This window comes from Sesamum indicum, linkage group LG3 (genome assembly GCF_026168435.1).
Source record: "Sesamum indicum cultivar Baizhima isolate 11 linkage group LG3, ASM2616843v1, whole genome shotgun sequence".
Lineage (NCBI taxonomy): Eukaryota > Viridiplantae > Streptophyta > Magnoliopsida > Lamiales > Pedaliaceae > Sesamum > Sesamum indicum.
Genome location: NC_142659.1, coordinates 12,627,690 through 12,771,868, shown reverse-complemented (window position 1 = coordinate 12,771,868; position 144,179 = coordinate 12,627,690).

The following is a 144,179-nucleotide window of genomic DNA, read 5'->3' as shown; positions in this document are numbered from 1 at the left end:
TAATAAATAAAAGTTAGTGTATAAGGGAAACGAACTTGTTTTACTAAAACCATGCAAAATAGCTAAATTTTGAATGTTCTAAAAATTCCACGAAACTCGAACCAAAGGTAGGCCTTGACCCATGCATTTGTGTGGTAAATTCGCTAAGCGTAATAATAACTACAAGTCAGTGTAAAAGGGAAACAAACTTCCTTTAATAAAACCGTGCAAAACAGCTAAATTTTGAACGTTCTCACAATTCGATGAAACTTGAACCAAACGTAGGTCTAGTCCCATGCATTTGTGTGGTAAATTTGATAAGCATAATAATAACTACAAGTTAGTGTAAAAGGGAAACGAACTTGCTTTAAAAAAATCGTGCAAAACAACTTAGTATCAAAGGTTCTCAGAATTCCACGAAACTTGACCCAAATGTGGTCTAGACCCATGCATTTGTGTGGTAAATTTGCTAAGCGTAATTATAATTACAAGTTAGTGTAAAAGGGAAACGAACTTGCTTTAAAAAAATCGTGCAAAACAGCTTAGTATCAAACGTTCTCAGAATTCCACGAAATTTGACCCAAATGTGGTCTAGACCCATGCATTTGTGTGGTAAATTTGCTAAGCGTAATTATAATTAAAAGTTAGTGTAAAAATAGAAACGAACTTGCTTTAATAAACCGTGCAAAACAGCTAAATATTGAACGTTCATAGAATTCCATGAAACTTGACCCAAACGCTGGTCTACAGCAATTCGTTTGTGTCATAAATTTGCAAAGCGTAATAATAAATAAAAGATAGTGTATAAGGGAAACGAACTTGTTTTACTAAAACCATGCAAAACAGCTAAATTTTGAATGTTCTAAAAATTCCACGAAACTCGAACCAAAGGTAGGCCTTGACCCATGCATTTGTGTGGTAAATTCGCTAAGCGTAATAATAACTACAAGTCAGTGTAAAAGGGAACCACACTTCCTTTAATAAAACCGTGCAAAACAGCTAAATTTTGAACGTTCTCACAATTCGATGAAACTTGAACCAAACGCAGGTCTAGTCCCATGCATTTGTGTGGTAAATTTGATAAGCATAATAATAACTACAAGTTAGTGTAAAAGGGAAACGAACTTGCTTTAAAAAAATCGTGCAAAACAGCTTAGTATCAAAGGTTCTCAGAATTCCACGAAACTTGACACAAATGTGGTCTAGACCCATGCATTTGTGTGGTAAATTTGCTAAGCGTAGTTATAATTACAACTTAGTGTAAAAATTGAAACGAACTTGCTTTAATAAGTCGTGCAAAACAGCTAAACATTGAACGTTCTCAGAATTCCACGAAACTTGACCCAAATGTGGTCCAGACCCATGCATTTGTGTGGTAAATTTGCTAAGCGTAATTATAATTAAAAGTTAGTGTAAAAATAGAAACGAACTTGCTTTAATAAACCGTGCAAAACAGCTAAATATTGAACGTTCATAGAATTCCATGAAACTTGACCCAAACGCTGGTCTACACCCATTCGTTTGTGTCATAAATTTGCAAAGCGTAATAATAAATAAAAGTTAGTGTATAAGGGAAACGAACTTGTTTTACTAAAACCATGCAAAATAGCTAAATTTTGAATGTTCTAAAAATTCCACGAAACTCGAACCAAAGGTAGGCCTTGACCCATGCATTTGTGTGGTAAATTCGCTAAGCGTAATAATAACTACAAGTCAGTGTAAAAGGGAAACAAACTTGCTGTAATAAAACCGTGCAAAACAGCTAAATTTTGAACGTTCTCACAATTCGATGAAACTTGAACCAAACGTAGGTCTAGTCCCATGCATTTGTGTGGTAAATTTGATAAGCATAATAATAACTACAAGTTAGTGTAAAAGGAAAACGAACATGCTTTAAAAAAATCGTGCAAAACAACTTAGTATCAAAGGTTCTCAGAATTCCACGAAACTTGACCCAAATGTGGTCTAGACCCATGCATTTGTGTGGTAAATTTTCTAAGCGTAATTATAATTACAAGTTAGTGTAAAAAGGAAACGAACTTGTTTTAAAAAAATCGTGCAAAACAGCTTAGTATCAAACGTTCTCAGAATTCCACGAAACTTGACCCAAATGTGGTCTAGACCCATGCATTTGTGTGGTAAATTTGCTAAGCGTAATTATAATTAAAAGTTAGTGTAAAAATAGAAACGAACTTGCTTTAATAAACCGTGCAAAACAGCTAAATATTGAACGTTCATAGAATTCCATGAAACTTGACCCAAACGCTGGTCTACACCCATTCGCTTGTGTCATAAATTTGCAAAGCGTAATAATAAATAAAAGTTAGTGTATAAGGGAAACGAACTTGTTTTACTAAAACCATGCAAAACAGCTAAATTTTGAATGTTCTAAAAATTCCACGAAACTCGAACCAAAGGTAGGCCTTGACCCATGCATTTGTGTGGTAAATTCGCTAAGCGTAATAATAACTACAAGTCAGTGTAAAAGGGAAACAAACTTCCTTTAATAAAACCGTGCAAAACAGCTAAATTTTGAACGTTCTCACAATTCGATGAAACTTGAACCAAACGTAGGTCTAGTCCCATGCATTTGTGTGGTAAATTTGATAAGCATAATAATAACTACAAGTTAGTGTAAAAGGGAAACGAACTTGCTTTAAAAAAATCGTGCAAAACAACTTAGTATCAAAGGTTCTCAGAATTCCACGAAACTTGACCCAAATGTGGTCTAGACCCATGCATTTGTGTGGTAAATTTGCTAAGCGTAATTATAATTACAAGTTAGTGTAAAAGGGAAACGAACTTGCTTTAAAAAAATCGTGCAAAACAGCTTAGTATCAAACGTTCTCAGAATTCCACGAAACTTGACCCAAATGTGGTCTAGACCCATGCATTTGTGTGGTAAATTTGCTAAGCGTAATTATAATTAAAAGTTAGTGTAAAAATAGAAACGAACTTGCTTTAATAAACCGTGCAAAACAGCTAAATATTGAACGTTCATAGAATTCCATGAAACTTGACCCAAACGCTGGTCTACACCCATTCGTTTGTGTCATAAATTTGCAAAGCGTAATAATAAATAAAAGTTTGTGTATAAGGGAAACGAACTTGTTTTACTAAAACCATGCAAAACAGCTAAATTTTGAATGTTCTAAAAATTCCACGAAACTCGAACCAAAGGTAGGCCTTGACCCATGCATTTGTGTGGTAAATTCGCTAAGCGTAATAATAACTACAAGTCAGTGTAAAAGGGAAACAAACTTGCTGTAATAAAACCGTGCAAAACAGCTAAATTTTGAACGTTCTCACAATTCGATGAAACTTGAACCAAACGTAGGTCTAGTCCCATGCATTTGTGTGGTAAATTTGATAAGCATAATAATAACTACAAGTTAGTGTAAAAGGGAAACGAACATGCTTTAAAAAAATCGTGCAAAACAACTTAGTATCAAAGGTTCTCAGAATTCCACGAAACTTGACCCAAATGTGGTCTAGACCCATGCATTTGTGTGGTAAATTTTCTAAGCGTAATTATAATTACAAGTTAGTGTAAAAAGGAAACGAACTTGTTTTAAAAAAATCGTGCAAAACAGCTTAGTATCAAACGTTCTCAGAATTCCACGAAACTTGACCCAAATGTGGTCTAGACCCATGCATTTGTGTGGTAAATTTGCTAAGCGTAATTATAATTAAAAGTTAGTGTAAAAATAGAAACGAACTTGCTTTAATAAACCGTGCAAAACAGCTAAATATTGAACGTTCATAGAATTCCATGAAACTTGACCCAAACGCTGGTCTACACCCATTCGCTTGTGTCATAAATTTGCAAAGCGTAATAATAAATAAAAGTTAGTGTATAAGGGAAACGAACTTGTTTTACTAAAACCATGCAAAACAGCTAAATTTTGAATGTTCTAAAAATTCCACGAAACTCGAACCAAAGGTAGGCCTTGACCCATGCATTTGTGTGGTAAATTCGCTAAGCGTAATAATAACTACAAGTCAGTGTAAAAGGGAAACAAACTTCCTTTAATAAAACCGTGCAAAACAGCTAAATTTTGAACGTTCTTACAATTCGATGAAACTTGAACCAAACGTAGGTCTAGTCCCATGCATTTGTGTGGTAAATTTGATAAGCATAATAATAACTACAAGTTAGTGTAAAAGGGAAACGAACTTGCTTTAAAAAAATCGTGCAAAACAACTTAGTATCAAAGGTTCTCAGAATTCCACGAAACTTGACCCAAATGTGGTCTAGACCCATGCATTTGTGTGGTAAATTTGCTAAGCGTAATTATAATTACAAGTTAGTGTAAAAGGGAAACGAACTTGCTTTAAAAAAATCGTGCAAAACAGCTTAGTATCAAACGTTCTCAGAATTCCACGAAATTTGACCCAAATGTGGTCTAGACCCATGCATTTGTGTGGTAAATTTGCTAAGCGTAATTATAATTAAAAGTTAGTGTAAAAATAGAAACGAACTTGCTTTAATAAACCGTGCAAAACAGCTAAATATTGAACGTTCATAGAATTCCATGAAACTTGACCCAAACGCTGGTCTACACCAATTCGTTTGTGTCATAAATTTGCAAAGCGTAATAATAAATAAAAGTTTGTGTATAAGGGAAACGAACTTGTTTTACTAAAACCATGCAAAACAGCTAAATTTTGAATGTTCTAAAAATTCCACGAAACTCGAACCAAAGGTAGGCCTTGACCCATGCATTTGTGTGGTAAATTCGCTAAGCGTAATAATAACTACAAGTCAGTGTAAAAGGGAAACAAACTTGCTGTAATAAAACCGTGCAAAACAGCTAAATTTTGAACGTTCTCACAATTCGATGAAACTTGAACCAAACGTAGGTCTAGTCCCATGCATTTGTGTGGTAAATTTGATAAGCATAATAATAACTACAAGTTAGTGTAAAAGGGAAACGAACATGCTTTAAAAAAATCGTGCAAAACAACTTAGTATCAAAGGTTCTCAGAATTCCACGAAACTTGACCCAAATGTGGTCTAGACCCATGCATTTGTGTGGTAAATTTTCTAAGCGTAATTATAATTACAAGTTAGTGTAAAAAGGAAACGAACTTGTTTTAAAAAAATCGTGCAAAACAGCTTAGTATCAAACGTTCTCAGAATTCCACGAAACTTGACCCAAATGTGGTCTAGACCCATGCATTTGTGTGGTAAATTTGCTAAGCGTAATTATAATTAAAAGTTAGTGTAAAAATAGAAACGAACTTGCTTTAATAAACCGTGCAAAACAGCTAAATATTGAACGTTCATAGAATTCCATGAAACTTGACCCAAACGCTGGTCTACACCCATTCGCTTGTGTCATAAATTTGCAAAGCGTAATAATAAATAAAAGTTAGTGTATAAGGGAAACGAACTTGTTTTACTAAAACCATGCAAAACAGCTAAATTTTGAATGTTCTAAAAATTCCACGAAACTCGAACCAAAGGTAGGCCTTGACCCATGCATTTGTGTGGTAAATTCGCTAAGCGTAATAATAACTACAAGTCAGTGTAAAAGGGAAACAAACTTCCTTTAATAAAACCGTGCAAAACAGCTAAATTTTGAACGTTCTTACAATTCGATGAAACTTGAACCAAACGTAGGTCTAGTCCCATGCATTTGTGTGGTAAATTTGATAAGCATAATAATAACTACAAGTTAGTGTAAAAGGGAAACGAACTTGCTTTAAAAAAATCGTGCAAAACAACTTAGTATCAAAGGTTCTCAGAATTCCACGAAACTTGACCCAAATGTGGTCTAGACCCATGCATTTGTGTGGTAAATTTGCTAAGCGTAATTATAATAACAAGTTAGTGTAAAAGGGAAACGAACTTGCTTTAAAAAAATCGTGCAAAACAGCTTAGTATCAAACGTTCTCAGAATTCCACGAAATTTGACCCAAATGTGGTCTAGACCCATGCATTTGTGTGGTAAATTTGCTAAGCGTAATTATAATTAAAAGTTAGTGTAAAAATAGAAACGAACTTGCTTTAATAAACCGTGCAAAACAGCTAAATATTGAACGTTCATAGAATTCCATGAAACTTGACCCAAACGCTGGTCTACACCAATTCGTTTGTGTCATAAATTTGCAAAGCGTAATAATAAATAAAAGTTTGTGTATAAGGGAAACGAACTTGTTTTACTAAAACCATGCAAAACAGCTAAATTTTGAATGTTCTAAAAATTCCACGAAACTCGAACCAAAGGTAGGCCTTGACCCATGCATTTGTGTGGTAAATTCGCTAAGCGTAATAATAACTACAAGTCAGTGTAAAAGGGAACCACACTTTCTTTAATAAAACCGTGCAAAACAGCTAAATTTTGAACGTTCTCACAATTCGATGAAACTTGAACCAAACGCAGGTCTAGTCCCATGCATTTGTGTGGTAAATTTGATAAGCATAATAATAACTACAAGTTAGTGTAAAAGGGAAACGAACTTGCTTTAAAAAAATCGTGCAAAACAGCTTAGTATCAAAGGTTCTCAGAATTCCACGAAACTTGACACAAATGTGGTCTAGACCCATGCATTTGTGTGGTAAATTTGCTAAGCGTAATTATAATTACAACTTAGTGTAAAAATGGAAACGAACTTGCTTTAATAAGCCGTGCAAAACAGCTAAATATTGAACGTTCTCAGAATTCCACGAAACTTGACCCAAATGTGGTCTAGACCCATGCATTTGTGTGGTAAATTTGCTAAGCGTAATTATAATTAAAAGTTAGTGTAAAAATAGAAACGAACTTGCTTTAATAAACCGTGCAAAACAGCTAAATATTGAACGTTCATAGAATTCCATGAAACTTGACCCAAACGCTGGTCTACACCCATTCGTTTGTGTCATAAATTTGCAAAGCGTAATAATAAATAAAAGTTAGTGTATAAGGGAAACGAACTTGTTTTACTAAAACCATGCAAAATAACTAAATTTTGAATGTTCTAAAAATTCCACGAAACTCGAACCAAAGATAGGCCTTGACCCATGCATTTGTGTGGTAAATTCGCTAAGCGTAATAATAACTACAAGTCAGTGTAAAAGGGAAACAAACTTCCTTTAATAAAACCGTGCAAAACAGCTAAATTTTGAACGTTCTCACAATTCGATGAAACTTGAACCAAACGTAGGTCTAGTCCCATGCATTTGTGTGGTAAATTTGATAAGCATAATAATAACTACAAGTTAGTGTAAAAGGGAAACGAACTTGCTTTAAAAAAATCGTGCAAAACAACTTAGTATCAAAGGTTCTCAGAATTCCACGAAACTTGACCCAAATGTGGTCTAGACCCATGCATTTGTGTGGTAAATTTTCTAAGCGTAATTATAATTACAAGTTAGTGTAAAAAGGAAACGAACTTGTTTTAAAAAAATCGTGCAAAACAGCTTAGTATCAAACGTTCTCAGAATTCCACGAAACTTGACCCAAATGTGGTCTAGACCCATGCATTTGTGTGGTAAATTTGCTAAGCGTAATTATAATTAAAAGTTAGTGTAAAAATAGAAACGAACTTGCTTTAATAAACCGTGAAAACAGCTAAATATTGAACGTTCATAGAATTCCATGAAACTTGACCCAAACGCTGGTCTACACCCATTCGTTTGTGTCATAAATTTGCAAAGCGTAATAATAAATAAAAGTTAGTGTATAAGGGAAACGAACTTGTTTTACTAAAACCATGCAAAACAGCTAAATTTTGAATGTTCTAAAAATTCCACGAAACTCGAACCAAAGGTAGGCCTTGACCCATGCATTTGTGTGGTAAATTCGCTAAGCGTAATAATAACTACAAGTCAGTGTAAAAGGGAAACAAACTTCCTTTAATAAAACCGTGCAAAACAGCTAAATTTTGAACGTTCTCACAATTCGATGAAACTTGAACCAAACGCAGGTCTAGTCCCATGCATTTGTGTGGTAAATTTGATAAGCATAATAATAGCTACAAGTTAGTGTAAAAGGGAAACGAACTTGTTTTAAAAAAATCGTGTAAAACAGCTTAGTATCAAACGTTCTCAGAATTCCACGAAACTTGACACAAATGTGGTCTAGACCCATGCATTTGTGTGGTAAATTTGCTAAGCGTAATTATAATTACAAGTTAGTGTAAAAGGGAAACGAACTTGCTTTAAAAAAATCCTGCAAAACAGCTTAGTATCAAACGTTCTCAGAATTCCACAAAACCTGACCCAAATGTGGTCTAGACCCATGCATTTGTGTGGTAAATTTGCTAAGCGTAATTATTATTACAAGTTAGTGTAAAAATAGAAACGAACTTGCTTTAATAAACCGTGCAAAACAGCTAAATATTGAATGTTCATAGAATTCCATGAAACTTGACCCAAACGCTGGTCTACACCCATTCGTTTGTGTCATAAATTTGCAAAGCGTAATAATAAATAAAAGTTAGTGTATAAGGGAAATGAACTTGTTTTACTAAAACCATGCAAAACAGCTAAATTTTGAATGTTCTCAAAATTCCACGAAACTCGAACCAAAGGTAGGCCTTGACCCAGGTATTTGTGTGGTAAATTCGCTAAGCGTAATAATAACTACAAGTCAGTGTAAAAGGGAAACAAACTTCCTTTAATAAAACCGTGCAAAACAGCTAAATTTTGAACGTTCTCACAATTCGATGAAACTTGAACCAAACGTGGGTCTAGTCCCATGCATTTGTGTGGTAAATTTGATAAGCATAATAATAACTACAAGTTAGTGTAAAAGGAAAACGAACTTGCTTTAAAAAAATCGTGCAAAACAACTTAGTATCAAAGGTTCTCAGAATTCCACGAAACTTGACCCAAATGTGGTCTAGACCCATGCATTTGTGTGGTAAATTTGCTAAGCGTAATTATAATTACAAGTTAGTGTAAAAAGGAAACGAACTTGTTTTAAAAAAATCGTGCAAAACAGCTTAGTATCAAACGTTCTTAGAATTCCACGAAACTTGACCCAAATGTGGTCTAGACCCATGCATTTGTGTGGTAAATTTGCTAAGCGTAATTATAATTAAAAGTTAGTGTAAAAATAGAAACGAACTTGCTTTAATAAACCGTGCAAAACAGCTAAATATTGAACGTTCATAGAATTCCATGAAACTTGACCCAAACGCTGGTCTACACCCATTCGTTTGTGTCATAAATTTGCAAAGCGTAATAATAAATAAAAGTTAGTCTATAAGGGAAACGAACTTGCTTTACTAAAACCATGCAAAACAGCTAAATTTTGAATGTTCTCAAAATTCCACGAAACTTGAACCAAACGTAGGCCTTGACCCATGCATTTGTGTGGTAAATTTGCTAATCGTAATAATAACTACAAGTCAGCGTAAAAGGGAAACGAACTTCCTTTAATAAAACCGTGCAGAACAGCTAAATTTTGAACGTTGTCACAATTCGATGAAACTTGAACCAAACGTGGCTCTAGTCCCATGCATTTGTGTGGTAAATTTGATAAGCATAATAATAACTACAAGTTAGTGTAAAAGGAAAACGAACTTGCTTTAAAAAAATCGTGCAAAACAACTTAGTATCAAAGGTTCTCAGAATTCCACGAAACTTGACCCAAATGTGGTCTAGACCCATGCATTTGTGTGGTAAATTTGCTAAGCGTAATTATAATTACAAGTTAGTGTAAAAAGGAAACGAACTTGTTTTAAAAAAATCGTGCAAAACAGCTTAGTATCAAACGTTCTTAGAATTCCACGAAACTTGACCCAAATGTGGTCTAGACCCATGCATTTGTGTGGTAAATTTGCTAAGCGTAATTATAATTAAAAGTTAGTGTAAAAATAGAAACGAACTTGCTTTAATAAACCGTGCAAAACAGCTAAATATTGAACGTTCATAGAATTCCATGAAACTTGACCCAAACGCTGGTCTACACCCATTCGTTTGTGTCATAAATTTGCAAAGCGTAATAATAAATAAAAGTTAGTGTATAAGGGAAACGAACTTGTTTTACTAAAATCATGCAAAACAGCTAAATTTTGAATGTTCTAAAAATTCCACGAAACTCGAACCAAAGGTAGGCCTTGACCCATACATTTGTGTGGTAAATTCGCTAAGCGTAATAATAACTACAAGTCAGTGTAAAAGGGAAACAAACTTGCTTTAATAAAACCGTGCAAAAGAGCTAAGTTTTGAACGTTCTCACAATTCGAAGAAACATGAACCAAACGTAGGTCTAGTCCCATGCATTTGTGTCGTAAATTTGATAAGCATAATAATAACTACAAGTAGTGTAAAAGGGAAACGAACTTGCTTTAAAAAAATCGTGCAAAACAGCTTAGTATCAAACGTTCTCAGAATTCCACGAAACTTGACCCAAATGTGGTCTAGACCCATGCATTTGTGTGGTAAATTTGCTAAGCGTAATTATAATTACAAGTTAGTGTAAAAATGGAAACGAACTTGCTTTAATAAACCGTGCAAAATAGCTAAATATTGAACGTTCATAGAATTCCATGAAACTTGACCCAAACGCTGGTCTACACCCATTCGTTTGTGTCGTAAATTTGCAAAGCGTAATAATAAATAAAAGCTAGTGTATAAGGGAAACGAACTTGTTTTACTAAAACCATGCAAAACAGCTAAATTTTGAATGTTCTCAAAATTCCACGAAACTCGAACCAAAGTTAGGCCTTGACCCATGCATTTGTCTGGTAAATTTGTTAAGCGTGATAATAACTACAAGTCAGTGTAAAAGGGAAACGAACTTCCTTTAATAAAACCGTGCAAAACAGCTAAATTTTGAACGTTCTCACAATTCGATGAAACTTGAACCAAACGTTGGTCTAGTCCCATGCATTTGTGTGGTAAATTTGATAAGCATAATAATAACTACAAGTTAGTGTAAAAGGGAAACAAACTTGCTTTAAAAAAATCGTGCAAAACAGCTTAGTATCAAACGTTCTCAGAATTCCACGAAACTTGACCCAAATGTGGTCTAGACCCATGCATTTGTGTGGTAAATTTGCTAAGCGTAATTATAATTACAAGTTAGTGTAAAAATGGAAACGAACTTGCTTTAATAAACCGTGCAAAACAGCTAATTATTGAACGTTCATAGAATTCCATGAAACATGACCCAAACATTGGTCTACACCCATGCATTTGTGTCGTAAATTTGCAAAGCGTAATAACAAATAAAAGTTAGTGTAGAAGGGAAACGAAGTTGCTTTACTAAAACCATGCAAAACAGCTAAATTTTGAATGTTCTCAGAATTCCACGAAACTCGAACCACACGTAGGTCTTGACCCATGCATTTGTGTGGTAAATTTGCTAAGCGTAATAATAACTACAAGTCAGTGTAAAAGGTAAAACGAACTTCCTTTAATAAACCGTGCAAAACAGCTAAATTTTGAACGTTCTTACAATTCGATGAAACTTGAACCAAACGTAGGTCTAGTCCCATGCATTTGTGTGGTAAATTTGATAAGCATAATAATAACTACAAGTTAGTGTAAAAGGGAAACGAACTTGCTTTAAGAAAATCGTGCAAAACAGCTTAGTATCAAAGGTTCTCAGAATTCCACGAAACTTGACACAAATGTGGTCTAGACCCATGCATTTGTGTGGTAAATTTGCTAAGCGTAGTTATAATTACAACTTAGTGTAAAAATGGAAACGAACTTGCTTTAATAAGCCGTGCAAAACAGCTAAACATTGAACGTTCTCAGAATTCCACGAAACTTGACCCAAATGTGGTCTAGACCCATGCATTTGTGTGGTAAATTTGCTAAGCGTAATTATAATTACAAGTTAGTGTAAAAATAGAAACGAACTTGCTTTAATAAACCGTGCAAAACAGCTAAATATTGAACGTTCATAGAATTCCATGAAACTTGACCCAAACACTGGTCTACACCCATTCGTTTGTGTCATAAATTTGCAAAGCGTAATAATAAATAAAAGTTAGTGTATAAGGGAAACGAACTTGTTTTACTAAAACCATGCAAAACAGCTAAATTTTGAATGTTTTCAAAATTCCACGAAACTCGAACCAAAGGTAGGCCTTGACCCATACATTTGTGTGGTAAATTCGCTAAGCGTAATAATAACTACAAGTCAGTGTAAAAGGGAAACAAACTTGCTGTAATAAAACCGTGCAAAACAGCTAAATTTTAAACGTTCTCACAATTCGATGAAACTTTAACCAAACGTAGGTCTAGTCCCATGCATTTGTGTGGTAAATTTGATAAGCATAATAATAACTACAAGTTAGTGTAAAAGGGAAACGAACATGCTTTAAAAAAATCGTGCAAAACAACTTAGTATCAAAGGTTCTCAGAATTCCACGAAACTTGACCCAAATGTGGTCTAGACCCATGCATTTGTGTGGTAAATTTTCTAAGCGTAATTATAATTACAAGTTAGTGTAAAAAGGAAACGAACTTGTTTTAAAAAAATCGTGCAAAACAGCTTAGTATCAAACGTTCTCAGAATTCCACGAAACTTGACCCAAATGTGGTCTAGACCCATGCATTTGTGTGGTAAATTTGCTAAGCGTAATTATAATTAAAAGTTAGTGTAAAAATAGAAACGAACTTGCTTTAATAAACCGTGAAAACAGCTAAATATTGAACGTTCATAGAATTCCATGAAACTTGACCCAAACGCTGGTCTACACCCATTCGTTTGTGTCATAAATTTGCAAAGCGTAATAATAAATAAAAGTTAGTGTATAAGGGAAACGAACTTGTTTTACTAAAACCATGCAAAACAGCTAAATTTTGAATGTTCTAAAAATTCCACGAAACTCGAACCAAAGGTAGGCCTTGACCCATGCATTTGTGTGGTAAATTCGCTAAGCGTAATAATAACTACAAGTCAGTGTAAAAGGGAAACAAACTTCCTTTAATAAAACCGTGCAAAACAGCTAAATTTTGAACGTTCTCACAATTCGATGAAACTTGAACCAAACGCAGGTCTAGTCCCATGCATTTGTGTGGTAAATTTGATAAGCATAATAATAGCTACAAGTTAGTGTAAAAGGGAAACGAACTTGTTTTAAAAAAATCGTGTAAAACAGCTTAGTATCAAACGTTCTCAGAATTCCACGAAACTTGACACAAATGTGGTCTAGACCCATGCATTTGTGTGGTAAATTTGCTAAGCGTAATTATAATTACAAGTTAGTGTAAAAGGGAAACGAACTTGCTTTAAAAAAATCCTGCAAAACAGCTTAGTATCAAACGTTCTCAGAATTCCACAAAACCTGACCCAAATGTGGTCTAGACCCATGCATTTGTGTGGTAAATTTGCTAAGCGTAATTATTATTACAAGTTAGTGTAAAAATAGAAACGAACTTGCTTTAATAAACCGTGCAAAACAGCTAAATATTGAATGTTCATAGAATTCCATGAAACTTGACCCAAACGCTGGTCTACACCCATTCGTTTGTGTCATAAATTTGCAAAGCGTAATAATAAATAAAAGTTAGTGTATAAGGGAAATGAACTTGTTTTACTAAAACCATGCAAAACAGCTAAATTTTGAATGTTCTCAAAATTCCACGAAACTCGAACCAAAGGTAGGCCTTGACCCAGGTATTTGTGTGGTAAATTCGCTAAGCGTAATAATAACTACAAGTCAGTGTAAAAGGGAAACAAACTTCCTTTAATAAAACCGTGCAAAACAGCTAAATTTTGAACGTTCTCACAATTCGATGAAACTTGAACCAAACGTGGGTCTAGTCCCATGCATTTGTGTGGTAAATTTGATAAGCATAATAATAACTACAAGTTAGTGTAAAAGGAAAACGAACTTGCTTTAAAAAAATCGTGCAAAACAACTTAGTATCAAAGGTTCTCAGAATTCCACGAAACTTGACCCAAATGTGGTCTAGACCCATGCATTTGTGTGGTAAATTTGCTAAGCGTAATTATAATTACAAGTTAGTGTAAAAAGGAAACGAACTTGTTTTAAAAAAATCGTGCAAAACAGCTTAGTATCAAACGTTCTTAGAATTCCACGAAACTTGACCCAAATGTGGTCTAGACCCATGCATTTGTGTGGTAAATTTGCTAAGCGTAATTATAATTAAAAGTTAGTGTAAAAATAGAAACGAACTTGCTTTAATAAACCGTGCAAAACAGCTAAATATTGAACGTTCATAGAATTCCATGAAACTTGACCCAAACGCTGGTCTACACCCATTCGTTTGTGTCATAAATTTGCAAAGCGTAATAATAAATAAAAGTTAGTCTATAAGGGAAACGAACTTGCTTTACTAAAACCATGCAAAACAGCTAAATTTTGAATGTTCTCAAAATTCCACGAAACTTGAACCAAACGTAGGCCTTGACCCATGCATTTGTGTGGTAAATTTGCTAATCGTAATAATAACTACAAGTCAGCGTAAAAGGGAAACGAACTTCCTTTAATAAAACCGTGCAGAACAGCTAAATTTTGAACGTTGTCACAATTCGATGAAACTTGAACCAAACGTGGGTCTAGTCCCATGCATTTGTGTGGTAAATTTGATAAGCATAATAATAACTACAAGTTAGTGTAAAAGGAAAACGAACTTGCTTTAAAAAAATCGTGCAAAACAACTTAGTATCAAAGGTTCTCAGAATTCCACGAAACTTGACCCAAATGTGGTCTAGACCCATGCATTTGTGTGGTAAATTTGCTAAGCGTAATTATAATTACAAGTTAGTGTAAAAAGGAAACGAACTTGTTTTAAAAAAATCGTGCAAAACAGCTTAGTATCAAACGTTCTTAGAATTCCACGAAACTTGACCCAAATGTGGTCTAGACCCATGCATTTGTGTGGTAAATTTGCTAAGCGTAATTATAATTAAAAGTTAGTGTAAAAATAGAAACGAACTTGCTTTAATAAACCGTGCAAAACAGCTAAATATTGAACGTTCATAGAATTCCATGAAACTTGACCCAAACGCTGGTCTACACCCATTCGTTTGTGTCATAAATTTGCAAAGCGTAATAATAAATAAAAGTTAGTGTATAAGGGAAACGAACTTGTTTTACTAAAATCATGCAAAACAGCTAAATTTTGAATGTTCTAAAAATTCCACGAAACTCGAACCAAAGGTAGGCCTTGACCCATACATTTGTGTGGTAAATTCGCTAAGCGTAATAATAACTACAAGTCAGTGTAAAAGGGAAACAAACTTGCTTTAATAAAACCGTGCAAAAGAGCTAAGTTTTGAACGTTCTCACAATTCGAAGAAACATGAACCAAACGTAGGTCTAGTCCCATGCATTTGTGTCGTAAATTTGATAAGCATAATAATAACTACAAGTAGTGTAAAAGGGAAACGAACTTGCTTTAAAAAAATCGTGCAAAACAGCTTAGTATCAAACGTTCTCAGAATTCCACGAAACTTGACCCAAATGTGGTCTAGACCCATGCATTTGTGTGGTAAATTTGCTAAGCGTAATTATAATTACAAGTTAGTGTAAAAATGGAAACGAACTTGCTTTAATAAACCGTGCAAAATAGCTAAATATTGAACGTTCATAGAATTCCATGAAACTTGACCCAAACGCTGGTCTACACCCATTCGTTTGTGTCGTAAATTTGCAAAGCGTAATAATAAATAAAAGCTAGTGTATAAGGGAAACGAACTTGTTTTACTAAAACCATGCAAAACAGCTAAATTTTGAATGTTCTCAAAATTCCACGAAACTCGAACCAAAGTTAGGCCTTGACCCATGCATTTGTCTGGTAAATTTGTTAAGCGTGATAATAACTACAAGTCAGTGTAAAAGGGAAACGAACTTCCTTTAATAAAACCGTGCAAAACAGCTAAATTTTGAACGTTCTCACAATTCGATGAAACTTGAACCAAACGTTGGTCTAGTCCCATGCATTTGTGTGGTAAATTTGATAAGCATAATAATAACTACAAGTTAGTGTAAAAGGGAAACGAACTTGCTTTAAAAAAATCGTGCAAAACAGCTTAGTATCAAACGTTCTCAGAATTCCACGAAACTTGACCCAAATGTGGTCTAGACCCATGCATTTGTGTGGTAAATTTGCTAAGCGTAATTATAATTAAAAGTTAGTGTAAAAATAGAAACGAACTTGCTTTAATAAACCGTGAAAACAGCTAAATATTGAACGTTCATAGAATTCCATGAAACTTGACCCAAACGCTGGTCTACACCCATTCGTTTGTGTCATAAATTTGCAAAGCGTAATAATAAATAAAAGTTAGTGTATAAGGGAAACGAACTTGTTTTACTAAAACCATGCAAAACAGCTAAATTTTGAATGTTCTAAAAATTCCACGAAACTCGAACCAAAGGTAGGCCTTGACCCATGCATTTGTGTGGTAAATTCGCTAAGCGTAATAATAACTACAAGTCAGTGTAAAAGGGAAACAAACTTCCTTTAATAAAACCGTGCAAAACAGCTAAATTTTGAACGTTCTCACAATTCGATGAAACTTGAACCAAACGCAGGTCTAGTCCCATGCATTTGTGTGGTAAATTTGATAAGCATAATAATAGCTACAAGTTAGTGTAAAAGGGAAACGAACTTGTTTTAAAAAAATCGTGTAAAACAGCTTAGTATCAAACGTTCTCAGAATTCCACGAAACTTGACACAAATGTGGTCTAGACCCATGCATTTGTGTGGTAAATTTGCTAAGCGTAATTATAATTACAAGTTAGTGTAAAAGGGAAACGAACTTGCTTTAAAAAAATCCTGCAAAACAGCTTAGTATCAAACGTTCTCAGAATTCCACAAAACCTGACCCAAATGTGGTCTAGACCCATGCATTTGTGTGGTAAATTTGCTAAGCGTAATTATTATTACAAGTTAGTGTAAAAATAGAAACGAACTTGCTTTAATAAACCGTGCAAAACAGCTAAATATTGAATGTTCATAGAATTCCATGAAACTTGACCCAAACGCTGGTCTACACCCATTCGTTTGTGTCATAAATTTGCAAAGCGTAATAATAAATAAAAGTTAGTGTATAAGGGAAATGAACTTGTTTTACTAAAACCATGCAAAACAGCTAAATTTTGAATGTTCTCAAAATTCCACGAAACTCGAACCAAAGGTAGGCCTTGACCCAGGTATTTGTGTGGTAAATTCGCTAAGCGTAATAATAACTACAAGTCAGTGTAAAAGGGAAACAAACTTCCTTTAATAAAACCGTGCAAAACAGCTAAATTTTGAACGTTCTCACAATTCGATGAAACTTGAACCAAACGTGGGTCTAGTCCCATGCATTTGTGTGGTAAATTTGATAAGCATAATAATAACTACAAGTTAGTGTAAAAGGAAAACGAACTTGCTTTAAAAAAATCGTGCAAAACAACTTAGTATCAAAGGTTCTCAGAATTCCACGAAACTTGACCCAAATGTGGTCTAGACCCATGCATTTGTGTGGTAAATTTGCTAAGCGTAATTATAATTACAAGTTAGTGTAAAAAGGAAACGAACTTGTTTTAAAAAAATCGTGCAAAACAGCTTAGTATCAAACGTTCTTAGAATTCCACGAAACTTGACCCAAATGTGGTCTAGACCCATGCATTTGTGTGGTAAATTTGCTAAGCGTAATTATAATTAAAAGTTAGTGTAAAAATAGAAACGAACTTGCTTTAATAAACCGTGCAAAACAGCTAAATATTGAACGTTCATAGAATTCCATGAAACTTGACCCAAACGCTGGTCTACACCCATTCGTTTGTGTCATAAATTTGCAAAGCGTAATAATAAATAAAAGTTAGTCTATAAGGGAAACGAACTTGCTTTACTAAAACCATGCAAAACAGCTAAATTTTGAATGTTCTCAAAATTCCACGAAACTTGAACCAAACGTAGGCCTTGACCCATGCATTTGTGTGGTAAATTTGCTAATCGTAATAATAACTACAAGTCAGCGTAAAAGGGAAACGAACTTCCTTTAATAAAACCGTGCAGAACAGCTAAATTTTGAACGTTGTCACAATTCGATGAAACTTGAACCAAACGTGGGTCTAGTCCCATGCATTTGTGTGGTAAATTTGATAAGCATAATAATAACTACAAGTTAGTGTAAAAGGAAAACGAACTTGCTTTAAAAAAATCGTGCAAAACAACTTAGTATCAAAGGTTCTCAGAATTCCACGAAACTTGACCCAAATGTGGTCTAGACCCATGCATTTGTGTGGTAAATTTGCTAAGCGTAATTATAATTACAAGTTAGTGTAAAAAGGAAACGAACTTGTTTTAAAAAAATCGTGCAAAACAGCTTAGTATCAAACGTTCTTAGAATTCCACGAAACTTGACCCAAATGTGGTCTAGACCCATGCATTTGTGTGGTAAATTTGCTAAGCGTAATTATAATTAAAAGTTAGTGTAAAAATAGAAACGAACTTGCTTTAATAAACCGTGCAAAACAGCTAAATATTGAACGTTCATAGAATTCCATGAAACTTGACCCAAACGCTGGTCTACACCCATTCGTTTGTGTCATAAATTTGCAAAGCGTAATAATAAATAAAAGTTAGTGTATAAGGGAAACGAACTTGTTTTACTAAAATCATGCAAAACAGCTAAATTTTGAATGTTCTAAAAATTCCACGAAACTCGAACCAAAGGTAGGCCTTGACCCATACATTTGTGTGGTAAATTCGCTAAGCGTAATAATAACTTCAAGTCAGTGTAAAAGGGAAACAAACTTGCTTTAATAAAACCGTGCAAAAGAGCTAAGTTTTGAACGTTCTCACAATTCGAAGAAACATGAACCAAACGTAGGTCTAGTCCCATGCATTTGTGTCGTAAATTTGATAAGCATAATAATAACTACAAGTAGTGTAAAAGGGAAACGAACTTGCTTTAAAAAAATCGTGCAAAACAGCTTAGTATCAAACGTTCTCAGAATTCCACGAAACTTGACCCAAATGTGGTCTAGACCCATGCATTTGTGTGGTAAATTTGCTAAGCGTAATTATAATTACAAGTTAGTGTAAAAATGGAAACGAACTTGCTTTAATAAACCGTGCAAAATAGCTAAATATTGAACGTTCATAGAATTCCATGAAACTTGACCCAAACGCTGGTCTACACCCATTCGTTTGTGTCGTAAATTTGCAAAGCGTAATAATAAATAAAAGCTAGTGTATAAGGCAAACGAACTTGTTTTACTAAAACCATGCAAAACAGCTAAATTTTGAATGTTCTCAAAATTCCACGAAACTCGAACCAAAGTTAGGCCTTGACCCATGCATTTGTCTGGTAAATTTGTTAAGCGTGATAATAACTACAAGTCAGTGTAAAAGGGAAACGAACTTCCTTTAATAAAACCGTGCAAAACAGCTAAATTTTGAACGTTCTCACAATTCGATGAAACTTGAACCAAACGTTGGTCTAGTCCCATGCATTTGTGTGGTAAATTTGATAAGCATAATAATAACTACAAGTTAGTGTAAAAGGGAAACGAACTTGCTTTAAAAAAATCGTGCAAAACAGCTTAGTATCAAACGTTCTCAGAATTCCACGAAACTTGACCCAAATGTGGTCTAGACCCATGCATTTGTGTGGTAAATTTGCTAAGCGTAATTATAATTACAAGTTAGTGTAAAAATGGAAACGAACTTGCTTTAATAAACCGTGCAAAACAGCTAATTATTGAACGTTCATAGAATTCCATGAAACATGACCCAAACATTGGTCTACACCCATGCATTTGTGTCGTAAATTTGCAAAGCGTAATAACAAATAAAAGTTAGTGTAGAAGGGAAACGAAGTTGCTTTACTAAAACCATGCAAAACAGCTAAATTTTGAATGTTCTCAGAATTCCACGAAACTCGAACCACACGTAGGTCTTGACCCATGCATTTGTGTGGTAAATTTGCTAAGCGTAATAATAACTACAAGTCAGTGTAAAAGGTAAAACGAACTTCCTTTAATAAACCGTGCAAAACAGCTAAATTTTGAACGTTCTTACAATTCGATGAAACTTGAACCAAACGTAGGTCTAGTCCCATGCATTTGTGTGGTAAATTTGATAAGCATAATAATAACTACAAGTTAGTGTAAAAGGGAAACGAACTTGCTTTAAAAAAATCGTGCAAAATAGCTTAGTATCAAACGTTCTCAGAATTCCACGAAACTTGACCCTAATGTGGTCTAGACCCATGCATTTGTGTGGTAAATTTGCTAAGCGTAATTATAATCACAAGTTAGTGTAAAAATAGAAACGAACTTGCTTTAATAAACCGTGCAAAACAGCTAAATATTGAACGTTCATAGAATTCCATTAAACTTGACCCAAATGCTGGTCTACACCCATTCGTTTGTACCATAAATTTGCAAAGCGTAATAATAAATAAAAGTTAGTCTATAAGGGAAACGAACTTGCTTTACTAAAACCATGCAAAACAGCTAACTTTTGAATGTTCTCAAAATTCCACGAAACTCGAACCAAACGTAGGCCTTGACCCATGCATTTGTGTGGTAAATTTGCTAAGCGTAATAATAACTACAAGTCAGTGTAAAAGGGAAACGAACTTCCTTGAATAAAACCGTGCAAAACAGCTAAATTTTGAACGTTCTTACAATTCGATGAAACTTGAACCAAACGTAGGTCTAGTCCCATGCATTTGTGTGGTAAATTTGATAAGCATAATAATAACTACAAGTAGTGTAAAAGGGAAACGAACTTGCTTTAAAAAAATCGTGCAAAACAGCTTAGTATCAAACGTTCTCAGAATTCCACGAAACTTGACCCAAATGTGGTCTAGACCCATGCATTTGTGTGGTAAATTTGCTAAGCGTAATTATAATTACAAGTTAGTGTAAAAATGGAAACGAACTTGCTTTAAAAAACCGTGCAAAACAGCTAAATATTGAACGTTCATAGAATTCCATGAAACTTGACCCAAACGCTGGTCTACACCCATTCGTTTGTGTCATAAATTTGCAAAGCGTAATAATAAATAAAAGTTAGTCTATAAGGGAAACGAACTTGCTGTACTAAAACCATGCAAAACAGCTAAATTTTGAATGTTCTAAAAATTCCACGAAACTCGAACCAAAGGTAGGCCTTGACCCATGCATTTGTGTGGTAAATTCGCTAAGCGTAATAATAACTACAAGTCAGTGTAAAAGGGAAACAAACTTCCTTTAATAAAACCGTGCAAAATAGCTAAATTTTGAACGTTCTCACAATTCGATGAAACTTGAACCAAACGCAGGTCTAGTCCCATGCATTTGTGTGGTAAATTTGATAAGCATAATAATAACTACAAGTTAGTGTAAAAGGGAAACGAACTTGCTTTAAAAAAATCGTGCAAAACAGCTTAGTATCAAAGGTTCTCAGAATTCCACGAAACTTGACACAAATGTGGTCTAGACCCATGCATTTGTGTGGTAAATTTGCTAAGCGTAATTATAATTACAAGTTAGTGTAAAAGGGAAACGAACTTGCTTTAAAAAAAATCGTGCAAAACAGCTTAGTATCAAACTTTCTCAGAATTCCACGAAACTTGACCCAAATGTGGTCTAGACCCATGCATTTGTGTGGTAAATTTGCTAAGCGTAATTATAATTACAAGTTAGTGTAAAAATGGAAAGGAACTTGCTTTAATAAACCGTGCAAAACAGCTAAATATTGAACGTTCATAGAATTCCATGAAACTTGACCCAGACGCTGGTCTACACCCATTCGTTTGTGTCATAAATTTGCAAAGCGTAATAATAAATAAAAGTTAGTCTATAAGGGAAACGAACTTGCTTTACTAAAACCATGCAAAACAGCTAAATTTTGAATGTTCTCAAAATTCCACGAAACTTGAACCAAACGTAGGCCTTGACCCATGCATTTGTGTGGTAAATTTGCGAATCGTAATAATAACTACAAGTCAGCGTAAAAGGGAAACGAACTTCCTTTAATAAAACCGTGAAAAACAGCTAAATTTTGAACGTTCTCACAATTCGATGAAACTTGAACCAAACGCAGGTCTAGTCCCATGCATTTGTGTGGTAAATTTGATAAGCATAATAATAGCTACAAGTTAGTGTAAAAGGGAAACGAACTTGTTTTAAAAAATCGTGTAAAACAGCTTAGTATCAAACGTTCTCAGAATTCCATGAAACTTGACACAAATGTGGTCTAGACCCATGCATTTGTGTGGTAAATTTGCTAAGCGTAATTATAATTACAAGTTAGTGTAAAAGGGAAACGAACTTGTTTTAAAAAAATCGTGCAAAACAGCTTAGTATCAAACGTTCTCAGAATTTCACAAAACTTGACCCAAATGTGGTCTAGACCCATGCATTTGTGTGGTAAATTTGCTAAGCGTAATTATTATTACAAGTTAGTGTAAAAATAGAAACGAACTTGCTTTAATAAACCGTGCAAAACAGCTAAATATTGAACGTTCATAGAATTCCATGAAACTTGACCCAAACGCTGGTCTACACCCATTCGTTTGTGTCATAAATTTGCAAAGCGTAATAATAAATAAAAGTTAGTGTATAAGGGAAATGAACTTGTTTTACTAAAACCATGCAAAACAGCTAAATTTTGAATGTTCTCAAAATTCCACGAAACTCGAACCAAAGGTAGGCCTTGACCCATGTATTTGTGTGGTAAATTCGCTAAGCGTAATAATAACTACAAGTCAGTGTAAAAGGGAAACAAACTTCCTTTAATAAAATCGTGCAAAACAGCTAAATTTTGAACGTTCTCACAATTCGATGAAACTTGAACCAAACGTGGGTCTAGTCCCATGCATTTGTGTGGTAAATTTGATAAGCATAATAATAACTACAAGTTAGTGTAAAAGGAAAACGAACTTGCTTTAAAAAAATCGTGCAAAACAACTTAGTATCAAATGTTCTCAGAATTCCACGAAACTTGACCCAAATGTGGTCTAGACCAATGCATTTGTGTGGTAAATTTGCTAAGCGTAATTATAATTACAAGTTAGTGTAAAAAGGAAACGAACTTGTTTTAAAAAAATCGTGCAAAACAGCTTAGTATCAAACGTTCTCAGAATTCCACGAAACTTGACCCAAATGTGGTCTAGACCCATGCATTTGTGTGGTAAATTTGCTAAGCGTAATTATAATTAAAAGTTAGTGTAAAAATAGAAACGAACTTGCTTTAATAAACCGTGCAAAACAGCTAAATATTGAACGTTCATAGAATTCCATGAAACTTGACCCAAACGCTGGTCTACACCCATTCGTTTGTGTCATAAATTTGCAAAGCGTAATAATAAATAAAAGTTAGTCTATAAGGGAAACGAACTCTCTTTACTAAAACCATGCAAAACAGCTAAATTTTGAATGTTCTCAAAATTCCACGAAACTTGAACCAAACGTAGGCCTTGACCCATGCATTTGTGTGGTAAATTTGCTAATCGTAATAATAACTACAAGTCAGCGTAAAAGGGAAACGAACTTCCTTTAATAAAACCGTGCAAAACAGCTAAATTTTGAACGTTTTCACAATTCGATGAAACTTGAACCAAACGCAGGTCTAGTCCCATGCATTTGTGTGGTAAATTTGATAAGCATAATAATAGCTACAAGTTAGTGTAAAAGGGAAACGAACTTGCTTTAAAAAAATCGTGTAAAACAGCTTAGTATCAAACGTTCTCAGAATTCCACGAAACTTGACCCAAATGTGGTCTAGACCCATGCATTTGTGTGGTAAATTTGCTAAGCGTAATTATAATTACAAGTTAGTGTAAAAGGGAAACGAACTTGCTTTAAAAAAATCCTGCAAAACAGCTTAGTATCAAACGTTCTCAGAATTCCACGAAACTTGACCCAAATGTGGTCTAGACCCATGCATTTGTGTGGTAAATTTGCTAAGTGTAATTATAATTAAAAGTTAGTGTAAAAATAGAAACGAACTTGCTTTAATAAACCGTGCAAAACAGCTAAATATTGAACGTTCATAGAATTCCATGAAACTTGACCCAAACGCTGGTCTACACCAATTTGTTTGTGTCATAAATTTGCAAAGCGTAATAATAAATAAAAGTTAGTGTATAAGGGAAACGAACTTGTTTTACTAAAATCATGCAAAACAGCTAAATTTTGAATGTTCTAAAAATTCCACGAAACTCGAACCAAAGGTAGGCCTTGACCCATGCATTTGTGTGGTAAATTCGCTAAGCGTAATAATAACTACAAGTCAGTGTAAAAGGGAAACAAACTTGCTTTAATAAAACCGTGCAAAAGAGCTAAGTTTTGAACGTTCTCACAATTCGAAGAAACATGAACCAAACGTAGGTCTAGTCCCATGCATTTGTGTCGTAAATTTGATAAGCATAATAATAACTACAAGTAGTGTAAAAGGGAAACGAACTTGCTTTAAAAAAATCGTGCAAAACAGCTTAGTATCAAACGTTCTCAGAATTCCACGAAACTTGACCCAAATGTGGTCTAAACCCATGCATTTGTGTGGTAAATTTGCTAAGCGTAATTATAATTACAAGTTAGTGTAAAAATGGAAACGAACTTGCTTTAATAAACCGTGCAAAACAGCAAAATATTGAACGTTCATAGAATTCCATGAAACTTGACCCAAACGCTGGTCTACACCCATTCGTTTGTGTCGTAAATTTGCAAAGCGTAATAATAAATAAAAGCTAGTGTATAAGGGAAACGAACTTGTTTTACTAAAACCATGCAAAACAGCTAAATTTTGAATGTTCTCAAAATTCCACGAAACTCGAACCAAAGTTAGGCCTTGACCCATGCATTTGTGTGGTAAATTTGTTAAGCGTGATAATAACTACAAGTCAGTGTAAAAGGGAAACGAACTTCCTTTAATAAAACCGTGCAAAACAGCTAAATTTTGAACGTTCTCACAATTCGATGAAACTTGAACCAAACGTTGGTCTAGTCCCATGCATTTGTGTGGTAAATTTGATAAGCATAATAATAACTACAAGTTAGTGTAAAAGGGAAACGAACTTGCTTTAAAAAAATCGTGCAAAACAGCTTAGTATCAAACGTTCTCAGAATTCCACGAAACTTGACCCAAATGTGGTCTAGACCCATGCATTTGTGTGGTAAATTTGCTAAGCCTAATTATAATTACAAGTTAGTGTAAAAATGGAAACGAACTTGCTTTAATAAACCGTGCAAAACAGCTAATTATTGAACGTTCATAGAATTCCATGAAACATGACCCAAACATTGGTCTACACCCATGCATTTGTGTCGTAAATTTGCAAAGAGTAATAACAAATAAAAGTTAGTGTATAAGGGAAACGAAGTTGCTTTACTAAAACCATGCAAAACAGCTAAATTTTGAATGTTCTCAGAATTCCACGAAACTCGAACCACACGTAGGTCTTGACCCATGCATTTGTGTGGTAAATTTGCTAAGCGTAATAATAACTACAAGTCAGTGTAAAAGGTAAAACGAACTTCCTTTAATAAACCGTGCAAAACAGCTAAATTTTGAACGTCCTTACAATTCGATGAAACTTGAACCAAACGTAGGTCTAGTCCCATGCATTTGTGTGGTAAATTTGATAAGCATAATAATAACTACAAGTTAGTGTAAAAGGGAAACGAACTTGCTTTAAAAAAATCGTGCAAAATAGCTTAGTATCAAACGTTCTCAGAATTCCACGAAACTTGACCCAAATGTGGTCTAGACCCATGCATTTGTGTAGTAAATTTGCTAAGCGTAATTATAATCACAAGTTAGTGTAAAAATGGAAACGAACTTGCTTTAATAAACCGTGCAAAACAGCTAAATATTGAACGTTCATAGAATTCCATTAAACTTGACCCAAATGCTGGTCTACACCCATTCGTTTGTACCATAAATTTGCAAAGCGTAATAATAAATAAAAGTTAGTCTATAAGGGAAACGAACTTGCTTTACTAAAACCATGCAAAACAGCTAACTTTTGAATGTTCTCAAAATTCCACGAAACTCGAACCAAACGTAGGCCTTGACCCATGCATTTGTGTGGTAAATTTGCTAAGCGTAATAATAACTACAAGTCAGTGTAAAAGGGAAACGAACTTCCTTGAATAAAACCGTGCAAAACAGCTAAATTTTGAACGTTCTTACAATTCGATGAAACTTGAACCAAACGTAGGTCTAGTCCCATGCATTTGTGTGGTAAATTTGATAAGCATAATAATAACTACAAGTAGTGTAAAAGGGAAACGAACTTGCTTTAAAAAAATCGTGCAAAACAGCTTAGTATCAAACGTTCTCAGAATTCCACGAAACTTGACCCAAATGTGGTCTAGACCCATGCATTTGTGTGGTAAATTTGCTAAGCGTAATTATAATTACAAGTTAGTGTAAAAATGGAAACGAACTTGCTTTAATAAACCGTGCAAAACAGCTAAATATGGAACGTTCATAGAATTCCATGAAACTTGACCCAAACGCTGGTCTACACCCATTCGTTTGTGTCATAAATTTGCAAAGCGTAATAATAAATAAAAGTTAGTCTATAAGGGAAACGAACTTGCTTTACTAAAACCATGCAAAACAGCTAACTTTTGAATGTTCTCAAAATTCTAGGAAACTCGAACCAAACGTAGGCCTTGACCCATGCATTTGTGTGGTAAATTTGTTAAGCGTAATAATAACTACAAGTCAGTGTAAAAGGGAAACGAACTTCCTTTAATAAAACCGTGCAAAACAGCTAAATTTTGAACGTTCTTACAATTCGATGAAACTTGAACCAAACGTAGGTCTAGTCCCATGCATTTGTGTGGTAAATTTGATAAGCATAATAATAACTACAAGTTAGTGTAAAAGGGAAACGAACTTGCTTTAAAAAAATCGTGCAAAATAGCTTAGTATCAAACGTTCTCAGAATTCCACGAAACTTGACCCAAATGTGGTCTAGACCCATGCATTTGTGTGGTAAATATGCTAAGCGTAGTTATAATTACAACTTAGTGTAAAAATGGAAACGAACTTGCTTTAATAAGCCGTGCAAAACAGCTAAACATTGAACGTTCATAGAATTCCATTAAACTTGACCCATACGCTGGTCTACACCCATTCGTTTGTGTCGTAAATTTGCAAAGCGTAATAATAAATAAAAGCTAGTGTATAAGGGAAACGAACTTGCTTTACTAAAACCATGCAAAACAGCTAACTTTTGAATGTTCTCAAAATTCCACGAAACTCGAACCAAACGTAGGCCTTGACCCATGCATTTGTGTGGTAAATTTGCTAAGCGTAATAATAACTACAAGTCAGTGTAAAAGGGAAACGAACTTCCTTGAATAAAACCGTGCAAAACAGCTAAATTTTGAACGTTCTTACAATTCGATGAAACTTGAACCAAACGTAGGTCTAGTCCCATGCATTTGTGTGGTAAATTTGATAAGCATAATAATAACTACAAGTTAGTGTAAAAGGAAAACGAATTTGCTTTAAAAAAATCGTGCAAAATAGCTTAGTATCAAACGTTCTCAGAATTCCACGAAACTTGACCCAAATGTGGTCTAGACCCATGCATTTGTGTGGTAAATTTGCTAAGCGTAATTATAATTACAAGTTAGTGTAAAAATGGAAACGAACTTGCTTTAATAAACCGTGCAAAACAGCTAAATATTGAACGTTCATAGAATTCCATTAAACTTGACCCATACGCTGGTCTACACCCATTCGTTTGTGTCGTAAATTTGCAAAGCGTAATAATAAATAAAAGCTAGTGTATAAGGGAAACGAACTTGTTTTACTAAAACCATGCAAAATAGCTAACTTTTGAATGTTCTCAAAATTCCACGAAACTCGAACCAAACGTAGGCCTTGACCCATACATTTGTGTGGTAAATTTGCTAAGCGTGATAATAACTACAAGTCAGTGTAAAAGGGAAACGAACTTCCTTTAATAAAACCGTGCAAAACAGCTAAATTTTGAACGTTCTTACAATTCGATGAAACTTGAACCAAACGTAGGTCTAGTCCCATGCATTTGTGTGGTAAATTTGATAAGCATAATAATAACTACAAGTTAGTGTAAAAGGGAAACGAACTTGCTTTAAAAAAATCGTGCAAAATAGCTTAGTATCAAACGTTCTCAGAATTCCACGAAACATGACCCAAATGTGGTCTAGACCCATGCATTTGTGTGGTAAATTTGCTAAGCGTAATTATAATTACAAGTTAGTGTAAAAATGGAAACGAACTTGCTTTAATAAACCGTGCAAAACAGCTAAATATTGAACGTTCATAGAATTCCATGAAACTTGACTCAAACGCTGGTCTACACCCATTCGTTTGTGTCATAAATTTGCAAAGCGTAATAATAAATAAAAGTTAGTCTATAAGGGAAACGAACTTGCTTTACTAAAACCATGCAAAACAGCTAACTTTTGAATGTTCTCAAAATTCCACGAAACTCGAACCAAACGTAGGCCTTGACCCATGCATTTGTGTGGTAAATTTGTTAAGCGTAATAATAACTACAAGTCAGTGTAAAAGGGAAACGAACTTCCTTTAATAAAACCGTGCAAAACAGCTAAATTTTGAACGTTCTTACAATTCGATGAAACTTGAACCAAACGTAGGTCTAGTCCCATGCATTTGTGTGGTAAATTTGATAAGCATAATAATAACTACAAGTTAGTGTAAAAGGGAAACGAACTTGCTTTAAAAAAATCGTGCAAAATAGCTTAGTATCAAACGTTCTCAGAATTCCACGAAACTTGACCCAAATGTGGTCTAGACCCATGCATTTGTGTGGTAAATTTGCTAAGCGTAATTATAATTACAAGTTAGTGTAAAAATGGAAACGAACTTGCTTTAATAAACCGTGCAAAACAGCTAAATATTGAACGTTCATAGAATTCCATTAAACTTGACCCATACGCTGGTCTACACCCATTCGTTTGTGTCGTAAATTTGCAAAGCGTAATAATAAATAAAAGCTAGTGTATAAGGGAAACGAACTTGTTTTACTAAAACCATGCAAAACAGCTTACTTTTGAATGTTCTCAAAATTCCACGAAACTCGAACCAAACGTAGGCCTTGACCCATGCATTTGTGTGGTAAATTTGTTAAGCGTGATAATAACTACAAGTCAGTGTAAAAGGGAAACGAACTTCCTTTAATAAAACCGTGCAAAACAGCTAAATTTTGAACGTTCTTACAATTCGATGAAACTTGAACCAAACGTAGGTCTAGTCCCATGCATTTGTGTGGTAAATTTGATAAGCATAATAATAACTACAAGTTAGTGTAAAAGGGAAACGAACTTGCTTTAAAAAAATCGTGCAAAATAGCTTAGTATCAAACGTTCTCAGAATTCCACGAAACTTGACCCAAATGTGGTCTAGACCCATGCATTTGTGTGGTAAATTTGCTAAGCGTAATTATAATTACAAGTTAGTGTAAAAATGGAAACGAACTTGCTTTAATAAACCGTGCAAAACAGCTAAATATTGAACGTTCATAGAATTCCATTAAACTTGACCCATACGCTGGTCTACACCCATTCGTTTGTGTCGTAAATTTGCAAAGCGTAATAATAAATAAAAGCTAGTGTATAAGGGAAACGAACTTGTTTTACTAAAACCATGCAAAACAGCTTACTTTTGAATGTTCTCAAAATTCCACGAAACTCGAACCAAACGTAGGCCTTGACCCATGCATTTGTGTGGTAAATTTGTTAAGCGTGATAATAACTACAAGTCAGTGTAAAAGGGAAACGAACTTCCTTTAATAAAACCGTGCAAAACAGCTAAATTTTGAACGTTCTTACAATTCGATGAAACTTGAACCAAACGTAGGTCTAGTCCCATGCATTTGTGTGGTAAATTTGATAAGCATAATAATAACTACAAGTTAGTGTAAAAGGGAAACGAACTTGCTTTAAAAAAATCGTGCAAAATAGCTTAGTATCAAACGTTCTCAGAATTCCACGAAACTTGACCCAAATGTGGTCTAGACCCATGCATTTGTGTGGTAAATTTGCTAAGCGTAATTATAATTACAAGTTAGTGTAAAAATGGAAACGAACTTGCTTTAATAAACCGTGCAAAACAGCTAAATATTGAACGTTCATAGAATTCCATTAAACTTGACCCATACGCTGGTCTACACCCATTCGTTTGTGTCGTAAATTTGCAAAGCGTAATAATAAATAAAAGCTAGTGTATAAGGGAAACGAACTTGCTTTACTAAAACCATGCAAAACAGCTAACTTTTGAATGTTCTCAAAATTCCACGAAACTCGAACCAAACGTAGGCCTTGACCCATGCATTTGTGTGGTAAATTTGCTAAGCGTAATAATAACTACAAGTCAGTGTAAAAGGGAAACGAACTTCCTTGAATAAAACCGTGCAAAACAGCTAAATTTTGAACGTTCTTACAATTCGATGAAACTTGAACCAAACGTAGGTCTAGTCCCATGCATTTGTGTGGTAAATTTGATAAGCATAATAATAACTACAAGTTAGTGTAAAAGGGAAACGAACTTGCTTTAAAAAAATCGTGCAAAATAGCTTAGTATCAAACGTTCTCAGAATTCCACGAAACTTGACCCAAATGTGGTCTAGACCCATGCATTTGTGTGGTAAATTTGCTAAGCGTAATTATAATTACAAGTTAGTGTAAAAATGGAAACGAACTTGCTTTAATAAACCGTGCAAAACAGCTAAATATTGAACGTTCATAGAATTCCATTAAACTTGACCCATACGCTGGTCTACACCCATTCGTTTGTGTCGTAAATTTGCAAAGCGTAATAATAAATAAAAGCTAGTGTATAAGGGAAACGAACTTGTTTTACTAAAACCATGCAAAACAGCTTACTTTTGAATGTTCTCAAAATTCCACGAAACTCGAACCAAACGTAGGCCTTGACCCATGCATTTGTGTGGTAAATTTGTTAAGCGTGATAATAACTACAAGTCAGTGTAAAAGGGAAACGAACTTCCTTTAATAAAACCGTGCAAAACAGCTAAATTTTGAACGTTCTTACAATTCGATGAAACTTGAACCAAACGTAGGTCTAGTCCCATGCATTTGTGTGGTAAATTTGATAAGCATAATAATAACTACAAGTTAGTGTAAAAGGGAAACGAACTTGCTTTAAAAAAATCGTGCAAAATAGCTTAGTATCAAACGTTCTCAGAATTCCACGAAACTTGACCCAAATGTGGTCTAGACCCATGCATTTGTGTGGTAAATTTGCTAAGCGTAATTATAATTACAAGTTAGTGTAAAAATGGAAACGAACTTGCTTTAATAAACCGTGCAAAACAGCTAAATATTGAACGTTCATAGAATTCCATTAAACTTGACCCATACGCTGGTCTACACCCATTCGTTTGTGTCGTAAATTTGCAAAGCGTAATAATAAATAAAAGCTAGTGTATAAGGGAAACGAACTTGCTTTACTAAAACCATGCAAAACAGCTAACTTTTGAATGTTCTCAAAATTCCACGAAACTCGAACCAAACGTAGGCCTTGACCCATGCATTTGTGTGGTAAATTTGCTAAGCGTAATAATAACTACAAGTCAGTGTAAAAGGGAAACGAACTTCCTTGAATAAAACCGTGCAAAACAGCTAAATTTTGAACGTTCTTACAATTCGATGAAACTTGAACCAAACGTAGGTCTAGTCCCATGCATTTGTGTGGTAAATTTGATAAGCATAATAATAACTACAAGTTAGTGTAAAAGGGAAACGAACTTGCTTTAAAAAAATCGTGCAAAATAGCTTAGTATCAAACGTTCTCAGAATTCCACGAAACTTGACCCAAATGTGGTCTAGACCCATGCATTTGTGTGGTAAATTTGCTAAGCGTAATTATAATTACAAGTTAGTGTAAAAATGGAAACGAACTTGCTTTAATAAACCGTGCAAAACAGCTAAATATTGAACGTTCATAGAATTCCATTAAACTTGACCCATACGCTGGTCTACACCCATTCGTTTGTGTCGTAAATTTGCAAAGCGTAATAATAAATAAAAGCTAGTGTATAAGGGAAACGAACTTGTTTTACTAAAACCATGCAAAACAGCTAACTTTTGAATGTTCTCAAAATTCCACGAAACTCGAACCAAACGTAGGCCTTGACCCATACATTTGTGTGGTAAATTTGCTAAGCGTGATAATAACTACAAGTCAGTGTAAAAGGGAAACGAACTTCCTTTAATAAAACCGTGCAAAACAGCTAAATTTTGAACGTTCTTACAATTCGATGAAACTTGAACCAAACGTAGGTCTAGTCCCATGCATTTGTGTGGTAAATTTGATAAGCATAATAATAACTACAAGTTAGTGTAAAAGGAAAACGAACTTGCTTTAAAAAAATCGTGCAAAACAGCTTAGTATCAAACGTTCTCAGAATTCCACGAAACTTGACCCAAATGTGGTCTAGACCCATGCATTTGTGTGGTAAATTTGCTAAGCGTAATTATAATTACAAGTTAGTGTAAAAATGGAAACGAACTTGCTTTAATAAACCGTGCAAAACAGCTAATTATTGAACGTTCATAGAATTCCATGAAACATGACCCAAACATTGGTCTACACCCATGCATTTGTGTCGTAAATTTGCAAAGCGTAATAACAAATAAAAGTTAGTGTATAAGGGAAACGAAGTTGCTTTACTAAAACCATGCAAAACAGCTAAATTTTGAATGTTCTCAAAATTCCACGAAACTCGAACCACACGTAGGTCTTGACCCATGCATTTGTGTGGTAAATTTGCTAAGCGTAATAATAACTACAAGTCAGTGTAAAAGGGAAACGAACTTCCTTTAATAAAACCGTGCAAAACAGCTAAATTTTGAACGTTCTTACAATTCGATGAAACTTGAACCAAACGTAGGTCTAGTCCCATGCATTTGTGTGGTAAATTTGATAAGCATAATAATAACTACAAGTTAGTGTAAAAGGGAAACGAACTTGCTTTAAAAAAATCGTGCAAAATAGCTTAGTATCAAACGTTCTCAGAATTTCACGAAACTTGACCCAAATGTGGTCTAGACCCATGCATTTGTGTGGTAAATTTGCTAAGCGTAATTATAATTACAAGTTAGTGTATAAATGGAAACGAACTTGCTTTAATAAACCGTGCAAAACAGCTAAATATTGAACGTTCATAGAATTCCATTAAACTTGACCCAAATGCTGGTCTACACCCATTCGTTTGTACCATAAATTTGCAAAGCGTAATAATAAATAAAAGTTAGTCTATAAGGGAAACGAACTTGCTTTACTAAAACCATGCAAAACAGCTAACTTTTGAATGTTCTCAAAATTCCACGAAACTCGAACCAAACGTAGGCCTTGACCCATGCATTTGTGTGGTAAATTTGCTAAGCGTAATAATAACTACAAGTCAGTGTAAAAGGGAAACGAACTTCCTTGAATAAAACCGTGCAAAACAGCTAAATTTTGAACGTTCTTACAATTCGATGAAACTTGAACCAAACGTAGGTCTAGTCCCATGCATTTGTGTGGTAAATTTGATAAGCATAATAATAACTACAAGTAGTGTAAAAGGGAAACGAACTTGCTTTAAAAAAATCGTGCAAAACAGCTTAGTATCAAACGTTCTCAGAATTCCACGAAACTTGACCCAAATGTGGTCTAGACCCATGCATTTGTGTGGTAAATTTGCTAAGCGTAATTATAATTACAAGTTACTGTAAAAATTGAAACGAACTTGCTTTAATAAACCGTGCAAAACAGCTAAATATTGAACGTTCATAGAATTCCATGAAACTTGACCCAAACGCTGGTCTACACCCATTCGTTTGTGTCATAAATTTGCAAAGCGTAATAATAAATAAAAGTTAGTCTATAAGGGAAACGAACTTGCTTTACTAAAACCATGCAAAACAGCTAACTTTTGAATGTTCTCAAAATTCCACGAAACTCGAACCAAACGTAGGCCTTGACCCATGCATTTGTGTGGTAAATTTGCTAAGTGTAATAATAACTACAAGTCAGTGTAAAAGGGAAACGAACTTCCTTGAATAAAACCGTGCAAAACAGCTAAATTTTGAACGTTCTTACAATTCGATGAAACTTGAACCAAACGTAGGTCTAGTCCCATGCATTTGTGTGGTAAATTTGATAAGCATAATAATAACTACAAGTAGTGTAAAAGGGAAACGAACTTGCTTTAAAAAAATCGTGCAAAACAGCTTAGTATCAAACGTTCTCAGAATTCCACGAAACTTGACCCAAATGTGGTCTAGACCCATGCATTTGTGTGGTAAATTTGCTAAGCGTAATTATAATTACAAGTTAGTGTAAAAATGGAAACGAACTTGCTTTAATAAACCGTGCAAAACAGCTAAATATGGAACGTTCATAGAATTCCATGAAACTTGACCCAAACGTTGGTCTACACCCATTCGTTTGTGTCATAAATTTGCAAAGCGTAATAATAAATAAAAGTTAGTCTATAAGGGAAACGAACTTGCTTTACTAAAACCATGCAAAACAGCTAACTTTTGAATGTTCTCAAAATTCCACGAAACTCGAACCAAACGTAGGCCTTGACCCATGCATTTGTGTGGTAAATTTGTTAAGCGTAATAATAACTACAAGTCAGTGTAAAAGGGAAACGAACTTCCTTTAATAAAACCGTGCAAAACAGCTAAATTTTGAACGTTCTTACAATTCGATGAAACTTGAACCAAACGTAGGTCTAGTCCCATGCATTTGTGTGGTAAATTTGATAAGCATAATAATAACTACAAGTTAGTGTAAAAGGGAAACGAACTTGCTTTAAAAAAATCGTGCAAAACAGCTTAGTATCAAATGTTCTCAGAATTCCACGAAACTTGACCCAAATGTGGTCTAGACCCATGCATTTGTGTGGTAAATTTGCTAAGCGTAATTATAATTACAAGTTAGTGTAAAAATGGAAACGAACTTGCTTTAATAAACCGTGCAAAACAGCTAAATATTGAACGTTCATAGAATTCCATTAAACTTGACCCATATGCTGGTCTACACCCATTCGTTTGTGTCGTAAATTTGCAAAGCGTAATAATAAATAAAAGCTAGTGTATAAGGGAAACGAACTTGCTTTACTAAAACCATGCAAAACAGCTAACTTTTGAATGTTCTCAAAATTCCACGAAACTCGAACCAAACGTAGGCCTTGACCCATGCATTTGTGTGGTAAATTTGCTAAGCGTAATAATAACTACAAGTCAGTGTAAAAGGGAAACGAACTTCCTTGAATAAAACCGTGCAAAACAGCTAAATTTTGAACGTTCTTACAATTCGATGAAACTTGAACCAAACGTAGGTCTAGTCCCATGCATTTGTGTGGTAAATTTGATAAGCATAATAATAACTACAAGTTAGTGTAAAAGGGAAACGAACTTGCTTTAAAAAAATCGTGCAAAATAGCTTAGTATCAAACGTTCTCAGAATTCCACGAAACTTGACCCAAATGTGGTCTAGACCCATGCATTTGTGTGGTAAATTTGCTAAGCGTAATTATAATTACAAGTTAGTGTAAAAATGGAAACGAACTTGCTTTAATAAACCGTGCAAAACAGCTAAATATTGAACGTTCATAGAATTCCATTAAACTTGACCCATACGCTGGTCTACACCCATTCGTTTGTGTCGTAAATTTGCAAAGCGTAATAATAAATAAAAGCTAGTGTATAAGGGAAACGAACTTGTTTTACTAAAACCATGCAAAACAGCTAACTTTTGAATGTTCTCAAAATTCCACGAAACTCGAACCAAACGTAGGCCTTGACCCATGCATTTGTGTGGTAAATTTGCTAAGCGTGATAATAACTACAAGTCAGTGTAAAAGGGAAACGAACTTCCTTTAATAAAACCGTGCAAAACAGCTAAATTTTGAACGTTCTTACAATTCGATGAAACTTGAACCAAACGTAGGTCTAGTCCCATGCATTTGTGTGGTAAATTTGATAAGCATAATAATAACTACAAGTTAGTGTAAAAGGGAAACGAACTTGCTTTAAAAAAATCGTGCAAAACAGCTTAGTATCAAACGTTCTCAGAATTCCACGAAACTTGACCCAAATGTGGTCTAGACCCATGCATTTGTGTGGTAAATTTGCTAAGCGTAATTATAATTACAAGTTAGTGTAAAAATGGAAACGAACTTGCTTTAATAAACCGTGCAAAACAGCTAATTATTGAACGTTCATAGAATTCCATGAAACATGACCCAAACATTGGTCTACACCCATGCATTTGTGTCGTAAATTTGCAAAGCGTAATAACAAATAAAAGTTAGTGTATAAGGGAAACGAAGTTGCTTTACTAAAACCATGCAAAACAGCTAAATTTTGAATGTTCTCAGAATTCCACGAAACTCGAACCACACGTAGGTCTTGACCCATGCATTTGTGTGGTAAATTTGTTAAGCGTAATAATAACTACAAGTCAGTGTAAAAGGGAAACGAACTTCCTTTAATAAAACCGTGCAAAACAGCTAAATTTTGAACGTTCTTACAATTCGATGAAACTTGAACCAAACGTAGGTCTAGTCCCATGCATTTGTGTGGTAAATTTGATAAGCATAATAATAACTACAAGTTAGTGTAAAAGGGAAACGAACTTGCTTTAAAAAAATCGTGCAAAATAGCTTAGTATCAAACGTTCTCAGAATTCCACGAAACTTGACCCAAATGTGGTCTAGACCCATGCATTTGTGTGGTAAATTTGCTAAGCGTAATTATAATTACAAGTTAGTGTAAAAATGGAAACGAACTTGCTTTAATAAACCGTGCAAAACAGCTAAATATTGAACGTTCATAGAATTCCATTAAACTTGACCCAAATGCTGGTCTACACCCATTCGTTTGTACCATAAATTTGCAAAGCGTAATAATAAATAAAAGTTAGTCTATAAGGGAAACGAACTTGCTTTACTAAAACCATGCAAAACAGCTAACTTTTGAATGTTCTCAAAATTCCACGAAACTCGAACCAAATGTAGGCCTTGACCCATGCATTTGTGTGGTAAATTTGCTAAGCGTAATAATAACTACAAGTCAGTGTAAAAGGGAAACGAACTTCCTTGAATAAAACCGTGCAAAACAGCTAAATTTTGAACGTTCTTACAATTCGATGAAACTTGAACCAAACGTAGGTCTAGTCCCATGCATTTGTGTGGTAAATTTGATAAGCATAATAATAACTACAAGTTAGTGTAAAAGGGAAACGAACTTGTTTTACTAAAACCATGCAAAACAGCTAACTTTTGAATGTTCTCAAAATTCCACGAAACTCGAACCAAACGTAGGCCTTGACCCATGCATTTGTGTGGTAAATTTGCTAAGCGTGATAATAACTACAAGTCAGTGTAAAAGGGAAACGAACTTCCTTTAATAAAACCGTGCAAAACAGCTAAATTTTGAACGTTCTTACAATTCGATGAAACTTGAACCAAACGTAGGTCTAGTCCCATGCATTTGTGTGGTAAATTTGATAAGCATAATAATAACTACAAGTTAGTGTAAAAGGGAAACGAACTTGCTTTAAAAAAATCGTGCAAAACAGCTTAGTATCAAACGTTATCAGAATTCCACGAAACTTGACCCAAATGTGGTCTAGACCCATGCATTTGTGTGGTAAATTTGCTAAGCGTAATTATAATTACAAGTTAGTGTAAAAATGGAAACGAACTTGCTTTAATAAACCGTGCAAAACAGCTAAATATTGAACGTTCATAGAATTCCATTAAACTTGACCCATACGCTGGTCTACACCCATTCGTTTGTGTCGTAAATTTGCAAAGCGTAATAATAAATAAAAGCTAGTGTATAAGGGAAACGAACTTGTTTTACTAAAACCATGCAAAACAGCTAACTTTTGAATGTTCTCAAAATTCCACGAAACTCGAACCAAACGTAGGCCTTGACCCATGCATTTGTGTGGTAAATTTGCTAAGCGTGATAATAACTACAAGTCAGTGTAAAAGGGAAACGAACTTCCTTTAATAAAACCGTGCAAAACAGCTAAATTTTGAACGTTCTTACAATTCGATGAAACTTGAACCAAACGTAGGTCTAGTCCCATGCATTTGTGTGGTAAATTTGATAAGCATAATAATAACTACAAGTTAGTGTAAAAGGGAAACGAACTTGCTTTAAAAAAATCGTGCAAAACAGCTTAGTATCAAACGTTCTCAGAATTCCACGAAACTTGACCCAAATGTGGTCTAGACCCATGCATTTGTGTGGTAAATTTGCTAAGCGTAATTATAATTACAAGTTAGTGTAAAAATGGAAACGAACTTGCTTTAATAAACCGTGCAAAACAGCTAATTATTGAACGTTCATAGAATTCCATGAAACATGACCCAAACATTGGTCTACACCCATGCATTTGTGTCGTAAATTTGCAAAGCGTAATAACAAATAAAAGTTAGTGTATAAGGGAAACGAAGTTGCTTTACTAAAACCATGCAAAACAGCTAAATTTTGAATGTTCTCAGAATTCCACGAAACTCGAACCACACGTAGGTCTTGACCCATGCATTTGTGTGGTAAATTTGTTAAGCGTAATAATAACTACAAGTCAGTGTAAAAGGGAAACGAACTTCCTTTAATAAAACCGTGCAAAACAGCTAAATTTTGAACGTTCTTACAATTCGATGAAACTTGAACCAAACGTAGGTCTAGTCCCATGCATTTGTGTGGTAAATTTGATAAGCATAATAATAACTACAAGTTAGTGTAAAAGGGAAACGAACTTGCTTTAAAAAAATCGTGCAAAACAGCTTAGTATCAAACGTTCTCAGAATTCCACGAAACTTGACCCAAATGTGGTCTAGACCCATGCATTTGTGTGGTAAATTTGCTAAGCGTAATTATAATTACAAGTTAGTGTAAAAATGGAAACGAACTTGCTTTAATAAACCGTGCAAAACAGCTAATTATTGAACGTTCATAGAATTCCATGAAACATGACCCAAACATTGGTCTACACCCATGCATTTGTGTCGTAAATTTGCAAAGCGTAATAACAAATAAAAGTTAGTGTATAAGGGAAACGAAGTTGCTTTACTAAAACCATGCAAAACAGCTAAATTTTGAATGTTCTAAGAATTCCACGAAACTCGAACCACACGTAGGTCTTGACCCATGCATTTGTGTGGTAAATTTGTTAAGCGTAATAATAACTACAAGTCAGTGTAAAAGGGAAACGAACTTCCTTTAATAAAACCGTGCAAAACAGCTAAATTTTGAACGTTCTTACAATTCGATGAAACTTGAACCAAACGTAGGTCTAGTCCCATGCATTTGTGTGGCAAATTTGATAAGCATAATAATAACTACAAGTTAGTGTAAAAGGGAAACGAACTTGCTTTAAAAAAATCGTGCAAAATAGCTTAGTATCAAACGTTCTCAGAATTCCACGAAACTTGACCCAAATGTGGTCTAGACCCATGCATTTGTGTGGTAAATTTGCTAAGCGTAATTATAATTACAAGTTAGTGTAAAAATGGAAACGAACTTGCTTTAATAAACCGTGCAAAACAGCTAAATATTGAACGTTCATAGAATTCCATTAAACTTGACCCAAATGCTGGTCTACACCCATTCGTTTGTACCATAAATTTGCAAAGCGTAATAATAAATAAAAGTTAGTCTATAAGGGAAACGAACTTGCTTTACTAAAACCATGCAAAACAGCTAACTTTTGAATGTTCTCAAAATTCCACGAAACTCGAACCAAACGTAGGCCTTGACCCATGCATTTGTGTGGTAAATTTGCTAAGCGTAATAATAACTACAAGTCAGTGTAAAAGGGAAACGAACTTCCTTGAATAAAACCGTGCAAAACAGCTAAATTTTGAACGTTCTTACAATTTGATGAAACTTGAACCAAACGTAGGTCTAGTCCCATGCATTTGTGTGGTAAATTTGATAAGCATAATAATAACTACAAGTTAGTGTAAAAGGGAAACGAACTTGCTTTAAAAAAATCGTGCAAAATAGCTTAGTATCAAACGTTCTCAGAATTCCACGAAAGTTGACCCAAATGTGGTCTAGACCCATGCATTTGTGTGGTAAATTTGCTAAGCGTAATTATAATTACAAGTTAGTGTAAAAATGGAAACGAACTTGCTTTAATAAACCGTGCAAAACAGCTAAATATTGAACGTTCATAGAATTCCATTAAACTTGACCCATACGCTGGTCTACACCCATTCGTTTGTGTCGTAAATTTGCAAAGCGTAATAATAAATAAAAGCTAGTGTATAAGGGAAACGAACTTGTTTTACTAAAACCATGCAAAACAGCTAACTTTTGAATGTTCTCAAAATTCCACGAAACTCGAACCAAACGTAGGCCTTGACCCATGCATTTGTGTGGTAAATTTGCTAAGCGTGATAATAACTACAAGTCAGTGTAAAAGGGAAACGAACTTCCTTTAATAAAACCGTGCAAAACAGCTAAATTTTGAACGTTCTTACAATTCGATGAAACTTGAACCAAACGTAGGTCTAGTCCCATGCATTTGTGTGGTAAATTTGATAAGCATAATAATAACTACAAGTTAGTGTAAAAGGGAAACGAACTTGCTTTAAAAAAATCGTGCAAAACAGCTTAGTATCAAACGTTCTCAGAATTCCACGAAACTTGACCCAAATGTGGTCTAGACCCATGCATTTGTGTGGTAAATTTGCTAAGCGTAATTATAATTACAAGTTAGTGTAAAAATGGAAACGAACTTGCTTTAATAAACCGTGCAAAACAGCTAAATATTGAACGTTCATAGAATTCCATTAAACTTGACCCATACGCTGGTCTACACCCATTCGTTTGTGTCGTAAATTTGCAAAGCGTAATAATAAATAAAAGCTAGTGTATAAGGGAAACGAACTTGTTTTACTAAAACCATGCAAAACAGCTAACTTTTGAATGTTCTCAAAATTCCACGAAACTCGAACCAAACGTAGGCCTTGACCCATGCATTTGTGTGGTAAATTTGCTAAGCGTGATAATAACTACAAGTCAGTGTAAAAGGGAAACGAACTTCCTTTAATAAAACCGTGCAAAACAGCTAAATTTTGAACGTTCTTACAATTCGATGAAACTTGAACCAAACGTAGGTCTAGTCCCATGCATTTGTGTGGTAAATTTGATAAGCATAATAATAACTACAAGTTAGTGTAAAAGGGAAACGAACTTGCTTTAAAAAAATCGTGCAAAACAGCTTAGTATCAAACGTTTTCAGAATTCCACGAAACTTGACCCAAATGTGGTCTAGACCCATGCATTTGTGTGGTAAATTTGCTAAGCGTAATTATAATTACAAGTTAGTGTAAAAATGGAAACGAACTTGCTTTAATAAACCGTGCAAAACAGCTAAATATTGAACGTTCATAGAATTCCATGAAACTTGACCCAAACGCTGGTCTACACCCATTTGTTTGTGTCGTAAATTTGCAAAGCGTAATAATAAATAAAAGCTAGTGTATAAGGGAAACGAAGTTGCTTTACTAAAACCATGCAAAACAGCTAAATTTTGAATATTCTCAAAATTCCACGAAACTCGAACCAAAGTTAGGCCTTGACCCATGCATTTGTGTGGTAAATTTGTTAAGCGTGATAATAACTACAAGTCAGTGTAAAAGGGAAACGAACATCCTTTAATAAAACCGTGCAAAACAGCTAAACTTTGAACGTTCTTACAATTCGATGAAACTTGAACCAAACGTAGGTCTAGTCCCATGCATTTGTGTGGTAAATTTGATAAGCATAATAATAACTACAAGTTAGTGTAAAAGGGAAATGAACTTGCTTTAAAAAAATCGTGCAAAACAGCTTAGTATCAAACGTTCTCAGAATTCCACGAAACTTGACTCAAATGTGGTCTAGACCCATGCATTTGTGTGGTAAATTTGCTAAGCGTAATTATAATTACAAGTTAGTGTAAAAATGGAAACGAACTTGCTTTAATAAACCGTGCAAAACAGCTAAATATTGAACGTTCATAGAATTCCATTAAACTTGACCCATACGCTGGTCTACACCCATTCGTTTGTGTCGTAAATTTGCAAAGCGTAATAATAAATAAAAGCTAGTGTATAAGGGAAACGAACTTGTTTTACTAAAACCATGCAAAACAGCTAAATTTTGAATGTTCTCAAAATTCCACGAAACTCGAACCAAAGTTAGGCCTTGACCCATGCATTTGTGTGGTAAATTTGTTAAGCGTGATAATAACTATAAGTCAGTGTAAAAGGGAAACGAACTTCCTTTAATAAAACCGTGCAAAACAGCTAAATTTTGAACGTTCTCACAATTCGATGAAACTTGAACCAAACGTTGGTCTAGTCCCATGCATTTGTGTGGTAAATTTGATAAGCATAATAATAACTACAAGTTAGTGTAAAAGGGAAACGAACTTGCTTTAAAAAAATCGTGCAAAACAGCTTAGTATCAAACGTTCTCAGAATTCCACGAAACTTGACCCAAATGTGGTCTAGACCCATGCATTTGTGTGGTAAATTTGCTAAGCGTAATTATAATTACAAGTTAGTGTAAAAATGGAAACGAACTTGCTTTAATAAACCGTGCAAAACAGCTAAATATTGAACGTTCATAGAATTCCATGAAACATGACCCAAACATTGGTCTACACCCATGCATTTGTGTCGTAAATTTGCAAAGCGTAATAACAAATAAAAGTTAGTGTATAAGGGAAACGAAGTTGCTTTACTAAAACCATGCAAAACAGCTAAATTTTGAATGTTCTCAGAATTCCACGAAACTCGAACCACACGTAGGTCTTGACCCATGCATTTGTGTGGTAAATTTGCTAAGCGTAATAATAACTACAAGTCACTGTAAAAGGGAAACGAACTTGCTTTAATAAAACCGTGCAAAAGAGCTAAGTTTTGAACGTTCTCACAATTCGAAGAAACATGAACCAAACGTAGGTCTAGTCCCATGCATTTGTGTGGTAAATTTGATAAGCATAATAATAACTACAAGTAGTGTAAAAGGGAAACAAACTTGCTTTAAAAAAATCGTGCAAAACAGCTTAGTATCAAACGTTTTCAGAATTCCACGAAACTTGACCCAAATGTGGTCTAGACCCATGCATTTGTGTGGTAAATTTGCTAAGCGTAATTATAATTACAAGTTAGTGTAAAAATGGAAACGAACTTGCTTTAATAAACCGTGCAAAACAGCTAAATATTGAACGTTCATAGAATTCCATGAAACTTGACCCAAACGCTGGTCTACACCCATTTGTTTGTGTCGTAAATTTGCAAAGCGTAATAATAAATAAAAGCTAGTGTATAAGGGAAACGAACTTGTTTTACTAAAACCATGCAAAACATCTAAATTTTGAATGTTCTCAAAATTCCACGAAACTCGAACCAAAGTTAGGCCTTGACCCATGCATTTGTGTGGTAAATTTGTTAAGCGTGATAATAACTACAAGTCAGTGTAAAAGGGAAACGAACATCCTTTAATAAAACCGTGCAAAACAGCTAAACTTTGAACGTTCTTACAATTCGATGAAACTTGAACCAAACGTAGGTCTAGTCCCATGCATTTGTGTGGTAAATTTGATAAGCATAATAATAACTACAAGTTAGTGTAAAAGGGAAATGAACTTGCTTTAAAAAAATCGTGCAAAACAGCTTAGTATCAAACGTTCTCAGAATTCCACGAAACTTGACTCAAATGTGGTCTAGACCCATGCATTTGTGTGGTAAATTTGCTAAGCGTAATTATAATTACAAGTTAGTGTAAAAATGGAAACGAACTTGCTTTAATAAACCGTGCAAAACAGCTAAATATTGAACGTTCATAGAATTCCATTAAACTTGACCCATACGCTGGTCTACACCCATTCGTTTGTGTCGTAAATTTGCAAAGCGTAATAATAAATAAAAGCTAGTGTATAAGGGAAACGAACTTGTTTTACTAAAACCATGCAAAACAGCTAAATTTTGAATGTTCTCAAAATTCCACGAAACTCGAACCAAAGTTAGGCCTTGACCCATGCATTTGTGTGGTAAATTTGTTAAGCGTGATAATAACTATAAGTCAGTGTAAATGGGAAACGAACTTTCTTTAATAAAACCGTGCAAAACAGCTAAATTTTGAACGTTCTCACAATTCGATGAAACTTGAACCAAACGTTGGTCTAGTCCCATGCATTTGTGTGGTAAATTTGATAAGCATAATAATAACTACAAGTTAGTGTAAAAGGGAAACGAACTTGCTTTAAAAAAATCGTGCAAAACAGCTTAGTATCAAACGTTCTCAGAATTCCACGAAACTTGACCCAAATGTGGTCTAGACCCATGCATTTGTGTGGTAAATTTGCTAAGCGTAATTATAATTACAAGTTAGTGTAAAAATGGAAACGAACTTGCTTTAATAAACCGTGCAAAACAGCTAAATATTGAACGTTCATAGAATTCCATGAAACATGACCCAAACATTGGTCTACACCCATGCATTTGTGTCGTAAATTTGCAAAGCGTAATAACAAATAAAAGTTAGTGTATAAGGGAAACGAAGTTGCTTTACTAAAACCATGCAAAACAGCTAAATTTTGAATGTTCTCAGAATTCCACGAAACTCGAACCACACGTAGGTCTTGACCCATGCATTTGTGTGGTAAATTTGCTAAGCGTAATAATAACTACAAGTCACTGTAAAAGGGAAACGAACTTGCTTTAATAAAACCGTGCAAAAGAGCTAAGTTTTGAACGTTCTCACAATTCGAAGAAACATGAACCAAACGTAGGTCTAGTCCCATGCATTTGTGTGGTAAATTTGATAAGCATAATAATAACTACAAGTAGTGTAAAAGGGAAACAAACTTGCTTTAAAAAAATCGTGCAAAACAGCTTAGTATCAAACGTTTTCAGAATTCCACGAAACTTGACCCAAATGTGGTCTAGACCCATGCATTTGTGTGGTAAATTTGCTAAGCGTAATTATAATTACAAGTTAGTGTAAAAATGGAAACGAACTTGCTTTAATAAACCGTGCAAAACAGCTAAATATTGAACGTTCATAGAATTCCATGAAACTTGACCCAAACGCTGGTCTACACCCATTTGTTTGTGTCGTAAATTTACAAAGCGTAATAATAAATAAAAGCTAGTGTATAAGGGAAACGAACTTGTTTTACTAAAACCATGCAAAACAGCTAAATTTTGAATGTTCTCAAAATTCCACGAAACTCGAACCAAAGTTAGGCCTTGACCCATGCATTTGTGTGGTAAATTTGTTAAGCGTGATAATAACTACAAGTCAGTGTAAAAGGGAAACGAACATCCTTTAATAAAACCGTGCAAAACAGCTAAATTTTGAACGTTCTTACAATTCGATGAAACTTGAACCAAACGTAGGTCTAGTCCCATGCATTTGTGTGGTAAATTTGATAAGCATAATAATAACTACAAGTTAGTGTAAAAGGGAAATGAACTTGCTTTAAAAAAATCGTGCAAAACAGCTTAGTATCAAACGTTCTCAGAATTCCACGAAACTTGACTCAAATGTGGTCTAGACCCATGCATTTGTGTGGTAAATTTGCTAAGCGTAATTATAATTACAAGTTAGTGTAAAAATGGAAACGAACTTTCTTTAATAAACCGTGCAAAACAGCTAATTATTGAACGTTCATAGAATTCCATGAAACATGACCCAAACATTGGTCTACACCCATGCATTTGTGTCGTAAATTTGCAAAGCGTAATAACAAATAAAAGTTAGTGTATAAGGGAAACGAACTTGTTTTTCTTAAACCATGCTAAACAGCTAAATTTTGAATGTTCTCAAAATTCCACGAAACTCGAACCAAAGGTAGGCCTTGACCCATGCATTTGTGTGGTAAATTTGCTAAGCGTGATAATAATTACAAGTCACTGTAAAAGGGAAACGAGCTTGCTTTAATAAAACCGTGCAAAAGAGCTAAGTTTTGAACGTTCTCACAATTCGAAAAAACTTGAACCAAACGTAGGTCTAGTCCCATGCATTTGTGTGGTAAATTTGATAAGCATAATAATAACTACAAGTTAGTGTAAAAGGGAAACGAACTTGCTTTAAAAAAATCGTGCAAAACAGCTTAGTATCAAACGTTCTCAGAATTCCACGAAACTTGACCCAAATGTGGTCTAGACCCATGCATTTGTGTGGTAAATTTGCTAAGCGTAATTATAATTACAAGTTAGTGTAAAAATGGAAACGAACTTGCTTTAATAAACCGTGCAAAACAGCTAAATATTGAACGTTCATAGAATTCCATGAAACTTGACCCAAACGCTGGTCTACACCCATTTGTTTGTGTCGTAAATTTGCAAAGCGTAATAACAAATAAAAGCTAGTGTATAAGGGAAACGAACTTGTTTTACTAAAACCATGCAAAACAGGTAAATTTTGAATGTTCTCAAAATTCCACGAAACTCGAACCAAAGTTAGGCCTTGACCCATGCATTTGTGTGGTAAATTTGTTAAGCGAGATAATAACTACAAGTCAGTGTAAAAGGGAAACGAACTTCCTTTAATAAAACCGTGCAAAACAGCTAAATTTTGAACGTTCTCACAATTCGATGAAACTTGAACCAAAAGTTGGTCTAGTCCCATGCATTTGTGTGGTAAATTTGATAAGCATAATAATAACTACAAGTTAGTGTAAAAGGGAAACGAACTTGCTTTAAAAAAATCGTGCAAAACAGCTTAGTATCAAACGTTCTCAGAATTCCACGAAACTTGACCCAAATGTGGTCTAGACCCATGCATTTGTGTGGTAAATTTGCTAAGCGTAATTATAATTACAAGTTAGTGTAAAAATGGAAACGAACTTGCTTTAATAAACCGTGCAAAATAGCTAATTATTGAACGTTCATAGAATTCCATGAAACATGACCCAAACATTGGTCTACACCCATGCATTTGTGTCGTAAATTTGCAAAGCGTAATAACAAATAAAAGTTAGTGTATAAGGGAAACGAAGTTGCTTTACTAAAACCATGCAAAACAGCTAAATTTTGAATGTTCTCAGAATTCCACGAAACTCGAACCACACGTAGGTCTTGACCCATGCATTTGTGTGGTAAATTTGCTAAGCGTAATAATAACTACAAGTCACTGTAAAAGGGAAACGAACTTGCTTTAATAAAACCGTGCAAAAGAGCTAAGTTTTGAACGTTCTCACAATTCGAAGAAACATGAACCAAACGTAGGTCTAGTCCCATGCATTTGTGTGGTAAATTTGATAAGCATAATAATAACTACAAGTAGTGTAAAAGGGAAACGAACTTGCTTTAAAAAAATCCTGCAAAATAGCTTAGTATCAAACGTTCTCAGAATTCCACGAAACTTGACCCAAATGTGGTCTAGACCCATGCATTTGTGTGGTAAATTTGCTAAGCGTAATTATAATTACAAGTTAGTGTAAAAATGGAAACGAACTTGCTTCAATAAACCGTGCAAAACAGCTAAATATTGAACGTTCATAGAATTCCATGAAACTTGACCCAAACGCTGGTCTACACCCATTTGTTTGTGTCGTAAATTTGCAAAGCGTAATAATAAATAAAAGCTAGTGTATAAGGGAAACGAACTTGTTTTACTAAAACCATGCAAAACAGCTAAATTTTGAATGTTCTCAAAATTCCACGAAACTCGAACCAAAGTTAGGTCTTGACCCATGCATTTGTGTGGTAAGTTTGCTAAGCGTGATGATAACTACAAGTCACTGTAAAAGGGAAACGAACTTCCTTTAATAAAACCGTGCAAAACAGCTAAATTTTGAACGTTCTTACAATTCGATGAAACTTGAACCAAACGTAGGTCTAGTCCCATGCATTTGTGTGGTAAATTTGATAAGCATAATAATAACTACAAGTTAGTGTAAAAGGGAAACGAACTTGCTTTAAAAAAATCGTGCAAAACAGCTTAGTATCAAACGTTCTCAGAATTCCACGAAACTTGACCCAAATGTGGTCTAGACCCATGCATTTGTGTGGTAAATTTGCTAAGCGTAATTATAATTACAAGTTAGTGTAAAAATGGAAACGAACTTTCTTTAATAAACCGTGCAAAACAGCTAATTATTGAACGTTCATAGAATTCCATGAAACATGACCCAAACATTGGTCTACACCCATGCATTTGTGTCGTAAATTTGCAAAGCGTAATAACAAATAAAAGTTAGTGTATAAGGGAAACGAAGTTGCTTTACTAAAACCATGCAAAACAGCTAAATTTTGAATGTACTCAGAATTCCACGAAACTCGAACCACACGTAGGTCTTGACCCATGCATTTGTGTGGTAAATTTGCTAAGCGTAATAATAACTACAAGTCACTGTAAAAGGGAAACGAACTTGCTTTAATAAAACCGTGCAAAAGAGCTAAGTTTTGAACGTTCTCACAATTCGAAGAAACATGAACCAAACGTAGGTCTAGTCCCATGCATTTGTGTGGTAAATTTGATAAGCATAATAATAACTACAAGTAGTGTAAAAGGGAAACAAACTTGCTTTAAAAAAATCGTGCAAAACAGCTTAGTATCAAACGTTCTCAGAATTCCACGAAACTTGACCCAAATGTGGTCTAGACCCATGCATTTGTGTGGTAAATTTGCTAAGCGTAATTATAATTACAAGTTAGTGTAAAAATGGAAACGAACTTGCTTTAATAAACCGTGCAAAACAGCTAAATATTGAACGTTCATAGAATTCCATGAAACTTGACCCAAACGCTGGTCTACACCCATTCGTTTGTGTCGTAAATTTGCAAAGCGTAATAATAAATAAAAGCTAGTGTATAAGGGAAACGAACTTGTTTTACTAAAACCATGCAAAACAGCTAAATTTTGAATGTTCTCAAAATTCCACGAAACTCGAACCAAAGTTAGGCCTTGACCCATGCATTTGTGTGGTAAATTTGTTAAGCGTGATAATAACTACAAGTCAGTGTAAAAGGGAAACGAACTTCCTTTAATAAAACCGTGCAAAACAGCTAAATTTTGAACGTTCTCACAATTCGATGAAACTTGAACCAAACGTTGGTCTAGTCCCATGCATTTGTGTGGTAAATTTGATAAGCATAATAATAACTATAAGTTAGTGTAAAAGGGAAACGAACTTGCTTTAAAAAAATCGTGCAAAACAGCTTAGTATCAAACGTTCTCAGAATTCCACGAAACTTGACCCAAATGTGGTCTAGACCCATGCATTTGTGTGGTAAATTTGCTAAGCGTAATTATAATTACAAGTTAGTGTAAAAATGGAAACGAACTTGCTTTAATAAACCGTGCAAAACAGCTAAATATTGAACGTTCATAGAATTCCATGAAATATGACCCAAACATTGGTCTACACCCATGCATTTGTGTCGTAAATTTGCAAAGCGTAATAACAAATAAAAGTTAGTGTATAAGGGAAACGAAGTTGCTTTACTAAAACCATGCAAAACAGCTAAATTTTGAATGTTCTCAGAATTCCACGAAACTCGAACCACACGTAGGTCTTGACCCATGCATTTGTGTGGTAAATTTGCTAAGCGTAATAATAACTACAAGTCACTGTAAAAGGGAAACGAACTTGCTTTAATAAAACCGTGCAAAAGAGCTAAGTTTTGAACGTTCTCACAATTCGAAGAAACATGAACCAAACGTAGGTCTAGTCCTATGCATTTGTGTGGTAAATTTGATAAGCATAATAATAACTACAAGTAGTGTAAAAGGGAAACAAACTTGCTTTAAAAAAATCGTGCAAAACAGCTTAGTATCAAACGTTCTCAGAATTCCACGAAACTTGACCCAAATGTGGTCTAGACCCATGCATTTGTGTGGTAAATTTGCTAAGCGTAATTATAATTACAAGTTAGTGTAAAAATGGAAACGAACTTGCTTTAATAAACCGTGCAAAACAGCTAAATATTGAACGTTCATAGAATTCCATGAAACTTGACCCAAACGCTGGTCTACACCCATTTGTTTGTGTCGTAAATTTGCAAAGCGTAATAATAAATAAAAGCTAGTGTAAAAGGGAAACGAACTTGCTTTAAAAAAATCGTGCAAAACAGCTTAGTATCAAACGTTCTCAGAATTCCACGAAACTTGACCCAAATGTGGTCTAGACCCATGCATTTGTGTGGTAAATTTGCTAAGCGTAATTATAATTACAAGTTAGTGTAAAAATGGAAACGAACTTGCTTTAATAAACCGTGCAAAATAGCTAATTATTGAACGTTCATAGAATTCCATGAAACATGACCCAAACATTAGTCTACACCCTTGCATTTGTGTCGTAAATTTGCAAAGCGTAATAACAAATAAAAGTTAGTGTATAAGGGAAACGAAGTTGCTTTACTAAAACCATGCAAAACAGCTAAATTTTGAATGTTCTCAGAATTCCACGAAACTCGAACCACACGTAGGTCTTGACCCATGCATTTGTGTGGTAAATTTGCTAAGCGTAATAATAACTACAAGTCACTGTAAAAGGGAAACGAACTTGCTTTAATAAAACCGTGCAAAAGAGCTAAGTTTTGAACGTTCTCACAATTCGAAGAAACATGAACCAAACGTAGGTCTAGTCCCATGCATTTGTGTGGTAAATTTGATAAGCATAATAATAACTACAAGTAGTGTAAAAGGGAAACGAACTTGCTTTAAAAAAATCCTGCAAAACAGCTTAGTATCAAACGTTCTCAGAATTCCACGAAACTTGACCCAAATGTGGTCTAGACCCATGCATTTGTGTGGTAAATTTGCTAAGCGTAATTATAATTACAAGTTAGTGTAAAAATGGAAACGAACTTGCTTCAATAAACCGTGCAAAACAGCTAAATATTGAACGTTCATAGAATTCCATGAAACTTGACCCAAACGCTGGTCTACACCCATTTGTTTGTGTCGTAAATTTGCAAAGCGTAATAATAAATAAAAGCTAGTGTATAAGGGAAACGAACTTGTTTTACTAAAACCATGCAAAACAGCTAAATTTTGAATGTTCTCAAAATTCCACGAAACTCGAACCAAAGTTAGGTCTTGACCCATGCATTTGTGTGGTAAATTTGCCTACAAGTCACTGTAAAAGGGAAACGAACTTCCTTTAATAAAACCGTGCAAAACAGCTAAATTTTGAACGTTCTTACAATTCGATGAAACTTGAACCAAACGTAGGTCTAGTCCCATGCATTTGTGTGGTAAATTTGATAAGCATAATAATAACTACAAGTTAGTGTAAAAGGGAAACGAACTTGCTTTAAAAAAATCGTGCAAAACAGCTTAGTATCAAACGTTCTCAGAATTCCACGAAACTTGACCCAAATGTGGTCTAGACCCATGCATTTGTGTGGTAAATTTGCTAAGCGTAATTATAATTACAAGTTAGTGTAAAAATGGAAACGAACTTTCTTTAATAAACCGTGCAAAACAGCTAATTATTGAACGTTCATAGAATTCCATGAAACATGACCCAAACATTGGTCTACACCCATGCATTTGTGTCGTAAATTTGCAAAGCGTAATAACAAATAAAAGTTAGTGTATAAGGGAAACGAAGTTGCTTTACTAAAACCATGCAAAACAGCTAAATTTTGAATGTACTCAGAATTCCACGAAACTCGAACCACACGTAGGTCTTGACCCATGCATTTGTGTGGTAAATTTGCTAAGCGTAATAATAACTACAAGTCACTGTAAAAGGGAAACGAACTTGCTTTAATAAAACCGTGCAAAAGAGCTAAGTTTTGAACGTTCTCACAATTCGAAGAAACATGAACCAAACGTAGGTCTAGTCCCATGCATTTGTGTGGTAAATTTGATAAGCATAATAATAACTACAAGTAGTGTAAAAGGGAAACAAACTTGCTTTAAAAAAATCGTGCAAAACAGCTTAGTATCAAACGTTCTCAGAATTCCACGAAACTTGACCCAAATGTGGTCTAGACCCATGCATTTGTGTGGTAAATTTGCTAAGCGTAATTATAATTACAAGTTAGTGTAAAAATGGAAACGAACTTGCTTTAATAAACCGTGCAAAACAGCTAAATATTGAACGTTCATAGAATTCCATGAAACTTGACCCAAACGCTGGTCTACACCCATTCGTTTGTGTCGTAAATTTGCAAAGCGTAATAATAAATAAAAGCTAGTGTATAAGGGAAACGAACTTGTTTTACTAAAACCATGCAAAACAGCTAAATTTTGAATGTTCTCAAAATTCCACGAAACTCGAACCAAAGTTAGGCCTTGACCCATGCATTTGTGTGGTAAATTTGTTAAGCGTGATAATAACTACAAGTCAGTGTAAAAGGGAAACGAACTTCCTTTAATAAAACCGTGCAAAACAGCTAAATTTTGAACGTTCTCACAATTCGATGAAACTTGAACCAAACGTTGGTCTAGTCCCATGCATTTGTGTGGTAAATTTGATAAGCATAATAATAACTATAAGTTAGTGTAAAAGGGAAACGAACTTGCTTTAAAAAAATCGTGCAAAACAGCTTAGTATCAAACGTTCTCAGAATTCCACGAAACTTGACCCAAATGTGGTCTAGACCCATGCATTTGTGTGGTAAATTTGCTAAGCGTAATTATAATTACAAGTTAGTGTAAAAATGGAAACGAACTTGCTTTAATAAACCGTGCAAAACAGCTAAATATTGAACGTTCATAGAATTCCATGAAATATGACCCAAACATTGGTCTACACCCATGCATTTGTGTCGTAAATTTGCAAAGCGTAATAACAAATAAAAGTTAGTGTATAAGGGAAACGAAGTTGCTTTACTAAAACCATGCAAAACAGCTAAATTTTGAATGTTCTCAGAATTCCACGAAACTCGAACCACACGTAGGTCTTGACCCATGCATTTGTGTGGTAAATTTGCTAAGCGTAATAATAACTACAAGTCACTGTAAAAGGGAAACGAACTTGCTTTAATAAAACCGTGCAAAAGAGCTAAGTTTTGAACGTTCTCACAATTCGAAGAAACATGAACCAAACGTAGGTCTAGTCCTATGCATTTGTGTGGTAAATTTGATAAGCATAATAATAACTACAAGTAGTGTAAAAGGGAAACAAACTTGCTTTAAAAAAATCGTGCAAAACAGCTTAGTATCAAACGTTCTCAGAATTCCACGAAACTTGACCCAAATGTGGTCTAGACCCATGCATTTGTGTGGTAAATTTGCTAAGCGTAATTATAATTACAAGTTAGTGTAAAAATGGAAACGAACTTGCTTTAATAAACCGTGCAAAACAGCTAAATATTGAACGTTCATAGAATTCCATGAAACTTGACCCAAACGCTGGTCTACACCCATTTGTTTGTGTCGTAAATTTGCAAAGCGTAATAATAAATAAAAGCTAGTGTAAAAGGGAAACGAACTTGCTTTAAAAAAATCGTGCAAAACAGCTTAGTATCAAACGTTCTCAGAATTCCACGAAACTTGACCCAAATGTGGTCTAGACCCATGCATTTGTGTGGTAAATTTGCTAAGCGTAATTATAATTACAAGTTAGTGTAAAAATGGAAACGAACTTGCTTTAATAAACCGTGCAAAATAGCTAATTATTGAACGTTCATAGAATTCCATGAAACATGACCCAAACATTAGTCTACACCCTTGCATTTGTGTCGTAAATTTGCAAAGCGTAATAACAAATAAAAGTTAGTGTATAAGGGAAACGAAGTTGCTTTACTAAAACCATGCAAAACAGCTAAATTTTGAATGTTCTCAGAATTCCACGAAACTCGAACCACACGTAGGTCTTGACCCATGCATTTGTGTGGTAAATTTGCTAAGCGTAATAATAACTACAAGTCACTGTAAAAGGGAAACGAACTTGCTTTAATAAAACCGTGCAAAAGAGCTAAGTTTTGAACGTTCTCACAATTCGAAGAAACATGAACCAAACGTAGGTCTAGTCCCATGCATTTGTGTGGTAAATTTGATAAGCATAATAATAACTACAAGTAGTGTAAAAGGGAAACGAACTTGCTTTAAAAAAATCCTGCAAAACAGCTTAGTATCAAACGTTCTCAGAATTCCACGAAACTTGACCCAAATGTGGTCTAGACCCATGCATTTGTGTGGTAAATTTGCTAAGCGTAATTATAATTACAAGTTAGTGTAAAAATGGAAACGAACTTGCTTCAATAAACCGTGCAAAACAGCTAAATATTGAACGTTCATAGAATTCCATGAAACTTGACCCAAACGCTGGTCTACACCCATTTGTTTGTGTCGTAAATTTGCAAAGCGTAATAATAAATAAAAGCTAGTGTATAAGGGAAACGAACTTGTTTTACTAAAACCATGCAAAACAGCTAAATTTTGAATGTTCTCAAAATTCCACGAAACTCGAACCAAAGTTAGGTCTTGACCCATGCATTTGTGTGGTAAATTTGCTAAGCGTGATGATAACTACAAGTCACTGTAAAAGGGAAACGAACTTCCTTTAATAAAACCGTGCAAAACAGCTAAATTTTGAACGTTCTTACAATTCGATGAAACTTGAACCAAACGTAGGTCTAGTCCCATGCATTTGTGTGGTAAATTTGATAAGCATAATAATAACTACAAGTTAGTGTAAAAGGGAAACGAACTTGCTTTAAAAAAATCGTGCAAAACAGCTTAGTATCAAACGTTCTCAGAATTCCACGAAACTTGACCCAAATGTGGTCTAGACCCATGCATTTGTGTGGTAAATTTGCTAAGCGTAATTATAATTACAAGTTAGTGTAAAAATGGAAACGAACTTTCTTTAATAAACCGTGCAAAACAGCTAATTATTGAACGTTCATAGAATTCCATGAAACATGACCCAAACATTGGTCTACACCCATGCATTTGTGTCGTAAATTTGCAAAGCGTAATAACAAATAAAAGTTAGTGTATAAGGGAAACGAAGTTGCTTTACTAAAACCATGCAAAACAGCTAAATTTTGAATGTACTCAGAATTCCACGAAACTCGAACCACACGTAGGTCTTGACCCATGCATTTGTGTGGTAAATTTGCTAAGCGTAATAATAACTACAAGTCACTGTAAAAGGGAAACGAACTTGCTTTAATAAAACCGTGCAAAAGAGCTAAGTTTTGAACGTTCTCACAATTCGAAGAAACATGAACCAAACGTAGGTCTAGTCCCATGCATTTGTGTGGTAAATTTGATAAGCATAATAATAACTACAAGTAGTGTAAAAGGGAAACAAACTTGCTTTAAAAAAATCGTGCAAAACAGCTTAGTATCAAACGTTCTCAGAATTCCACGAAACTTGACCCAAATGTGGTCTAGACCCATGCATTTGTGTGGTAAATTTGCTAAGCGTAATTATAATTACAAGTTAGTGTAAAAATGGAAACGAACTTGCTTAAATAAACCGTGCAAAACAGCTAAATATTGAACGTTCATAGAATTCCATGAAACTTGACCCAAACGCTGGTCTACACCCATTCGTTTGTGTCGTAAATTTGCAAAGCGTAATAATAAATAAAAGCTAGTGTATAAGGGAAACGAACTTGTTTTACTAAAACCATGCAAAACAGCTAAATTTTGAATGTTCTCAAAATTCCACGAAACTCGAACCAAAGTTAGGCCTTGACCCATGCATTTGTGTGGTAAATTTGTTAAGCGTGATAATAACTACAAGTCAGTGTAAAAGGGAAACGAACTTCCTTTAATAAAACCGTGCAAAACAGCTAAATTTTGAACGTTCTCACAATTCGATGAAACTTGAACCAAACGTTGGTCTAGTCCCATGCATTTGTGTGGTAAATTTGATAAGCATAATAATAACTATAAGTTAGTGTAAAAGGGAAACGAACTTGCTTTAAAAAAATCGTGCAAAACAGCTTAGTATCAAACGTTCTCAGAATTCCACGAAACTTGACCCAAATGTGGTCTAGACCCATGCATTTGTGTGGTAAATTTGCTAAGCGTAATTATAATTACAAGTTAGTGTAAAAATGGAAACGAACTTGCTTTAATAAACCGTGCAAAACAGCTAAATATTGAACGTTCATAGAATTCCATGAAATATGACCCAAACATTGGTCTACACCCATGCATTTGTGTCGTAAATTTGCAAAGCGTAATAACAAATAAAAGTTAGTGTATAAGGGAAACGAAGTTGCTTTACTAAAACCATGCAAAACAGCTAAATTTTGAATGTTCTCAGAATTCCACGAAACTCGAACCACACGTAGGTCTTGACCCATGCATTTGTGTGGTAAATTTGCTAAGCGTAATAATAACTACAAGTCACTGTAAAAGGGAAACGAACTTGCTTTAATAAAACCGTGCAAAAGAGCTAAGTTTTGAACGTTCTCACAATTCGAAGAAACATGAACCAAACGTAGGTCTAGTCCTATGCATTTGTGTGGTAAATTTGATAAGCATAATAATAACTACAAGTAGTGTAAAAGGGAAACAAACTTGCTTTAAAAAAATCGTGCAAAACAGCTTAGTATCAAACGTTCTCAGAATTCCACGAAACTTGACCCAAATGTGGTCTAGACCCATGCATTTGTGTGGTAAATTTGCTAAGCGTAATTATAATTACAAGTTAGTGTAAAAATGGAAACGAACTTGCTTTAATAAACCGTGCAAAACAGCTAAATATTGAACGTTCATAGAATTCCATGAAACTTGACCCAAACGCTGGTCTACACCCATTTGTTTGTGTCGTAAATTTGCAAAGCGTAATAATAAATAAAAGCTAGTGTAAAAGGGAAACGAACTTGCTTTAAAAAAATCGTGCAAAACAGCTTAGTATCAAACGTTCTCAGAATTCCACGAAACTTGACCCAAATGTGGTCTAGACCCATGCATTTGTGTGGTAAATTTGCTAAGCGTAATTATAATTACAAGTTAGTGTAAAAATGGAAACGAACTTGCTTTAATAAACCGTGCAAAATAGCTAATTATTGAACGTTCATAGAATTCCATGAAACATGACCCAAACATTAGTCTACACCCTTGCATTTGTGTCGTAAATTTGCAAAGCGTAATAACAAATAAAAGTTAGTGTATAAGGGAAACGAAGTTGCTTTACTAAAACCATGCAAAACAGCTAAATTTTGAATGTTCTCAGAATTCCACGAAACTCGAACCACACGTAGGTCTTGACCCATGCATTTGTGTGGTAAATTTGCTAAGCGTAATAATAACTACAAGTCACTGTAAAAGGGAAACGAACTTGCTTTAATAAAACCGTGCAAAAGAGCTAAGTTTTGAACGTTCTCACAATTCGAAGAAACATGAACCAAACGTAGGTCTAGTCCCATGCATTTGTGTGGTAAATTTGATAAGCATAATAATAACTACAAGTAGTGTAAAAGGGAAACGAACTTGCTTTAAAAAAATCCTGCAAAACAGCTTAGTATCAAACGTTCTCAGAATTCCACGAAACTTGACCCAAATGTGGTCTAGACCCATGCATTTGTGTGGTAAATTTGCTAAGCGTAATTATAATTACAAGTTAGTGTAAAAATGGAAACGAACTTGCTTCAATAAACCGTGCAAAACAGCTAAATATTGAACGTTCATAGAATTCCATGAAACTTGACCCAAACGCTGGTCTACACCCATTTGTTTGTGTCGTAAATTTGCAAAGCGTAATAATAAATAAAAGCTAGTGTATAAGGGAAACGAACTTGTTTTACTAAAACCATGCAAAACAGCTAAATTTTGAATGTTCTCAAAATTCCACGAAACTCGAACCAAAGTTAGGTCTTGACCCATGCATTTGTGTGGTAAATTTGCTAAGCGTGATGATAACTACAAGTCACTGTAAAAGGGAAACGAACTTCCTTTAATAAAACCGTGCAAAACAGCTAAATTTTGAACGTTCTTACAATTCGATGAAACTTGAACCAAACGTAGGTCTAGTCCCATGCATTTGTGTGGTAAATTTGATAAGCATAATAATAACTACAAGTTAGTGTAAAAGGGAAACGAACTTGCTTTAAAAAAATCGTGCAAAACAGCTTAGTATCAAACGTTCTCAGAATTCCACGAAACTTGACCCAAATGTGGTCTAGACCCATGCATTTGTGTGGTAAATTTGCTAAGCGTAATTATAATTACAAGTTAGTGTAAAAATGGAAACGAACTTTCTTTAATAAACCGTGCAAAACAGCTAATTATTGAACGTTCATAGAATTCCATGAAACATGACCCAAACATTGGTCTACACCCATGCATTTGTGTCGTAAATTTGCAAAGCGTAATAACAAATAAAAGTTAGTGTATAAGGAAAACGAAGTTGCTTTACTAAAACCATGCAAAACAGCTAAATTTTGAATGTACTCAGAATTCCACGAAACTCGAACCACACGTAGGTCTTGACCCATGCATTTGTGTGGTAAATTTGCTAAGCGTAATAATAACTACAAGTCACTGTAAAAGGGAAACGAACTTGCTTTAATAAAACCGTGCAAAAGAGCTAAGTTTTGAACGTTCTCACAATTCGAAGAAACATGAACCAAACGTAGGTCTAGTCCCATGCATTTGTGTGGTAAATTTGATAAGCATAATAATAACTACAAGTAGTGTAAAAGGGAAACAAACTTGCTTTAAAAAAATCGTGCAAAACAGCTTAGTATCAAACGTTCTCAGAATTCCACGAAACTTGACCCAAATGTGGTCTAGACCCATGCATTTGTGTGGTAAATTTGCTAAGCGTAATTATAATTACAAGTTAGTGTAAAAATGGAAACGAACTTGCTTTAATAAACCGTGCAAAACAGCTAAATATTGAACGTTCATAGAATTCCATGAAACTTGACCCAAACGCTGGTCTACACCCATTCGTTTGTGTCGTAAATTTGCAAAGCGTAATAATAAATAAAAGCTAGTGTATAAGGGAAACGAACTTGTTTTACTAAAACCATGCAAAACAGCTAAATTTTGAATGTTCTCAAAATTCCACGAAACTCGAACCAAAGTTAGGCCTTGACCCATGCATTTGTGTGGTAAATTTGTTAAGCGTGATAATAACTACAAGTCAGTGTAAAAGGGAAACGAACTTCCTTTAATAAAACCGTGCAAAACAGCTAAATTTTGAACGTTCTCACAATTCGATGAAACTTGAACCAAACGTTGGTCTAGTCCCATGCATTTGTGTGGTAAATTTGATAAGCATAATAATAACTACAAGTTAGTGTAAAAGGGAAACGAACTTGCTTTAAAAAAATCGTGCAAAACAGCTTAGTATCAAACGTTCTCAGAATTCCACGAAACTTGACCCAAATGTGGTCTAGACCCATGCATTTGTGTGGTAAATTTGCTAAGCGTAATTATAATTACAAGTTAGTGTAAAAATGGAAACGAACTTGCTTTAATAAACCGTGCAAAACAGCTAAATATTGAACGTTCATAGAATTCCATGAAATATGACCCAAACATTGGTCTACACCCATGCATTTGTGTCGTAAATTTGCAAAGCGTAATAACAAATAAAAGTTAGTGTATAAGGGAAACGAAGTTGCTTTACTAAAACCATGCAAAACAGCTAAATTTTGAATGTTCTCAGAATTCCACGAAACTCGAACCACACGTAGGTCTTGACCCATGCATTTGTGTGGTAAATTTGCTAAGCGTAATAATAACTACAAGTCACTGTAAAAGGGAAACGAACTTGCTTTAATAAAACCGTGCAAAAGAGCTAAGTTTTGAACGTTCTCACAATTCGAAGAAACATGAACCAAACGTAGGTCTAGTCCTATGCATTTGTGTGGTAAATTTGATAAGCATAATAATAACTACAAGTAGTGTAAAAGGGAAACAAACTTGCTTTAAAAAAATCGTGCAAAACAGCTTAGTATCAAACGTTCTCAGAATTCCACGAAACTTGACCCAAATGTGGTCTAGACCCATGCATTTGTGTGGTAAATTTGCTAAGCGTAATTATAATTACAAGTTAGTGTAAAAATGGAAACGAACTTGCTTTAATAAACCGTGCAAAACAGCTAAATATTGAACGTTCATAGAATTCCATGAAACTTGACCCAAACGCTGGTCTACACCGATTTGTTTGTGTCGTAAATTTGCAAAGCGTAATAATAAATAAAAGCTAGTGTAAAAGGGAAACGAACTTGCTTTAAAAAAATCGTGCAAAACAGCTTAGTATCAAACGTTCTCAGAATTCCACGAAACTTGACCCAAATGTGGTCTAGACCCATGCATTTGTGTGGTAAATTTGCTAAGCGTAATTATAATTACAAGTTAGTGTAAAAATGGAAACGAACTTGCTTTAATAAACCGTGCAAAATAGCTAATTATTGAACGTTCATAGAATTCCATGAAACATGACCCAAACATTAGTCTACACCCATGCATTTGTGTCGTAAATTTGCAAAGCGTAATAACAAATAAAAGTTAGTGTATAAGGGAAACGAAGTTGCTTTACTAAAACCATGCAAAACAGCTAAATTTTGAATGTTCTCAGAATTCCACGAAACTCGAACCACACGTAGGTCTTGACCCATGCATTTGTGTGGTAAATTTGCTAAGCGTAATAATAACTACAAGTCACTGTAAAAGGGAAACGAACTTGCTTTAATAAAACCGTGCAAAAGAGCTAAGTTTTGAACGTTCTCACAATTCGAAGAAACATGAACCAAACGTAGGTCTAGTCCCATGCATTTGTGTGGTAAATTTGATAAGCATAATAATAACTACAAGTAGTGTAAAAGGGAAACGAACTTGCTTTAAAAAAATCCTGCAAAACAGCTTAGTATCAAACGTTCTCAGAATTCCACGAAACTTGACCCTAATGTGGTCTAGACCCATGCATTTGTGTGGTAAATTTGCTAAGCGTAATTATAATTACAAGTTAGTGTAAAAATGGAAACGAACTTGCTTCAATAAACCGTGCAAAACAGCTAAATATTGAACGTTCATAGAATTCCATGAAACTTGACCCAAACGCTGGTCTACACCCATTTGTTTGTGTCGTAAATTTGCAAAGCGTAATAATAAATAAAAGCTAGTGTATAAGGGAAACGAACTTGTTTTACTAAAACCATGCAAAACAGCTAAATTTTGAATGTTCTCAAAATTCCACGAAACTCGAACCAAAGTTAGGTCTTGACCCATGCATTTGTGTGGTAAATTTGCTAAGCGTGATGATAACTACAAGTCACTGTAAAAGGGAAATGAACTTCCTTTAATAAAACCGTGCAAAACAGCTAAATTTTGAACGTTCTTACAATTCGATGAAACTTGAACCAAACGTAGGTCTAGTCCCATGCATTTGTGTGGTAAATTTGATAAGCATAATAATAACTACAAGTTAGTGTAAAAGGGAAACGAACTTGCTTTAAAAAAATCGTGCAAAACAGCTTAGTATCAAACGTTCTCAGAATTCCACGAAACTTGACCCAAATGTGGTCTAGACCCATGCATTTGTGTGGTAAATTTGCTAAGCGTAATTATAATTACAAGTTAGTGTAAAAATGGAAACGAACTTTCTTTAATAAACCGTGCAAAACAGCTAATTATTGAACGTTCATAGAATTCCATGAAACATGACCCAAACATTGGTCTACACCCATGCATTTGTGTCGTAAATTTGCAAAGCGTAATAACAAATAAAAGTTAGTGTATAAGGGAAACGAAGTTGCTTTACTAAAACCATGCAAAACAGCTAAATTTTGAATGTACTCAGAATTCCACGAAACTCGAACCACACGTAGGTCTTGACCCATGCATTTGTGTGGTAAATTTGCTAAGCGTAATAATAACTACAAGTCACTGTAAAAGGGAAACGAACTTGCTTTAATAAAACCGTGCAAAAGAGCTAAGTTTTGAACGTTCTCACAATTCGAAGAAACATGAACCAAACGTAGGTCTAGTCCCATGCATTTGTGTGGTAAATTTGATAAGCATAATAATAACTACAAGTAGTGTAAAAGGGAAACAAACTTGCTTTAAAAAAATCGTGCAAAACAGCTTAGTATCAAACGTTCTCAGAATTCCACGAAACTTGACCCAAATGTGGTCTAGACCCATGCATTTGTGTGGTAAATTTGCTAAGCGTAATTATAATTACAAGTTAGTGTAAAAATGGAAACGAACTTGCTTTAATAAACCGTGCAAAACAGCTAAATATTGAACGTTCATAGAATTCCATGAAACTTGACCCAAACGCTGGTCTACACCCATTCGTTTGTGTCGTAAATTTGCAAAGCGTAATAATAAATAAAAGCTAGTGTATAAGGGAAACGAACTTGTTTTACTAAAACCATGCAAAACAGCTAAATTTTGAATGTTCTCAAAATTCCACGAAACTCGAACCAAAGTTAGGCCTTGACCCATGCATTTGTGTGGTAAATTTGTTAAGCGTGATAATAACTACAAGTCAGTGTAAAAGGGAAACGAACTTCCTTTAATAAAACCGTGCAAAACAGCTAAATTTTGAACGTTCTCACAATTCGATGAAACTTGAACCAAACGTTGGTCTAGTCCCATGCATTTGTGTGGTAAATTTGATAAGCATAATAATAACTACAAGTTAGTGTAAAAGGGAAACGAACTTGCTTTAAAAAAATCGTGCAAAACAGCTTAGTATCAAACGTTCTCAGAATTCCACGAAACTTGACCCAAATGTGGTCTAGACCCATGCATTTGTGTGGTAAATTTGCTAAGCGTAATTATAATTACAAGTTAGTGTAAAAATGGAAACGAACTTGCTTTAATAAACCGTGCAAAACAGCTAAATATTGAACGTTCATAGAATTCCATGAAATATGACCCAAACATTGGTCTACACCCATGCATTTGTGTCGTAAATTTGCAAAGCGTAATAACAAATAAAAGTTAGTGTATAAGGGAAACGAAGTTGCTTTACTAAAACCATGCAAAACAGCTAAATTTTGAATGTTCTCAGAATTCCACGAAACTCGAACCACACGTAGGTCTTGACCCATGCATTTGTGTGGTAAATTTGCTAAGCGTAATAATAACTACAAGTCACTGTAAAAGGGAAACGAACTTGCTTTAATAAAACCGTGCAAAAGAGCTAAGTTTTGAACGTTCTCACAATTCGAAGAAACATGAACCAAACGTAGGTCTAGTCCTATGCATTTGTGTGGTAAATTTGATAAGCATAATAATAACTACAAGTAGTGTAAAAGGGAAACAAACTTGCTTTAAAAAAATCGTGCAAAACAGCTTAGTATCAAACGTTCTCAGAATTCCACGAAACTTGACCCAAATGTGGTCTAGACCCATGCATTTGTGTGGTAAATTTGCTAAGCGTAATTATAATTACAAGTTAGTGTAAAAATGGAAACGAACTTGCTTTAATAAACCGTGCAAAACAGCTAATTATTGAACGCTCATAGAATTCCATGAAACATGACCCAAACATTGGTCTACACCCATGCATTTGTGTCGTAAATTTGCAAAGCGTAATAATAAATAAAAGCTAGTGTAAAAGGGAAACGAACTTGTTTTTCTTAAACCATGCTAAGCAGCTAAATTTTGAATGTTCTCAAAATTCCACGAAACTCGAACCAAAGGTAGGCCTTGACCCATGCATTTGTGTGGTAAATTTGCTAAGCGTGATAATAATTACAAGTCACTGTAAAAGGGAAACGAGCTTGCTTTAATAAAACCGTGCAAAAGAGCTAAGTTTTGAACGTTCTCACAATTCGAAGAAACTTGAACCAAACGTAGGTCTAGTCCCATGCATTTGTGTGGTAAATTTGATAAGCATAATAATAACTACAAGTTAGTGTAAAAGGGAAACGAACTTGCTTTAAAAAAATCGTGCAAAACAGCTTAGTATCAAACGTTCTCAGAATTCCACGAAACTTGACCCAAATGTGGTCTAGACCCATGCATTTGTGTGGTAAATTTGCTAAGCGTAATTATAATTACAAGTTAGTGTAAAAATGGAAACGAACTTGCTTTAATAAACCGTGCAAAACAGCTAAATATTGAACGTTCATAGAATTCTATGAAACTTGACCCAAACGCTGGTCTACACCCATTTGTTTGTGTCGTAAATTTGCAAAGTGTAATAATAAATAAAAGCTAGTGTATAAGGGAAACGAACTTGTTTTACTAAAACCATGCAAAACAGCTAAATTTTGAATGTTCTCAAAATTCCACGAAACTCGAACCAAAGTTAGGCCTTGACCCATGCATTTGTGTGGTAAATTTGTTAAGCGTGATAATAACTACAAGTCAGTGTAAAAGGGAAATGAACTTCCTTTAATAAAACCGTGCAAAACAGCTAAATTTTGAACGTTCTCACAATTCGATGAAACTTGAACCAAAAGTTGGTCTAGTCCCATGCATTTGTGTGGTAAATTTGATAAGCATAATAATAACTACAAGTTAGTGTAAAAGGGAAACGAACTTGCTTTAAAAAAATCGTGCAAAACAGCTTAGTATCAAACGTTCTCAGAATTCCACGAAACTTGACCCAAATGTGGTCTAGACCCATGCATTTGTGTTGTAAATTTGCTAAGCGTAATTATAATTACAAGTTAGTGTAAAAATGGAAACGAACTTGCTTTAATAAACCGTGCAAAACAGCTAAATATTGAACGTTCATAGAATTCCATGAAACTTGACCCAAACGCTGGTCTACACCCATTCGTTTGTGTCGTAAATTTGCAAAGCGTAATAATAAATAAAAGCTAGTGTATAAGGGAAACGAACTTGTTTTACTAAAACCATGCAAAACAGCTAAATTTTGAATGTTCTCAAAATTCCACGAAACTCGAACCAAAGTTAGGCCTTGACCCATGCATTTGTGTGGTAAATTTGTTAAGCGTGATAATAACTACAAGTCAGTGTAAAAGGGTAACGAACTTCCTTTAATAAAACCGTGCAAAACAGCTAAATTTTGAACGTTCTCACAATTCGATGAAACTTGAACCAAACGTTGGTCTAGTCCCATGCATTTGTGTGGTAAATTTGATAAGCATAATAATAACTACAAGTTAGTGTAAAAGGGAAACGAACTTGCTTTAAAAAAATCGTGCAAAACAGCTTAGTATCAAACGTTCTCAGAATTCCACGAAACTTGACCCAAATGTGGTCTAGACCCATGCATTTGTGTGGTAAATTTGCTAAGCGTAATTATAATTACAAGTTAGTGTAAAAATGGAAACGAACTTGCTTTAATAAACCGTGCAAAACAGCTAAATATTGAACGTTCATAGAATTCCATGAAATATGACCCAAACATTGGTCTACACCCATGCATTTGTGTCGTAAATTTGCAAAGCGTAATAACAAATAAAAGTTAGTGTATAAGGGAAACGAAGTTGCTTTACTAAAACCATGCAAAACAGCTAAATTTTGAATGTTCTCAGAATTCCACGAAACTCGAACCACACGTAGGTCTTGACCCATGCATTTGTGTGGTAAATTTGCTAAGCGTAATAATAACTACAAGTCACTGTAAAAGGGAAACGAACTTGCTTTAATAAAACCGTGCAAAAGAGCTAAGTTTTGAACGTTCTCACAATTCGAAGAAACATGAACCAAACGTAGGTCTAGTCCTATGCATTTGTGTGGTAAATTTGATAAGCATAATAATAACTACAAGTAGTGTAAAAGGGAAACAAACTTGCTTTAAAAAAATCGTGCAAATCAGCTTAGTATCAAACGTTCTCAGAATTCCACGAAACTTGACCCAAATGTGGTCTAGACCCATGCATTTGTGTGGTAAATTTGCTAAGCGTAATTATAATTACAAGTTAGTGTAAAAATGGAAACGAACTTGCTTTAATAAACCGTGCAAAACAGCTAATTATTGAACGCTCATAGAATTCCATGAAACATGACCCAAACATTGGTCTACACCCATGCATTTGTGTCGTAAATTTGCAAAGCGTAATAATAAATAAAAGCTAGTGTAAAAGGGAAACGAACTTGTTTTTCTTAAACCATGCTAAGCAGCTAAATTTTGAATGTTCTCAAAATTCCACGAAACTCGAACCAAAGGTAGGCCTTGACCCATGCATTTGTGTGGTAAATTTGCTAAGCGTGATAATAATTACAAGTCACTGTAAAAGGGAAACGAGCTTGCTTTAATAAAACCGTGCAAAAGAGCTAAGTTTTGAACGTTCTCACAATTCGAAGAAACTTGAACCAAACGTAGGTCTAGTCCCATGCATTTGTGTGGTAAATTTGATAAGCATAATAATAACTACAAGTTAGTGTAAAAGGGAAACGAACTTGCTTTAAAAAAATCGTGCAAAACAGCTTAGTATCAAACGTTCTCAGAATTCCACGAAACTTGACCCAAATGTGGTCTAGACCCATGCATTTGTGTGGTAAATTTGCTAAGCGTAATTATAATTACAAGTTAGTGTAAAAATGGAAACGAACTTGCTTTAATAAACCGTGCAAAACAGCTAAATATTGAACGTTCATAGAATTCTATGAAACTTGACCCAAACGCTGGTCTACACCCATTTGTTTGTGTCGTAAATTTGCAAAGTGTAATAATAAATAAAAGCTAGTGTATAAGGGAAACGAACTTGTTTTACTAAAACCATGCAAAACAGCTAAATTTTGAATGTTCTCAAAATTCCACGAAACTCGAACCAAAGTTAGGCCTTGACCCATGCATTTGTGTGGTAAATTTGTTAAGCGTGATAATAACTACAAGTCAGTGTAAAAGGGAAATGAACTTCCTTTAATAAAACCGTGCAAAACAGCTAAATTTTGAACGTTCTCACAATTCGATGAAACTTGAACCAAAAGTTGGTCTAGTCCCATGCATTTGTGTGGTAAATTTGATAAGCATAATAATAACTACAAGTTAGTGTAAAAGGGAAACGAACTTGCTTTAAAAAAATCGTGCAAAACAGCTTAGTATCAAACGTTCTCAGAATTCCACGAAACTTGACCCAAATGTGGTCTAGACCCATGCATTTGTGTTGTAAATTTGCTAAGCGTAATTATAATTACAAGTTAGTGTAAAAATGGAAACGAACTTGCTTTAATAAACCGTGCAAAACAGCTAAATATTGAACGTTCATAGAATTCCATGAAACTTGACCCAAACGCTGGTCTACACCCATTCGTTTGTGTCGTAAATTTGCAAAGCGTAGTAATAAATAAAAGCTAGTGTATAAGGGAAACGAACTTGTTTTACTAAAACCATGCAAAACAGCTAAATTTTGAATGTTCTCAAAATTCCACGAAACTCGAACCAAAGTTAGGCCTTGACCCATGCATTTGTGTGGTAAATTTGTTAAGCGTGATAATAACTACAAGTCAGTGTAAAAGGGAAACAAACTTCCTTTAATAAAACCGTGCAAAACAGCTAAATTTTGAACGTTCTCACAATTCGATGAAACTTGAACCAAACGTTGGTCTAGTCCCATGCATTTTTGTGGTAAATTTGATAAGCATAATAATAACTACAAGTTAGTGTAAAAGGGAAACGAACTTGCTTTAAAAAAATCCTGCAAAACAGCTTAGTATCAAACGTTCTCAGAATTCCACGAAACTTGACCCAAATGTGGTCTAGACCCATGCATTTGTGTGGTAAATTTTCTAAGCGTAATTATAATTACAAGTTAGTGTAAAAATGGAAACGAACTTGCTTTAATAAACCGTGCAAAACAGCTAAATATTGAACGTTAATAGAATTCCATGAAACTTGACCCAAACGCTGGTCTACACCCATTCGTTTGTGTCGTAAATTTGCAAAGCGTAATAATAAATAAAAGTTAGTGTATAAGGGAAACGAACTTGTTTTTCTTAAACCATGCTAAACAGCTAAATTTTGAATGTTCTCAAAATTCCACGAAACTCGAACCAAAGGTAGGCCTTGACCCATGCATTTGTGTGGTAAATTTGCTAAGCGTGATAATAATTACAAGTCACTGTAAAAGGGAAACGAGCTTGCTTTAATAAAACCGTGCAAAAGAGCTAAGTTTTGAACGTTCTCACAATTCGAAGAAACTTGAACCAAACGTAGGTCTAGTCCCATGCATTTGTGTGGTAAATTTGATAAGCATAATAATAACTACAAGTTAGTGTAAAAGGGAAACGAACTTGCTTTAAAAAAATCGTGCAAAACAGCTTAGTATCAAACGTTCTCAGAATTCCACGAAACTTGACCCAAATGTGGTCTAGACCCATGCATTTGTGTGGTAAATTTGCTAAGCGTAATTATAATTACAAGTTAGTGTAAAAATGGAAACGAACTTGCTTTAATAAACCGTGCAAAACAGCTAATTATTGAACGTTCATAGAATTCCATGAAACATGACCCAAACATTGGTCTACACCCATGCATTTGTGTCGTAAATTTGCAAAGCGTAATAACAAATAAAAGTTAGTGTATAAGGGAAACGAAGTTGCTTTACTAAAACCATGAAAAACAGCTAAATTTTGAATGTTCTCAGAATTCCACGAAACTCGAACCACACGTAGGTCTTGACCCATGCATTTGTGTGGTAAATTTGCTAAGCGTAATAATAACTACAAGTCACTGTAAAAGGGAAACGAACTTGCTTTAATAAAACCGTGCAAAAGAGCTAAGTTTTGAACGTTCTCACAATTCGAAGAAACATGAACCAAACGTAGGTCTAGTCCCATGCATTTGTGTGGTAAATTTGATAAGCATAATAATAACTACATGTAGTGTAAAAGGGAAACGAACTTGCTTTAAAAAAATCGTGCAAAACAGCTTAGTATCAAACGTTCTCAGAATTCCACGAAACTTGACCCAAATGTGGTCTAGACCCATGCATTTGTGTTGTAAATTTGCTAAGCGTAATTATAATTACAAGTTAGTGTAAAAATGGAAACGAACTTGCTTTAATAAACCGTGCAAAACAGCTAAATATTGAACGTTCATAGAATTCCATGAAACTTGACCCAAACGCTGGTCTACACCCATTCGTTTGTGTCGTAAATTTGCAAAGCGTAATAATAAATAAAAGCTAGTGTATAAGGGAAACGAACTTGTTTTACTAAAACCATGCAAAACAGCTAAATTTTGAATGTTCTCAAAATTCCACGAAACTCGAACCAAAGTTAGGCCTTGACCCATGCATTTGTGTGGTAAATTTGTTAAGCGTGATAATAACTACAAGTCAGTGTAAAAGGGAAACAAACTTCCTTTAATAAAACCGTGCAAAACAGCTAAATTTTGAACGTTCTCACAATTCGATGAAACTTGAACCAAACGTTGGTCTAGTCCCATGCATTTTTGTGGTAAATTTGATAAGCATAATAATAACTACAAGTTAGTGTAAAAGGGAAACGAACTTGCTTTAAAAAAATCCTGCAAAACAGCTTAGTATCAAACGTTCTCAGAATTCCACGAAACTTGACCCAAATGTGGTCTAGACCCATGCATTTGTGTGGTAAATTTTCTAAGCGTAATTATAATTACAAGTTAGTGTAAAAATGGAAACGAACTTGCTTTAATAAACCGTGCAAAACAGCTAAATATTGAACGTTAATAGAATTCCATGAAACTTGACCCAAACGCTGGTCTACACCCATTCGTTTGTGTCGTAAATTTGCAAAGCGTAATAATAAATAAAAGCTAGTGTATAAGGGAAACGAACTTGTTTTTCTTAAACCATGCTAAACAGCTAAATTTTGAATGTTCTCAAAATTCCACGAAACTCGAACCAAAGGTAGGCCTTGACCCATGCATTTGTGTGGTAAATTTGCTAAGCGTGATAATAATTACAAGTCACTGTAAAAGGGAAACGAGCTTGCTTTAATAAAACCGTGCAAAAGAGCTAAGTTTTGAACGTTCTCACAATTCGAAGAAACTTGAACCAAACGTAGGTCTAGTCCCATGCATTTGTGTGGTAAATTTGATAAGCATAATAATAACTACAAGTTAGTGTAAAAGGGAAACGAACTTGCTTTAAAAAAATCGTGCAAAACAGCTTAGTATCAAACGTTCTCAGAATTCCACGAAACTTGACCCAAATGTGGTCTAGACCCATGCATTTGTGTGGTAAATTTGCTAAGCGTAATTATAATTACAAGTTAGTGTAAAAATGGAAACGAACTTGCTTTAATAAACCGTGCAAAACAGCTAAATATTGAACGTTCATAGAATTCCATGAAACTTGACCCAAACGCTGTTCTACACCCATTTGTTTGTGTCGTAAATTTGCAAAGCGTAATAATAAATAAAAGCTAGTGTATAAGGGAAACGAACTTGTTTTACTAAAACCATGCAAAACAGCTAAATTTTGAATGTTCTCAAAATTCCACGAAACTCGAACCAAAGTTAGGCCTTGACCCATGCATTTGTGTGGTAAATTTGCTAAGCGTGATAATAACTACAAGTCAGTGTAAAAGGGAAATGAACTTCCTTTAATAAAACCGTGCAAAACAGCTAAATTTTGAACGTTCTCACAATTCGATGAAACTTGAACCAAAAGTTGGTCTAGTCCCATGCATTTGTGTGATAAATTTGATTAGCATAATAATAACTACAAGTTAGTGTAAAAGGGAAACGAACTTGCTTTAAAAAAATCGTGCAAAACAGCTTAGTATCAAACGTTCTCAGAATTCCACGAAACTTGACCCAAATGTGGTCTAGACCCATGCATTTGTGTGGTAAATTTGCTAAGCGTAATTATAATTACAAGTTAGTGTAAAAATGGAAACGAACTTGCTTTAATAAACCGTGCAAAACAGCTAATTATTGAACGTTCATAGAATTCCATGAAACATGACCCAAACATTGGTCTACACCCATGCATTTGTGTCGTAAATTTGCAAAGCGTAATAACAAATAAAAGTTAGTGTATAAGGGAAACGAAGTTGCTTTACTAAAACCATGCAAAACAGCTAAATTTTGAATGTTCTCAGAATTCCACGAAACTCGAACCACACGTAGGTCTTGACCCATGCATTTGTGTGGTAAATTTGCTAAGCGTAATAATAACTACAAGTCACTGTAAAAGGGAAACGAACTTGCTTTAATAAAACCGTGCAAAAGAGCTAAGTTTTGAACGTTCTCACAATTCGAAGAAACATGAACCAAACGTAGGTCTAGTCCCATGCATTTGTGTGGTAAATTTGATAAGCATAATAATAACTACAAGTAGTGTAAAAGGAAAACGAACTTGCTTTAAAAAAATCGTGCAAAACAGCTTAGTATCAAACGTTCTCAGAATTCCACGAAACTTGACCCAAATGTGGTCTAGACCCATGCATTTGTGTTGTAAATTTGCTAAGCGTAATTATAATTACAAGTTAGTGTAAAAATGGAAACGAACTTGCTTTAATAAACCGTGCAAAATAGCTAAATATTGAACGTTCATAGAATTCCATGAAACTTGACCCAAACGCTGGTCTACACCCATTCGTTTGTGTCGTAAATTTGCAAAGCGTAATAATAAATAAAAGCTAGTGTATAAGGGAAACGAACTTGTTTTACTAAAACCATGCAAAACAGCTAAATTTTGAATGTTCTCAAAATTCCACGAAACTCGAACCAAAGTTAGGCCTTGACCCATGCATTTGTGTGGTAAATTTGTTAAGCGTGATAATAACTACAAGTCAGTGTAAAAGGGAAACAAACTTCCTTTAATAAAACCGTGCAAAACAGCTAAATTTTGAACGTTCTCACAATTCGATGAAACTTGAACCAAACGTTGGTCTAGTCCCATGCATTTTTGTGGTAAATTTGATAAGCATAATAATAACTACAAGTTAGTGTAAAAGGGAAACGAACTTGCTTTAAAAAAATCCTGCAAAACAGCTTAGTATCAAACGTTCTCAGAATTCCACGAAACTTGACCCAAATGTGGTCTAGACCCATGCATTTGTGTGGTAAATTTTCTAAGCGTAATTATAATTACAAGTTAGTGTAAAAATGGAAACGAACTTGCTTTAATAAACCGTGCAAAACAGCTAAATATTGAACGTTAATAGAATTCCATGAAACTTGACCCAAACGCTGGTCTACACCCATTCGTTTGTGTCGTAAATTTGCAAAGCGTAATAATAAATAAAAGCTAGTGTATAAGGGAAACGAACTTGTTTTTCTTAAACCATGCTAAACAGCTAAATTTTGAATGTTCTCAAAATTCCACGAAACTCGAACCAAAGGTAGGCCTTGACCCATGCATTTGTGTGGTAAATTTGCTAAGCGTGATAATAATTACAAGTCACTGTAAAAGGGAAACGAGCTTGCTTTAATAAAACCGTGCAAAAGAGCTAAGTTTTGAACGTTCTCACAATTCGAAGAAACTTGAACCAAACGTAGGTCTAGTCCCATGCATTTGTGTGGTAAATTTGATAAGCATAATAATAACTACAAGTTAGTGTAAAAGGGAAACGAACTTGCTTTAAAAAAATCGTGCAAAACAGCTTAGTATCAAACGTTCTCAGAATTCCACGAAACTTGACCCAAATGTGGTCTAGACCCATGCATTTGTGTGGTAAATTTGCTAAGCGTAATTATAATTACAAGTTAGTGTAAAAATGGAAACGAACTTGCTTTAATAAACCGTGCAAAACAGCTAAATATTGAACGTTCATAGAATTCCATGAAACTTGACCCAAACGCTGTTCTACACCCATTTGTTTGTGTCGTAAATTTGCAAAGCGTAATAATAAATAAAAGCTAGTGTATAAGGGAAACGAACTTGTTTTACTAAAACCATGCAAAACAGCTAAATTTTGAATGTTCTCAAAATTCCACGAAACTCGAACCAAAGTTCGGCCTTGACCCATGCATTTGTGTGGTAAATTTGCTAAGCGTGATAATAACTACAAGTCAGTGTAAAAGGGAAATGAACTTCCTTTAATAAAACCGTGCAAAACAGCTAAATTTTGAACGTTCTCACAATTCGATGAAACTTGAACCAAAAGTTGGTCTAGTCCCATGCACTTGTGTGATAAATTTGATTAGCATAATAATAACTACAAGTTAGTGTAAAAGGGAAACGAACTTGCTTTAAAAAAATCGTGCAAAACAGCTTAGTATCAAACGTTCTCAGAATTCCACGAAACTTGACCCAAATGTGGTCTAGACCCATGCATTTGTGTGGTAAATTTGCTAAGCGTAATTATAATTACAAGTTAGTGTAAAAATGGAAACGAACTTGCTTTAATAAACCGTGCAAAACAGCTAATTATTGAACGTTCATAGAATTCCATGAAACATGACCCAAACATTGGTCTACACCCATGCATTTGTGTCGTAAATTTGCAAAGCGTAATAACAAATAAAAGTTAGTGTATAAGGGAAACGAAGTTGCTTTACTAAAACCATGCAAAACAGCTAAATTTTGAATGTTCTCAGAATTCCACGAAACTCGAACCACACGTAGGTCTTGACCCATGCATTTGTGTGGTAAATTTGCTAAGCGTAATAATAACTACAAGTCACTGTAAAAGGGAAACGAACTTGCTTTAATAAAACCGTGCAAAAGAGCTAAGTTTTGAACGTTCTCACAATTCGAAGAAACATGAACCAAACGTAGGTCTAGTCCCATGCATTTGTGTGGTAAATTTGATAAGCATAATAATAACTACAAGTAGTGTAAAAGGAAAACGAACTTGCTTTAAAAAAATCGTGCAAAACAGCTTAGTATCAAACGTTCTCAGAATTCCACGAAACTTGACCCAAATGTGGTCTAGACCCATGCATTTGTGTTGTAAATTTGCTAAGCGTAATTATAATTACAAGTTAGTGTAAAAATGGAAACGAACTTGCTTTAATAAACCGTGCAAAATAGCTAAATATTGAACGTTCATAGAATTCCATGAAACTTGACCCAAACGCTGGTCTACACCCATTCGTTTGTGTCGTAAATTTGCAAAGCGTAATAATAAATAAAAGCTAGTGTATAAGGGAAACGAACTTGTTTTACTAAAACCATGCAAAACAGCTAAATTTTGAATGTTCTCAAAATTCCACGAAACTCGAACCAAAGTTAGGCCTTGACCCATGCATTTGTGTGGTAAATTTGTTAAGCGTGATAATAACTACAAGTCAGTGTAAAAGGGAAACAAACTTCCTTTAATAAAACCGTGCAAAACAGCTAAATTTTGAACGTTCTCACAATTCGATAAAACTTGAACCAAACGTTGGTCTAGTCCCATGCATTTTTGTGGTAAATTTGATAAGCATAATAATAACTACAAGTTAGTGTAAAAGGGAAACGAACTTGCTTTAAAAAAATCCTGCAAAACAGCTTAGTATCAAACGTTCTCAGAATTCCACGAAACTTGACCCAAATGTGGTCTAGACCCATGCATTTGTGTGGTAAATTTTCTAAGCGTAATTATAATTACAAGTTAGTGTAAAAATGGAAACGAACTTGCTTTAATAAACCGTGCAAAACAGCTAAATATTGAACGTTAATAGAATTCCATGAAACTTGACCCAAACGCTGGTCTACACCCATTCGTTTGTGTCGTAAATTTGCAAAGCGTAATAATAAATAAAAGCTAGTGTATAAGGGAAACGAACTTGTTTTTCTTAAACCATGCTAAACAGCTAAATTTTGAATGTTCTCAAAATTCCACGAAACTCGAACCAAAGGTAGGCCTTGACCCATGCATTTGTGTGGTAAATTTGCTAAGCGTGATAATAATTACAAGTCACTGTAAAAGGGAAACGAGCTTGCTTTAATAAAACCGTGCAAAAGAGCTAAGTTTTGAACGTTCTCACAATTCGAAGAAACTTGAACCAAACGTAGGTCTAGTCCCATGCATTTGTGTGGTAAATTTGATAAGCATAATAATAACTACAAGTTAGTGTAAAAGGGAAACGAACTTGCTTTAAAAAAATCGTGCAAAACAGCTTAGTATCAAACGTTCTCAGAATTCCACGAAACTTGACCCAAATGTGGTCTAGACCCATGCATTTGTGTGGTAAATTTGCTAAGCGTAATTATAATTACAAGTTAGTGTAAAAATGGAAACGAACTTGCTTTAATAAACCGTGCAAAACAGCTAAATATTGAACGTTCATAGAATTCCATGAAACTTGACCCAAACGCTGGTCTACACCCATTAGTTTGTGTCGTAAATTTGCAAAGCGTAATAATAAATAAAAGCTAGTGTATAAGGGAAACGAACTTGTTTTACTAAAACCATGCAAAACAGCTAAATTTTGAATGTTCTCAAAATTCCACGGAACTCGAACCAAAGTTAGGTCTTGACCCATGCATTTGTGTGGTAAATTTGCTAAGCGTGATAATAACTACAAGTCAGTGTAAAAGGGAAACGAACTTCCTTTAATAAAACCGTGCAAAACAGCTAAATTTTGAACGTTCTTACAATTCGATGAAACTTGAACCAAACGTAGGTCTAGTCCCATGCATTTGTGTGGTAAATTTGATTAGCATAATAATAACTACAAGTTAGTGTAAAAGGGAAACGAACTTGCTTTAAAAAAATCGTGCAAAACAGCTTAGTATCAAACGTTCTCAGAATTCCACGAAACTTGACCCAAATGTGGTCTAGACCCATGCATTTGTGTGGTAAATTTGCTAAGCGTAATTATAATTACAAGTTAGTGTAAAAATGGAAACGAACTTGCTTTAATAAACCGTGCAAAACAGCTAAATATTGAACGTTCATAGAATTCCATGAAACATGACCCAAACATTGGTCTACACCCATGCATTTGTGTCGTAAATTTGCAAAGCGTAATAACAAATAAAAGTTAGTGTATAAGGGAAACGAAGTTGCTTTACTAAAACCATGCAAAACAGCTAAATTTTGAATGTTCTCAGAATTCCACGAAACTCGAACCACACGTAGGTCTTGACCCATGCATTTGTGTGGTAAATTTGCTAAGCGTAATAATAACTACAAGTCACTGTAAAAGGGAAACGAACTTGCTTTAATAAAACCGTGCAAAAGAGCTATGTTTTGAACGTTCTCACAATTCGAAGAAACATGAACCAAACGTAGGTCTAGTCCCATGCATTTGTGTGGTAAATTTGATAAGCATAATAATAACTACAAGTAGTGTAAAAGGGAAACAAACTTGCTTTAAAAAAATCGTGCAAAACAGCTTAGTATCAAACGTTTTCAGAATTCCACGAAACTTGACCCAAATGTGGTCTAGACCCATGCATTTGTGTGGTAAATTTGCTAAGCGTAATTATAATTACAAGTTAGTGTAAAAATGGAAACGAACTTGCTTTAATAAACCGTGCAAAACAGCTAAATATTGAACGTTCATAGAATTCCATGAAACTTGACCCAAACGCTGGTCTACACCCATTTGTTTGTGTCGTAAATTTGCAAAGCGTAATAATAAATAAAAGCTAGTGTATAAGGGAAACGAACTTGTTTTACTAAAACCATGCAAAACAGCTAAATTTTGAATGTTCTCAAAATTCCACGAAACTCGAACCAAAGTTAGGCCTTGACCCATGCATTTGTGTGGTAAATTTGCTAAGCGTGATAATAATTACAAGTCACTGTAAAAGGGAAACGAGCTTGCTTTAATAAAACCGTGCAAAAGAGCTAAGTTTTGAACGTTCTCACAATTCGAATAAACTTGAACCAAACGTAGGTCTAGTCCCATGCATTTGTGTGGTAAATTTGATAAGCATAATAATAACTACAAGTTAGTGTAAAAGGGAAACGAACTTGCTTTAAAAAAATCCTGCAAAACAGCTTAGTATCAAACGTTCTCAGAATTCCACGAAACTTGACCCAAATGTGGTCTAGACCCATGCATTTGTGTGGTAAATTTGCTAAGCGTAATTATAATTACAAGTTAGTGTAAAAATGGAAACGAACTTGCTTTAATAAACCGTGCAAAACAGCTAAATATTGAACGTTAATAGAATTCCATGAAACTTGACCCAAATGCTGGTCTACACCCATTCGTTTGTGTCGTAAATTTGCAAAGCGTAATAATAAATAAAAGCTAGTGTATAAGGAAAACGAACTTGTTTTTCTTAAACCATGCGAAACAGCTAAATTCTGAATGTTCTCAAAATTCCACGAAACTCGAACCAAAGGTAGGCCTTGACCCATGCATTTGTGTGGTAAATTTGCTAAGCGTGATAATAATTACAAGTCACTGTAAAAGGGAAACGAGCTTGCTTTAATAAAACCGTGCAAAAGAGCTAAGTTTTGAACGTTCTCACAATTCGAAGAAACTTGAACCAAACGTAGGTCTAGTCCCATGCATTTGTGTGGTAAATTTGATAAGCATAATAATAACTACAAGTTAGTGTAAAAGGGAAACGAACTTGCTTTAAAAAAATCGTGCAAAACAGCTTAGTATCAAACGTTCTCAGAATTCCACGAAACTTGACCCAAATGTGGTCTAGACCCATGCATTTGTGTGGTAAATTTGCTAAGCGTAATTATAATTACAAGTTAGTGTAAAAATGGAAACGAACTTGCTTTAATAAACCGTGCAAAACAGTTAAATATTGAACGTTCATAGAATTCCATGAAACTTGACCCAAACGCTGGTCTACACCCATTAGTTTGTGTCGTAAATTTGGAAAGCGTAATAATAAATAAAAGCTAGTGTATAAGGGAAACGAACTTGTTTTACTAAAACCATGCAAAACAGCTAAATTTTGAATGTTCTCAAAATTCCACGAAACTCGAACCAAAGTTAGGCCTTGACCCATGCATTTGTGTGGTAAATTTGTTAAGCGTGATAATAACTACAAGTCAGTGTAAAAGGGAAACGAACTTCCTTTAATAAAACCGTGCAAAACAGCTAAATTTTGAACGTTCTCACAATTCGATGAAACTTGAACCAAAAGTTGGTCTAGTCCCATGCATTTGTGTGGTAAATTTGATAAGCATAATAATAACTACAAGTTAGTGTAAAAGGGAAACGAACTTGCTTTAAAAAAATCGTGCAAAACAGCTTAGTATCAAACGTTCTCAGAATTCCACGAAACTTGACCCAAATGTGGTCTAGACCCATGCATTTGTGTGGTAAATTTGCTAAGCGTAATTATAATTACAAGTTAGTGTAAAAATGGAAACGAACTTGCTTTAATAAACCGTGCAAAACAGCTAATTATTGAACGTTCATAGAATTCCATGAAACATGACCCAAACATTGGTCTACACCCATTAGTTTGTGTCGTAAATTTGGAAAGCGTAATAATAAATAAAAGCTACTGTATAAGGGAAACGAACTTGTTTTACTAAAACCATGCAAAACAGCTAAATTTTGAATGTTCTCAAAATTCCACGAAACTCGAACCAAAGTTAGGCCGTGACCCATGCATTTGTGTGGTAAATTTGTTAAGCGTGATAATAACTACAAGTCAGTGTAAAAGGGAAACGAACTTCCTTTAATAAAACCGTGCAAAACAGCTAAATTTTGAACGTTCTCACAATTCGATGAAACTTGAACCAAAAGTTGGTCTATCCCATGCATTTGTGTGGTAAATTTGATAAGCATAATAATAACTACAAGTTAGTGTAAAAGGGAAACGAACTTGCTTTAAAAAAATCGTGCAAAACAGCTTAGTATCAAACGTTCTCAGAATTCCACGAAACTTGACCCAAATGTGGTCTAGACCCATGCATTTGTGTGGTAAATTTGCTAAGCGTAATTATAATTACAAGTTAGTGTAAAAATGGAACCGAACTTGCTTTAATAAACCGTGCAAAACAGCTAATTATTGAACGTTCATAGAATTCCATGAAACATGACCCAAACATTGGTCTACACCCATGCATTTGTGTCGTAAATTTGCAAAGCGTAATAACAAATAAAAGTTAGTGTATAAGGGAAACGAAGTTGCTTTACTAAAACCATGCAAAACAGCTAAATTTTGAATGTTCTCAGAATTCCACGAAACTCGAACCACACGTAGGGCTTGACCCATGCATTTGTGTGGTAAATTTGCTAAGCGTAATAATAACTACAAGTCACTGTAAAAGGGAAACGAACTTGCTTTAACAAAACCGTGCAAAAGAGCTAAGTTTTGAACGTTCTCACAATTCGAAGAAACATGAACCAAACGTAGGTCTAGTCCCATGCATTTGTGTGGTAAATTTGATAAGCATAATAATAACTACAAGTAGTGTAAAAGGGAAACGAACTTGCTTTAAAAAAATCGTGCAAAACAGCTTAGTATCAAACGTTCTCAGAATTCCACGAAACTTGACCCAAATGTGGTCTAGACCCATGCATTTGTGTTGTAAATTTGCTAAGCGTAATTATAATTACAAGTTAGTGTAAAAATGGAAACGAACTTGCTTTAATAAACCGTGCAAAACAGCTAAATATTGAACGTTCATAGAATTCCATGAAACTTGACCCAAACGCTGGTCTACACCCATTCGTTTGTGTCGTAAATTTGCAAAGCGTAATAACAAATAAAAGTTAGTGTATAAGGGAAACGAAGTTGCTTTACTAAAACCATGCAAAACAGCTAAATTTTGAATGTTCTCAGAATTCCACGAAACTCGAACCACACGTAGGGCTTGACCCATGCATTTGTGTGGTAAATTTGCTAAGCGTAATAATAACTACAAGTCACTGTAAAAGGGAAACGAACTTGCTTTAACAAAACCGTGCAAAAGAGCTAAGTTTTGAACGTTCTCACAATTCGATGAAACTTGAACCAAACGTAGGTCTAGTCCCATGCATTTTTGTGGTAAATTTGATAAGCATAATAATAACTACAAGTAGTGTAAAAGGGAAACGAACTTGCTTTAAAAAAATCGTGCAAAACAGCTTAGTATCAAACGTTCTCAGAATTCCACGAAACTTGACCCAAATGTGGTCTAGACCCATGCATTTGTGTTGTAAATTTGCTAAGCGTAATTATAATTACAAGTTAGTGTAAAAATGGAAACGAACTTGCTTTAATAAACCGTGCAAAACAGCTAAATATTGAACGTTCATAGAATTCCATGAAACTTGACCCAAACGCTGGTCTACACCCATTCGTTTGTGTCGTAAATTTGCAAAGCGTAATAATAAATAAAAGCTAGTGTATAAGGGAAACGAACTTGTTTTACTAAAACCATGCAAAACAGCTAAATTTTGAATGTTCTCAAAATTCCACGAAACTCGAACCAAAGTTAGGCCTTGACCCATGCATTTGTGTGGTAAATTTGTTAAGCGTGATAATAACTACAAGTCAGTGTAAAAGGGAAACGAACTTCCTTTAATAAAACCGTGCAAAACAGCTAAATTTTGAACGTTCTCACAATTCGATGAAACTTGAACCAAACGTTGGTCTAGTCCCATGCATTTTTGTGGTAAATTTGATAAGCATAATAATAACTACAAGTTAGTGTAAAAGGGAAACGAACTTGCTTTAAAAAAATCCTGCAAAACAGCTTAGTATCAAACGTTCTCAGAATTCCACGAAACTTGACCCAAATGTGGTCTAGACCCATGCATTTGTGTGGTAAATTTGCTAAGCGTAATTATAATTACAAGTTAGTGTAAAAATGGAAACGAACTTGCTTTAATAAACCGTGCAAAACAGCTAAATATTGAACGTTAATAGAATTCCATGAAACTTGACCCAAACGCTGGTCTACACCCATTCGTTTGTGTCGTAAATTTGCAAAGCGTAATAATAAATAAAAGCTAGTGTATAAGGGAAACGAACTTGTTTTTCTTAAACCATGCTAAACAGCTAAATTTTGAATGTTCTCAAAATTCCACGAAACTCGAACCAAAGGTAGGCCTTGACCCATGCATTTGTGTGGTAAATTTGCTAAGCGTGATAATAATTACAAGTCACTGTAAAAGGGAAACGAGCTTGCTTTAATAAAACCGTGCAAAAGAGTTAAGTTTTGAACGTTCTCACAATTCGAAGAAACTTGAACCAAACGTAGGTCTAGTCCCATGCATTTGTGTGGTAAATTTGATAAGCATAATAATAACTACAAGTTAGTGTAAAAGGGAAACGAACTTGCTTTAAAAAAATCGTGCAAAACAGCTTAGTATCAAACGTTCTCAGAATTCCACGAAACTTGACCCAAATGTGGTCTAGACCCATGCATTTGTGTGGTAAATTTGCTAAGCGTAATTATAATTACAAGTTAGTGTAAAAATGGAAACGAACTTGCTTTAATAAACCGTGCAAAACAGCTAAATATTGAACGTTCATAGAATTCCATGAAACTTGACCCAAACGCTGGTCTACACCCATTTGTTTGTGTCGTAAATTTGCAAAGCGTAATAATAAATAAAAGCTAGTGTATAAGGGAAACGAACTTGTTTTACTAAAACCATGCAAAACAGCTAAATTTTGAATGTTCTCAAAATTCCACGAAACTCGAACCAAAGTTAGGTCTTGACCCATGCATTTGTGTGGTAAATTTGCTAAGCGTGATAATAACTACAAGTCAGTGTAAAAGGGAAACGAACTTCCTTTAATAAAACCGTGCAAAACAGCTAAATTTTGAACGTTCTCACAATTCGATGAAACTTGAACCAAACGTTGGTCTAGTCCCATGCATTTTTGTGGTAAATTTGATAAGCATAATAATAACTACAAGTTAGTGTAAAAGGGAAACGAACTTGCTTTAAAAAAATCCTGCAAAACAGCTTAGTATCAAACGTTCTCAGAATTCCACGAAACTTGACCCAAATGTGGTCTAGACCCATGCATTTGTGTGGTAAATTTGCTAAGCGTAATTATAATTACAAGTTAGTGTAAAAATGGAAACGAACTTGCTTTAATAAACCGTGCAAAACAGCTAATTATTGAACGTTCATAGAATTCCATGAAACATGACCCAAACATTGGTCTACACCCATTCGTTTGTGTCGTAAATTTGCAAAGCGTAATAATAAATAAAAGCTAGTGTATAAGGAAAACGAACTTGTTTTTCTTAAACCATGCTAAACAGCTAAATTCTGAATGTTTTCAAAATTCCACGAAACTCGAACCAAAGGTAGGCCTTGACCCATGCATTTGTGTGGTAAATTTGCTAAGCGTGATAATAATTACAAGTCACTGTAAAAGGGAAACGAGCTTGCTTTAATAAAACCGTGCAAAAGAGCTAAGTTTTGAACGTTCTCACAATTCGAAGAAACTTGAACCAAACGTAGGTCTAGTCCCATGCATTTGTGTGGTAAATTTGATAAGCATAATAATAACTACAAGTTAGTGTAAAAGGGAAACGAACTTGCTTTAAAAAAATCGTGCAAAACAGCTTAGTATCAAACGTTCTCAGAATTCCACGAAACTTGACCCAAATGTGGTGTAGACCCATGCATTTGTGTGGTAAATTTGCTAAGTGTAATTATAATTACAAGTTAGTGTAAAAACGGAAACGAACTTGCTTTAATAAACCGTGCAAAACAACTAAATATTGAACGTTCATAGAATTCCATGAATCTTGACCCAAACGCTGGTCTACACCCATTCGTTTGTGTCGTAAATTTGCAAAGCGTAATAATAAATAAAAGCTAGTGTATAAGGGAAACGAACTTGTTTTACTAAAACCATGCAAAACAGCTAAATTTTGAATGTTCTCAAAATTCCACGAAACTCGAACCAAAGTTAGGCCTTGACCCATGCATTTGTGTGGTAAATTTGTTAAGCGTGATAATAACTACAAGTCAGTGTAAAAAGGAAACGAACTTCCTTTAATAAAACCGTGCAAAACAGCTAAATTTTGAACGTTCTCACAATTCGATGAAACTTGAACCAAAGGTTGGTCTAGTCCCATGCATTTGTGTGGTAAATTTGATAAGCATAATAATAACTACAAGTTAGTGTAAAAGGGAAACGAACTTGCTTTAAAAAAATCCTGCAAAACAGCTTAGTATCAAACGTTCTCAGAATTCCACGAAACTTGACCCAAATGTGGTCTAGACCCATGCATTAGTGTGGTAAATTTGCTAAGCGTAATTATAATTACAAGTTAGTGTAAAAATGGAAACGAACTTGATTTAATAAACCGTGCAAAACAGCTAAATATTGAACGTTCATAGAATTCCATGAAACTTGACCCAAACGCTGGTCTACACCCATTCGTTTGTGTCGTAAATTTGCAAAGCGTAATAATAAATAAAAGCTAGTGTATAAGGGAAACGAACTTGTTTTACTAAAACCATGCAAAACAGCTAAATTTTGAATGTTCTCAAAATTCCACGAAACTCGAACCAAAGGTAGGCCTTGACCCATGCATTTGTGTGGTAAATTTGCTAAGCGTGATAATAACTACAAGTCAGTGTAAAAGGGAAACGAACTTCCTTTAATAAAACCGTGCAAAACAGCTAAATTTTGAACGTTCTTACAATTCGATGAAACTTGAACCAAACGTAGGTCTAGTCCCATGCATTTGTGTGGTAAATTTGATAAGCATAATAATAACTACAAGTTAGTGTAAAAGGGAAACGAACTTGCTTTAAAAAAATCCTGCAAAACAGCTTAGTATCAAACGTTCTCAGAATTCCACGAAACTTGACCCAAATGTGGTCTAGACCCATGCATTTGTGTGGTAAATTTGCTAAGCGTAATTATAATTACAAGTTAGTGTAAAAATGGAAACGAACTTGCTTTAATAAACCGTGCAAAACAGCTAAATATTGAACGTTCATAGAATTCCATGAAACATGACCCAAACATTGGTCTACACCCATGCATTTGTGTCGTAAATTTGCAAAGCGTAATAACAAATAAAAGTTAGTGTATAAGGGAAACGAAGTTGCTTTACTAAAACCATGCAAAACAGCTAAATTTTGAATGTTCTCAGAATTCCACGAAACTCGAACCACACGTAGGTCTTGACCCATGCATTTGTGTGGTAAATTTGCTAAGCGTAATAATAACTACAAGTCACTGTAAAAGGGAAACGAACTTGCTTTAATAAAACCGTGCAAAAGAGCTAAGTTTTGAACGTTCTCACAATTCGAAGAAACATGAACCAAACGTAGGTCTAGTCCCATGCATTTGTGTGGTAAATTTGATAAGCATAATAATAACTACAAGTAGTGTAAAAGGGAAACAAACTTGCTTTAAAAAAATCGTGCAAAACAGCTTAGTATGAAACGTTTTCAGAATTCCACGAAACTTGACCCAAATGTGGTCTAGACCCATGCATTTGTGTGGTAAATTTGCTAAGCGTAATTATAATTACAAGTTAGTGTAAAAATGGAAACGAACTTGCTTTAATAAACCGTGCAAAACAGCTAAATATTGAACGTTCATAGAATTCCATGAAACTTGACCCAAACGCTGGTCTACACCGATTTGTTTGTGTCGTAAATTTGCAAATCGTAATAATAAATAAAAGCTAGTGTATAAGGGAAACGAACTTGTTTTACTAAAACCATGCAAAACAGCTAAATTTTGAATGTTCTCAAAATTCCACGAAACTCGAACCAAAGTTAGGCCTTGACCCATGCATTTGTGTGGTAAATTTGTTAAGCGTGATAATAACTACAAGTCAGTGTAAAAGGGAAACGAACTTCCTTTAATAAAACCGTGCAAAACAGCTAAATTTTGAACGTTCTTACAATTCGATGAAACTTGAACCAAACGTAGGTCTAGTCCCATGCATTTGTGTGGTAAATTTGATAAGCATAATAATAACTACAAGTTAGTGTAAAAGGGAAACGAACTTGCTTTAAAAAAATCGTGCAAAACAGCTTAGTATCAAACGTTCTCAGAATTCCACGAAACTTGACCCAAATGTGGTCTAGACCCATGCATTTGTGTGGTAAATTTGCTAAGCGTAATTATAATTACAAGTTAGTGTAAAAATGGAAACGAACTTTCTTTAATAAACCGTACAAAACAGCTAATTATTGAACGTTCATAGAATTCCATGAAACATGACCCAAACATTGGTCTACACCCATGCATTTGTGTCGTAAATTTGCACAGCGTAATAACAAATAAAAGTTAGTGTATAAGGGAAACGAACTTGTTTTTCTTAAACCATGCTAAACAGCTAAATTTTGAATGTTCTCAAAATTCCACGAAACTCGAACCAAAGGTAGGCCTTGACCCATGCATTTGTGTGGTAAATTTGCTAAGCGTGATAATAATTACAAGTCACTGTAAAAGGGAAACGAGCTTGCTTTAATAAAACCGTGCAAAAGAGCTAAGTTTTGAACGTTCTCACAATTCGAAGAAACTTGAACCAAACGTAGGTCTCTCATGCATTTGTGTGGTAAATTTGATAAGCATAATAATAACTACAAATTAGTGTAAAAGGGAAACGAACTTGCTTTAAAAAAATCGTGCAAAACAGCTTAGTATCAAACGTTCTCAGAATTCCACGAAACTTGACCCAAATGTGGTCTAGACCCATGCATTAGTGTGGTAAATTTGCTAAGCGTAATTATAATTACAAGTTAGTGTAAAAATGGAAACGAACTTGCTTTAATAAACCGTGTAAAACAGCTAAATATTGAACGTTCATAGAATTCCATGAAACTTGACCCAAACGCTGGTCTACACCCATTTGTTTGTGTCGTAAATTTGCAAAGCGTAATAATAAATAAAAGCTAGTGTATAAGGGAAACGAACTTGTTTTACTAAAACATGCAAAACAGCTAAATTTTGAATGTTCTCAAAATTCCACGAAACTCGAACCAAAGTTAGGCCTTGACCCATGCATTTGTGTGGTAAATTTGTTAAGCGTGATAATAACTACAAGTCAGTGTAAAAGGGAAACGAACTTCCTTTAATAAAACCGTGCAAAACAGCTAAATTTTGAACGTTCTCACAATTCGATGAAACTTGAACCAAAAGTTGGTCTAGTCCCATGCATTTGTGTGGTAAATTTGATAAGCATAATAATAACTACAAGTTAGTGTAAAAGGGAAACGAACTTGCTTTAAAAAAATCGTGCAAAACAGCTTAGTATCAAACGTTCTCAGAATTCCACGAAACTTGACACAAATGTGGTCTAGACCCATGCATTTGTGTGGTAAATTTGCTAAGCGTAATTATAATTACAAGTTAGTGTAAAAATGGAAACGAACTTGCTTTAATAAACCGTGCAAAACAGCTAATTATTGAACGTTCATAGAATTCCATGAAACATGACCCAAACATTGGTCTACACCCATGCATTTGTGTCGTAAATTTGCAAAGCGTAATAACAAATAAAAGATAGTGTATAAGGGAAACGAAGTTGCTTTACTAAAACCATGCAAAACAGCTAAATTTTGAATGTTCTCAGAATTCCACGAAACTCGAACCACACGTAGGTCTTGACCCATGCATTTGTGTGGTAAATTTGCTAAGCGTAATAATAACTACAAGTCACTGTAAAAGGGAAACGAACTTGCTTTAATAAAACCGTGCAAAAGAGCTAAGTTTTGAACGTTCTCACAATTCGAAGAAACATGAACCAAACGTAGGTCTAGTCCCATGCATTTGTGTGGTAAATTTGATAAGCATAATAATAACTACAAGTAGTGTAAAAGGGAAACAAACTTGCTTTAAAAAAATCGTGCAAAACAGCTTAGTATCAAACGTTTTCAGAATTCCACGAAACTTGACCCAAATGTGGTCTAGACCCATGCATTTGTGTGGTAAATTTGCTAAGCGTAATTATAATTACAAGTTAGTGTAAAAATGGAAACGAACTTGCTTTAATAAACCGTGCAAAACAGCTAAATATTGAACGTTCATAGAATTCCATGAAACTTGACCCAAACGCTGGTCTACACCGATTTGTTTGTGTCGTAAATTTGCAAAGCGTAATAATAAATAAAAGCTAGTGTATAAGGGAAACGAACTTGTTTTACTAAAACCATGCAAAACAGCTAAATTTTGAATGTTCTCAAAATTCCACGAAACTCGAACCAAAGTTAGGCCTTGACCCATGCATTTGTGTGGTAAATTTGTTAAGCGTGATAATAACTACAAGTCAGTGTAAAAGGGAAACGAACTTCCTTTAATAAAACCGTGCAAAACAGCTAAATTTTGAACGTTCTTACAATTCGATGAAACTTGAACCAAACGTAGGTCTAGTCCCATGCATTTGTGTGGTAAATTTGATAAGCATAATAATAACTACAAGTTAGTGTAAAAGGGAAACGAACTTGCTTTAAAAAAATCGTGCAAAACAGCTTAGTATCAAACGTTCTCAGAATTCCACGAAACTTGACCCAAATGTGGTCTAGACCCATGCATTTGTGTGGTAAATTTGCTAAGCGTAATTATAATTACAAGTTAGTGTAAAAATGGAAACGAACTTTCTTTAATAAACCGTGCAAAACAGCTAATTATTGAACGTTCATAGAATTCCATGAAACATGACCCAAACATTGGCCTACACCCATGCATTTGTGTCGTAAATTTGCAAAGCGTAATAACAAATAAAAGTTAGTGTATAAGGGAAACGAACTTGTTTTTCTTAAACCATGCTAAACATCTAAATTTTGAATGTTCTCAAAATTCCACGAAACTCGAACCAAAGGTAGGCCTTGACCCATGCATTTGTGTGGTAAATTTGCTAAGCGTGATAATAATTACAAGTCACTGTAAAAGGGAAACGAGCTTGCTTTAATAAAACCGTGCAAAAGAGCTAAGTTTTGAACGTTCTCACAATTCGAAGAAACTTGAACCAAACGTAGGTCTAGTCCCATGCATTTGTGTGGTAAATTTGATAAGCATAATAATAACTACAAGTTAGTGTAAAAGGGAAACGAACTTGCTTTAAAAAAATCGTGCAAAACAGCTTAGTATCAAACGTTCTCAGAATTCCACGAAACTTGACCCAAATGTGGTCTAGACCCATGCATTTGTGTGGTAAATTTGCTAAGCGTAATTATAATTAAAAGTTAGTGTAAAAATGGAAACGAACTTGCTTTAATAAACCGTGCAAAACAGCTAAATATTGAACGTTCATAGAATTCCATGAAACTTGACCCAAACGCTGGTCTACACCCATTTGTTTGTGTCGTAAATTTGCAAAGCGTAATAATAAATAAAAGCTAGTGTATAAGGGAAACGAACTTGTTTTACTAAAACCATGCAAAACAGCTAAATTTTGAATGTTTTCTCAAAATTCCACGAAACTCGAACCAAAGTTAGGCCTTGACCCATGCATTTGTGTGGTAAATTTGTTAAGCGTGATAATAACTACAAGTCAGTGTAAAAGGGAAACGAACTTCCTTTAATAAAACCGTGCAAAACAGCTAAATTTTGAACGTTCTCACAATTCGATGAAACTTGAACCAAAAGTTGGTCTAGTCCCATGCATTTGTGTGGTAAAATTGATAAGCATAATAATAACTACAAGTTAGTGTAAAAGGAAAACGAACTTGCTTTAAAAAAATCGTGCAAAACAGCTTAGTATCAAACGTTCTCAGAATTCCACGAAACTTGACCCAAATGTGGTCTAGACCCATGCATTAGTGTGGTAAATTTGCTAAGCGTAATTATAATTACAAGTTAGTGTAAAAATGGAAACGAACTTGCTTTAATAAACCGTGCAAATCAGCTAAATATTGAACGTTCATAGAATTCCATGAAACTTGACCCAAACGCTGGTCTACACCCATTTGTTTGTGTCGTAAATTTGCAAAGCGTAATAATAAATAAAAGCTAGTGTATAAGGGAAACGAACTTGTTTTACTAAAACCATGCAAAACAGCTAAATTTTGAATGTTCTCAAAATTCCACGAAACTCGAACCAAAGTTAGGCCTTGACCCATGCATTTGTGTGGTAAATTTGTTAAGCGTGATAATAACTACAAGTCAGTGTAAAAGGGAAACGAACTTCCTTTAATAAAACCGTGCAAAAGAGCTAAATTTTGAACGTTCTCACAATTCGATGAAACTTGAACCAAAAGTTGGTCTAGTCCCATGCATTTGTGTGGTAAATTTGATAAGCATAATAATAACTACAAGTTAGTGTAAAAGGGAAACGAACTTGCTTTAAAAAAATCGTGCAAAACAGCTTAGTATCAAACGTTCTCAGAATTCCACGAAACTTGACCCAAATGTGGTCTAGACCCATGCATTTGTGTGGTAAATTTGCTAAGCGTAATTATAATTACAAGTTAGTGTAAAAATGGAAACGAACTTGCTTTAATAAACCGTGCAAAACAGCTAATTATTGAACGTTCATAGAATTCCATGAAACATGACCCAAACATTGGTCTACACCCATGCATTTGTGTCGTAAATTTGCAAAGCGTAATAACAAATAAAAGATAGTGTATAAGGGAAACGAAGTTGCTTTACTAAAACCATGCAAAACAGCTAAATTTTGAATGTTCTCAGAATTCCACGAAACTCGAACCACACGTAGGTCTTGACCCATGCATTTGTGTGGTAAATTTGCTAAGCGTAATAATAACTACAAGTCACTGTAAAAGGGAAACGAACTTGCTTTAATAAAACCGTGCAAAAGAGCTAAGTTTTGAACGTTCTCACAATTCGAAGAAACATGAACCAAACGTAGGTCTAGTCCCATGCATTTGTGTGGTAAATTTGATAAGCATAATAATAACTACAAGTAGTGTAAAAGGGAAACAAACTTGCTTTAAAAAAATCGTGCAAAACAGCTTAGTATCAAACGTTTTCAGAATTCCACGAAACTTGACCCAAATGTGGTCTAGACCCATGCATTTGTGTGGTAAATTTGCTAAGCGTAATTATAATTACAAGTTAGTGTAAAAATGGAAACGAACTTGCTTTAATAAACCGTGCAAAACAGCTAAATATTGAACGTTCATAGAATTCCATGAAACTTGACCCAAACGCTGGTCTACACCGATTTGTTTGTGTCGTAAATTTGCAAAGCGTAATAATAAATAAAAGCTAGTGTATAAGGGAAACGAACTTGTTTTACTAAAACCATGCAAAACAGCTAAATTTTGAATGTTCTCAAAATTCCACGAAACTCGAACCAAAGTTAGGCCTTGACCCATGCATTTGTGTGGTAAATTTGTTAAGCGTGATAATAACTACAAGTCAGTGTAAAAGGGAAAGGAACTTCCTTTAATAAAACCGTGCAAAACAGCTAAATTTTGAACGTTCTTACAATTCGATGAAACTTGAACCAAACGTAGGTCTAGTCCCATGCATTTGTGTGGTAAATTTGATAAGCATAATAATAACTACAAGTTAGTGTAAAAGGGAAACGAACTTGCTTTAAAAAAATCGTACAAAACAGCTTAGTATCAAACGTTCTCAGAATTCCACGAAACTTGACCCAAATGTGGTCTAGACCCATGCATTTGTGTGGTAAATTTGCTAAGCGTAATTATAATTACAAGTTAGTGTAAAAATGGAAACGAACTTTCTTTAATAAACCGTGCAAAACAGCTAATTATTGAACGTTCATAGAATTCCATGAAACATGACCCAAACATTGGTCTACACCCATGCATTTGTGTCGTAAATTTGCAAAGCGTAATAACAAATAAAAGTTAGTGTATAAGGGAAACGAACTTGTTTTTCTTAAACCATGCTAAACATCTAAATTTTGAATGTTCTCAAAATTCCACGAAACTCGAACCAAAGGTAGGCCTTGACCCATGCATTTGTGTGGTAAATTTGCTAAGCGTGATAATAATTACAAGTCACTGTAAAAGGGAAACGAGCTTGCTTTAATAAAACCGTGCAAAAGAGCTAAGTTTTGAACGTTCTCACAATTCGAAGAAACTTGAACCAAACGTAGGTCTAGTCCCATGCATTTGTGTGGTAAATTTGATAAGCATAATAATAACTACAAGTTAGTGTAAAAGGGAAACGAACTTGCTTTAAAAAAATCGTGCAAAACAGCTTAGTATCAAACGTTCTCAGAATTCCACGAAACTTGACCCAAATGTGGTCTAGACCCATGCATTTGTGTGGTAAATTTGCTAAGCGTAATTATAATTAAAAGTTAGTGTAAAAATGGAAACGAACTTGCTTTAATAAACCGTGCAAAACAGCTAAATATTGAACGTTCATAGAATTCCATGAAACTTGACCCAAACGCTGGTCTACACCCATTTGTTTGTGTCGTAAATTTGCAAAGCGTAATAATAAATAAAAGCTAGTGTATAAGGGAAACGAACTTGTTTTACTAAAACCATGCAAAACAGCTAAATTTTGAATGTTTTCTCAAAATTCCACGAAACTCGAACCAAAGTTAGGCCTTGACCCATGCATTTGTGTGGTAAATTTGTTAAGCGTGATAATAACTACAAGTCAGTGTAAAAGGGAAACGAACTTCCTTTAATAAAACCGTGCAAAACAGCTAAATTTTGAACGTTCTCACAATTCGATGAAACTTGAACCAAAAGTTGGTCTAGTCCCATGCATTTGTGTGGTAAAATTGATAAGCATAATAATAACTACAAGTTAGTGTAAAAGGAAAACGAACTTGCTTTAAAAAAATCGTGCAAAACAGCTTAGTATCAAACGTTCTCAGAATTCCACGAAACTTGACCCAAATGTGGTCTAGACCCATGCATTAGTGTGGTAAATTTGCTAAGCGTAATTATAATTACAAGTTAGTGTAAAAATGGAAACGAACTTGCTTTAATAAACCGTGCAAATCAGCTAAATATTGAACGTTCATAGAATTCCATGAAACTTGACCCAAACGCTGGTCTACACCCATTTGTTTGTGTCGTAAATTTGCAAAGCGTAATAATAAATAAAAGCTAGTGTATAAGGGAAACGAACTTGTTTTACTAAAACCATGCAAAACAGCTAAATTTTGAATGTTCTCAAAATTCCACGAAACTCGAACCAAAGTTAGGCCTTGACCCATGCATTTGTGTGGTAAATTTGTTAAGCGTGATAATAACTACAAGTCAGTGTAAAAGGGAAACGAACTTCCTTTAATAAAACCGTGCAAAAGAGCTAAATTTTGAACGTTCTCACAATTCGATGAAACTTGAACCAAAAGTTGGTCTAGTCCCATGCATTTGTGTGGTAAATTTGATAAGCATAATAATAACTACAAGTTAGTGTAAAAGGGAAACGAACTTGCTTTAAAAAAATCGTGCAAAACAGCTTAGTATCAAACGTTCTCAGAATTCCACGAAACTTGACCCAAATGTGGTCTAGACCCATGCATTTGTGTGGTAAATTTGCTAAGCGTAATTATAATTACAAGTTAGTGTAAAAATGGAAACGAACTTGCTTTAATAAACCGTGCAAAACAGCTAATTATTGAACGTTCATAGAATTCCATGAAACATGACCCAAACATTGGTCTACACCCATGCATTTGTGTCGTAAATTTGCAAAGCGTAATAACAAATAAAAGATAGTGTATAAGGGAAACGAAGTTGCTTTACTAAAACCATGCAAAACAGCTAAATTTTGAATGTTCTCAGAATTCCACGAAACTCGAACCACACGTAGGTCTTGACCCATGCATTTGTGTGGTAAATTTGCTAAGCGTAATAATAACTACAAGTCACTGTAAAAGGGAAACGAACTTGCTTTAATAAAACCGTGCAAAAGAGCTAAGTTTTGAACGTTCTCACAATTCGAAGAAACATGAACCAAACGTAGGTCTAGTCCCATGCATTTGTGTGGTAAATTTGATAAGCATAATAATAACTACAAGTAGTGTAAAAGGGAAACAAACTTGCTTTAAAAAAATCGTGCAAAACAGCTTAGTATCAAACGTTTTCAGAATTCCACGAAACTTGACCCAAATGTGGTCTAGACCCATGCATTTGTGTGGTAAATTTGCTAAGCGTAATTATAATTACAAGTTAGTGTAAAAATGGAAACGAACTTGCTTTAATAAACCGTGCAAAACAACTAAATATTGAACGTTCATAGAATTCCATGAAACTTGACCCAAACGCTGGTCTACACCGATTTGTTTGTGTCGTAAATTTGCAAAGCGTAATAATAAATAAAAGCTAGTGTATAAGGGAAACGAACTTGTTTTACTAAAACCATGCAAAACAGCTAAATTTTGAATGTTCTCAAAATTCCACGAAACTCGAACCAAAGTTAGGCCTTGACCCATGCATTTGTGTGGTAAATTTGTTAAGCGTGATAATAACTACAAGTCAGTGTAAAAGGGAAACGAACTTCCTTTAATAAAACCGTGCAAAACAGCTAAATTTTGAACGTTCTTACAATTCGATGAAACTTGAACCAAACGTAGGTCTAGTCCCATGCATTTGTGTGGTAAATTTGATAAGCATAATAATAACTACAAGTTAGTGTAAAAGGGAAACGAAATTGCTTTAAAAAAATCGTGCAAAACAGCTTAGTATCAAACGTTCTCAGAATTCCACGAAACTTGACCCAAATGTGGTCTAGACCCATGCATTTGTGTGGTAAATTTGCTAAGCGTAATTATAATTACAAGTTAGTGTAAAAATGGAAACGAACTTTCTTTAATAAACCGTGCAAAACAGCTAATTATTGAACGTTCATAGAATTCCATGAAACATGACCCAAACATTGGTCTACACCCATGCATTTGTGTCGTAAATTTGCAAAGCGTAATAACAAATAAAAGTTAGTGTATAAGGGAAACGAACTTGTTTTTCTTAAACCATGCTAAACATCTAAATTTTGAATGTTCTCAAAATTCCACGAAACTCGAACCAAAGGTAGGCCTTGACCCATGCATTTGTGTGGTAAATTTGCTAAGCGTGATAATAATTACAAGTCACTGTAAAAGGGAAACGAGCTTGCTTTAATAAAACCGTGCAAAAGAGCTAAGTTTTGAACGTTCTCACAATTCGAAGAAACTTGAACCAAACGTAGGTCTAGTCCCATGCATTTGTGTGGTAAATTTGATAAGCATAATAATAACTACAAGTTAGTGTAAAAGGGAAACGAACTTGCTTTAAAAAAATCGTGCAAAACAGCTTAGTATCAAACGTTCTCAGAATTCCACGAAACTTGACCCAAATGTGGTCTAGACCCATGCATTTGTGTGGTAAATTTGCTAAGCGTAATTATAATTACAAGTTAGTGTAAAAATGGAAACGAACTTGCTTTAATAAACCGTGCAAAACAGCTAAATATTGAACGTTCATAGAATTCCATGAAACTTGACCCAAACGCTGGTCTACACCCATTTGTTTGTGTCGTAAATTTGCAAAGCGTAATAATAAATAAAAGCTAGTGTATAAGGGAAACGAACTTGTTTTACTAAAACCATGCAAAACAGCTAAATTTTGAATGTTCTCAAAATTCCACGAAACTCGAACCAAAGTTAGGCCTTGACCCATGCATTTGTGTGGTAAATTTGTTAAGCGTGATAATAACTACAAGTCAGTGTAAAAGGGAAACGAACTTCCTTTAATAAAACCGTGCAAAACAGCTAAATTTTGAACGTTCTCACAATTCGATGAAACTTGAACCAAAAGTTGGTCTAGTCCCATGCATTTGTGTGGTAAAATTGATAAGCATAATAATAACTACAAGTTAGTGTAAAAGGAAAACGAACTTGCTTTAAAAAAATCGTGCAAAACAGCTTAGTATCAAACGTTCTCAGAATTCCACGAAACTTGACCCAAATGTGGTCTAGACCCATGCATTTGTGTGGTAAATTTGCTAAGCGTAATTATAATTACATGTTAGTGTAAAAATGGAAACGAACTTGCTTTAATAAACCGTGCAAAACAGCTAATTATTGAACGTTCATAGAATTCCATGAAACATGACCCAAACATTGGTCTACACCCATGCATTTGTGTCGTAAATTTGCAAAGCGTAATAACAAATAAAAGTTAGTGTATAAGGGAAACGAAGTTGCTTTACTAAAACCATGCAAAACAGCTAAATTTTGAATGTTCTCAGAATTCCACGAAACTCGAACCACACGTAGGTCTTGACCCATGCATTTGTGTGGTAAATTTGCTAAGCGTAATAATAACTACAAGTCACTGTAAAAGGGAAACGAACTTGCTTTAATAAAACCGTGCAAAAGAGCTAAGTTTTGAACGTTCTCACAATTCGAAGAAACATGAACCAAACGTAGGTCTAGTCCCATGCATTTGTGTGGTAAATTTGATAAGCATAATAATAACTACAAGTAGTGTAAAAGGGAAACGAACTTGCTTTAAAAAAATCGTGCAAAACAGCTTAGTATCAAACGTTCTCAGAATTCCACGAAACTTGACCCAAATGTGGTCTAGACCCATGCATTTGTGTTGTAAATTTGCTAAACGTAATTATAATTACAAGTTAGTGTAAAAATGGAAACGAACTTGCTTTAATAAACCGTGCAAAACAGCTAAATATTGAACGTTAATAGAATTCCATGAAACTTGACCCAAACGCTGGTCTACACCCATTCGTTTGTGTCGTAAATTTGCAAAGCGTAATAATAAATAAAAGCTAGTGTATAAGGGAAACGAACTTGTTTTACTAAAACCATGCAAAACAGCTAAATTTTGAATGTTCTCAAAATTCCACGAAACTCGAACCAAAGTTAGGCCTTGACCCATGCATTTGTGTGGTAAATTTGTTAAGCGTGATAATAACTACAAGTCAGTGTAAAAGGGAAACGAACTTCCTTTAATAAAACCGTGCAAAACAGCTAAATTTTGAACGTTCTCACAATTCGATGAAACTTGAACCAAACGTTGGTCTAGTCCCATGCATTTTTGTGGTAAATTTGATAAGCATAATAATAACTACAAGTTAGTGTAAAAGGGAAACGAACTTGCTTTAAAAAAATCCTGCAAAACAGCTTAGTATCAAACGTTCTCAGAATTCCACGAAACTTGACCCAAATGTGGTCTAGACCCATGCATTTGTGTGGTAAATTTGCTAAGCGTAATTATAATTACAAGTTAGTGTAAAAATGGAAACGAACTTGCTTTAATAAACCGTGCAAAACAGCTAAATATTGAACGTTAATAGAATTCCATGAAACTTGACCCAAACGCTGGTCTACACCCATTCGTTTGTGTCATAAATTTGCAAAGCGTAATAATAAATAAAAGCTAGTGTATAAGGGAAACGAACTTGTTTTACTTAAACCATGCTAAACAGCTAAATTTTGAATGTTCTCAAAATTCCACGAAACTCGAACCAAAGGTAGGCCTTGACCCATGCATTTGTGTGGTAAATTTGCTAAGCGTGATAATAATTACAAGTCACTGTAAAAGGGAAACGAGCTTGCTTTAATAAAACCGTGCAAAAGAGCTAAGTTTTGAACGTTCTCACAATTCGAAGAAACTTGAACCAAACGTAGGTCTAGTCCCATGCATTTGTGTGGTAAATTTGATAAGCATAATAATAACTACAAGTTAGTGTAAAAGGGAAACGAACTTGCTTTAAAAAAATCGTGCAAAACAGCTTAGTATCAAACGTTCTCAGAATTCCACGAAACTTGACCCAAATGTGGTCTAGACCCATGCATTTGTGTGGTAAATTTGCTAAGCGTAATTATAATTACAAGTTAGTGTAAAAATGGAAACGAACTTGCTTTAATAAACCGTGCAAAACAGCTAAATATTGAACGTTCATAGAATTCCATGAAACTTGACCCAAACGCTGGTCTACACCCATTTGTTTGTGTCGTAAATTTGCAAAGCGTAATAATAAATAAAAGCTAGTGTATAAGGGAAACGAACTTGTTTTACTAAAACCATGCAAAACAGCTAAATTTTGAATGTTCTCAAAATTTCACGAAACTCGAACCAAAGTTAGGTCTTGACCCATGCATTTGTGTGGTAAATTTGCTAAGCGTGATAATAACTACAAGTCAGTGTAAAAGGGAAACGAACTTCCTTTAATAAAACCGTGCAAAACAGCTAAATTTTGAACGTTCTTACAATTCGATGAAACTTGAACCAAACGTAGGTCTAGTCCCATGCATTTGTGTGGTAAATTTGATAAGCATAATAATAACTACAAGTTAGTGTAAAAGGGAAACGAACTTGCTTTAAAAAAATCGTGCAAAACAGCTTAGTATCAAACGTTCTCAGAATTCCACGAAACTTGACCCAAATGTGGTCTAGACCCATGCATTTGTGTGGTAAATTTGCAAAGCGTAATTATAATTACAAGTTAGTGTAAAAATGGAAACGAACTTGCTTTAATAAACCGTGCAAAACAGCTAATTATTGAACGTTCATAGAATTCCATGAAACATGACCCAAACATTGGTCTACACCCATGCATTTGTGTCGTAAATTTGCAAAGCGTAATAACAAATAAAAGTTAGTGTATAAGGGAAACGAAGTTGCTTTACTAAAACCATGCAAAACAGCTAAATTTTGAATGTTCTCAGAATTCCACGAAACTCGAACCACACGTAGGTCTTGACCCATGCATTTGTGTGTTAAATTTGCTAAGCGTAATAATAACTACAAGTCACTGTAAAAGGGAAACGAACTTGCTTTAATAAAACCGTGCAAAAGAGCTAAGTTTTGAACGTTCTCACAATTCGAAGAAACTTGAACCAAACGTAGGTCTAGTCCCATGCATTTGTGTGGTAAATTTGATAAGCATAATAATAACTACAAGTAGTGTAAAAGGGAAACGAACTTGCTTTAAAAAAATCGTGCAAAACAGCTTAGTATCAAACGTTCTCAGAATTCCACGAAACTTGACCCAAATGTGGTGTAGACCCATGCATTTGTGTGGTAAATTTGCTAAGCGTAATTATAATTACAAGTTAGTGTAAAAATGGAAACGAACTTGCTTTAATAAACCGTGCAAAACAGCTAAATATTGAACGTTCATAGAATTCCATGAAACTTGACCCAAACGCTGGTCTACACCCATTCGTTTGTGTCGTAAATTTGCAAAGCGTAATAATAAATAAAAGCTAGTGTATAAGGGAAACGAACTTGTTTTACTAAAACCATGCAAAACAGCTAAATTTTGAATGTTCTCAAAATTCCACGAAACTCGAACCAAAGTTAGGCCTTGACCCATGCATTTGTGTGGTAAATTTGTTAAGCGTGATAATAACTACAAGTCAGTGTAAAAGGGAAACGAACTTCCTTTAATAAAACCGTGCAAAACAGCTAAATTTTGAACGTTCTCACAATTCGATGAAACTTGAACCAAACGTTGGTCTAGTCCCATGCATTTGTGTGGTAAATTTGATAAGCATAATAATAACTACAAGTAGTGTAAAAGGGAAACGAACTTGCTTTAAAAAAATCGTGCAAAACAGCTTAGTGTCAAACGTTCTCAGAATTCCACGAAACTTGACCCAAATGTGGTCTAGACCCATGCATTTGTGTGGTAAATTTGCTAAGCGTAATTATAATTACAAGTTAGTGTAAAAATGGAAACGAACTTGCTTTAATAAACCGTGCAAAACAGCTAAATATTGAACGTTCATAGAATTCCATGAAACATGACCCAAACATTGGTCTACACCCATGCATTTGTGTCGTAAATTTGCAAAGCGTAATAACAAATAAAAGTTAGTGTATAAGGGAAACGAACTTGTTTTTCTTAAACCATGCTAAACAGCTAAATTTTGAATGTTCTCAAAATTCCACGAAACTCGAACCAAAGGTAGGCCTTGACCCATGCATTTGTGTGGTAAATTTGCTAAGCGTGATAATAATTACAAGTCACTGTAAAAGGGAAACGAGCTTGCTTTAATAAAACCGTGCAAAAGAGCTAAGTTTTGAACGTTCTCACAATTCGAAGAAACTTGAACCAAACGTAGGTCTAGTCCCATGCATTTGTGTGGTAAATTTGATAAGCATAATAATAACTACAAGTTAGTGTAAAAGGGAAACGAACTTGCTTTAAAAAAATCGTGCAAAACAGCTTAGTATCAAACGTTCTCAGAATTCCACGAAACTTGACCCAAATGTGGTCTAGACCCATGCATTTGTGTGGTAAATTTGCTAAGCGTAATTATAATTACAAGTTAGTGTAAAAATGGAAACGAACTTGCTTTAATAAACCGTGCAAAACAGCTAAATATTGAACGTTCATAGAATTCCATGAAACTTGACCCAAACGCTGGTCTACACCCATTTGTTTGTGTCGTAAATTTGCAAAGCGTAATAATAAATAAAAGCTAGTGTATAAGGGAAACGAACTTGTTTTACTAAAACCATAAAAACAGCTAAATTTTGAATGTTCTCAAAATTCCACGAAACTCGAACCAAAGTTAGGCCTTGACCCATGCATTTGTGTGGTAAATTTGTTAAGCGTGATAATAACTACAAGTCAGTGTAAAAGGGAAACGAACTTCCTTTAATAAAACCGTGCAAAACAGCTAAATTTTGAACGTTCTCACAATTCGATGAAACTTGAACCAAAAGTTGGTCTAGTCCCATGCATTTTTGTGGTAAATTTGATAAGCATAATAATAACTACAAGTTAGTGTAAAAGGGAAACGAACTTGCTTTAAAAAAATCGTGCAAAACAGCTTAGTATCAAACGTTCTCAGAATTCCACGAAACTTGACCCAAATGTGGTCTAGACCCATGCATTTGTGTGGTAAATTTGCTAAGCGTAATTATAATTACAAGTTAGTGTAAAAATGGAAACGAACTTGCTTTAATAAACCGTGCAAACCAGCTAATTATTGAACGTTCATAGAATTCCATGAAACATGACCCAAACATTGGTCTACACCCATGCATTTGTGTCGTAAATTTGCAAAGCGTAATAACAAATAAAAGTTAGTGTATAAGGGAAACGAAGTTGCTTTACTAAAACCATGCAAAACAGCTAAATTTTGAATGTTCTCAGAATTCCACGAAACTCGAACCACACGTAGGTCTTGACCCATGTATTTGTGTGGTAAATTTGCTAAGCGTAATAATAACTACAAGTCACTGTTAAAGGGAAACGAACTTGCTTTAATAAAACCGTGCAAAAGAGCTAAGTTTTGAACGTTCTCACAATTCGAAGAAACATGAACCAAACGTGGGTCTAGTCCCATGCATTTGTGTGGTAAATTTGATAAGCATAATAATAACTACAAGTAGTGTAAAAGGGAAACGAACTTGCTTTAAAAAAATCGTGCAAAACAGCTTAGTATCAAACGTTCTCAGAATTCCACGAAACTTGACCCAAATGTGGTCTAGACCCATGCATTTGTGTTGTAAATTTGCTAAACATAATTATAATTACAAGTTAGTGTAAAAATGGAAACGAACTTGCTTTAATAAACCGTGCAAAACAGCTAAATATTGAACGTTCATAGAATTCCATGAAACTTGACCCAAACGCTGGTCTACACCCATTCGTTTGTGTCGTAAATTTGCAAAGCGTAATAATAAATAAAAGCTAGTGTATAAGGGAAACGAACTTGTTTTACTAAAACCATGCAAAACAGCTAAATTTTGAATGTTCTCAAAATTCCACGAAACTCGAACCAAAGTTAGGCCTTGACCCATGCATTTGTGTGGTAAATTTGTTAAGCGTGATAATAACTACAAGTCAGTGTAAAAGGGAAACGAACTTCCTTTAATAAAACCGTGCAAAACAGCTAAATTTTGAACGTTCTCACAATTCGATGAAACTTGAACCAAACGTTGGTCTAGTCCCATGCGTTTTTGTGGTAAATTTGATAAGCATAATAATAACTACAAGTTAGTGTAAAAGGGAAACGAACTTGCTTTAAAAAAATCGTGCAAAACAGCTTAGTATCAAACGTTCTCAGAATTCCACGAAACTTGACCCAAATGTGGTCTAGACCCATGCATTTGTGTGGTAAATTTGCTAAGCGTAATTATAATTACAAGTTAGTGTAAAAATGGAAACGAACTTGCTTTAATAAACCGTGCAAAACAGCTAAATATTGAACGTTAATAGAATTCCATGAAACTTGACCCAAACGCTGGTCTACACCCATTCGTTTGTGTCGTAAATTTGCAAAGCGTAATAATAAATAAAAGCTAGTGTATAAGGGAAACGAACTTGTTTTTCTTAAACCATGCTAAACAGCTAAATTTTGAATGTTCTCAAAATTCCACGAAACTCGAACCAAAGGTAGGCCTTGACCCATGCATTTGTGTGGTAAATTTGCTAAGCGTGATAATAATTACAAGTCACTGTAAAAGGGAAACGAGCTTGCTTTAATAAAACCGTGCAAAAGAGCTAAGTTTTGAACGTTCTCACAATTCGAAGAAACTTGAACCAAACGTAGGTCTAGTCCCATGCATTTGTGTGGTAAATTTGATAAGCATAATAATAACTACAAGTTAGTGTAAAAGGGAAACGAACTTGCTTTAAAAAAATCGTGCAAAACAGCTTAGTATCAAACGTTCTCAGAATTCCACGAAACTTGACCCAAATGTGGTCTAGACCCATGCATTTGTGTGGTAAATTTGCTAAGCGTAATTATAATTACAAGTTAGTGTAAAAATGGAAACGAACTTGCTTTAATAAACCGTTCAAAACAGCTAAATATTGAACGTTAATAGAATTCCATGAAACTTGACCCAAACGCTGGTCTACACCCATTCGTTTGTGTCGTAAATTTGCAAAGCGTAATAATAAATAAAAGCTAGTGTATAAGGGAAACGAACTTGTTTTTCTTAAACCATGCTAAACAGCTAAATTTTTGAATGTTCTCAAAATTCCACGAAACTCGAACCAAAGGTAGGCCTTGACCCATGCATTTGTGTGGTAAATTTGCTAAGCGTGATAATAATTACAAGTCACTGTAAAAGGGAAACGAGCTTGCTTTAATAAAACCGTGCAAAAGAGCTAAGTTTTGAACGTTCTCACAATTCGAAGAAACTTGAACCAAACGTAGGTCTAGTCCCATGCATTTGTGAGGTAAATTTGATAAGCATAATAATAACTACAAGTAGTGTAAAAGGGAAACAAACTTGCTTTAAAAAAATCGTGCAAAACAGCTTAGTATCAAACGTTTTCAGAATTCCACGAAACTTGACCCAAATGTGGTCTAGACCCATGCATTTGTGTGGTAAATTTGCTAAGCGTAATTATAATTACAAGTTAGTGTAAAAATGGAAACGAACTTGCTTTAATAAACCGTGCAAAACAGCTAAATATTGAACGTTCATAGAATTCCATGAAACTTGACCCAAACGCTGGTCTACACCGATTTGTTTGTGTCGTAAATTTGCAAAGCGTAATAATAAATAAAAGCTAGTGTATAAGGGAAACGAACTTGTTTTACTAAAACCATGCAAAACAGCTAAATTTTGAATGTTCTCAAAATTCCACGAAACTCGAACCAAAGTTAGGCCTTGACCCATGCATTTGTGTGGTAAATTTGTTAAGCGTGATAATAACTACAAGTCAGTGTAAAAGGGAAACGAACTTCCTTTAATAAAACCGTGCAAAACAGCTAAATTTTGAACGTTCTTACAATTCGTTTAAACTTGAACCAAACGTAGGTCTAGTCCCATGCATTTGTGTGGTAAATTTGATAAGCATAATAATAACTACAAGTTAGTGTAAAAGGGAAACGAACTTGCTTTAAAAAAATCGTGCAAAACAGCTTAGTATCAAACGTTCTCAGAATTCCACGAAACTTGACCCAAATGTGGTCTAGACCCATGCATTTGTGTGGTAAATTTACTAAGCGTAATTATAATTACAAGTTAGTGTAAAAATGAAAACGAACTTGCTTTAATAAACCGTGCAAAACAGCTAAATATTGAACGTTCATAGAATTCCATGAAACTTGACCTAAACGCTGGTCTACACCCATTCGTTTGTGTCGTAAATTTGCAAAGCGTAATAATAAATAAAAGCTAGTGTATAAGGGAAACGAACTTGTTTTACTAAAACCATGCAAAACAGCTAAATTTTGAATGTTCTCAAAATTCCACGAAACTCGAACCAAAGGTAGGCCTTGACCCATGCATTTGTGTGGTAAATTTGCTAAGCGTGATAATAACTACAAGTCAGTGTAAAAGGGAAACGAACTTCCTTTAATAAAACCGTGCAAAACAGCTAAATTTTGAACGTTCTTACAATTCGATGAAACTTGAACCAAACGTAGGTCTAGTCCCATGCATTTGTGTGGTAAATTTGATAAGCATAATAATAACTACAAGTTAGTGTAAAAGGGAAACGAATTTGCTTTAAAAAAATCCTGCAAAACAGCTTAGTATCAAACGTTCTCAGAATTCCACGAAACTTGACCCAAATGTGGTCTAGACCCATGCATTTGTGTGGTAAATTTGCTAAGCGTAATTATAATTACAAGTTAGTGTAAAAATGGAAACGAACTTGCTTTAATAAACCGTGCAAAACAGCTAAATATTGAACGTTAATAGAATTCCATGAAACTTGACCCAAACGCTGGTCTACACCCATTCGTTTGTGTCGTAAATTTGCAAAGCGTAATAATTAATAAAAGCTAGTGTATAAGGGAAACGAACTTGTTTTTCTTAAACCATGCTAAACAGCTAAATTTTGAATGTTCTCAAAATTCCACGAAACTCGAACCAAAGGTAGGCCTTGACCCATGCATTTGTGTGGTAAATTTGCTAAGCGTGATAATAATTACAAGTCACTGTAAAAGGGAAACGAGCTTGCTTTAATAAAACCGTGCAAAAGAGCTAAGTTTTGAACGTTCTCACAATTCGAAGAAACTTGAACCAAACGTAGGTCTAGTCCCATGCATTTGTGTGGTAAATTTGATAAGCATAATAATAACTACAAGTTAGTGTAAAAGGGAAACGAACTTGCTTTAAAAAAATCGTGCAAAACAGCTTAGTATCAAACGTTCTCAGAATTCCACGAAACTTGACCCAAATGTGGTCTAGACCCATGCATTTGTGTGGTAAATTTGCTAAGCGTAATTATAATTACAAGTTAGTGTAAAAATGGAAACGAACTTGCTTTAATAAACCGTGCAAAACAGCTAATTATTGAACGTTCATAGAATTCCATGAAACATGACCCAAACATTGGTCTACACCCATGCATTTGTGTCGTAAATTTGCAAAGCGTAATAACAAATAAAAGTTAGTGTATAAGGGAAACGAAGTTGCTTTACTAAAACCATGCAAAACAGCTAAATTTTGAATGTTCTCAGAATTCCACGAAACTCGAACCACACGTAGGTCTTGACCCATGCATTTGTGTGGTAAATTTGCTAAGCGTAATAATAACTACAAGTCACTGTAAAAGGGAAACGAACTTGCTTTAATAAAACCGTGCAAAAGAGCTAAGTTTTGAACATTCTCACAATTCGATGAAACTTGAACCAAACGTAGGTCTAGTCCCATGCATTTGTGTGGTAAATTTGATAAGCATAATAATAACTACAAGTAGTGTAAAAGGGAAACGAACTTGCTTTAAAAAAATCGTGCAAAACAACTTATTATCAAACGTTCTCAGAATTCCACGAAACTTGACCCAAATGTGGTCTAGACCCATGCATTTGTGTTGTAAATTTGCTAAACGTAATTATAATTACAAGTTAGTGTAAAAATGGAAACGAACTTGCTTTAATAAACCGTGCAAAACAGCTAAATATTGAACGTTCATAGAATTCCATGAAACTTGACCCAAACGCTGGTCTACACCCATTCGTTTGTGTCGTAAATTTGCAAAGCGTAATAATAAATAAAAGCTAGTGTATAAGGGAAACGAACTTGTTTTACTAAAACCATGCAAAACAGCTAAATTTTGAATGTTCACAAAATTCCACGAAACTCGAACCAAAGTTAGGCCTTGACCCATGCATTTGTGTGGTAAATTTGTTAAGCGTGATAATAACTACAAGTCAGTGTAAAAGGGAAACGAACTTCCTTTAATAAAACCGTGCAAAACAGCTAAATTTTGAACGTTCTCACAATTCGATGAAACTTGAACCAAACGTTGGTCTAGTCCCATGCATTTTTGTGGTAAATTTAATAAGCATAATAATAACTACAAGTTAGTGTAAAAGGGAAACGAACTTGCTTTAAAAAGATCCTGCAAAACAGCTTAGTATCAAACGTTCTCAGAATTCCACGAAGCTTGACCCAAATGTGGTCTAGACCCATGCATTTGTGTGGTAAATTTGCTAAGCGTAATTATAATTACAAGTTAGTGTAAAAATGGAAACGAACTTGCTTTAATAAACCGTGCAAAACAGCTAAATATTGAACGTTAATAGAATTCCATGAAACTTGACCCAAACGCTGGTCTACACCCATTCGTTTGTGTCGTAAATTTGCAAAGCGTAATAATAAATAAAAGCTAGTGTATAAGGGAAACGAACTTGTTTTTCTTAAACCATGCTAAACAGCTAAATTTTGAATGTTCTCAAAATTCCACGAAACTCGAACCAAAGGTAGGCCTTGACCCATGCATTTGTGTGGTAAATTTGCTAAGCGTGATAATAATTACAAGTCACTGTAAAAGGGAAACGAGCTTGCTTTAATAAAACCGTGCAAAAGAGCTAAGTTTTGAACGTTCTCACAATTCGAAGAAACTTGAACCAAACGTAGGTCTAGTCCCATGCATTTGTGTGGTAAATTTGATAAGCATAATAATAACTACAAGTTAGTGTAAAAGGGAAACGAACTTGCTTTAAAAAAATCGTGCAAAACAGCTTAGTATCAAACGTTCTCAGAATTCCACGAAACTTGACCCAAATGTGGTCTAGACCCATGCATTTATGTGGTAAATTTGCTAAGCGTAATTATAATTACAAGTTAGTGTAAAAATGGAAACGAACTTGCTTTAATAAACCGTGCAAAACAGCTAAATATTGAACGTTCATAGAATTCCATGAAACTTGACCCAAACGCTGGTCTACACCCATTTGTTTGTGTCGTAAATTTGCAAAGCGTAATAATAAATAAAAGCTAGTGTATAAGGGAAACGAACTTGTTTTACTAAAACCATGCAAAACAGCTAAATTTTGAATGTTCTCAAAATTCCACGAAACTCGAACCAAAGTTAGGTCTTGACCCATGCATTTGTGTGGTAAATTTGCTAAGCGTGATAATAACTACAAGTCAGTGTAAAAGGGAAACGAACTTCCTTTAATAAAACCGTGCAAAACAGCTAAATTTTGAACGTTCTTACAATTCGATGAAACTTGAACCAAACGTAGGTCTAGTCCCATGCATTTGTGTGGTAAATTTGATAAGCATAATAATAACTACAAGTTAGTGTAAAAGGGAAACGAACTTGCTTTAAAAAAATCGTGCAAAACAGCTTAGTATCAAACGTTCTCAGAATTCCACGAAACTTGACCCAAATGTGGTCTAGACCCATGCATTTGTGTGGTAAATTTGCTAAGCGTAATTATAATTACAAGTTAGTGTAAAAATGGAAACGAACTTGCTTTAATAAACCGTGCAAAACAGCTAAATATTGAACGTTCATAGAATTCCATGAAACTTGACCCAAACGCTGGTCTACACCCATTTGTTTGTGTCGTAAATTTGCAAAGCGTAATAATAAATAAAAGCTAGTGTATAAGGGAAACGAACTTGTTTTACTAAAACCATGCAAAACAGCTAAATTTTGAATGTTCTCAAAATTCCACGAAACTCGAACCAAAGTTAGGTCTTGACCCATGCATTTGTGTGGTAAATTTGCTAAGCGTGATAATAACTACAAGTCAGTGTAAAAGGGAAACGAACTTCCTTTAATAAAACCGTGCAAAACAGCTAAATTTTGAACGTTCTTACAATTCGATGAAACTTGAACCAAACGTAGGTCTAGTCCCATGCATTTGTGTGGTAAATTTGATAAGCATAATAATAACTACAAGTTAGTGTAAAAGGGAAACGAACTTGCTTTAAAAAAATCGTGCAAAACAGCTTAGTATCAAAAGTTCTCAGAATTCCACGAAACTTGACCCAAATGTGGTCTAGACCCATGCATTTGTGTGGTAAATTTGCTAAGCGTAATTATAATTACAAGTTAGTGTAAAAATGGAAACGAACTTGCTTTAATAAACCGTGCAAAACAGCTAATTATTGAACGTTCATAGAATTCCATGAAACATGACCCAAACATTGGTCTACACCCATGCATTTGTGTCGTAAATTTGCAAAGCGTAATAACAAATAAAAGTTAGTGTATAAGGGAAACGAAGTTGCTTTACTAAAACCATGCAAAACAGCTAAATTTTGAATGTTCTCAGAATTCCACGAAACTCGAACCACACGTAGGTCTTGACCCATGCATTTGTGTGGTAAATTTGCTAAGCGTAATAATAACTACAAATCACTATAAAAGGGAAACGAACTTGCTTTAATAAAACCGTGCAAAAGAGCTAAGTTTTGAACGTTCTCACAATTCGAAGAAACTTGAACCAAACGTAGGTCTAGTCCCATGCATTTGTGTGGTAAATTTGATAAGCATAATAATAACTACAAGTAGTGTAAAAGGGAAACGAACTTGCTTTAAAAAAATCGTGCAAAACAGCTTAGTATCAAACGTTCTCAGAATTCCACGAAACTTGACCCAAATGTGGTGTAGACCCATGCATTTGTGTGGTAAATTTGCTAAGCGTAATTATAATTACAAGTTAGTGTAAAAATGGAAACGAACTTGCTTTAATAAACCGTGCAAAACAGCTAAATATTGAACGTTCATAGAATTCCATGAAACTTGACCCAAACGCTGGTCTACACCCATTCGTTTGTGTCGTAAATTTGCAAAGCGTAATAATAAATAAAAGCTAGTGTATAAGGGAAACGAACTTGTTTTACTAAAACCATGCAAAACAGCTAAATTTTGAATGTTCTCAAAATTCCACGAAACTCGAACCAAAGTTAGGCCTTGACCCATGCATTTGTGTGGTAATTTGTTAAGCGTGATAATAACTACAAGTCAGTGTAAAAGGGAAACGAACTTCCTTTAATAAAACCGTGCAAAACAGCTAAATTTTGAACGTTCTCACAATTCGATGAAACTTGAACCAAACGTTGGTCTAGTCCCATGCATTTGTGTGGTAAATTTGATAAGCATAATAATAACTACAAGTTAGTGTAAAAGGGAAACGAACTTGCTTTAAAAAAATCCTGCAAAACAGCTTAGTATCAAACGTTCTCAGAATTCCACGAAACTTGACCCAAATGTGGTCTAGACCCATGCATTAGTGTGGTAAATTTGCTAAGCGTAATTATAATTACAAGTTAGTGTAAAAATGGAAACGAACTTGCTTTAATAAACCGTGCAAAACAGCTAAATATTGAACGTTCATAGAATTCCATGAAACTTGACCCAAACGCTGGTCTACACCCATTCGTTTGTGTCGTAAATTTGGAAAGCGTAATAATAAATAAAAGCTAGTGTATAAGGGAAACGAACTTGTTTTACTAAAACCATGCAAAACAGCTAAATTTTGAATGTTCTCAAAATTCCACGAAACTCGAACCAAAGGTAGGCCTTGACCCATGCATTTGTGTGTTAAATTTGCTAAGCGTGATAATAACTACAAGTCAGTGTAAAAGGGAAACGAACTTCCTTTAATAAAATCGTGCAAAACAGCTAAATTTTGAACGTTCTTACAATTCGATGAAACTTGAACCAAACGTAGGTTTAGTCCCATGCATTTGTGTGGTAAATTTGATAAGCATAATAATAACTACAAGTTAGTGTAAAAGGGAAACGAACTTGCTTTAAAAAAATCCTGCAAAACAGCTTAGTATCAAACGTTCTCAGAATTCCACGACACTTGACCAAAATGTGGTCTAGACCCATGCATTTGTGTGGTAAATTTGCTAAGCGTAATTATAATTACAAGTTAGTGTAAAAATGGGAACGAACTTGCTTTAATAAACCGTGCAAAACAGCTAAATATTGAACGTTCATAGAATTCCATGAAACTTGACCCAAACATTGGTCTACACCCATGCATTTGTGTCGTAAATTTGCAAAGCGTAATAACAAATAAAAGTTAGTGTATAAGGGAAACGAAGTTGCTTTACTAAAACCATGCAAAACAGCTAAATTTTGAATGTTCTCAGAATTCCACGAAACTCGAACCACACGTAGGTCTTGACCCATGCATTTGTGTGGTAAATTTGCTAAGCGTAATAATAACTACAAGTCAGTGTAAAAGGGAAACGAACTTCCTTTAATAAAACCGTGCAAAACAGCTAAATTTTGAACGTTCTTACAATTCGATGAAACTTGAACCAAACGTAGGTTTAGTCCCATGCATTTGTGTGGTAAATTTGATAAGCATAATAATAACTACAAGTTAGTGTAAAAGGGAAACGAACTTGCTTTAAAAAAATCCTGCAAAACAGCTTAGTATCAAACGTTCTCAGAATTCCACGAAACTTGACCCAAATATGGTCTAGACCCATGCATTTGTGTGGTAAATTTGCTAAGCGTAATTATAATTACAAGTTAGTGTAAAAATGGAAACGAACTTGCTTTAATAAACCGTGCAAAACAGCTAAATATTGAACGTTCTTACAATTCGATGAAACTTGAACCAAACGTAGGTCTAGTCCCATGCATTTGTATGGTAAATTTGATAAGCATAATAATAACTACAAGTTAGTGTAAAAGGGAAACGAACTTGCTTTAAAAAAATCGTGCAAAACAGCTTAGTATCAAACGTTCTCAGAATTCCACGAAACTTGACCCAAATGTGGTCTAGACCCATGCATTTGTGTGGTAAATTTACTAAGCGTAATTATAATTAAAGTTAGTGTAAAAATGAAAACGAACTTGCTTTAATAAACCGTGCAAAACAGCTAAATATTGAACGTTCATAGAATTCCATGAAACTTGACCCAAACATTGGTCTACACCCATGCATTTGTGTCGTAAATTTGCAAAGCGTAATAACAAATAAAAGTTAGTGTATAAGGGAAACGAAGTTGCTTTACTAAAACCATGCAAAACAGCTAAATTTTGAATGTTCTCAGAATTCCACGAAACTCGAACCACACGTAGGTCTTTACCCATGCATTTGTGTGGTAAATTTGCTAAGCGTAATAATAACTACAAGTCAGTGTAAAAGGGAAACGAACTTCCTTTAATAAAACCGTGCAAAACAGCTAAATTTTGAACGTTCTTACAATTCGATGAAACTTGAACCAAACGTAGGTTTAGTCCCATGCATTTGTGTGGTAAATTTGATAAGCATAATAATAACTACAAGTTAGTGTAAAAGGGAAACGAACTTGCTTTAAAAAAATCGTGCAAAACAGCTTAGTATCAAACGTTCTCAGAATTCCACGAAACTTGACCCAAATGTGGTCTAGACCCATGCATTTGTGTGGTAAATTTACTAAGCGTAATTATAATTACAAGTTAGTGTAAAAATGAAAACGAACTTGCTTTAATAAACCGTGCAAAACAGCTAAATATTGAACGTTCATAGAATTCCATGAAACTTGACCTAAACGCTGGTCTACACCCATTCGTTTGTGTCGTAAATTTGCAAAGCGTAATAATAAATAAAAGCTAGTGTATAAGGGAAACGAACTTGTTTTACTAAAACCATGCAAAACAGCTAAATTTTGAATGTTCTCAAAATTCCACGAAACTCGAACCAAAGGTAGGCCTTGACCCATGCATTTGTGTGGTAAATTTGCTAAGCGTGATAATAACTACAAGTCAGTGTAAAAGGGAAACGAACTTCCTTTAATAAAACCGTGCAAAACAGCTAAATTTTGAACGTTCTTACAATTCGATGAAACTTGAACCAAACGTAGGTCTAGTCCCATGCATTTGTGTGGTAAATTTGATAAGCATAATAATAACTACAAGTTAGTGTAAAAGGGAAACGAATTTGCTTTAAAAAAATCCTGCAAAACAGCTTAGTATCAAACGTTCTCAGAATTCCACGAAACTTGACCCAAATGTGGTCTAGACCCATGCATTTGTGTGGTAAATTTGCTAAGCGTAATTATAATTACAAGTTAGTGTAAAAATGGAAACGAACTTGCTTTAATAAACCGTGCAAAACAGCTAAATATTGAACGTTAATAGAATTCCATGAAACTTGACCCAAACGCTGGTCTACACCCATTCGTTTGTGTCGTAAATTTGCAAAGCGTTATAATAAATAAAAGCTAGTGTATAAGGGAAACGAACTTGTTTTTCTTAAACCATGCTAAACAGCTAAATTTTGAATGTTCTCAAAATTCCACGAAACTCGAACCAAAGGTAGGCCTTGACCCATGCATTTGTGTGGTAAATTTGCTAAGCGTGATAATAATTACAAGTCACTGTAAAAGGGAAACGAGCTTGCTTTAATAAAACCGTGCAAAAGAGCTAAGTTTTGAACGTTCTCACAATTCGAAGAAACTTGAACCAAACGTAGGTCTAGTCCCATGCATTTGTGTGGTAAATTTGATAAGCATAATAATAACTACAAGTTAGTGTAAAAGGGAAACGAACTTGCTTTAAAAAAATCGTGCAAAACAGCTTAGTATCAAACGTTCTCAGAATTCCACGAAACTTGACCCAAATGTGGTCTAGACCCATGCATTTGTGTGGTAAATTTGCTAAGCGTAATTATAATTACAAGTTAGTGTAAAAATGGAAACGAACTTGCTTTAATAAACCGTGCAAAACAGCTAAATATTGAACGTTCATAGAATTCCATGAAACTTGACCCAAACGCTGGTCTACACCCATTTGTTTGTGTCGTAAATTTGCAAAGCGTAATAATAAAGAAAAGCTAGTGTATAAGGGAAACGAACTTGTTTTACTAAAACCATGCAAAACAGCTAAATTTTGAATGTTTTCTCAAAATTCCACGAAACTCGAACCAAAGTTAGGTCTTGACCCATGCATTTGTGTGGTAAATTTGCTAAGCGTGATAATAACTACAAGTCAGTGTAAAAGGGAAACGAACTTCCTTTAATAAAACCGTGCAAAACAGCTAAATTTTGAACGTTCTTACAATTCGATGAAACTTGAACCAAACGTAGGTCTAGTCCCATGCATTTGTGTGGTAAATTTGATAAGCATAATAATAACTACAAGTTAGTGTAAAAGGGAAACGAACTTGCTTTAAAAAAATCGTGCAAAACAGCTTAGTATCAAACGTTCTCAGAATTCCACGAAACATGACCCAAATGTGGTCTAGACCCATGCATTTGTGTGGTAAATTTGCTAAGCGTAATTATAATTACAAGTTAGTGTAAAAATGGAAACGAACTTGCTTTAATAAACCGTGCAAAACAGCTAATTATTGAACGTTCATAGAATTCCATGAAACATGACCCAAACATTGGTCTACACCCATGCATTTGTGTCGTAAATTTGCAAAGCGTAATAACAAATAAAAGTTAGTGTATAAGGGAAACGAAGTTGCTTTACTAAAACCATGCAAAATAGCTAAATTTTGAATGTTCTCAGAATTCCACGAAACTCGAACCACACGTAGGTCTTGACCCATGCATTTGTGTGGTAAATTTGCTAAGCGTAATAATAACTACAAGTCACTGTAAAAGGGAAACGAACTTGCTTTAATAAAACCGTGCAAAACAGCTAAGTTTTGAACGTTCTCACAATTCGAAGAAACTTGAACCAAACGTAGGTCTAGTCCCATGCATTTGTGTGGTAAATTTGATAAGCATAATAATAACTACAAGTAGTGTAAAAGGGAAACGAACTTGCTTTAAAAAAATCGTGCAAAACAGCTTAGTATCAAACGTTCTCAGAATTCCACGAAACTTGACCCAAATGTGGTGTAGACCCATGCATTTGTGTGGTAAATTTGCTAAGCGTAATTATAATTACAAGTTAGTGTAAAAATGGAAACGAACTTGCTTTAATAAACCGTGCAAAACAGCTAAATATTGAACGTTCATAGAATTCCATGAAACTTGAACCAAACGCTGGTCTACACCCATTCGTTTGTGTCGTAAATTTGCAAAGCGTAATAATAAATAAAAGCTAGTGTATAAGGGAAACGAACTTGTTTTACTAAAACCATGCAAAACAGCTAAATTTTGAATGTTCTCAAAATTCCACGAAACTCGAACCAAAGTTAGGCCTTGACCCATGCATTTGTGTGGTAAATTTGTTAAGGGTGATAATAACTACAAGTCAGTGTAAAAGGGAAACGAACTTCCTTTAATAAAACCGTGCAAAACAGCTAAATTTTGAACGTTCTCACAATTCGATGAAACTTGAACCAAACGTTGGTCTAGTCCCATGCATTTGTGTGGTAAATTTGATAAGCATAATAATAACTACAAGTTAGTGTAAAAGGAAAACGAACTTGCTTTAAAAAAATCCTGCAAAACAGCTTAGTATCAAACTTTCTCAGAATTCCACGAAACTTGACCCAAATATGGTCTAGACCCATGCATTAGTGTGGTAAATTTGCTAAGCGTAATTATAATTACAAGTTAGTGTAAAAATGGAAACGAACTTGCTTTAATAAACCGTGCAAAACAGCTAAATATTGAATGTTCACCTAAAAAATTCTCTCACTAAAAATTCTCTCTCTACCCTCTCTTCTCTCTCACACACTCGCACACACTCAAAAACACACACTAGCATGGATGGAGGTGGAGATGGCGGAGCTGCCTCGCCGGCCGGAGCAGGGGGGACGGCCGATGATGGGGAACCAACGGGGGGTGGTCTGACTTCCGGCGACCGCTTGGAAGCCGGAAAAATACAACTCCGACGAGAATGCGAAGAGTCGGGTTTCGAGAAATCGCCGGTAAACAGCGCCAATCTGGAAACGGAGGATGAACAGACATCAATGGGGGGAAGATCTACACTCCCGACTCGGAAAGGCGGGATCTTGGCTGGGAAATCGACGAATAACCAGGCGCCGCCGGATCTAGGGTTTTCTGCCATGGAAGACGAAACGTCGGGTTCATTGGAGACGATAGATACTGATACTTTTCTGGTAAATAGGAGTGGATTGGACACCATGACGATGAGAGGAAGGATTTCGAACGATCAAGATGAGAAATCGGCTGCGGATAATATGAGTTTCAATGCGCCGCAAAAACTAGGGTTTGGTGAAGCTTCGGCTCCATCCATCAATGGCGGACGGACTGCTACTCCCTCTCCCCGCGATTTTAATATTACTGAATTCTTGAATCTTGCGAACAGAATTGTGGATGTTGGTGATACAGACTCCATAGAAGCTTTGGCGAAACTTAAAGCTCGTTGGGAGGCCAAATTCGGCCATGGCGAAAATCTGAGGCAGCAAACGGGGACTGGAAACACACTGACGTTTGGACGGCTTCCTCTTCGGGCTCGACGGGGTACAATGGTTGAAAGGGCGTTGGCGCACGGAATAGCGCCGCCGGTGCCGTACAAGAAATCTGAAACGGTTTTGGGGAAGAAGACACCATGTCTTGTTGCTACTCCGGTTATGCAGCTAACTCCGGCGACTTTGGATGCTGCCCAGATTCAGGCGACGGCGACTGATCGGCGACGAACAGCAGGGACGGCTGCTACAGTTTTTCCGGCGAAAAAACAGCAGCAAGTTGAAGAAGGTGATGACATGTGCGATGATGTAAGCGCTGACATGTGTGATGACGCAGCAGATGATGTGGAAGCCGATGCAGGCGCTGACCTATATGATGATGTAGGAGATGACACAGGCGCTGATGCAGTTGCTGATGTATTACATGACATTAGCAATACAATGGAAAAAAGTGGTCCTCTCCCTACACAAGTGCGTTCCTTTCCTACGGGTTTGTTTGTGGGTAATATTCCGCTAAATGCAAATTTTAATGTGAACGTGGATGATAAAATTGCCGACGCTTTTAATAATTCATCTCGGAGGACTCTTTCATACATACCCCCTACAATACAAAATGGAGAAGTGGTTGTGAGACCTACAATGGAAACTATTCGCAATGGTTCAACTAAGTGGAAGACCACCGCGATCGGTTATTTACTTGGAAGACGACCGTACTTTTATCACGTTAAAGACTTTGCCTTCTCAGTTTGGCCTGGATTACAGGAGGTTAAGGCCACGTCAAACGGTTTTTTCTTTTTCCAGTTTAAGACAGTTGCATACATGGAAGAAGCAATTGAAGGCGGACCGTGGTTGTTCCAAGGACAACCAATTGTACTGCAGAAGTGGGAACCAGGGATGGCGATGAGGAAATTAAAACATACACAGGTCCCAGTTTGGATAAAAATGAGACACTTACCGGTTGAATTGTGGACTGAAGAGGGCCTCAGCACGGTGGCCAGCGGTATAGGCAAACCCCTATATCCGGATGCTATTACGAGGGCATGCACGAGACTGGACTTCGCTCGTGTATGCGTCATGTTGGATGTGAGCTCCAACTTACCTAAACATATTATCATTATGACTCCTGACGAGGAAGGAGGAGAGACACCGTGCAAAATTGACGTGGAATATGAATGGTTACCTGCGAAATGTACCAGTTGTATGACATTAGGCCACTCGGCTAAGGATTGTGTGCTCAATAAACCATCCAAACCAATTAAACCACCGGTAGCCGTTTATGTTCCAAAAAAGGGACCTGCAGAGCCGACTATGGTGCATGATCAGGAGATAACACCACCACCTCGAGGGGTGGAAAAGCAGAGAGATGGTCGTGAATCGCCTCGTCGAGGGGGAATGAGGACAAATCGAGCAGAGAATGGTAAGGAGATTGTAGTATATAATACATTTGATGCTCTACACTTAATTGACGATGCAGATGATATAGCACGGGGTCCTAACCAAAGCAGCCCCATACTTGGTGATCCATGTTGAACACAGCTATATGGAATGTTTGTGGCCTGAATAAAAGAGACCATCAGCTAGCAGTGCAGGACATCGTTGCTGAGTTCAGGTTACAACTTCTTGGTCTTCTTGAAACCCGTGTTCGTATTAATAATGCAGCAGCTATTCAATCGTTCTTATTACCTAATTGGAAATGGTTTGTGGATTATGGAATGGTTGGTAATCGGATTTGGATTGCGTGGGATGATAATTTTATTGATGTTGATGTCGTTGAATGTGGTACACAATTCATCCACTGCCTTGTTTATATACGGTCAATACGTGAGTCAATCGCCATCACTATGATTTATGGAGCTACGGAGGTGGCAGATAGGAGGGAGCTATGGGGTTCCCTAGAGACTATTGCCATGCAGACTGGTGATATCCCTTGGCTTATTGGAGGGGATTTCAATGCGGTACGAGACATTAGTGAAATATGTGGAGCATCGGGAGATGTTCGAATGGCAATGGAAGAGTTTAATGACTGCATTCAGAATGCAGGTCTACTACCATTACCCATGCAGGGAGAATGGTACACGTGGCATAACTGCAGTGCAAGTCCACGGAATCTTTGGAAAAGGTTGGATCGAATGCTGATTAATGATAGATGGATGGCTCGATTCCCAACATCTTTTTACACTAGCCTCACTCCACGTACATCAGATCACTCACCGCTGGTGCTATACGGGGATAGCCAACAACAATATGGAGGTATGTTTCGATTCGACAATTATCTCACCCTATCACCAGAGTTTATTCCCAGTGTGCAGCAGGTTTGGCAACATAACATTATTGGGGCGCCTATGTATGCGGTAACGAGGAAACTCAAAGCACTTAAACAGGTGTTTAGAGAGCAGAGGAGGAATAAAGGAGACTTATCACATAATGTCCAGCTGGCAAAAGGGTTTCTTGAGATGGCGCAATTACTTGTCAGTTCGAACAGACATGATGAATTATTATTACAGTTGGAACATTGTTGCCGATTCATACTGGCTAAAGCAGCCAAACTTGAACAAAGTATGCTCCAACAACGAGCAAAAATGCAGTGGATGAAGGGGGGTGACCAGTGCTCCCGGGTATTCTTTCGTAAGATCGCTCAACGGAGGTCGGCGCGAAGAATCTTACAAATTAATGATGATCATGGAGCCACTCACACAGAACCACAAGAGGTAGTCAATGAATTTGTCATGTACTATCAAAACTTGCTTGGTGGGGAACAGAGGAAAGACGTGATTGATCTACGATTCCTTCGACCGTGGGTCAGACACCTATTGAGTGAAGAGGATGTTAACTCTTTACTCTTGCCATTCACACCAGCGGATGTTAAGCAAGCAGTTTTTGACATTGCTGAGGATAAGGCACCGGGGCCGGACGGGTATTCATCGGGCTTTTTCAAAGCGGCATGGCCTATAGTGGGGCAGGAAGTGACTTCGGCAGTTCTGGATTTCTTTAATACGGGACGACTTCTGAAGCAGATAAATACTACACTTCTGGCGCTTATTCCCAAGGTACATACACCTATGACAGTTGGTGATTTTCGTCCTATATCTTGCTGTAATGTGTTATATAAAATTATTGCCAAACTCCTTGTTCAACGGTTGAGTGTGATATTAGACAAAATAATTAGTCCATGCCAAGCGGCATTTGTGCCCGGACGAAACATTGGAGACAATATTATGTTGGCACAAGAGCTATTTACAGGATACAACCAGGCCCGTCTACCACCCCGGTGTGCTTTGAAAGTGGACATTCGAAAGGCATATGACACGGTGGAGTGGGATTTTATGATCGCGGTAATGGAGTTATTTGGGTTTCCCCCTTATTTCGTGAAGTGGATTGAGATGTGTGTGACTACAACTTCATTTTCTGTTGGGCTGAATGGGAAACCTCATGGTTTCTTTAAGGGGGCCAGAGGGCTTCGACAGGGAGATCCTCTTTCGCCATACTTGTTCGTGCTTGTAATGGAAGTACTACACTTGAGTTTCCTACAGTTGATTGATCAGGATGAACTATTTTCCTTCCACTGGAAATGTGATTCAGCCAGAGTTTTTCAGTTGGGTTTTGCTGATGATTTGTTGTTATTCTGTCATGCTGATATGGACTCTATTGGAGTCTTTAAAACAGGATTGGATCGATTTGCTGTATGGTCGGGGCTCAGGCTAAACATGCAGAAAAGCCATCTTATTATCTCACGTTCAGCCCAAGGACTTCGCGATGAGATGCTGACAGCACTCGGGTTTCAGGAGGGTGTCCTCCCGATGAGGTACTTGGGACTACCTCTCTTATCCTCTCGCTTAACAATTGCTGATTGTCGCCCATTATTGATGAAAATTGATAAACGTATTGCTGGTTGGGAGGGTATTGCATTGTCATATGCTGGTAGAGTACAAATTATTAAATCTGTACTCATGGCGTTGAGTTTATACTGGGCTTCAGCGTTCATACTGCCAAAGAAAGTTACCAATGAAATTGAGAAGAGGCTGAGAACTTTCTTGTGGAAAGGGACATCAACTAGTGGATATGCCAAGGTTGCCTGGAAGGACCTGTGCCGGCCGAAGGAGGAAGGAGGCCTAGGATTCAAGGACATCACTCTCTTGAATCGTGCATTAATGGCTAAGAAACTATGTGATATCATCAGGTGCGATAGAACCTCGATATGGGTTACATGGCTCTACCAGGGTCGATTACGAGATACTTCCATCTGGACGATTAGCGAGCAAGGAGGATCATGGGGATGGCGGAAACTCCTCCGTTTACGGATCTTCCTCCGATCTATGGTGGATTATAAAATAGGAGATGGGAGAAGATTCTACCTTTGGCAGGACCCATGGCATCATCTAGGACCTCTGCGTGATACATTCCCACGTGGACCGAGGTTACTTAGATTGGAGGAGTCAACAAAACTCTGTACGGTGATTAGTGGAGGAGAGTGGCAGTGGCCCCCTATCACAGATTTTGAGTGTTTGGAAATCACACATACACTACCCACAATTTATGGAGGAGAAGACCACATTATTTGGAGGTTTGACCATGGGATTCCTACTACTCAGACTCTTTATAGGCTTTTTGATCCGCCTGGACCGAAAGTAGACTGGTACTCGCTACTTTCGGGATCACTCAAGATTCCACGTCACTTATTCATCCTCTGGCTTGCTATCCTTGGAAAGTTGGCTACGACGGATAAACCATGGCTAGTCCACCTCGGCCCGTGCATTTTATGCAACGACGGAGCGACGGAGACACACGACCACTTATTTTTCCAATGCAGATTTAGTCGTCGGTGTATAACAGAAATTCAGAAAATAATACGATTCTCGTGGCCCAATAGAGACTGGATGACGGATATTATATGGGCGTCCCGGAGATGGAGAGGTCAACACATTATTAACATGTCGTACCGAGCACTATTAGCATCATGTGTTTACCACATTTGGAAGGAGAGAAATTTGAGACGATTTGAGCAAACTGAAAGGACTCCCAGCACCATGGCAGTAGTTATTATTGAGGATATCAAGCAGCGAATACATAGCATTACATTACCTAGTTCAGTCAGTACACGATCTTTATTTAGACTTTGGCGTATCCCTTGGCCTGTCGAGGGAGACACCAACTGATGACTTCCATGTTGTACTGTACTACAATGTTATTAATGAAACTTACATTTACCCAAAAAAAATAAATATTGAATGTTCACAGAATTCCATGAAACTTGACCCAAACGCTGGTCTACACCCATTCGTTTGTGTCGTAAATTTGCAAACCGTAATAATAAATAAAAGCTAGTGTATAAGGGAAACGAACTTGTTTTACTAAAACCATGCAAAACAGCTAAATTTTGAATGTTCTCAAAATTCCACGAAACTCGAACCAAAGGTAGGCCTTGACCCATGCATTTGTGTGGTAAATTTGCTAAGCGTGATAATAATTACAAGTCACTGTAAAAGGGAAACGAGCTTGCTTTAATAAAACCGTGCGAAACAGCTAAATTTTGAACGTTCTTACAATTCGATGAAACTTGAACCAAACGTAGGTTTAGTCCCATGCATTTGTGTGGTAAATTTGATAAGCATAATAATAACTACAAGTTAGTGTAAAAGGGAAACGAACTTGCTTTCAAAAAATCCTGCAAAACAGCTTAGTATCAAACGTTCTCAGAATTCCACGAAACTTGACCAAAATGTGGTCTAGACCCATGCATTTGTGTGGTAAATTTGCTAAGCGTAATTATAATTACAAGTTAGTGTAAAAATGGGAACGAACTTGCTTTAATAAACCGTGCAAAACAGCTAAATATTGAACGTTCATAGAATTCCATGAAACTTGACCCAAACATTGGTCTACACCCATGCATTTGTGTCGTAAATTTGCAAAGCGTAATAACAAATAAAAGTTAGTGTATAAGGGAAACGAAGTTGCTTTACTAAAACCATGCAAAACAGCTAAATTTTGAATGTTCTCAGAATTCCACGAAACTCGAACCACATGTAGGTCTTTACCCATGCATTTGTGTGGTAAATTTGCTAAGCGTAATAATAACTACAAGTCAGTGTAAAAGGGAAACGAACTTCCTTTAATAAAACCGTGCAAAACAGCTAAATTTTGAACGTTCTTACAATTCGATGAAACTTGAACCAAACGTAGGTTTAGTCCCATGCATTTGTGTGGTAAATTTGATAAGCATAATAATAACTACAAGTTAGTGTAAAAGGGAAACGAACTTGCTTTAAAAAAATCCTGCAAAACAGCTTAGTATCAAACGTTCTCAGAATTCCACGAAACTTGACCCAAATATGGTCTAGACCCATGCATTTGTGTGGTAAATTTGCTAAGCGTAATTATAATTACAAGTTAGTGTAAAAATGGAAACGAAGTTGCTTTAATAAACCGTGCAAAACAGCTAAATATTGAACGTTCTTACAATTCGATGAAACTTGAACCAAACGTAGGTCTAGTCCCATGCATTTGTATGGTAAATTTGATAAGCATAATAATAACTACAAGTTAGTGTAAAAGGGAAACGAACATGCTTTAAAAAAATCGTGCAAAACAGCTTAGTATCAAACGTTCTCAGAATTCCACGAAACTTGACCCAAATGTGGTCTAGACCCATGCATTTGTGTGGTAAATTTACTAAGCGTAATTATAATTAAAGTTAGTGTAAAAATGAAAACGAACTTGCTTTAATAAACCGTGCAAAACAGCTAAATATTGAACGTTCATAGAATTCCATGAAACTTGACCTAAACGCTGGTCTACACCCATTCGTTTGTGTCGTAAATTTGCAAAGCGTAATAATAAATAAAAGCTAGTGTATAAGGGAAACGAACTTGTTTTACTAAAACCATGCAAAACAGCTAAATTTTGAATGTTCTCAAAATTCCACGAAACTCGAACCAAAGGTAGGCCTTGACCCATGCATTTGTGTGGTAAATTTGCTAAGCGTGATAATAACTACAAGTCAGTGTAAAAGGGAAACGAACTTCCTTTAATAAAACCGTGCAAAACAGCTAAATTTTGAACGTTCTTACAATTCGATGAAACTTGAACCAAACGTAGGTCTAGTCCCATGCATTTGTGTGGTAAATTTGATAAGCATAATAATAACTACAAGTTAGTGTAAAAGGGAAACGAACTTGCTTTAAAAAAATCCTGCAAAACAGCTTAGTATCAAACGTTCTCAGAATTCCACGAAACTTGACCCAAATGTGGTCTAGACCCATGCATTTGTGTGGTAAATTTGCTAAGCGTAATTATAATTACAAGTTAGTGTAAAAATGGGAACGAACTTGCTTTAATAAACCGTGCAAAACAGCTAAATATTGAACGTTCATAGAATTCCATGAAACTTGACCCAAACATTGGTCTACACCCATGCATTTGTGTCGTAAATTTGCAAAGCGTAATAACAAATAAAAGTTAGTGTATAAGGGAAACGAAGTTGCTTTACTAAAACCATGCAAAACAGCTAAATTTTGAATGTTCTCAGAATTCCACGAAACTCGAACCACACGTAGGTCTTTACCCATGCATTTGTGTGGTAAATTTGCTAAGCGTAATAATAACTACAAGTCAGTGTAAAAGGGAAACGAACTTCCTTTAATAAAACCGTGCAAAACAGCTAAATTTTGAACGTTCTTACAATTCGATGAAACTTGAACCAAACGTAGGTTTAGTCCCATGCATTTGTGTGGTAAATTTGATAAGCATAATAATAACTACAAGTTAGTGTAAAAGGGAAACGAACTTGCTTTAAAAAAATCCTGCAAAACAGCTTAGTATCAAACGTTCTCAGAATTCCACGAAACTTGACCCAAATATGGTCTAGACCCATGCATTTGTGTGGTAAATTTGCTAAGCGTAATTATAATTACAAGTTAGTTTAAAAATGGAAACGAACTTGCTTTAATAAACCGTGCAAAACAGCTAAATATTGAACGTTCTTACAATTCGATGAAACTTGAACCAAACGTTGGTCTAGTCCCATGCATTTGTGTGGTAAATTTGATAAGCATAATAATAACTACAAGTTAGTGTAAAAGGGAAACGAACTTGCTTTAAAAAAATCGTGCAAAACAGCTTAGTATCAAACGTTCTCAGAATTCCACGAAACTTGACCCAAATGTGGTCTAGACCCATGCATTTGTGTGGTAAATTTACTAAGCGTAATTATAATTACAAGTTAGTGTAAAAATGAAAACGAACTTGCTTTAATAAACCGTGCAAAACAGCTAAATATTGAACGTTCATAGAATTCCATGTAACTTGACCCAAACGCTGGTCTACACCCATTCGTTTGTGTCGTAAATTTGCAAAGCGTAATAATAAATAAAAGCTAGTGTATAAGGGAAACGAACTTGTTTTTCTTAAACCATGCTAAACAGCTAAATTTTGAATGTTCTCAAAATTCCACGAAACTCGAACCAAAGGTAGGCCTTGACCCATGCATTTGTGTGGTAAATTTGCTAAGCGTGATAATAATTACAAGTCACTGTAAAAGGGAAACGAGCTTGCTTTAATAAAACCGTGCAAAAGAGCTAAGTTTTGAACGTTCTCACAATTCGAAGAAACTTGAACCAAACGTAGGTCTAGTCCCATGCATTTGTGTGGTAAATTTGATAAGCATAATAATAACTACAAGTTAGTGTAAAAGGGAAACGAACTTGCTTTAAAAAAATCGTGCAAAACAGCTTAGTATCAAACGTTCTCAGAATTCCACGAAACTTGACCCAAATGTGGTCTAGACCCATGCATTTGTGTGGTAAATTTGCTAAGCGTAATTATAATTACAAGTTAGTGTAAAAATGGAAACGAACTTGCTTTAATAAACCGTGCAAAACAGCTAAATATTGAACGTTCATAGAATTCCATGAAACTTGACCCAAACGCTGGTCTACACCCATTTGTTTGTGTCGTAAATTTGCAAAGCGTAATAATAAAGAAAAGCTAGTGTATAAGGGAAACGAACTTGTTTTACTAAAACCATGCAAAACAGCTAAATTTTGAATGTTCTCAAAATTCCACGAAACTCGAACCAAAGTTAGTCTTGACCCATGCATTTGTGTGGTAAATTTGCTAAGCGTGATAATAACTACAAGTCAGTGTAAAAGGGAAACGAACTTCCTTTAATAAAACCGTGCAAAACAGCTAAATTTTGAACGTTCTTACAATTCGATGAAACTTGAACCAAACGTAGGTCTAGTCCCATGCATTTGTGTGGTAAATTTGATAAGCATAATAATAACTACAAGTTAGTGTAAAAGGGAAACGAACTTGCTTTAAAAAAATCGTGCAAAACAGCTTAGTATCAAACGTTCTCAGAATTCCACGAAACTTGACCCAAATGTGGTCTAGACCCATGCATTTGTGTGGTAAATTTGCTAAGCGTAATTATAATTACAAGTTAGTGTAAAAATGGAAACGAACTTGCTTTAATAAACCGTGCAAAACAGCAAAATATTGAACGTTAATAGAATTCCATGAAACTTGACCCAAACGCTGGTCTACACCCATTCGTTTGTGTCGTAAATTTGCAAAGCGTAATAATAAATAAAAGCTAGTGTATAAGGGAAACGAACTTGTTTTTCTTAAACCATGCTAAACAGCTAAATTTTGAATGTTCTCAAAATTCCACGAAACTCGAACCAAAGGTAGGCCTTGACCCATGCATTTGTGTGGTAAATTTGCTAAGCGTGATAATAATTACAAGTCACTGTAAAAGGGAAACGAGCTTGCTTTAATAAAACCGTGCAAAAGAGCTAAGTTTTGAACGTTCTCACAATTCGAAGAAACTTGAACCAAACGTAGGTCTAGTCCCATGCATTTGTGTGGTAAATTTGATAAGCATAATAATAACTACAAGTTAGTGTAAAAGGGAAACGAACTTGCTTTAAAAAAATCGTGCAAAACAGCTTAGTATCAAACGTTCTCAGAATTCCACGAAACTTGACCCAAATGTGGTCTAGACCCATGCATTTGTGTGGTAAATTTGCTAAGCGTAATTATAATTACAAGTTAGTGTAAAAATGGAAACGAACTTGCTTTAATAAACCGTGCAAAACAGCTAAATATTGAACGTTCATAGAATTCCATGAAACTTGACCCAAACGCTGGTCTACACCCATTTGTTTGTGTCGTAAATTTGCAAAGCGTAATAATAAAGAAAAGCTAGTGTATAAGGGAAACGAACTTGTTTTACTAAAACCATGCAAAACAGCTAAATTTTGAATGTTCTCAAAATTCCACGAAACTCGAACCAAAGTTAGTCTTGACCCATGCATTTGTGTGGTAAATTTGCTAAGCGTGATAATAACTACAAGTCAGTGTAAAAGGGAAACGAACTTCCTTTAATAAAACCGTGCAAAACAGCTAAATTTTGAACGTTCTTACAATTCGATGAAACTTGAACCAAACGTAGGTCTAGTCCCATGCATTTGTGTGGTAAATTTGATAAGCATAATAATAACTACAAGTTAGTGTAAAAGGAAAACGAACTTGCTTTAAAAAAATCGTGCAAAACAGCTTAGTATCAAACGTTCTCAGAATTCCACGAAACTTGACCCAAATGTGGTCTAGACCCATGCATTTGTGTGGTAAATTTGCTAAGCGTAATTATAATTACAAGTTAGTGTAAAAATGGAAACGAACTTGCTTTAATAAACCGTGCAAAACAGCTAATTATTGAACGTTCATAGAATTCCATGAAACATGACCCAAACATTGGTCTACACCCATGCATTTGTGTCGTAAATTTGCAAAGCGTAATAACAAATAAAAGTTAGTGTATAAGGGAAACGAAGTTGCTTTACTAAAACCATGCAAAACAGCTAAATTTTGAATGTTCTCAGAATTCCACGAAACTCGAACCACACGTAGGTCTTGACCCATGCATTTGTGTGGTAAATTTGCTAAGCGTAATAATAACTACAAGTCACTGTAAAAGGGAAACGAACTTGCTTTAATAAAACCGTGCAAAACAGCTAAGTTTTGAACGTTCTCACAATTCGAAGAAACTTGAACCAAACGTAGGTCTAGTCCCATGCATTTGTGTGGTAAATTTGATAAGCATAATAATAACTACAAGTAGTGTAAAAGGAAAACGAACTTGCTTTAAAAAAATCGTGCAAAACAGCTTAGTATCAAACGTTCTCAGAATTCCACGAAACTTGACCCAAATGTGGTCTAGACCCATGCATTTGTGTGGTAAATTTGCTAAGCGTAATTATAATTACAAGTTAGTGTAAAAATGGAAACGAACTTGCTTTAATAAACCGTGCAAAACAGCTAAATATTGAACGTTCATAGAATTCCATGAAACTTGACCCAAACGCTGGTCTACACCCATTTGTTTGTGTCGTAAATTTGCAAAGCGTAATAATAAAGAAAAGCTAGTGTATAAGGGAAACGAACTTGTTTTACTAAAATCATGCAAAACAGCTAAATTTTGAATGTTCTCAAAATTCCACGAAACTCGAACCAAAGTTAGTCTTGACCCATGCATTTGTGTGGTAAATTTGCTAAGCGTGATAATAACTACAAGTCAGTGTAAAAGGGAAACGAACTTCCTTTAATAAAACCGTGCAAAACAGCTAAATTTTGAACGTTCTTACAATTCGATGAAACTTGAACCAAACGTAGGTCTAGTCCCATGCATTTGTGTGGTAAATTTGATAAGCATAATAATAACTACAAGTTAGTGTAAAAGGAAAACGAACTTGCTTTAAAAAAATCGTGCAAAACAGCTTAGTATCAAACGTTCTCAGAATTCCACGAAACTTGACCCAAATGTGGTCTAGACCCATGCATTTGTGTGGTAAATTTGCTAAGCGTAATTATAATTACAAGTTAGTGTAAAAATGGAAACGAACTTGCTTTAATAAACCGTGCAAAACAGCTAATTATTGAACGTTCATAGAATTCCATGAAACATGACCCAAACATTGGTCTACACCCATGCATTTGTGTCGTAAATTTGCAAAGCGTAATAACAAATAAAAGTTAGTGTATAAGGGAAACGAAGTTGCTTTACTAAAACCATGCAAAACAGCTAAATTTTGAATGTTCTCAGAATTCCACGAAACTCGAACCACACGTAGGTCCTGACCCATGCATTTGTGTGGTAAATTTGCTAAGCGTAATAATAACTACAAGTCACTGTAAAAGGGAAACGAACTTGCTTTAATAAAACCGTGCAAAACAGCTAAGTTTTGAACGTTCTCACAATTCGAAGAAACTTGAACCAAACGTAGGTCTAGTCCCATGCATTTGTGTGGTAAATTTGATAAGCATAATAATAACTACAAGTAGTGTAAAAGGAAAACGAACTTGCTTTAAAAAAATCGTGCAAAACAGCTTAGTATCAAACGTTCTCAGAATTCCACGAAACTTGACCCAAATGTGGTCTAGACCCATGCATTTGTGTGGTAAATTTACTAAGCGTAATTATCATTACAAGTTAGTGTAAAAATGAAAACGAACTTGCTTTAATAAACCGTGCAAAACAGCTAAATATTGAACGTTCATAGAATTCCATAAAACTTGACCCAAACGCTGGTCTACACCCATTCGTTTGTGTCGTAAATTTGCAAAGCGTAATAATAAATAAAAGCTAGTGTATAAGGGAAACGAACTTGTTTTTCTTAAACCATGCTAAACAGCTAAATTTTGAATGTTCTCAAAATTCCACGAAACACGAACCAAAGGTAGGCCTTGACCCATGCATTTGTGTGGTAAATTTGCTAAGCGTGATAATAATTACAAGTCACTGTAAAAGGGAAACGAGCTTGCTTTAATAAAACCGTGCAAAAGAGCTAAGTTTTGAACGTTCTCACAATTCGAAGAAACTTGAACCAAACGTAGGTCTAGTCCCATGCATTTGTGTGGTAAATTTGATAAGCATAATAATAACTACAAGTTAGTGTAAAAGGGAAACGAACTTGCTTTAAAAAAATCGTGCAAAACAGCTTAGTATCAAACGTTCTCAGAATTCCACGAAACTTGACCCAAATGTGGTCTAGACCCATGCATTTGTGTGGTAAATTTGCTAAGCGTAATTATAATTACAAGTTAGTGTAAAAATGGAAACGAACTTGCTTTAATAAACCGTGCAAAACAGCTAAATATTGAACGTTCATAGAATTCCATGAAACTTGACCCAAACGCTGGTCTACACCCATTTGTTTGTGTCGTAAATTTGCAAAGCGTAATAATAAAGAAAAGCTAGTGTATAAGGGAAACGAACTTGTTTTACTAAAACCATGCAAAACAGCTAAATTTTGAATGTTCTCAAAATTCCACGAAACTCGAACCAAAGTTAGTCTTGACCCATGCATTTGTGTGGTAAATTTGCTAAGCGTGATAATAACTACAAGTCAGTGTAAAAGGGAAACGAACTTCCTTTAATAAAACCGTGCAAAACAGCTAAATTTTGAACGTTCTTACAATTCGATGAAACTTGAACCAAACGTAGGTCTAGTCCCATGCATTTGTGTGGTAAATTTGATAAGCATAATAATAACTACAAGTTAGTGTAAAAGGGAAACGAACTTGCTTTAAAAAAATCGTGCAAAACAGCTTAGTATCAAACGTTCTCAGAATTCCACGAAACTTGACCCAAATGTGGTCTAGATCCATGCATTTGTGTGGTAAATTTGCTAAGCGTAATTATAATTACAAGTTAGTGTAAAAATGGAAACGAACTTGCTTTAATAAACCGTGCAAAACAGCAAAATATTGAACGTTAATAGAATTCCATGAAACTTGACCCAAACGCTGGTCTACACCCATTCGTTTGTGTCGTAAATTTGCAAAGCGTAATAATAAATAAAAGCTAGTGTATAAGGGAAACGAACTTGTTTTTCTTAAACCATGCTAAACAGCTAAATTTTGAATGTTCTCAAAATTCCACGAAACTCGAACCAAAGGTAGGCCTTGACCCATGCATTTGTGTGGTAAATTTGCTAAGCGTGATAATAATTACAAGTCACTGTAAAAGGGAAACGAGCTTGCTTTAATAAAACCGTGCAAAAGAGCTAAGTTTTGAACGTTCTCACAATTCGAAGAAACTTGAACCAAACGTAGGTCTAGTCCCATGCATTTGTGTGGTAAATTTGATAAGCATAATAATAACTACAAGTTAGTGTAAAAGGGAAACGAACTTGCTTTAAAAAAATCGTGCAAAACAGCTTAGTATCAAACGTTCTCAGAATTCCACGAAACTTGACCCAAATGTGGTCTAGACCCATGCATTTGTGTGGTAAATTTGCTAAGCGTAATTATAATTACAAGTTAGTGTAAAAATGGAAACGAACTTGCTTTAATAAACCGTGCAAAACAGCTAAATATTGAACGTTCATAGAATTCCATGAAACTTGACCCAAACGCTGGTCTACACCCATTTGTTTGTGTCGTAAATTTGCAAAGCGTAATAATAAAGAAAAGCTAGTGTATAAGGGAAACGAACTTGTTTTACTAAAACCATGCAAAACAGCTAAATTTTGAATGTTCTCAAAATTCCACGAAACTCGAACCAAAGTTAGTCTTGACCCATGCATTTGTGTGGTAAATTTGCTAAGCGTGATAATAACTACAAGTCAGTGTAAAAGGGAAACGAACTTCCTTTAATAAAACCGTGCAAAACAGCTAAATTTTGAACGTTCTTACAATTCGATGAAACTTGAACCAAACGTAGGTTAGTCCCATGCATTTGTGTGGTAAATTTGATAAGCATAATAATAACTACAAGTTAGTGTAAAAGGGAAACGAACTTGCTTTAAAAAAATCGTGCAAAACAGCTTAGTATCAAACGTTCTCAGAATTCCACGAAACTTGACCCAAATGTGGTCTAGACCCATGCATTTGTGTGGTAAATTTGCTAAGCGTAATTATAATTACAAGTTAGTGTAAAAATGGAAACGAACTTGCTTTAATAAACCGTGCAAAACAGCTAATTATTGAACGTTCATAGAATTCCATGAAACATGACCCAAACATTGGTCTACACCCATGCATTTGTGTCGTAAATTTGCAAAGCGTAATAACAAATAAAAGTTAGTGTATAAGGGAAACGAAGTTGCTTTACTAAAACCATGCAAAACAGCTAAATTTTGAATGTTCTCAGAATTCCACGAAACTCGAACCACACGTAGGTCTTGACCCATGCATTTGTGTGGTAAATTTGCTAAGCGTAATAATAACTACAAGTCACTGTAAAAGGGAAACGAACTTGCTTTAATAAAACCGTGCAAAACAGCTAAGTTTTGAACGTTCTCACAATTCGAAGAAACTTGAACCAAACGTAGGTCTAGTCCCATGCATTTGTGTGGTAAATTTAATAAGCATAATAATAACTACAAGTAGTGTAAAAGGGAAACGAACTTGCTTTAAAAAAATCGTGCAAAACAGCTTAGTATCAAACGTTCTCAGAATTCCACGAAACTTGACCCAAATGTGGTGTAGACCCATGCATTTGTGTGGTAAATTTGCTAAGCGTAATTATAATTACAAGTTAGTGTAAAAATGGAAACGAACTTGCTTTAATAAACCGTGCAAAACAGCTAAATATTGAACGTTCATAGAATTCCATGAAACTTGACCCAAACGCTGGTCTACACCCATTCGTTTGTGTCGTAAATTTGCAAAGCGTAATAATAAATAAAAGCTAGTGTATAAGGGAAACGAACTTGTTTTACTAAAACCATGCAAAACAGCTAAATTTTGAATGTTCTCAAAATTCCACGAAACTCGAACCAAAGTTAGGCCTTGACCCATGCATTTGTGTGGTAAATTTGTTAAGCGTGATAATAACTACAAGTCAGTGTAAAAGGGAAACGAACTTCCTTTAATAAAACCGTGCAAAACAGCTAAATTTTGAACGTTCTCACAATTCGATGAAACTTGAACCAAACGTTGGTCTAGTCCCATGCATTTGTGTGGTAAATTTGATAAGCATAATAATAACTACAAGTTAGTGTAAAAGGGAAACGAACTTGCTTTAAAAAAATCCTGCAAAACAGCTTAGTATCAAACTTTCTCAGAATTCCACGAAACTTGACCCAAATATGGTCTAGACCCATGCATTAGTGTGGTAAATTTGCTAAGCGTAATTATAATTACAAGTTAGTGTAAAAATGGAAACGAACTTGCTTTAATAAACCGTGCAAAACAGCTAAATATTGAATGTTCACAGAATTCCATGAAACTTGACCCAAACGCTGGTCTATACCCATTCGTTTGTGTCGTAAATTTGCAAAGCGTAATAATAAATAAAAGCTAGTGTATAAGGGAAACGAACTTGTTTTACTAAAACCATGCAAAACAGCTAAATTTTGAATGTTCTCAAAATTCCACGAAACTCGAACCAAAGGTAGGCCTTGACCCATGCATTTGTGTGGTAAATTTGCTAAGCGTGATAATAATTACAAGTCACTGTAAAAGGGAAACGAGCTTGCTTTAATAAAACCGTGCAAAACAGCTAAATTTTGAACGTTCTTACAATTCGATGAAACTTGAACCAAACGTAGGTTTAGTCCCATGCATTTGTGTGGTAAATTTGATAAGCATAATAATAACTACAAGTTAGTGTAAAAGGGAAACGAACTTGCTTTAAAAAAATCCTGCAAAACAGCTTAGTATCAAACGTTCTCAGAATTCCACGAAACTTGACCAAAATGTGGTCTAGACCCATGCATTTGTGTGGTAAATTTGCTAAGCGTAATTATAATTACAAGTTAGTGTAAAAATGGGAACGAACTTGCTTTAATAAACCGTGCAAAACAGCTAAATATTGAACGTTCATAGAATTCCATGAAACTTGACCCAAACATTGGTCTACACCCATGCATTTGTGTCGTAAATTTGCAAAGCGTAATAAAAAATAAAAGTTAGTGTATAAGGGAAACGAAGTTGCTTTACTAAAACCATGCAAAACAGCTAAATTTTGAATGTTCTCAGAATTCCACGAAACTCGAACCACATGTAGGTCTTTACCCATGCATTTGTGTGGTAAATTTGCTACGCGTGATAATAACTACAAGTCAGTGTAAAAGGGAAACGAACTTCCTTTAATAAAACCGTGCAAAACAGCTAAATTTTGAACGTTCTTACAATTCGATGAAACTTGAACCAAACGTAGGTTTAGTCCCATGCATTTGTGTGGTAAATTTGATAAGCAGAATAATAACTACAAGTTAGTGTAAAAGGGAAACGAACTTGCTTTAAAAAAATCCTGCAAAACAGCTTAGTATCAAACGTTCTCAGAATTCCACGAAACTTGACCCAAATATGGTCTAGACCCATGCATTTGTGTGGTAAATTTGCTAAGCGTAATTATAATTACAAGTTAGTGTAAAAATGGAAACGAACTTGCTTTAATAAACCGTGCAAAACAGCTAAATATTGAACGTTCTTACAATTCGATTAAACTTGAACCAAACGTAGGTCTAGTCCCATGCATTTGTGTGGTAAATTTGATAAGCATAATAATAACTACAAGTTAGTGTAAAAGGGAAACGAACTTGCTTTAAAAAAATCGTGCAAAACAGCTTAGTATCAAACGTTCTCAGAATTCCACGAAACTTGACCCAAATGTGGTCTAGACCCATGCATTTGTGTGGTAAATTTACTAAGCGTAATTATAATTAAAGTTAGTGTAAAAATGAAAACGAACTTGCTTTAATAAACCGTGCAAAACAGCTAAATATTGAACGTTCATAGAATTCCATGAAACTTGACCTAAACGCTGGTCTACACCCATTCGTTTGTGTCGTAAATTTGCAAAGCGTAATAATAAATAAAAGCTAGTGTATAAGGGAAACGAACTTGTTTTACTAAAACCATGCAAAACAGCTAAATTTTGAATGTTCTCAAAATTCCACGAAACTCGAACCAAAGGTAGGCCTTGACCCATGCATTTGTGTGGTAAATTTGCTAAGCGTGATAATAACTACAAGTCAGTGTAAAAGGGAAACGAACTTCCTTTAATAAAACCGTGCAAAACAGCTAAATTTTGAACGTTCTTACAATTCGATGAAACTTGAACCAAACGTAGGTCTAGTCCCATGCATTTGTGTGGTAAATTTGATAAGCATAATAATAACTACAAGTTAGTGTAAAAGGGAAACGAACTTGCTTTAAAAAAATCCTGCAAAACAGCTTAGTATCAAACGTTCTCAGAATTCCACGAAACTTGACCCAAATGTGGTCTAGACCCATGCATTTGTGTGGTAAATTTGCTAAGCGTAATTATAATTACAAGTTAGTGTAAAAATGGAAACGAACTTGCTTTAATAAACCGTGCAAAACAGCTAAATATTGAACGTTAATAGAATTCCATGAAACTTGACCCAAACGCTGGTCTACACCCATTCGTTTGTGTCGTAAATTTGCAAAGCGTAATAATAAATAAAAGCTAGTGTATAAGGGAAACGAACTTGTTTTTCTTAAACCATGCTAAACAGCTAAATTTTGAAAGTTCTCAAAATTCCACGAAACTCGAACCAAAGGTAGGCCTTGACCCATGCATTTGTGTGGTAAATTTGCTAAGCGTGATAATAATTAGAAGTCACTGTAAAAGGGAAACGAGCTTGCTTTAATAAAACCGTGCAAAAGAGCTAAGTTTTGAACGTTCTCACAATTCGAAGAAACTTGAACCAAACGTAGGTCTAGTCCCATGCATTTGTGTGGTAAATTTGATAAGCATAATAATAACTACAAGTTAGTGTAAAAGGGAAACGAACTTGCTTTAAAAAAATCGTGCAAAACAGCTTAGTATCAAACGTTCTCAGAATTCCACGAAACTTGACCCAAATGTGGTCTAGACCCATGCATTTGTGTGGTAAATTTGCTAAGCGTAATTATAATTACAAGTTAGTGTAAAAATGGAAACGAACTTGCTTTAATAAACCGTGCAAAACAGCTAAATATTGAACGTTCATAGAATTCCTTGAAACTTGACCCAAACGCTGGTCTACACCCATTTGTTTGTGTCGTAAATTTGCAAAGCGTAATAATAAATAAAAGCTAGTGTATAAGGGAAACGAACTTGTTTTACTAAAACCATGCAAAACAGCTAAATTTTGAATGTTCTCAAAATTCCACGAAACTCGAACCAAAGTTAGGTCTTGACCCATGCATTTGTGTGGTAAATTTGCTAAGCGTGATAATAACTACAAGTCAGTGTAAAAGGGAAACGAACTTCCTTTAATAAAACCGTGCAAAACAGCTAAATTTTGAACGTTCTTACAATTCGATGAAACTTGAACCAAACGTAGGTCTAGTCCCATGCATTTGTGTGGTAAATTTGATAAGCATAATAATAACTACAAGTTAGTGTAAAAGGGAAACGAACTTGCTTTAAAAAAATCGTGCAAAACAGCTTAGTATCAAACGTTCTCAGAATTCCACGAAACTTGACCCAAATGTGGTCTAGACCCATGCATTTGTGTGGTAAATTTGCTAAGCGTAATTATAATTACAAGTTAGTGTAAAAATGGAAACGAACTTGCTTTAATAAACTGTGCAAAACAGCTAAATATTGAACGTTCTTACAATTCGATGAAACTTGAACCAAACGTAGGTCTAGTCCCATGCATTTGTGTGGTAAATTTGATAAGCATAATAATAACTACAAGTTAGTGTAAAAGGGAAACGAACTTGCTTTAAAAAAATCGTGCAAAACAGCTAGTATCAAACGTTCTCAGAATTCCACGAAACTTGACCCAAATGTGGTCTAGACCCATGCATTTGTGTGGTAAATTTACTAAGCGTAATTATAATTAAAGTTAGTGTAAAAATGAAAACGAACTTGCTTTAATAAACCGTGCAAAACAGCTAAATATTGAACGTTCATAGAATTCCATGAAACTTGACCTAAACGCTGGTCTACACCCATTCGTTTGTGTCGTAAATTTGCAAAGCGTAATAATAAATAAAAGCTAGTGTATAAGGGAAACGAACTTGTTTTACTAAAACCATGCAAAACAGCTAAATTTTGAATGTTCTCAAAATTCCACGAAACTCGAACCAAAGGTAGGCCTTGACCCATGCATTTGTGTGGTAAATTTGCTAAGCGTGATAATAACTACAAGTCAGTGTAAAAGGGAAACGAACATCCTTTAACAAAACCGTGCAAAAGAGCTAAATTTTGAACGTTCTTACAATTCGATGAAACTTGAACCAAACGTAGGTCTAGTCCCATGCATTTGTGTGATAAATTTGATAAGCATAATAATAACTACAAGTTAGTGTAAAAGGGAAACGAACTTGCTTTAAAAAAATCCTGCAAAACAGCTTAGTATCAAACGTTCTCAGAATTCCACGAAACTTGACCCAAATGTGGTCTAGACCCATGCATTTGTGTGGTAAATTTGCTAAGCGTAATTATAATTACAAGTTAGTGTAAAAATGGAAACGAACTTGCTTTAATAAACCGTGCAAAACAGCTAAATATTGAACGTTAATAGAATTCCATGAAACTTGACCCAAACGCTGGTCTACACCCATTCGTTTGTGTCGTAAATTTGCAAAGCGTAATAATAAATAAAAGCTAGTGTATAAGGGAAACGAACTTGTTTTTCTTAAACCATGCTAAACAGCTAAATTTTGAAAGTTCTCAAAATTCCACGAAACTCGAACCAAAGGTAGGCCTTGACCCATGCATTTGTGTGGTAAATTTGCTAAGCGTGATAATAACTACAAGTCAGTGTAAAAGGGAAACGAACTTCCTTTAATAAAACCGTGCAAAACAGCTAAATTTTGAACGTTCTTACAATTCGATGAAACTTGAACCAAACGTAGGTCTAGTCCCATGCATTTGTGTGGTAAATTTGATAAGCATAATAATAACTACAAGTTAGTGTAAAAGGGAAACGAACTTGCTTTAAAAAAATCGTGCAAAACAGCTTAGTATCAAACGTTCTCAGAATTCCACGAAACTTGACCCAAATGTGGTCTAGACCCATGCATTTGTGTGGTAAATTTGCTAAGCGTAATAATAACTACAAGTCACTGTAAAAGGGAAACGAACTTGCTTTAATAAAACCGTGCAAAAGAGCTAAGTTTTGAACGTTCTTACAATTCGATGAAACTTGAACCAAACGTAGGTCTAGTCCCATGCATTTGTGTGGTAAATTTGATAAGCATAATAATAACTACAAGTTAGTGTAAAAGGGAAACGAACTTGCTTTAAAAAAATCGTGCAAAACAGCTTAGTATCAAACGTTCTCAGAATTCCACGAAACTTGACCCAAATGTGGTCTAGACCCATGCATTTGTGTGGTAAATTTACTAAGCGTAATTATAATTAAAGTTAGTGTAAAAATGAAAACGAACTTGCTTTAATAAACCGTGCAAAACAGCTAAATATTGAACGTTCATAGAATTCCATGAAACTTGACCTAAACGCTGGTCTATACCCATTCGTTTGTGTCGTAAATTTGCAAAGCGTAATAATAAATAAAAGCTAGTGTATAAGGGAAACGAACTTGTTTTACTAAAACCATGCAAAACAGCTAAATTTTGAATGTTCTCAAAATTCCACGAAACTCGAACCAAAGGTAGGCCTTGACCCATGCATTTGTGTGGTAAATTTGCTAAGCGTGATAATAACTACAAGTCAGTGTAAAAGGGAAACGAACTTCCTTTAATAAAACCGTGCAAAACAGCTAAATTTTGAACGTTCTTACAATTCGATGAAACTTGAACCAAACGTAGGTCTAGTCCCATGCATTTGTGTGGTAAATTTGATAAGCATAATAATAACTACAAGTTAGTGTAAAAGGGAAACGAACTTGCTTTAAAAAAATCCTGCAAAACAGCTTAGTATCAAACGTTCTCAGAATTCCACGAAACTTGACCCAAATGTGGTCTAGACCCATGCATTTGTGTGGTAAATTTGCTAAGCGTAATTATAATTACAAGTTAGTGTAAAAATAGAAACGAACTTGCTTTAATAAACCGTGCAAAACAGCTAAATATTGAACGTTAATAGAATTCCATGAAACTTGACCCAAACGCTGGTCTACACCCATTCGTTTGTGTCGTAAATTTGCAAAGCGTAATAATAAATAAAAGCTAGTGTATAAGGGAAACGAACTTGTTTTTCTTAAGCCATGCTAAACAGCTAAATTTTGAATGTTCTCAAAATTCCACGAAACTCGAACCAAAGGTAGGCCTTGACCCATGCATTTGTGTGGTAAATTTGCTAAGCGTGATAATAATTACAAGTCACTGTAAAAGGGAAACGAGCTTGCTTTAATAAAACCGTGCAAAAGAGCTAAGTTTTGAACGTTCTCACAATTCGAAGAAACTTGAACCAAACGTAGGTCTAGTCCCATGCATTTGTGTGGTAAATTTGATAAGCATAATAATAACTACAAGTTAGTGTAAAAGGGAAACGAACTTGCTTTAAAAAAATCGTGCAAAACAGCTTAGTATCAAACGTTCTCAGAATTCCACGAAACTTGACCCAAATGTGGTCTAGACCCATGCATTTGTGTGGTAAATTTGCTAAGCGTAATTATAATTACAAGTTAGTGTAAAAATGGAAACGAACTTGCTTTAATAAACCGTGCAAAACAGCTAAATATTGAACGTTCTTACAATTCGATGAAACTTGAACCAAACGTAGGTCTAGTCCCATGCATTTGTGTGGTAAATTTGATAAGCATAATAATAACTACAAGTTAGTGTAAAAGGGAAACGAACTTGCTTTAAAAAAATCGTGCAAAACAGCTTAGTATCAAACGTTCTCAGAATTCCACGAAACTTGACCCAAATGTGGTCTAGACCCATGCATTTGTGTGGTAAATTTACTAAGCGTAATTATAATTAAAGTTAGTGTAAAAATGAAAACGAACTTGCTTTAATAAACCGTGCAAAACAGCTAAATATTGAACGTTCATAGAATTCCATGAAACTTGACCTAAACGCTGGTCTATACCCATTCGTTTGTGTCGTAAATTTGCAAAGCGTAATAATAAATAAAAGCTAGTGTATAAGGGAAACGAACTTGTTTTACTAAAACCATGCAAAACAGCTAAATTTTGAATGTTCTCAAAATTCCACGAAACTCGAACCAAAGTTAGTCTTGACCCATGCATTTGTGTGGTAAATTTGCTAAGCGTGATAATAACTACAAGTCAGTGTAAAAGGGAAACGAACTTCCTTTAATAAAACCGTGCAAAACAGCTAAATTTTGAACGTTCTTACAATTCGATGAAACTTGAACCAAACGTAGGTCTAGTCCCATGCATTTGTGTGGTAAATTTGATAAGCATAATAATAACTACAAGTTAGTGTAAAAGGGAAACGAACTTGCTTTAAAAAAATCGTGCAAAACAGCTTAGTATCAAACGTTCTCAGAATTCCACGAAACTTGACCCAAATGTGGTCTAGACCCATGCATTTGTGTGGTAAATTTGCTAAGCGTAATTATAATTACAAGTTAGTGTAAAAATGGAAACGAACTTGCTTTAATAAACCGTGCAAAACAGCAAAATATTGAACGTTAATAGAATTCCATGAAACTTGACCCAAACGCTGGTCTACACCCATTCGTTTGTGTCGTAAATTTGCAAAGCGTAATAATAAATAAAAGCTAGTGTATAAGGGAAACGAACTTGTTTTTCTTAAACCATGCTAAACAGCTAAATTTTGAATGTTCTCAAAATTCCACGAAACTCGAACCAAAGGTAGGCCTTGACCCATGCATTTGTGTGGTAAATTTGCTAAGCGTGATAATAATTACAAGTCACTGTAAAAGGGAAACGAGCTTGCTTTAATAAAACCGTGCAAAAGAGCTATGTTTTGAACGTTCTCACAATTCGAAGAAACTTGAACCAAACGTAGGTCTAGTCCCATGCATTTGTGTGGTAAATTTGATAAGCATAATAATAACTACAAGTTAGTGTAAAAGGGAAACGAACTTGCTTTAAAAAAATCGTGCAAAACAGCTTAGTATCAAACGTTCTCAGAATTCCACGAAACTTGACCCAAATGTGGTCTAGACCCATGCATTTGTGTGGTAAATTTGCTAAGCGTAATTATAATTACAAGTTAGTGTAAAAATGGAAACGAACTTGCTTTAATAAACCGTGCAAAACAGCTAAATATTGAACGTTCTTACAATTCGATGAAACTTGAACCAAACGTAGGTCTAGTCCCATGCATTTGTGTGGTAAATTTGATAAGCATAATAATAACTACAAGTTAGTGTAAAAGGGAAACGAACTTGCTTTAAAAAAATCGTGCAAAACAGCTTAGTATCAAACGTTCTCAGAATTCCACGAAACTTGACCCAAATGTGGTCTAGACTCATGCATTTGTGTGGTAAATTTGCTAAGCGTAATTATAATTACAAGTTAGTGTAAAAATGGAAACGAACTTGCTTTAATAAACCGTGCAAAACAGCTAAATATTGAACGTTAATAGAATTCCATGAAACTTGACCCAAACGCTGGTCTACACCCATTCGTTTGTGTCGTAAATTTGCAAAGCGTAATAATAAATAAAAGCTAGTGTATAAGGGAAACGAACTTGTTTTTCTTAAACCATGCTAAACAGCTAAATTTTGAATGTTCTCAAAATTCCACGAAACTCGAACCAAAGGTAGGCCTTGACCCATGCATTTGTGTGGTAAATTTGCTAAGCGTGATAATAATTACAAGTCACTGTAAAAGGGAAACGAGCTTGCTTTAATAAAACCGTGCAAAAGAGCTAAGTTTTGAACGTTCTCACAATTCGAAGAAACTTGAACCAAACGTAGGTCTAGTCCCATGCATTTGTGTGGTAAATTTGATAAGCATAATAATAACTACAAGTTAGTGTAAAAGGGAAACGAACTTGCTTTAAAAAAATCGTGCAAAACAGCTTAGTATCAAACGTTCTCAGAATTCCACGAAACTTGACCCAAATGTGGTCTAGACCCATGCATTTGTGTGGTAAATTTGCTAAGCGTAATTATAATTACAAGTTAGTGTAAAAATGGAAACGAACTTGCTTTAATAAACCGTGCAAAACAGCTAAATATTGAACGTTCATAGAATTCCTTGAAACTTGACCCAAACGCTGGTCTACACCCATTTGTTTGTGTCGTAAATTTGCAAAGCGTAATAATAAATAAAAGCTAGTGTATAAGGGAAACGAACTTGTTTTACTAAAACCATGCAAAACAGCTAAATTTTGAATGTTCTCAAAATTCCACGAAACTCGAACCAAAGTTAGGTCTTGACCCATGCATTTGTGTGGTAAATTTACTAAGCGTGATAATAACTACAAGTCAGTGTAAAAGGGAAACGAACTTCCTTTAATAAAACCGTGCAAAACAGCTAAATTTTGAACGTTCTTACAATTCGATGAAACTTGAACCAAAAGTAGGTCTAGTCCCATGCATTTGTGTGGTAAATTTGATAAGCATAATAATAACTACAAGTTAGTGTAAAAGGGAAACGAACTTGCTTTAAAAAAATCGTGCAAAACAGCTTAGTATCAAACGTTCTCAGAATTCCACGAAACTTGACCCAAATGTGGTCTAGACCCATGCATTTGTGTGGTAAATTTGCTAAGCGTAATTATAATTACAAGTTAGTGTAAAAATGGAAACGAACTTGCTTTAATAAACCGTGCAAAACAGCTAATTATTGAACGTTCATAGAATTCCATGAAACATGACCCAAACATTGGTCTACACCCATGCATTTGTGTCGTAAATTTGCAAAGCGTAATAACAAATAAAAGTTAGTGTATAAGGGAAACGAAGTTGCTTTACTAAAACCTTGCAAAACAGCTAAATTTTGAATGTTCTCAGAATTCCACGAAACTCGAACCACACGTAGGTCTTGACCCATGCATTTGTGTGGTAAATTTGCTAAGCGTAATAATAACTACAAGTCACTGTAAAAGGGAATTGAACTTGCTTTAATAAAATCGTGCAAAAGAGCTAAGTTTTGAACGTTCTCACAATTCGAAGAAACTTGAACCAAACGTAGGTCTAGTCCCATGCATTTGTGTGGTAAATTTGATAAGCATAATAATAACTACAAGTTAGTGTAAAAGGGAAACGAACTTGCTTTAAAAAAATCCTGCAAAACAGCTTAGTATCAAACGTTCTCAGAATTCCACGAAACTTGACACAAATGTGGTCTAGACCCATGCATTTGTGTGGTAAATTTGCTAAGCGTAATTATAATTACAGGTTAGTGTAAAAATGGAAACGAACTTGCTTTAATAAACCGTGCAAAACAGCTAAATATTGAACGTTAATAGAATTCCATGAAACTTGACCCAAACGCTGCTCTACACCCATTCGTTTGTGTCGTAAATTTGCAAAGCGTAATAATAAATAAAAGCTAGTGTATAAGGGAAACGAACTTGTTTTTCTTAAACCATGCTAAACAGCTAAATTTTGAATGTTCTCAAAATTCCACGAAACTCGAACCAAAGGTAGGCCTTGACCCATGCATTTGTGTGGTAAATTTGCTAAGCGTGATAATAATTAGAAGTCACTGTAAAAGGGAAACGAGCTTGCTTTAATAAAACCGTGCAAAAGAGCTAAGTTTTGAACGTTCTCACAATTCGAAGAAACTTGAACCAAACGTAGGTCTAGTCCCATGCATTTGTGTGGTAAATTTGATAAGCATAATAATAACTACAAGTTAGTGTAAAAGGGAAACGAACTTGCTTTAAAAAAATCGTGCAAAACAGCTTAGTATCAAACGTTCTCAGAATTCCACGAAACTTGACCCAAATGTGGTCTAGACCCATGCATTTGTGTGGTAAATTTGCTAAGCGTAATTATAATTACAAGTTAGTGTAAAAATGGAAGCGAACTTGCTTTAATAAACCGTGCAAAACAGCTAAATATTGAACGTTCATAGAATTCCTTGAAACTTGACCCAAACGCTGGTCTACACCCATTTGTTTGTGTCGTAAATTTGCAAAGCGTAATAATAAATAAAAGCTAGTGTATAAGGGAAACGAACTTGTTTTACTAAAACCATGCAAAACAGCTAAATTTTGAATGTTCTCAAAATTCCACGAAACTCGAACCAAAGTTAGGTCTTGACCCATGCATTTGTGTGGTAAATTTGCTAAGCGTGATAATAACTACAAGTCAGTGTAAAAGGGAAACGAACTTCCTTTAATAAAACCGTGCAAAACAGCTGAATTTTGAACGTTCTTACAATTCGATGAAACTTGAACCAAACGTAGGTCTAGTCCCATGCATTTGTGTGGTAAATTTGATAAGCATAATAATAACTACAAGTTAGTGTAAAAGGGAAACGAACTTGCTTTAAAAAAATCGTGCAAAACAGCTTAGTATCAAACGTTCTCAGAATTCCACGAAACTTGACCCAAATGTGGTCTAGACCCATGCATTTGTGTGGTAAATTTGCTAAGCGTAATTATAATTACAAGTTAGTGTAAAAATGGAAACGAACTTGCTTTAATAAACCGTGCAAAACAGCTAAATATTGAACGTTCTTACAATTCGATGAAACTTGAACCAAACGTAGGTCTAGTCCCATGCATTTGTGTGGTAAATTTGATAAGCATAATAATAACTACAAGTTAGTGTAAAAGGGAAACGAACTTGCTTTAAAAAAATCGTGCAAAACAGCTTAGTATCAAACGTTCTCAGAATTCCACGAAACTTGACCCAAATGTGGTCTAGACCCATGCATTTGTGTGGTAAATTTGCTAAGCGTAATTATAATTACAAGTTAGTGTAAAAATGGAAACGAACTTGCTTTAATAAACCGTGCAAAACAGCTAAATATTGAACGTTCTTACAATTCGATGAAACTTGAACCAAACGTAGGTCTAGTCCCATGCATTTGTGTGGTAAATTTGATAAGCATAATAATAACTACAAGTTAGTGTAAAAGGGAAACGAACTTGCTTTAAAAAAATCGTGCAAAACAGCTTAGTATCAAACGTTCTCAGAATTCCACGAAACTTGACCCAAATGTGGTCTAGACCCATGCATTTGTGTGGTAAATTTGCTAAGCGTAATTATAATTACAAGTTAGTGTAAAAATGGAAACGAACTTGCTTTAATAAACCGTGCAAAACAGCTAATTATTGAACGTTCATAGAATTCCATGAAACATGACCCAAACATTGGTCTACACCCATGCATTTGTGTCGTAAATTTGCAAAGCGTAATAACAAATAAAAGTTAGTGTATAAGGGAAACGAAGTTGCTTTACTAAAACCTTGCAAAACAGCTAAATTTTGAATGTTCTCAGAATTCCACGAAACTCGAACCACACGTAGGTCTTGACCCATGCATTTGTGTGGTAAATTTGCTAAGCGTAATTATAACTACAAGTCACTGTAAAAGGGAAACGAACTTGCTTTAATAAAACCGTGCAAAAGAGCTAAGTTTTGAACGTTCTCACAATTCGAAGAAACTTGAACCAAACGTAGGTCTAGTCCCATGCATTTGTGTGGTAAATTTGATAAGCATAATAATAACTACAAGTAGTGTAAAAGGGAAACGAACTTGCTTTAAAAAAATCGTGCAAAACAGCTTAGTATCAAACGTTCTCAGAATTCCACGAAACTTGACCCAAATGTGGTGTAGACCCATGCATTTGTGTGGTAAATTTGCTAAGCGTAATTATAATTACAAGTTAGTGTAAAAATGGAAACGAACTTGCTTTAATAAACCGTGCAAAACAGCTAAATATTGAACGTTCATAGAATTCCATGAAACTTGACCCAAACGCTGGTCTACACCCATTCGTTTGTGTCGTAAATTTGCAAAGCGTAATAATAAATAAAACTAGTGTATAAGGGAAACGAACTTGTTTTACTAAAACCATGCAAAACAGCTAAATTTTGAATGTTCTCAAAATTCCACGAAACTCGAACCAAAGTTAGGTCTTGACCCATGCATTTGTGTGGTAAATTTGTTAAGCGTGATAATAACTACAAGTCAGTGTAAAAGGGAAACGAACTTCCTTTAATAAAACCGTGCAAAACAGCTAAATTTTGAACGTTCTCACAATTCGATGAAACTTGAACCAAACGTTGGTCTAGTCCCATGCATTTGTGTGGTAAATTTGATAAGCATAATAATAACTACAAGTTAGTGTAAAAGGGAAACGAACTTGCTTTAAAAATATCCTGCAAAACAGCTTAGTATCAAACGTTCTCAGAATTCCACGAAACTTGACCCAAATGTGGTCTAGACCCATGCATTTGTGTGGTAAATTTGCTAAGCGTAATTATAATTACAAGTTAGTGTAAAAATGGAAACGAACTTGCTTTAATAAACCGTGCAAAACAGCTAAATATTGAACGTTCATAGAATTCCATGAAACTTAACCCAAACGCTGGTCTACACCCATTCGTTTGTGTCGTAAATTTGCAAAGCGTAATAATAAATAAAAGCTAGTGTATAAGGGAAACGAACTTGTTTTACTAAAACCATGCAAAACAGCTAAATTTTGAATGTTCTCAAAATTCCACGAAACTCGAACCAAAGGTAGGCCTTGACCCATGCATTTGTGTGGTAAATTTGCTAAGCGTGATAATAACTACAAGTCAGTGTAAAAGGGAAACGAACTTCCTTTAATAAAACCGTGCAAAACAGCTAAATTTTGAACGTTCTTACAATTCGATGAAACTTGAACCAAACGTAGGTCTAGTCCCATGCATTTGTGTGGTAAATTTGATAAGCATAATAATAACTACAAGTTAGTGTAAAAGGGAAACGAACTTGCTTTAAAAAAATCGTGCAAAACAGCTTAGTATCAAACGTTTTCTCAGAATTCCACGAAACTTGACCCAAATGTGGTCTAGACCCATGCATTTGTGTGGTAAATTTGCTAAGCGTAATTATAATTACAAGTTAGTGTAAAAATGGAAACGAACTTGCTTTAATAAACCGTGCAAAACAGCTAAATATTGAACGTTCTTACAATTCGATGAAACTTGAACCAAACGTAGGTCTAGTCCCATGCATTTGTGTGGTAAATTTGATAAGCATAATAATAACTACAAGTTAGTGTAAAAGGGAAACGAACTTGCTTTAAAAAAATCGTGCAAAACAGCTTAGTATCAAACGTTCTCAGAATTCCACGAAACTTGACCCAAATGTGGTCTAGACCCATGCATTTGTGTGGTAAATTTACTAAGCGTAATTATAATTAAAGTTAGTGTAAAAATGAAAACGAACTTGCTTTAATAAACCGTGCAAAACAGCTAAATATTGAACGTTCATAGAATTCCATGAAACTTGACCTAAACGCTGGTCTATACCCATTCGTTTGTGTCGTAAATTTGCAAAGCGTAATAATAAATAAAAGCTAGTGTATAAGGGAAACGAACTTGTTTTACTAAAACCATGCAAAACAGC